This window comes from Caloenas nicobarica, chromosome 19 (assembly GCF_036013445.1).
Source record: "Caloenas nicobarica isolate bCalNic1 chromosome 19, bCalNic1.hap1, whole genome shotgun sequence".
NCBI lineage: Eukaryota > Metazoa > Chordata > Aves > Columbiformes > Columbidae > Caloenas > Caloenas nicobarica.
The window spans coordinates 613,087-752,725 of NC_088263.1; the positions used below are offsets into that span (position 1 = coordinate 613,087).

Consider the following 139,639-nt stretch of genomic DNA (forward strand, 5'->3'; position numbering starts at 1 on the left):
ACTTCTGTGCTCACAAGGCAGCACAAGCAGCAGCTTCTCCATACAACAAGAGGCCAGGAGGTGGCAGAAAAAAAAAATCATAATTTCTGCCATAAGTGGGCTTTCCCACTTATGCCCCATGCTCTCCAGATAACTCCTGTGCCACTCTGCAGGTGTAGGTACATTTGGGTGCAGTTTGAAGATACCAAACATACTCCCAAAAGCTTTGCCAGCTGGTGCAGAAAGGTGCTTTGGTTACAAGAGGACCTCCAGCTTACACATTGCTTTGGGATCCTCTGAAACATCACTAGAAAGCACCAAACCTGATGATGGAAGGGCAAATAATTTAAAGAGAAAATAACAACAGCACATCAACAGCAAGCATCAGCAGTGGGGACTGCTGAGGGATTTACCGGACCTTGCCTTGTGGACCAGCACAAAAGCGATGCTGGAAACACAGCTGCACCTCACCCCACACAACCTCCTCACTAAGTGCAACTAGTGACATTCCTGCTAAAGTGCCCATTCCGGGTGGAGCAAGATTCAGTGGGAAAAAGACGAGCAAAGACGTGCCGGGTACCCCGAGTGCCTCAGCCCTGACTCCTGCCTGTGGAAGGACCGTGGGCCAGGTGAGCCCTCCAGCGAGGTCCCTGCGGGGCTCTCGGTGCTGCCCGGGCTCCCCACACCGACAGGCCCACCCCAGGGTGAGCCGATGTCCCATCCTGGTGCACCCCTCAGCCTCACTGCCCAGGTCCAGCTTCAGTTTACGTTCTTTTTCTGTTCAGGGACAGGAGCACTTTAACTCTTGCCTTGTGATTTATAACCGTCCACACGTAGGTAGCTCTGTTTTGAACACTTCAGCTCCAGCTGGTACCTCTTTGGCCTCCTGCAGGTTCATGCCAGGCTGTGACTGACCTTGCATGATATAAGCAATCTTTTTCACTACTCACTGCTGGCTTTTTACCATTTGTTTACCCCACAGATTTACCTACACTTTGCACACAGTTTTTACATAGCCTCCAACTCAGTTTTACCTATTTTCTGTTTGTTTTTTGTTTGTTGTTTTGTTTCTTTAAAGAGGAACGATATACATTTGGGATTGAAGCTGAAGGCAGGATCCTGCACCTCAAGCGTGCTCTCTCCTGGGGACTGTTTCTGCACTGGAATTGCTGAACTTGGCTTGGAAATGGAAGAAAGAGACCCTGGAGGTGCTGGGCCACAGATGTGGGAGAATCCTGCCCGAGTCGTCCTGAGCTGTTCCCGCGGCAGCACCAGCTCCTTGGGCTGCTCTCAGCAGATCCATATCACCAAGCCAGGTGCACCAAGAAAGGGTGGGGGAAGGGGGACCTTCTCTAGGCAAAGCAGAGACTGGGATGAAAAATATATCTTTCCTTCAGCAAACCAACCTAAGTCAGCATGGGTACAGCCTGTTCCAATGCCCCACAGCCCTTTGGGGAAGAAATTGTTCCCAAGATCCAACCTCAACCTCCCCTGGTGCAACTTGAGGCCGTTTCCTCTTGTCCTATCACTTGCTACCTGGGAGATGAGACCAGCACCTTCCATGCTACAATCTCGTTTCAGGTAGTTGCGGGGAGTGATAAGGTCTCCCCTCAGCCTCTTGTTCTCCAGGCTAAACAGCTCAGACATAATTTGCTTGGACATAGGGAAGGAAGACACAGAGCAACTGCCTAGAAACCCCACACCAAGCACAAATTCTATTCCACACACACCCTCACCCATGGAATCTGCTTTTTTCTTGCAGTCTTCCAAAAAGCCCAGAGCCCTTCTCTGAATTAAGCCAAGGGACACTTCTAGAGACGCTGGGCTCCATGGACCACCGAGCAGGTCCCAGGAGCAGCAGCGGGGAAATCACGTCTGGCTCTGCTCAGAACCAGCCCAGGCCAGGAGAACCGCACTGTCCCGAACCTGCTCGTCCTCGCCATCGCCCCACAAACAGCCGCTCCCCATCCCCGAGCCGCTCCCGTCAGGGCAAAGCACAGAGCCGGCTCTCGGGACTGGAATCGGCTCGGTCTCCATCCACTGAAGGAGGGAGCAGGGCAGCGAGCAAGGCTTCATCAATAAAACACGGTCCCCTCGCAGCTCGCCCCCGGCAGTGCCGCACGGACCGGGGCTGCCCCGCAGCCCGCCCGGGACAGCGGGACCGCGGCTGCGGGTGGCGCCTCTGCCCGGGCCCGCTCCCCCCGCCCGCGGCTCCGCTCCCGGAGCACAGAGAGTCCGAGGGCGCTCGGGGAGCGGGGCGGGGGGGCCCGCGTCCCGCGAGGTCAGACCCGCCCGCTCCGGAGCTTCCCGGCGGCGGGACACGGCGGGACACGGCGGGACACGGCGCGGGGCAGCCCGGGCCCCGGCTCAGCGCTCCCGCCCGGCCCGAGCACCGACTCACCGGCTCCGCTGGGCCCTGCTGGGCCCGGCTCCTGCAGGACGCGCTGCCCCGGCCCGGCCCCGCCCGCCCCCCGGCGAGGCGCCGCCCCCGTGCCGTGCACCTGCCCCCCTCCACATCATCTCCTCAGAAACACGCCCTCCCCACCCCGCGCAGGGCTCTGCCGGTGCCGCAGCCCCCCCGGGACAAAGGGCCGCTGCCCCGCCCAGCACACGGCCGGGGGGGGTCCCCGACCTCCTCCGTGGAGCAACCAAAGGCGACCCACAGCTGTGCCCTCCCGTCCCCGCCCCAGGTCAGGAATGTCCCCACACACCCTTGCCCTGCGCACTGGCTCCGGGACGATGGCCGAGGGCTGCTCGAAGCAAAGCCAGTTCAAATTCTGGACACACCGCACATGCCTGTCTCAGAAGGGCACCATTGTTAGACCCCAGACTACTAAACGGTGACAGATCCTGGCACCGGGACTCCCCGGTACGTGCACGAAGCCAGAAGAGCTTGTAGGACCTCGGCCTGAGGAAAAAAAAAAAGTACTTTCTGTTCCCATCTCAGACAGCAGGCCGAGTCTTCTCACTTCTCCGGCTCTGCCTCCTCTCACAGCTGCTCTCCCATCCCTTCACCCCCAGGATAAGGGTGCTCGTAGATGCAGACACAGCACCCACCACCGCGCGCTGCAGCTCTCCAGGGACCCGCAGGGCAGGAGCAGGACGAGCCCCCTCACATGTGCGACGGGCACTGTCACGTTTCTCCATCAATACAAATGCTGCTGCGACGTAGGGTGAAGGTCACAGCCACCCCGCTACGAAAGCGCCCACGACTCATTCAGGTTATTTGATTAGGACAAGACAAACGAAAATGTGGGTCACGCAGGAGGCAGCCGGGACTCGAGGAATGCAGCTGGTGACAAGCAGGGCTGGGCAGCCACGGCAGAAACACCTGTGCCACAGCAGTGACCCGTGTGCTCCCAGGCAAGATGGGGCTCCCAGGACTGCAACGTGGGACCGAGGAATGAGCTCAGCCCTCTGTCCCTGCCCAGTACTCCTGTCCCCACTGAGCAGCAGGGCCCGGGGAGAGGCGCAGGCAAGAAGGGGCACTCAGCCCCGGCCCTCTCGCTGGGGACACCCCACGCTGCCGCCGGGGGGGCACGTGGAGCTGGGGCAGCGTTTATCCCAGGCAGTGACACAGGCTGCACGGGAGACATTGGAGCAGCCACACAGGCTCTCCTGGGTGAGGGTCTTTAAATCCTCTCTGCAGAGGGATTAACCAGCCAGGGGAGTTTCCCTCAATAAGAACAAAATCAGGTGGAGCAAAGATGGCTGGTTGGATATGGCAGGAAATTTCATTTTAGGGGTGTTATGACCTTCTTGCCCAGAAGCACTGTGGATCCCCTCCCTCAGAGCTGGCACAGGCACTGGTGTGTGGAGAGCAACATCGGCTGCTACAGACCACAGGGGAGTTTTTCCCACATCTCCCCAAAGCCTCAGACATGATGTCTTGAGGCCCTCTGTACTTCTACGTGACAACAACCGCCAAGAGAAGCAACAAAAATGCCGTCTCTCTGAGGTATCCAGGGGTCATGTTCACCATGTGAAAGGTAGATTTTGCAGATCACAAGATGCATTTTCAGAGCCACTTTCTAGTACAGAAAGACAGCACTTAGACATAACTAGCTGTTAAAGCACTTAATAGCTTGTAGATACCCAACTTTAAGAATATTTACTGCTATCTTGTAAACACGGTTGCTAAGATGCAGCTGTACAATGAGAAACCATGTTCAGAAGTGTCCTTGCACTGCAGCGCAGGGTCTGGGAGCAGCTGGCAGGACAGTGACCGCCCCGAGGGGCTGCCCATCCCGGGGTACCCACAGCTCAGGCTACAAACTCCTCCCTCAAAGCAGCGACCGTGTCACGCACATTTTCTTTATGACCAGTACCACAAATGCAGCGGGAACAATCAGATTTGAACGTGTGGCATCAGAAGCTCGTCAGCAGGCTGACACCCCAGGGCTGTGCTCTGGGTACCCATAGCTTTGTGGCTCCATTTTCTTTAGGGGAAACTGAGAAAGGGATTAACGGGGAGTAAAATCAATTCCATTCACAGGGCAGATGTGTCAGCAATCTCAGCAAATCCAACAGGTCAGCCAGGCAATTTGATTTGCAGGGTGAAGCTTCCATGACCTAAAGCACACGTTAGGACACGGATGCATCCCCAGTTACTTTTGTGGTCAGTTCCAGCCACATCTCGCTGCAGTGCAGCTGGGGCTGGCATGGCCTGCTGCCCAGGCAGCTCTCCTGCTGTCCCTGCCCTCCCTCCTGCCCGGTCCTTCTCCAGTGTCCATCACAAGCAACATACTCAGTGCTAAGGTGAGGACCCCAGCTCCTTTCTCACCTTTCGCTTTTCTCAGCACAGACATCCCTTCACAGTCTGGGTACCTGTGCGATGCACCCAGCCGAGGTCATGACCAGCTGCTCTCCGCAGAGCACCCTGCTACACTGTCCCGCCTCACCTGTGCGCATGGATCATTCTCCCTGCAACAAGCAGCCCCGGCAGCAGCCGCCTGCCCTTGCAGCTGGCAGGGAAGCAATCATCAGCGGGTGCCACAGCACAGAGGTGCTGTGCCCGTGCTCAGGCCCAGTCCAGCTGCACAACACACAAGCAGCCCCATTGACACCAGCTGGATGGCTCGGTGGCCCCAGTGTCCACATCATTAAGGTGAATGAACTCCAGACAGACAACTGACCAGGAACATGGCTTTCAAGCAGACACAGTGCCAGTAACAACCTTCACAGACTTGATGGCTGAGAAACACCTGCATTACTCTGCAGAAAACCACAAGACAACCCAGGTGTAAGTGCAACTTACATTGCCTCTTGTAAGAATTTCCTTCTCTTGTCCAGGTGCTTTTCTCCTCTGGCAAGACCTTAAACTATCCCATCTCTCCCAGCCTCCTTGGTGCCCCCAGCTCCACCCAGGCCAGCAGGCCCATGGCCCCAGGCACAGCAGGGGCTCCAGCAGCACCCCCAGGCAGCAGCTCTGCTCTGACAGAGGCTTGAACACCTTCCTCCAGCTCCGCTTTGAATCACTTCAGGATTATCAAGGACCCTGGGAGGTTGTCAAGGATGTTCTTTTCTGTGCGCCTGCTGTCACTGAAGTAATTAAACAAAGGTCAAAGGGTGTACTAAGCCTTTCATCTGAAGCCCAGCCCAGGACACCAAGTGGTTCTGGGCATTTCCAAGTCAGCCAGCAGCCAGACTGCCCCATCGAGAACTTGTGGGGTGACGGCTGCATGTCCCAGACTCTGGAGATCTCTGCAGGTGGACGTTGGAAGATCATTGACAGAGCCATAGGCGTGACAGCCAGAGCCAGGATTTGGTCCCAAAGCAGGAGCCTGAAGAGGAATCTCTGGCACCTGCAAAAGAGCACAGCAGAAAAGGTACAGCATATGAAAATCCCTCTGCTGAGGATGGATGGGGGCCCAGGTGCACTTCAGTGAATGCCCTGATCTTGGGAGAACCCCTGGGTAAGGGACCTCCGGGCCCCCCAGCTGGGCCTGCAGGCAAGGGCAAATACAGGAACAGAAGGAGACTTGAGATGGGTCTAAGCATCTCCTTTATCAGACCCAACCTCACGGGAAGGCCGTGTCCTCCAAAGCACAGCCTGATCTCACTCTGTAAGCCATTCAATGCAGTGCAAGATATTTCTTCCCTTTGTGCTCGTTCCTCTAGAAAAGACTTGTGCAATCACACTTCCTCCACCTGTTTGTCCTGCCTTGGACAATTTTGGGGCTCACTTGCCATTTCAGCCACATTTGACAGAAGAGTTAAGGCCTCAGAGGCGCTTGGTTTTGTGAAAACAGCACATGGGGAAGTGAGACCCTGTTTGTGCTCTCAGGGCAGGAGGGGCTGCAGCCTTTAGCAGACATCTGAGAATCCACAGCCCAGAGCAACTGCCTGAAGGTCCAGCAGTGGGAGAGGCTCTGGTAGGAGCTTGCACCTTCTTAGACACCAGGAATAGCATAGCAGCTTACCCAACTGAGAGAAATCCTTGAAGAGAGCCCCTAGTCTGCACAGAGACTGCCCAGGTCTGCCAAAATATCTGCAGCAGCTCCTCTTGCCGACGTGGAATGACCAGGAGATTGTTGACACTGAATAGAGCACCACAGAATTGGGTCCTGCCAGAAGGGGGAACTTTATAGCTTGAGAAATTTGTGTAGAAACCCTTCTCGTACCCCAGAGAAAGAAAAATCTAGTTGATGTGGCACCCCACAGGCACCGTGGCTCACTTTGGTCCTCTGAACAAGCCTGAGGTTGCTGCCGAGTCCTGTCCCACACCAGCACCTCCCCCGGTTTGCTGTACAGCTGTACCAGTCACGCACGCCCCTCAGCAGCTGCCTCCAAGACCTTGTCCTTGAGCATCCTTGAGGACTGATAACGTCCCTGCCTGCCAGCCCGAACACAGGCAGACGTGTTGTCTCCTGGCATGTTCCCAAGCCACCCCGGGATCTGCTGCACCCTGTGCAGAAATGGGAGAGGCCTGGACTTCAGGAGGAGCAGTGAGTGCAGGGAGACCCCCGGCCTCAGCTCTCCTGCCTGCAAAACATGATGCCCACCAGCCGCTCTGCGTGACAAGCCGCTCATGGCTGAGATGGCCCTTTTGTCACTGCCAGCCCACCCACTCCTGCCCATGGGCAAGTTCCCATTTTCTGGCTTATGAAAATCACTCTTAGCTTTTGGCATCCCTGAACTTTACTCAAGGATGGACTGTGCCCTCCTGCAAAACACAACAGCCAAGTGCCACCAAATCTGTCACACACAGCCCAACCATGCCCTACTCCCAACTGGATTGGGAAGCATCGCTTGCAGAATAAATTCAGAGTAATAAACACCTGCCAGAATTGCACAGACTGCTCAAGGTAAGAAAAGCCAATGGTGAAAGTGCAACTTCTCGGGGGCAGAGCCCCTCACCAGCATTCACTGACACCTTCCCCAGGCTACACAGCAGCTGGGTGGCCCTTCTAATTTGTGCCCCCTCTTCCCTGCAGTGTGGAGCTGCGGGTACCACAGCAGCCTGTCCCCAGGTGCCATTAGCAGATTTGGTGCACCCCAGAACACCAGTCATGGCATCTCCTGAGGCCATGGTGCCCAGAGCCGGGGATCTGCCACCCTGCACGGTGCTGCTCTGGACAGAAGAGCTGCCCTGGCCCCAGCAGCGTGTGCTGCTGCAGCGCCACAGCCACTTCACTGACTACCTTGTGAAGGTCTTGGTGCCACTAACCTGACCTCCTGAACAACCTTGTCAGAAGGCTGGTGTTGTAACACCATTTTGCACAGTGCACGCACATTCTGCTTTGGCAAGATTGATGTTAGCACTTGGTCACCTGGCTGTCACGAACCACACGGTGCCTCCTGGATCTGCAGCTCAATGCTGCAGCTCCCAGCTCGCTGCACTCCTCAGGACACGGATCCTTTGTACCTCCAGGGCCACCACGCTGAGCTCTGGCTCAAGCAGCTGCTAGCATGGCCCTGGGAACATTCACCCAGTGATTTACAGCAAAAGACAAGGCCAAACCTTTCCTCTGACCACCAACAGGTCAAAAAGAAGATGAGGGTAAGCACAATCTCTGCAAGGAGGCCTCCCAGCCAGACACTGCAGCCCTCTGCATCACGGCTACCCCATCACTCGCCCCAAGTGCCCCTCAAGAGCACACACAGCAGTGGCTGTGCCAGTTCTGCAATCCAGAAGAAATCCAGCTGCCACTCACAGGCACAGCTGCATCCTCCCCTGCGCCGGCACCAGCCTCTGCACCATCTCGTGAGCCAAACCTGAAGACTGATCCCTCAGAAAATTAATTCAACAGAAGGAAAGGGAAACTGTTTTTCAACTGTCTCGGCTCCTGGGTCCTGCTCGTCACCCAACACCAGAAACCCACACCTGGGAGGGACCACGACAAGCACCTGGTCGGGGAGGGGGTGCCCCCTTCTCCAAGCTCTGACCAAGTGGTCAGGTAACCTCAGCCTTTCTGCAACTATAGGGCCAGCTTCCCACCCCCGCTGCCTTTTTGGCCTCAGAAGTATACAGACCAATGTCCAGCGTTCCCCTTTTTCAATCCTTGACCACCAGCTCCTGTATTTTTCTCCACTGCTCCACACACTCAAGTGTAGGGACCTCTTCCAAAATGAAGCTGCATTTCTTTTTGACCCAGGGGATGTTCCAAGACTGTCAGCTGTAAGCAAGGGAGAGGACGCAGTGTCCAATTACACAAGATCGTCACTCTCAGCGAGGCTGCTCCTAGTCTTGATGCTGCTCCACGCTGTAAGAGAAGCACCTGGAGGAGCACAGGGAGCAGAGCCAGGCAGCTCTGCCAGGAGCCGCGGCAGAGGAGCCAGGACTCTCATCTGGCCACCGCTCAGGAGTCACAGGGATGAACGCTGACAGCCCTCGGTCTCAGCGGTGGCTCGTGGCTCAGCAGGGAGCTGAGTTTCCAGCACCTCCAGTGCTGCCCAGAGCCCCCAGCCCAGCAGCACCTTGCAGCATGTCATGGGCATTGCTTGATCTAAAGGAGATCTGGGAATTTTTGTAAGCGAAGATACATAGATCCTACATCCTCCAAAGAGGGGAACTGAAGTCACACAATTACTATGTGCACAGCTGTTTATAACCTACTATATGCTTAACCCCTCTTCCTACTATTAGTGTGTTTCCATCCTGCTCACTAGGACCACAGGACCTTTAGACCGGCTGTTCTTCAGCTGACACAGGAACAGAAACCAGCCCATGGCAGCGCAGCACAGTGCCACAGGTTGTTAGAACAAGACATGCTGCTCAGTTCAGACAGGACAAGTGTCCGATCTCTCTGCTTTCACAGAACAGGAACGTAGGAGCGGTTAACCGGGACAGACTGAGCAAGGATTTACATTATTTTAAACGAATAGGCAAAATACAAAGGCAGTCTAGAAATACAGGACTGTACTGTCCGGGTCCAGAGGTCACTCCAAACACCCCCTGCTCTTTTATCCCACCGAGGCCAAGGATCTGACCAAGTAAGATTGGAAGGAGCATGTCCAGCTGGAGCTGCCCAGAGCCGACAGTCAGAAAGTACCACCAGGGAAGGACTCGCCTTCTCAGTTTAGTATCTTTGGATGAGTTTAATATTATTGACAGGAGAGGCACAAAACCAGACTATTTCTTTCTCTTCAGATCTTGGCAAGGCTTCGGCTCTTTGTCCTATCCACCAGCAAGTATTTTCATTTCTGAAGATACTAACAGCCTTTTAAAAGGCATTATTTTATTAGGATCGGTTAACACAAAAGGCTTTGGTGAAAAAACCTTTTCCTCACCCCAGGACAAATGTCTTTGCCCATATCACCTCATGGATTTCCCTAACCTCTTCATACAGGTTGGCAATGAGTACAAATCCTTTCTTCTTCCCCTAAAGCCCTGGATTACACACCTCACAGACATTTCTAGGAGCCTAAATCTGCAAAGCTCTTTGGGACCAAATTTAGATAAGCAGTAGTCTAAAAATAACATCTTAATCCTGGTCCATGCAGCACAACCCTGAGCCCACATAGGACCCACTCCAAGGACCCGTTACAGCCTTTCCTCTCCACTGCAAAATCAAATAATTTCCTGTTAGTATGTTTAGTTTTCTTTGTATCAGTTCACATTTTAAACTACCACAAGTCTGCCAACTCTCCAGTGGTTTATAAAGTAGAAGAGCCTCCTGTGTCACAGCCTTCTTCTCTCTGGGGAGATGGGAAGAAAGTTGCTTGAGCCTCATCTTTTGCAGAAATAAACCTGTTCAGGAGGATCAAGCTGAAACCGTTTTTAAAACAACAGCTCTTTAAAAAATCTGGGATTTCAAAGTCTTAATTATAAAGCTACTTTACTGAAAGCACAAACCCGGGAGTGCAAGAAGTCGATTTTAAAAAAAACCAAACATAAATACTGCTCAGAACTCCTCTGAGTATAATATTTTAATTCTATTAAATTTATAAAGCATAAATCTTACACAAGTTTCAGACAAGAAATAGGCAGGATCTCTGTATCTCCTTAGGTGGGAACCCAAGTACACAAACCAGCCTTCAAGAAGCCCTGGCCAGACACCCGCGTGTCCTGGGAGCCTGGTGCTGTCCTTCGGTGCTGTCCTTCCATCCTGTCCTGGTGCTGTCCCTTCATCATGTCCTGGTGCTGTCCTTCCATCATGTCCTGGTGCTGTCCCTTCAACATGTTCTGGTGCTGTCCTTCCATCATGTCCTGGTGCTGTCCTTCCATCCTGTCCTGGTGCTGTCCCTTCATCATGTCCTGGTGCTGTCCTTCCATCCTGTCCTGGTGCTGTCCCTTCATCATGTCCTGGTGCTGTCCTTCCATCCTGTCCTGGTGCTGTCCCTTCATCATGTCCTGGTGCTGTCCTTCCATCCTGTCCTGGTGCTGTCCTTCCATCATGTCCTGGTGCTGTCCCTCCATCATGTCCTGGTGCTGTCCTTCCATCATGTCCTGGTGCTGTCCTTCCATCCTGTCCTGGTGCTGTCCTTCCATCATGTCCTGGTGCTGTCCCTTCATCATGTCCCGGTGCTGTCCTTCCATCCTGTCCTGGTGCTGTCCTTCCATCATGTCCTGGTGCTGTCCTTCCATCCTGTCCTGGTGCTGTCCCTTCATCATGTCCCGGTGCTGTCCTTCCATCATGTCCTGGTGCTGTCCTTCCATCCTGTCCTGGTGCTGTCCTTCCATCATGTCCTGGTGATGTCCCTCCATCATGTCCTGGTGCTGTCCTTCCATCCTGTCCTGGTGCTGTCCTTCCATCCTGTCCTGGTGCTGTCCCTTCATCATGTCCTGGTGCTGTCCCTTCATCATGTCAGACAGGCCAGATCTGACTTCTGCCTACTTTTTTAATCTTGTGATCGCCCAACCCAGACCGATCTCTCATGCTGCCGTTGCCTCTGTGTGGTTGCAGATGGTAACAGCAGATGTGAAAATGCTGCTCCTGCGGCGTCCCACCCATGACCACATCCTTTAAATCCTCCTATAACAGCTCCTTTGGCCTTCAGTGAGCTAAACCCCTTCCTTTTTAAAATACAAACCTCGAGGACATTCACAGACATCTTATAAATTGTCCGCAACATTTTGAATAAGCTGACAACGTACTGACCCTTTGGGGTAAAACCAGGCCCTTTTTTGCATGTTTACACAGCACTTGGCATAACAAGATCAAGCCAGATCACAGGTACTGCTGAGTTGCCTCAGCCACACCATCAAGTCCAGTCCTGCACAGTTTGAAGCGTGACCTTCTCCATTCCCCTTTTCCTTCAGGGCCGTGGGCTCTTTGGGGTAACTGCTGAGGAACCAGCAGTATCTCTGGAACCAAAAACCTAGAGAAATCACCCATTAAACGACTTCATGCTGCTCTCAGAGCAGCCTAAGATCCTCTCTCCCCCGTCTGCCCAACCCGAGGGCCACCAGTGTGTCACCACCACCGCCATGGGGACAGGCTCTGCTCTCACCACACACTTTCTGCCCAGAGCGAGGAGCATCCCCCCCAGCCCTCCCCTCCTCAGCCGCTCCCTCACCCACCGCTCCTCACCAGAGAGGTGGACACAAGCCGACGAACCCCACCGTGGATCCCCCCGATTTCCTCCTGTGCCACGTGCCCACCTCCCGACCCTCCGCTGGCTGCCGAGCTGAGCAGCCTGGCCCCCGCACGCGGTCTGGGCTTTCACGCCTCCTCAGCTCTTCCTTCTCACTCGAAAACATCACGGAGGACACCTGAGGCGCCACCATTTGTCCTTGCAAAGGTGAAATAAAGAAATAAACTGAACAGCAGAGCCAACTACACTGTTAAGCGGTATTCTTTATTTTATCAGCACTGGGGAACTCCAGGGATCATCCTCCGTAAGTGCTCCAAAGACTCGATGCTCTTGCATTGCTTATATTCACATAATTATTACATAGGCATTACAATTTTTGAAAATTTCAGCATACATCTATACTAAAAATAATTATGTTAGTTATACTTGTTTAGTTTCTTACTCACAATAGACCTAAAATTAGTTAAATATAAACTAAGCACTCTGCTTCTAAACAATGTATTAATCTTGTCTCCCTCTTGTCATGCAGAAGGATCTAAAACTTGAAAAGTACCCCCTCGTTTTGCAGGTGGTCAGATCTCACGTACATCTTTTATAAGTTAATCACAGCATGCACGAATTTGGCAGCTCCTCTTCAAGGGGCCGCGCCCGCCCAGCACCGGGAGGCAAACGCTGCAGAGCCGTGAGGAGCAGCAGCCGCAGCGAGAGCAGGGGGCCGCCGGGCCGGCCCCGAGCCCGCCGCGGCCCGGCCCCGCACCGAGCCCGCCGCAGCCCGGCCCCGCACCGAGCCAGGCCGGGGAGGCCGCTCAGCAGGAGCGGGAGGAGCCGCGGGCACACGGCCCCGCAGCCACCGCCCTGCCCCAGCGCCACGGGGCCCGCGCTGAGGCCCCAGCCCCGGCCCCCTTCACTCTTCAAGAGGCCCAGGAGGCGACGCCCGGCACGGCCCGGCACGGCCCCGCCGGCCCCGGCCGCTCCAGCAGCCCCGGGCGGGAGGAGCCGCCCGCGCGTTGCCTCCTTAGGCAACGTGGAGGTGCCTCGGTAGGCATGGCGCGCACGTGGTCACGTGACGGGGCGACAGGTCGCCACGTGATGCCGCTGCTCCTGAGATCATGTGACCAGCTGCCCGGGGTTCCCGCGCGGGCGGCCGGGCCGTGCGCTGGGTGGTTGCCATGGGAACGCGGTGGCCGCTCCTGCTGCTCCTCCCGTCGCTGCTGCTGCTGCCGCTGCCGGCGGCCGCTGCTGCTCCCGGTGGGTGCGCCGAACCGTCCCGGCCCTGCCACGGGACCCACGGGCCGCCCGGGGCCGAGCCCGGCGTGGGCCCCTCCAGCCGGCCTCCCTGGGCCCCGGACGGGGCCTCGAACCGGCCGCCCTGGGCGGGAGCCCCCAGCCGGCCGGGGAGCGCTGGGCGGGTGCCGCGGGCTCCCCCGGGCCCGGTTACCGGCGCTGGGCCGGGCCGGCCCGGTTGCCCGTTTCCGTGTGGTGACGGTTCCGCTCCAGCCGCCCGGGCGGCGGGGCCGGGCCTGCAGGAGCGGTTCTTCCAGCAGGTGCGGGACCACTTCAGCTTCGGGCCCAGCGGCAACGAGACCTTCCCGCAGCGGTTCCTGCTCTCAGGTGGGTCCTGGGGGTTGTGCTGCCCAAGCTGCTCCCAGCCCCGCATGGCGGTGCCGGGACCTTGCTATGGCTCGGGTTTGAATTTCTGTCTGTGTGCCACCCGCTCCTGCCCCGAGCAGAGAACCCCTCGGCTGGGTGCTCAGAGCTGCACCGAGCAGCCAGGAGTCGGTCTGAGCTGAGCGCCGGTGACTCCGGTGTCGTCCGTGTCCTCCCGGTCAGTTTGTCCCTCTGGCCGCGGGCTGTGGGCTGCGGGTGTGGGACCGACCTCCCTGCAGCTGGAGAGCACTAAAAGCAGCAGCCGTGTGAGGCTCACACCAGGGCCGGCTCTGAGCGTGTGTGTCTTCAGGTGGCCCCAGCCTTGACACGGAGAACTAAACTGAACAGCAATGTCAATTATACTGTTAAGCGGCATTCTTTATTTTATCAGTGCTGGGGAACTCCAGGGATCATCCTCCATAAGTGCTCCCAAGACTGGATGCGCTTGCGTTGCTTATATTCATGTAAATATTACATATGCATTACAATTTTTGAAAATTTTGACATACAATACATCTATATTAAGAAACAATTAATGATATTAGTTATAATTGTTCAGTTTCTTACTTACAATACATCTATTAACTATTAGTTAAATATAAGCTAAGCACTCTGCTTCTAAACAATGTATCACTTAATCTTCTGTCTCCTTCTTGTCATGCAGAAGGATCTAAAACTTGAAAAATATCCCCTCGTTTTGCAGGTGGTCAGAAAGCATTTATCTCATGACAATTGGTTAATGACGGGTATGTCTTTTAATCACAGTATACATGAATTTGGCAGCTTCTCTTCAGCATCTCTTACAAGTGCAGCTCAGTGCTCTTAATGCTGCAGGAAAAACAAATAGTGACCTCAACATTGCACTCTGTACCCATCATTCTTAGGAGTGAAGATAACTCCTCTTGGGTCAGTGTTTTGCATTATTTAAAACCCTGCACCTTTAGATAGCTTAAGCCGTGCTGAACAATGAGGGCATCCAGCAAGGAGCCGGCAGTATCCTCCTTTCTTTCTAGCCAAATAACGAGTTATCTTCTGTGCACCAGACAGGGAGAGGAGGCTTGTCTGAACAGCATGTGACCTAAAAGACAGCAATTTCAGTAACCACTGTCGCATGTTTTTCAATCCTGCCTGCTCAGAGGAATCCGGGAGAGAACAAGGGTGGAGCTGTGAACAGCAGCAGCGCAGAGCGGCCCAGCCTGGGGCTGAACACACGGCATCTCCCTTCTCCGCATCACCAGTTACTCTGCAGCTTGTTCAGCACCCGCACCCAGTCATAGATGTTTCACCAAGTGTGAATTCCTGGATCAGTTCAGCCCAGAGATATGGGAACACCAGCGACTTTTGATAGCTTACTCAAGGCTGAAATGTCACTTATTAAGTGGCCATTTTTGAACAGAACTTTAGGATCACCTAGTTGTGCTGCATTTCATAACTTTTGTTTTCTTTTCAAAGTGTTGTTTTATCTGTGTGTCCTGGGCAGAGCCGAGTGATATTTCTGAGAAACAAAACATTAAGATCGCATTTCTGCTGGTTTGCAAATAATTTTTCACTCAAAAATCCTGTGAGAAGTTCCATTCCCCTCTACTGCTTCTTGTGCAATATGAGACTTTTCACATTATCAGTGAGAACTTGAAGGAGACTGTTATTTCACAACCAGGCATCTGACTGTCTGGAGGTTAGCTGGCAGTTCCCCAGGATTTCAGTCTAGAAATAGATACCTTTTTAAGCAACCCGTCTAGTTTGGTTTTGGCTCCCATGAATGGTTGTTTACTCCAGGAGCCACGAAGCATTTCAGATGAAAAGCCAGAATAAAGACAGCACTTGAGCTTCCTACCTGGTACCTGGAGCAAATGCAACACAGTCAGTCAGGCTCTTTGTTAACAAAGAGCAGCAGTTTTGCTCACGAAAAGTTTCAAACCCATTTCCAAGCCAGATCCTGCTTTGGCAAGTCAGTGTTGAGAATACCAAGAATTAAATTCACATGTAAATAGCAATAGCCTTGTGTGACATGTGCAGCGGTGTCCGTATGGCAACCGTTGTTGGAGGGTCCCTGTGGATGATGTGGCAATGCATTGAAATCAACATTTAACTGATGGTCTGTTGTTGAAGAAAGCTATTTATTATCCCTCTTAATTCCTGTGCAATTTAAGATAAGCTAAAACCGAATGTTTGTTAAAGTCAGCAAGCATTAAAGCAACTATTTGTTAGATAAGCAAGTGCTCGTGTCATCGGGCAGCTTGTCCTGCCAGGCACAATTTGCCTTCAGTTATAAACAGATCAGAGGATGAAGCACACCATATGTCATCATATATATATGTGTTATGTCATATGATAAATATATATGTGTGTGTTACATATATAACATATATCAGCAGCAGCATATCCTGGGCTGCATCCTCAGCAGCATGAGCAGCAGGTTTGGGGGGACCCTGCCCCTCTGCCCCGCTCTGTGAGCGCCCCCGCAGTGCTGGGCCAGCTCTGGGTCCTCAGCACAGGACACACATGGACCTGCTGGAGAGGGGCCAGAGGAGCCCCAGGAATGATCCGAGGCTGGACCAGCTCTGCTGGGAGGACAGGCTGAGAGAGTTGGGGGGTTCAGCTGGAGAAGAGAAGCTCCGGGGAGACCTTAGTGCGGCCTTTCCGGACTTAAAGGAGAAAGATGGAGAGAGATGTTTTACCAAGGCCAATAGTGACAGGACAAGGGGTGATGGTTTTAAACTGAGGGTGGATTTGGATTGGACGTAAGGAAGAAATTTTTTATGATGAGGGTGGTGAGATACTGGGCTAGGCTGCCCAGAGAAGCTGTGGATGCCTCATCGTGGAAGCGTTTGAAGTCAGGCTGGTCTGGGGGAAGGTGTCCCTGCCTGTGGAAGGGGGCTTGAACTGGATGATCTTTGAAGGCCCTTTCCAACCCAAACCATTCTGTCATCTGTGATCTGCAGCTCGGCTCTACGTTACACATCAGAGCAGAAGCAGCAGAAAGATGCAGGCGATTCCCTGACATCCGTTTTGTGGGAAAAGTGTTTTGGGATGAGTTGGGCCGAAAAGGGTATATAAGTAGGGAATTGCTCTTTTGGGAGGCAACTGTTTCCAAATGCCTTCCAGAACTTGAGATTTTGGGGATTTTAAGGCAGAAGTGGAAGTTCCAGGCCATGTGCTGATCTCACGGAAGCTCTTATTTTCCCCACTCAAATGAGAGATTTCTCTTGCCTGGCCTTTCTAACACCTTCGTGCCCTGGCTCAGGTCTTAGGGATGAGCCTGTTCACCATGTTCTTCCTTGTTAAGCTCCTGCCCAAAGTCACCGAAAGTAGACTCATTTCATGATCATGTGTGTTTTTGTTTCGGTGGTGGGGTTTTTTTCTTGGTTGGGTTTGGGTTTTGGTATTGTTTAACTTTCTTCTGTCAATCGTCTCAGCAAAGTTCTGGAAGAAAGGATTTGGACCCATCTTTTTCTATACTGGCAATGAAGGTGACATCTGGATTTTTGCTCAGAACTCCGACTTCATATTTGAATTAGCAGAGGAACAGCAAGCACTTGTGATTTTTGCTGAGCATGTGAGTATTTTACTCATGCATACTATAGAGTCTTGTCCTTTTCAGTATTACCAAATTCAGCTTTCTGTAGGTCTGGAAAAATACTAACATCTCTTGCTGTGAAGCTGAAGTACACCTGCTGTAAGCTTTCTCCCCATGGTAGCAGCTTTTTACATAACCATGGCTTCTGAAGTTTTTTCCTATGCCTACCAGCAATCCAGGACACAGACTACTGTTCCAGTAAAACCTACACCATCGTGTATTTACTTTAGAACAGTGCTTTTGTTAGGAGTTTCCACAGGCCTTGAACTCCACACTGGACTAGAAAGCTATTTTGTTTGGATAATATTTAGTCTCTCTAGCCTGTGAAGTCCCAAGCCAACCTTTCCCACACCATTCTATTAAATCTACTATTCCATAACTTATGCATGAAGAGATTACTCTGTTCCCTTTTCTAGTTGGGGCTTTCGGGAGAGAGACACATTGCCAAGGGCCCACTTGGCACCCACTGAAGTTGTCATGGAGTGCCCATCCTCTCCAGGGTATGACCTGAAAGTCTCTGTTTATCAGATGCAGGAGACAAGGCACTTCCTCAGTTACAAACAAACTGGAGGACACCGTGTATTCTGTTATCGTTCATGTTTGTGTACACTTACCCCAGTTCTATAGTGAGAAAAGAGAAGACCCAGACCTGGACACCAGCGTTTCAGCAGCATCTCTCTTTCCTTTCAGAGGTACTATGGGAAGTCTCTTCCATTTGGACTTGAGTCAACACAGCTGAAGAACACCGGTCTGCTCACCATGGAACAAGCCCTTGCTGACTATGCAGTGCTAATTACTGAGCTTAAGCAGCAGTACGGTGCTGCAGACTGTCCTGTCATTGCTTTTGGAGGCAGGTAAGGATTGTGTGCTCCTTCCCGTCTCTGCCTCCTTTCCCAGCCACAGTCGTGCTGTTCTCATAGATCTGTTTGGCTCTCAAGCAAGTTCTAAAGGCTGAGCTTTACACTATCGGATAGAGAGCAGATCCACCTGTGCCTGAGCTCCCAAGAGCTCATCACCAGGTCCCAGTCAGCTCTCCCATGAAGAATTAGTGTTGGTTGTGATTTTTTTGGGGAAGTACCACTGACTGGATGTTTCTAGGCATCTTCAATGTATGCCAGCCAGATCTTCAGAAAATGAGAAATTCCTCCTGCATGATAAGAACATTTTACAATGGAAATACAAGCAACTAAAAATTGGTGAAATATTCTTTCCAGGGGCTACCCAGCTTTTTACTAAACACAGTTTCTTTAGCAACATCCACCCATTTTCCTTGTAGGCTTCTTTGTAATTCTGCTCTCCAACCTGCTGCTTGGTTGCTCCTGGCTTCCCAGCAGAAGTCCTTCCCTAAAGCACTTGCTGTGTTGCAGCTCCGAGCTGTGTTGATGCAATGTCGTTGTCTCTTGAGTGGCTCCCCACACTTATAGTAGAGCGTTGCTTCCCTCTAAAAGGCTTCCACTGAGTGCAGGGCTTCTAATTCAGCTGAGTGAGCTAACAAGCACTGGAGCTGACAGTTGTCATTAAGCTTCCAGCTCACGGTGGTGGTGATGGGCCTGTTATCTCGGGGGTGTTTGTGCTGTGGCTCTTAGGCCAGCAGTGGGTGTCAGCGGGGCAGGGGGGCTCAGACAGCCTGCATTGTGTACATCAGCGTTCAGTCCACAGCAGCCCCGAACAGCACTAAACCCACATGAAGAATGCTGCAACACAGCAGTGCCGGAGCAGCACAGCATCTCCCATGGCAGGAGAAAGAGCCCTCTTCTGTGGCTTATAACTTGGCCAAACTTTAACCTGAAATTACTTGTAACAGGCTTCAACTAATGTCTGTTTCCAAGACCGGGGTTAGAGAAATGCACATTTCTTTACATGTGGGTGATATGGAAATGATATTTACTGCAACCACTTGAGGTGGTGGGGAGGGAGACTTGAATACCTGTAAGCCTGAAGTCAGACTGGGCGTTACCTGTGTTTTGGGGATGTCATTTGCCACCCCCAGGAGTAACCGCAGAGTAACTCCACAAACATCAGCATATGAATGAATTTTGTCCCCTTGAGTTTTTCTAGCAACCCTTGATATACCTGCAGATTGTGGCCTTGACACCAAGGTGTCTTTGAGGTTTTCTGTGGTATTTGTTAATGTCTTCCTTTCCCTCCATCAGTGCTGATCATCTATGCAGCTGTTATTTGGGGAATACTCTCCACTTTGCAGCACTAGGGAGGGCTGTGTGTTCTGTAGTGTTCAGGGCATCCTATGCTAAAAGCCTGGCTAGTCTTTATAATCCCGTCTGCAAAATGTGTCTCCTTCCCCCATTGAACAGCTTCACTTGAGCCCCACTTGGTTTTGCACTGAAGCTCTCAGGGCACACTCAGGATGGGGCAGAGTTAAATCCTGAGGCAGGATTTGTGTTTGGCTGCAGAAGAAAACTGAGCTGCTGTGTTCCCACCGGAGCTGGCTTGAGCAAAGGCTGGTAAGAACACATTGTGTGCTGCTCGCTGGCCAGAACTGGATCTTTTTACGTGAGGATGGCATCGACTAGCTATGCATAAACTTCTTGTTGCCTTGAGTTAGGTGAGCCTGTGAATGCTGGCCTGAACTTTCAGGTTACTATGTTATAAGCTGTCTGTTAGAGGAAATATTAATAAGTCTCTTGTCTCTCCTGTGGCAGCTACGGAGGAATGCTGAGTGCTTACATGAGGATGAAGTACCCAAACATCGTGTCTGGAGCATTAGCTGCCAGTGCTCCTCTGCTGTCTGTGGCTGGGCTTGGAGACCCCACGCAGTTCTTCAGAGATGTAACAGCAGTAAGTCACATCTCTTTTGAGGAGCATTGTTTTTTTCCTTTAAGGAGGCTGGATGTTTTTCCTTTTCTGTGTGTTTGAACATATGTCTTCACAGCGTCAGTGCTGGGCAGAGAACACAGTTGAATGGGAAGCTGGAAGGAGCAGCAGCAGCTGCAGATGTGATGCTGAGCTCTGCCGTAGCTGTGGCACCAGGCCCAAAGGTGTTGGTCTGTTGAGCAGCACAATTCAGTTCCAGCACTTCTAGTACCACTAAGGATTCACTTTTCCATTTCTAGTGACTTGATCGTATTACAGCCTGAAAGCTTTCCCTTGTGCCTGGCTGAACCCCCTTTGGGTAATTTATTCTTCAGATTCTCTCCCAAAATGCTGTATTTCGCATTGACATCAATACCCAGAGGAAGGTGGTATTGCTTAGAACTGACTTAGTTCATAAGGAAAGAAATGTACTACCTGATAGTACCGAAAACTTGCGATAGTGTCTGTTTTGCCTCTTTTTCAACACGAGTTTCTAGATTTGGCTGACACAGATGGCTTTGCATGAACTACCTGTGTATGAAACTTGTGGTCTTTTTGCTCTTATTTACATATATAAAAACCTTATTTCAATGCAGAGACTTAAAAGACAGATAGCATTACCGGTAAGTGTAAAGAAGAGACTATCATATGAAAATAAACACAACAGCATTAGAAACTCTAACTGTATAAGAAAATAAAAGACATCTTATCTTAAAATTATGTGTTTTAAAACAAAAAATGTAATGGTACATAATCATCTAACGGGTCCTGCAGTGGGAATGCTTCCCTGGTTGAAGTGAATTCCTTCTCAGAAGCCCTTTCCAGCTGAGAGCTCAGTCTTGCTTCAGATGTGAATATGCTGTGAGTCATTAACACACCCCTGAAATTAGGGCTTTGACCTTTACATGTGAAAAAAATTTCCAATTCATTTAAAAATATGTTCTATCTGCAGTGGTAAGCCGACCTCTGGGCTGAGGAAGTAAGCACTGTGTTGTTTTCAAAGTAATTCCTTCCACTTTCAGTGTGTTCACATGAAAGCAATCTGTGCATCTGAAATCTGGATTCAATTGCCCCTCTTGGTGAGACAACCCCTGGGAGCTGTTAGAACTAATGAAGACACAAACCTTTCATGAATCATTGCAGGAGCTCTCTCCTCTCTGAGTCAGAGTGCGTTGTCTCAAAGCAGCTTTCTCTGTGACTTCTGCTGACCTTTTCCAGCTCACTTCATAAGCCTCCAGTTCAGAGGGCAAGTGAGCAAAGGGCAGAAAGCTGATATTGCATAAGGCATTTGTATAAGACTAGGTTATATATGCCAACTGCCCTACCTGCTGCAGGCAGAAAGCCCCTGTGTGAATACAGCACATAGAATCATTTCAGTTGGAAGAGACCCTCACGATCATCGAGTCCAACCATAACCTAACCTGACTCCAGCACTAACCCATGTCCCCGAGAACCTCATCGAAACGCCTTTTAAATGCCTCCAGGGATGGTGACTCCACCACTGCCCTGGGCAGCCTGTTCCAATGCCCCACAGCCCTTTCTGGGAAGAATTTTTTCCTGATATCCAATCTAAACCTCCCCTGGTGCAACTTGAGGCCATTTCCTCTCATCCTATCACTTGCTACTTGGGAGAAGAGACCAACACCCCCCCTGGCTCCAAGCTCCTTTCAGGCAGTTCAGAGATCAGAAGGTCTCCCCTCAGCTCCTGTTCTCCAGCTGAACCCCCAGGTCCCTCAGCCGCTCCCGTCACACTTGTGCTCCAGCCCCTCACCAGCCTCATCACCTCCTCTGCACTCTCTCTAGTATTTCAATGTCCTTCTTATGATGAGCGGCCCAAAACTGAACACAGGATTCAAGGTGCAGCCTCACCAGTGCCGAGTACAGTGGCACAATCACTTCTCTAGTCCTGCTGGACACACTATTCCTGATATAAGCCAGGATGCTGGTGGCCTTTTTGGCCACCTGGGCACACGCTGGCTCATGTTCAGCCACTGTCACCAACACCCCCAGGTCCTTTTCTGCCGGGCACTTTCCAGCCTGTAGCGTTCATGGGGTGGTTGTGACCCAAGTGCAGGACCCGGCACTTGCCCTTGTTGAACCTCAGACAATTGGCCTCAGCCCATCGATCCAGCCGGTGCTTCCCGTAAGGTGGGAGCTGCAGGAGCTGCTCGGGCCATCAACTTCAGATCAGTTCAGACATCTGAATAAGGTAGGATTCAAAAGAGTAAAGCTGGCAGTCTGGAGGGAGAACAGCTTTCCTTGGAATGGCTGTAATGCCTCCTGCCTCTGCAGTAGCTCCGCTGAACTGGTCCTGGGTCTGCAGGGGAGACTGGGGTGGGTGGTGGTTCCTCAGCAGGTGAGAACGGAATGGGTGGTGGTTCCTCAGCAGGTGAGAACGGAATGGGTGGTGGTTCCTCAGCGCCCTGGGCAGGGCAGCAGCCCCGCGTTGCCTCGTGGGGAGCTCAGCTGTCACAGTAGCCAGGGCAGACCTGCTCCTTTGTCCCAGGCTGATCCATCCGCACACTCCAATTAGAGCCATTAGTAGATGAAGATCAGTAAGTACATCCAGAAGGAGATTTGGAACTCCTAAATGGATGGCCAGGTAAAATGTAGAAAACTCCGCAGTGATTTCTTTAAGCCTAACTATCAGACAAAGGCAAAGTTAGGAATAAAAGAAAGGTCCCATGTTTCTTTTTAGTTGAGGTTTGGTCTTTGTAAGAAAAAGGCTTAACTAGTGATTTGTCATTACTTAACCATTGCTCTAGCAGGGCAAAGGAACCTTAAAAGAGCCCTAATAATTCTTATTATTACAAAGCACTAGTTGCCAGCAGGTCTCAAACTGACTTGTGAGCTGACAGAAGAGAAGCAGTTTGGATTGCTAGAGCCTTTAGTGACAGGAACAACTTGTTCTCCAGCATAACCAGCCATAGCTCTTCAAACACACCGTAACTGCTTTTTCAGGATCAGTAATGTTTTATCCAAGAAAAAGGACGTGGCCTTCTTGGTCAGCTGGCAGGTCGCTGGCAGGCCTAAGAAAAGCAGGTCTTGGTTCCCAAGCCAGCTCTCTGCCCTCCGTGTATAACTGACTTCTTCATGGCTCCTTCTCACAGACAGAGTGCAGATGGAAGGACGCTGTTGTGTGTTGAAAAATAAAAAATAATAAAAATAAATTTTTTTTAAAAAAATCTTTTGGGCCTAGCAGCCTGGTATGCTCTTCCCACATCCTGGCTGATGTGTCTCTTCTTGCTGCTTCATGTTCGGTCTAATGGCTCCACTAAGTGCAGAGTGTTTTGCCCAACAGCTCATCCCGTGACCTGGTGACACAGCTGCTGCTCAGTCTGAGCACTGCAGACTGCTGGCTTCTGCTGGGACCTGCTGATTGTCTGGAGGACAAGGCAGAAGTGCTGGTGTCACCGCTCCGGGAGATGCAGATGAGCTTCTGACCAGCGGGCAGTAACCTGTGTCACCTCCTGGCACTTCAGGCGGTTCTTCCCAGTGCAGCCTCCACACGGATCTCCTCTGTGTAACCCTGATCCTGTGTCTTTTCTGTCCCTTTAGGATTTTGAGAAGTCCAGCCCAGGCTGCGTCCCAGCTGTCCGCAAAGCCTTCCAGCAGATCAAGGATCTGTTCCTGAGGGGAGGTGAGGAGAACCGGCCCTGCAGACGGCTTCCCAAGGGCAGCCAGCGGGCAGGCCCGGCCGCTTGGAAAAACACTTGATTTGGTTTTACTTCAGCTAGGTCTTCAATTGGTTCAGCTAAATCAATGCAAATGCCCACCTGGCTGCCTTTTTCTGCTTGCATGATTGATTTTTGATTTAGTGAGCAGTTTCAGTTAGCGTTAAAATTAGTAACTGACACCAAAATGAATGCATCTCTGTGGAAGCTTGTACAGTGTTAATGAAACCATGTTTTCTGCACAAGTGCAAAAACACCTGCAGGTACAAAACACTTGCATTTTATGCTGGCAAAGCCTCATATTTCACCAGATATTTGTCCTCAACACCTACACCATTGACAGCTGTTCAGGTGGGTATGACAGCTGCATGGCTCAGCTCACTGGACATATCTGAGAAATACTTGGAAAGCAGTCTAGGTCTCGAAGCAGCCATCACAGCCTCCTTCGTCTCCACCTGTGGACAGTTAGGTGATGTCAAGGACAGGGACCGATGAACACCTCTGTGGTGTCTCCCAGGTAGGCCAGACCAGATAATGTGGGCCAATGCAGCATCTCCTGGGAGCCCTGCGTGGTGCTGGAACAGTCACGGTGGGTTCTTGGCCTGTCTCAAGGCCTGGTTTGGGCTGTGGTGCTGCGTGGCGGGCTCTGCGTGCTTCCGACAGCTGCTGTCGCTGCCTTGCTGCGGGGGCTGCTCCGGGAATTGCCCAGAGAAGCCAGGGGTCCAAAACCTCATTTAGCTTTGGGTCAAAGCAGGAAATACGTTACCGTTAAATAGCCCACGTCTTCAAGGTCTGTCTGGGGCCACACTTTCTGCAACAGGATGGATAAGGTGGGATTATTTAAAGCTTAGGCTCTCGAGTGAGTGCAGGTCCCAGACCTTGGGCTTCCAAGTACAGACAGCCGGGCTGTGATAGGAGCTTGTAGGGTCGCATGGGGACAGACAGGAACTGCAACTCCAAAACGTGGGGAATGAAAATGAAGGGAGTGTGTTTCCCCAGCAGAAATACAAAGGTATATGAGTGCATCTTGAAGGAATCTCTTCTAAGATAAATTTCCTGACTCCAGCTGACCTCTCTGCATGGCACTGAAGTTTGAAGGCACATCTCAGGAGTTTCTTTGTGAGGACTGTTCTTACTTGGCAATTCTTACTGCAAATGCACCCATCTCCCAGGGAGCTCTTTTTTTTTTTTCCTGACAGTTCTTCCAGCTGTTGAATCCCACTGAGACCTGTATGCTGTACCCTGCTCTCCTGCATAAGAGCTCGCCTGGGGACACTGCCCTACAGGGCACAGCAGAGCCGGCTCGCACCAAGCTGCTCTTCTCGCTGTGCCAGCCAGGACTGCTGCTGTCTCGGGGTGCTGACTCCTCTGGGCTCACCTGGGGGTGTCGGTGGCTCTGTGAGGGGCAGCCCGTGGGCCGTGGGCCACGTCAGGCCCTGGGGCTGCACCGGGAGCTGTGCCCGAATAACCATGTGTGTGCAAATTTAGCTGTAATGTGTCCTTCCCACTAGAAACCTTATCTGTGTGTTACAGCATCTCCTTATGCCTGAGTGAAACAAGATGCTGAAGCCTGGTATTATTTTCCTCTGTTGAAGCTTGTGCCTTTTTGTTTTCCTTCCTTCTGCAGCCTATGATGAAATCAGCAGCAAAATGGCCACGTGCAATAAGATCTCTACCAAGGAGGATGTTTACCAACTTTTTGGATTTGCTAGAAATGCCTTCACCATGATGGCCATGATGGACTACCCGTACAAAACCGATTTCATGGGTCACCTCCCTGCCAACCCAGTGAAGGTGAGTACCAGGACACGAGCCAGAGTCACAGTTTCTGATGTGTACCTCGGTGGGGGCTGCACGGGCTGGGATACAGTCAGACACACACATCGGTGATGGTGACACGGCGGGCACTGGTGGATGTTGCAGCACTTCCACTCTAACAGTAAATCTACGCCTTTTAAACTTCTCTGTGACGGTGACTGCTGTGTTTGCAATGCATTCCTGTAGGGCTCGTCAGGGAGGGTTTGCTGGAGCCACTCCTGCCCTGTTCTGCCTTTACCTTAGACACAAACGCCTGTGCGAACTTGTTGACTTCAGCTTTTAAACACTAAAAACGTACAGCTTTTAAAAAAATGTACTTTTGTTGTAGCCCACCTCAACACAATTTCATAAATGTCTTTTTCTTAGTTGGTAGGGATAGAGATCTAAAAATTAGGATGCTTTCTATGTATTGCCTAGGAAGATGACGTACCTCAGAATACAATGCAGAGAAATGTCTGCTGCTGTGGAGACTGGAAAACCTGTAAACTTTCAAGAAAGACAGAGATGGCAAAGTGTGGGAAAGGGGCCTGGTTCTTCGGGGGTGACAAAGATTTCTCAGATACCAGCTCCTTTTGAAGGTCCCAGCTCTGAACCCAGATCACCAGCTGCTGTTGCAATTCTTTGTTTACTCTGGAGTGCGGTCAGGCTGGTGCTGCTGCTCTCTGCACTGCAGCTCGCCACGCTGATGGGACTTGATTTACCTCTGGCCTTGTGGCATTTATGGTTTGAGTCCTACCCGGAGCAAAATGCATCCTGTGCAAGAGTTCATACGGGCTACGCTGTGCTGGGAGTCAGGAGATGCTGTCTCTGGCTCCACTGGGCAACCAGCTTAACAACCTGTAAAATGGAAATAATTATTCTACCCTCCCTTGAGGAAGGCGTTAAAATATTCTGATTGTAGGAAGAAGGAACTGTTGTGTATCACTGTGGCCTCTCCACAGCTGCTTAACTTGCTAAGGGAACTGTTTGTCCTGGCCCTGTCTCCTCGTCTCTATGTATTTTGTTGCTAAAAGGGAGGAAAAACAAACAAACAATCAAAAAAACCTCTTGCATTAGGCCCTTGGAAAGCTGCTGAACCATAAAATGTGTGATAATTTGAATGAATCTTCCAGCTTAACCCTTCTGTGGAGTTGAGACTGTTAACTGTCTGCAATTTACTTGTAATGTGTCTCATCCAGGTCGGCTGTGAACAAATCCTTACCCACACAGACCCAATTCAAGGCCTGGCTGCTCTTGTTGGTGAGTTAGTAGTATCAGTTTTGTCTTTTATTTCACACGCTCTTTTCTAGAAGGACCTGTAAGCAGAGCCATTGTGTTGTGGTGGGGCTGGGTGTCCTGGGAGCTGGTCTGACTCCATCTCCCACGGGGACGTTTTGCTCCATATTGGCTTTGTCTGCTGGGGTGTCCTGTGGTGGCCCATGGGTTCATTCTTTCACCTTTCCAGACTTATCCTCATCAGGTTTTTCAGCCCTTGCAGCCCCTTAGCCCATTTATTGTCTGTGAAATGTGGACTTCTAAGGTACCTGCTTCTTTTCTAAAAGTTTACCCATACTCTGGTTCAAGCAGTCACAGGTTCAATGCACATCCACTGAAGGAAATCTTCTGCTCTGCTTGTTGAGGACAAGGTTGGCATCACAGTGCCTTACAGTCTTAAGCCAGTGGCAAGACAGACTTAAATACATTGTGTATATTTATTTCTGTGAGTCCTTAATTTGCCAGCCAGCAGTGTTTGTAAGGAAATTATTAGAGACTGAATTCAAAGCTCTTTTGAAGACTTCCTCATAAAATCTCTCAAGTTGCTCATTAAAAATAAGTTCTATATTGGTCATTATTCAGAAAAACAGGTTCTGAATGACAAAAAATTGATTTAAGGAATTCTTATGGGTTTAATGCAGCTTAGTAGGATTGGGAACTAATGCTTTTTTTGCAAATTATACATGTCACCATGACAGCACCCAGTCAAACATTCCAGTTCAAATTACTGCTAAGGGTGTTTGGCTGGCAGCTCCCAGAGTTGTTAAAACACTCATGTCTTGGCAAACACTGTAAGATCTGCTTGACATATTCACATCCTACTTCTTTTCTGAGACAGAGTGGGATTCTTGTTCCTTTGCGATGAACAAGCCGAGGGCAGATTTCTTTGTCCTGCCTTCAGGGGAGCACTTTGTGCCTCTGCCCATCTCCGCAGCTGCATTCATGTGGGACAGTTTAATCATGCAAGAGGCATGATCCACCAGAGCTTTGGGCAGGGGACTGGCTTTCTGCCATACCCGCCCCTCCGTGTCGTACAGGAAAACACTGGCTTCTTTCTGCATGTGCTGCAGCAACGCACCTCCCGTGAGGTAGAGCACAGACCCGTGGGCTGTGATGCTGAACTGGCAGCAGTTGAACGGGAACAGCGTGAGCGTTGTCCACTGGTTGCTTCCAGGACAATAATACTCGGTCTCATGGACGTGGATCCATTCCTCCACCTGCAAAGAACCAGACCAATGCTCAACCACTGCCCTGAGTGGGCATCACTGTCACGTCAGGCTCACTTGGTTCATGAGAAAGGAAACCAGTGTCTCAACAGCTATTTGAATACCATGGGACTCAAGGTGCCTGATTTTTGATCCACGTTCAGCAATCAGAGCCTCAGAAGAAACTGAACAAAATACCAGGATGGCTTTAAAGGAGCTTTCTTGGTAAATCAGAGGAGTGAGCTGAGCAAGGTGCCGCAGCGGCCTGTGGGAACTGGAATAGCCCAAGTCCTGCCTGCTGTCCACACATTTAACACATGATGAAGGAAACAATCTAAAGAGGGCTATATTGCACTGAGTTGTGGACAATAACTGAGTTTGTCATCTGGAGGAATTTGATGTCAGCCTTGATGTGCAGTTTTTCTTTGTAGATTTCTATCCCTTCCTCAGCAAGCAATTAAGTGCTCTAACATGCCCGCACTCTTTCAAAAGAAACCGTACCTGTCATGGTAAAATCAGGCCAGGCCTGGAGTCTTTACACTTTCAAATGGGAATTGCTGAATGGTCTTTGAAAACTCAGTTCTCTTGGCTTCAGGGAATGGGATTCCCCTCGAGTAAGTCTTTTAGTGCCTGTCAGGTCTCCTCCCAGCAGGCTGGGCACTGCTTTTCCTCTTCAGAGATGGGAAATACAGCTTTGAAGAGACTTCATTTGCATTCCAGGACTTAAGCCCATCTTTCCTTTAGGAAAGGGTTTTAGTCTAAGCTACTGTCATCACTGCAGTCCATTCCTCTTCCCGTCTGCTGGTGTTTTGCCCCGGCTCAGCTCAAACGAGGGAAATCAGGTGGTCAGTGTGTTTGGGGCAGGAATGTGACCAGTTTTACACTCAGGTTTACCTGTGTTAGCAGGCTGTGCCTCCACCGTATGTTTTCTCTGTTTAAAAAAATGCTTTGAACAGCCTTTATATTCTAGAAGATAGAGTGTGACAACAAGGCAGCTTCTAATGCGCCTGACTGTAATGACAGACGGTTCATAAGCAAATTGGCCTGACTTGCGACTGTGCCAGTCCACTGAGGGCCCAAAAGCAATGGAGTTACTGGTCAACCTGTTGGAATAAACCGGTCAGGGCCTAGCAACACAGAGACCCCCATTTGAGATCAGACTGGGGATTATGAGAGCAAACAAACTTACTCCTTTCAGTGTCCTTCCTCCAACGCAAAAGATCCTGTCCCTGACTGCAGCCATCCCGTGGTCACAGCGGGCAAACGCCATGGGGCTGCTGCCAACCCAGCGTCGGAGCCGAGGGAGGTAGCTGTAAGTGTCTCGTAAGGTTTTGCCCCCAGAGAAGCCCCCTAGACGGAAAGGAGAAGTCTTGAAAATGTATCCATCGTCTTCTCTGACATCCAGCAAACGTTCTGCTAGCACCAGCAGAGCTGATTGTTTTTTTCTTTAAACTACCTAAGAAGCTCAGGTTAAAAATTCCACACCATTATGCAAAGCTGATGCAGTGTGAAATTTAAAACCTGAGCTTCTTAGGTATTTTAAAGAGGGGGAAAAAAAAAAAAACCAAACCAGTAACCCACACAGTTCCAGTTCTTTTTGTAAATAGTCTTCCACAAAAGATTTTTCAATAAAGTTCTTGGGGTATTTCAGGTGTAACCAGGAACAGCTTTACTCAGGGAATCTGCTTCTAGCACGCGCAGTCACAAAATGGTGCTTTGAAAGAAAAGCGTTCAAAGCTTTTTTCAGAGCCAATCTGTGAGTGCTGCTGTTATTTACTGTGCACTCACTCGTGTATTTCAGGGGTGCAATATAAAAAGCTCCGTGCAGAAGGAAGGTGCTGCTGTGGGAAAGGTCTCCACCTGCCTCTTTCTGCATGTGGACACTGTCTGCGTGGAGCTTGTGTTGAAATCTTGCACCAAAGGGAATGCTCTGAATTGTTGGGTTTGCTTGGGCAGGGCTGTGGGCTGGCCAAGTCACATCTGCAGTTACCCCACTAGTTGAGAAGGAAACGCACACTAAAGGTATGTAAGATATTGTACCTGAGGGGTTCCGTGTTATCCAGCCTAGATCACTATGGTATGTTTGAAGCTCTGTGAGGCAATTTTGTCCTTGCTCTCTGGTAGGAAATGAGACCAACAAGGGTTGGCAGTGTGGGCCAGCTGAGTCCAAGCAGGGACTTGACCCTGAGCCTCAGCCATTCCCCATCTGGACCGTTACCCGTGGGCGCTGCCGGCGCAGGACCCGCGGGGCTCACCCTGGGTAGCGCAGCCCCTGTGCTGCCGTCCCGGCCCTTGGGGCCTCGGGAGGACAGTGCAGAGCTTCATCACAACTGTGCAACTGATGTTCATCTGCACTAGACCAGTACAGTGATCCCAGCTGGTCATAACCGGTTTATGATCAGGGAGCCCACAGCAATGGCAGCCTGGCCCAAGACTTGGAAGTGCAGAGGCAATAACACAAACAACATGGTGCTTTTCTTAGGAGAAACCAAAGATTATCTTTCAAGTCCAAATTAGTAGCTCCAAAAGCTAAAGATCCCACAGCAGTTTCCTGAAGTGTTCAAACCCATGCAGCTTGATTGTTAAACATCTGGCACCATCTACCAACAATCACTGTAAAGACTGAGGATCCCTCGTAGAGCAGGAGCTGTACAGGCTCAGTGGCTAAGAGCCTGCATTATACTTCTTTTAGTACAGTGCAGTAGGGTTAGTCCCACATCTCACATTCAGATTAATACCAGGGTTTAATCCTATCCACAGCACTATGGCAGCCTGCTTGTGCTTTACCTTTTCAGTCTGCCAAGCTTTGGGATTTAGCCAGGATTGCAGCGTCAAAGGTGAGCAGGGCCATGTGGACTGCAAGCAGATGATGCCACCTGTAATGGCTTGGAAAGAAAACAATTCCTGCCATTCAGGAGGGCAGTGAGGCTGTGCCAACACAGCAGGAAAGGGACACTGGAGCTGTGGGCGCAGGCTTAGACTGTGACATTGAGATGTCAGCAACCTGTAGGAAAACATGCTGCTTTCTACGAGCTCTATCACCTGAAATATAGAGGATTCCCTTGTGGGTTGTGCCTGCATGATCAGCAATAGGCGTGGGGAGAGGAGCTGCGAACTCCCACTTGTTGTCCGCAGGCTGGTACCACTCCACAGTGCGGGTGAGGGTCCCCAGCAGCGTCCCACCGCCCACGGCGAAGATGCGATCGGACAGGACATCCGCGTGGAAGCGCGTCCGCCTCTCCAGCATGCTAGCAACCTGGAGCCAGGAAGTGTTGCGGGGATCAAATCGGAAAACCTAGGATGACAGCAGATTGGTGATGGTTAGCGGAAGGAGGACGGCTGGCTTGCGTCTCCTGTGGCTTCAAGAACTGATAAACATTTTCCCCAGGCTGAGAAAGGTTTCATATTCAGACCTGGACAGGCTCAAATTCCAGTGCAGCTGGCTGATCCAGCAGTACCTCCCAGCGGAGCTGGATGCTCAGTTACAGCTTTTCTGCAGGTCTGAGGCGTCTGGGAACAGGTTGTGCTCTCAGTTTGCAGCAAGCAGGAGGTAAAACACATTGGCTTAATGAAATACCTGTTTCATACACCAGCTATAATAGCACATGTCTGCTGAAAACTGTTCCAGTGGGATTTCAACAAGCACATTTTGCATCTCTGCTACTGTTTGAACGTGTAGTAAAGAGAGCAGCTGAGCTTTGCCTGCTGCTTTTGCCCAGGGGAGGGCAGGAGTTGCCTCCCCTCATTCCTGGTGGCATCAAGGTGGGGGCACAGCCTCCCTGCTAAGGCTGGGCTTCCACTCACATCTTGTTCAGCAGTAAATACCTCCCCAACCTTGCTTTGTCAGTTGTGGTTAGAAAACCCAGGTCACTGAGCAAGGGCAGTATGTGCAGAACCACATGCGGTGAGTGCTGAGCTCGTGCCGCAGCCCGGCGGTGTCAGCATCCCTGCTCCGCTGAGCTGCCTCCGAGGCCACGGACAGAGCTGCTGTCTGCAGGGGCACGGCTGAGCGGGGTACGATGCTGAAATAGCCCCCTGGGAGCATGGGAAAGAAAAAACATGCTGGTTTTTCTGGCAAGCTCACTGAAGCCATCTAGGAAAACATAAAATGCTGCACAAGTCTTTTCACTCTCCAGGCATAAAGGGAAGGTCCTGGGAACTAAAGCAGATGTGCCTTTCAGGGGCAAAACGAAGGAAGTAGCAGTTCCCAAGGGCAACGGTAGGATTTAACCATGCCCCATGCCCCCAAGGTGCGAGTACCAGGGGACTGGGGTGGCATTCATGGGACTGATTGATTGACTGATGTGGACCTGGCTGAACTGGCACTGTGGAAGTTGCATACAGATTAGGATGACAATCTACAGTAGGAGCGAGGTGACACCAGAGCAGAACCTGATTGCTTCCCAGAGAGTTTGGCAGCTCTGTTCCTGAGGGCGCTCAGCACTGCACAGAGCGCTAAGAAATCTGAAGAGGTCGGAGATCTGTGGTGGGCAAGAGGAATGATTCCCTCCCTCCTCCCCTTCCTCACTCAGCCATTTTTCCAAGGCTGAAGGGTTCTCATGTCTTACCTCGTTTGACGGCTGCTTTCCAGTGGGATCAAATTTACCCTGTCCCCCGATGATGAAGAGAAAGTCGTTGATGATGGCGACACAGTGGTTGTACACGGGCACACAGAGCTCCCCAACCTTGTGCCAGGTGCTGCAGCTCTGGTCTGCAGCCCACATCTCTCTGCACACACCGTTGTCAGCGGTTCTGCCACCAGCAACGAGCAGCACGGTGGAACCGGAGCGGAGGCTCGTGCTCTGGGTCTGCAGGACTGGCTGAGCAAACAGCTGGGAGTGATAATTCAGAGCCTCCCGCAGATACTGGTGGCAGCCTGAACCCAGCCTCATCAGAGGCATCTCCTGGACATATCTCTGCAGATCCTGTAAAGGAATGAGAGGGAATCTTATGCGCCTTAAAATATCTGTCGCATGTTTCAGCCGTGCGCGGTCGTGCTGCAGCCAGTTCACGGCGGCTCTGAGCAGCTCCAGCTCGCTGCATCCCGCCGTGTCGGTCCTGTCTAAAATTTCACAAAGGGTTCCTCGGTCCAGTTCTTTCAAGCACTGAGGGTCAGCCAGGATCTGTTTGTAATGCTGCCCTGCATAGCACATTGCTTTCTGTCTCAACTCCACTGGGCCGAGTCTTTTAGTGATGTTAAGAACATCCATGCAGTTCTCACAGTTCAAGCAACCCTCCAGAAAGCGAAAGCACAGCTTGATCACCTCCCGAACCAGGAGGGTTTCTGCGGCTTTGAAAGTCTCCTCGATGTTCTGCAATGAGAGGTCTAGTTTGTTGGAGTAAATGAAGTTGAGAACGTTCCTCAGCCCGGCAGCACTGACGGCTTTCAGCTGGACGTGACCATCCGGGCTCCCCGCTCTTGTCAAGTTTCCAACAAATAGGATCTTGCAGTAATTACTTGCTGAGGCTAAAACAATCTTGTGGGCTGGAAAGCAAACCCCTTCAGCCTCCAGTGTCACGTCGCACAGCGCGTTCTGTGAGCGGAGGCTGCTGAGCCCCTCCAGCAGTTTCTCCACGTAGGTGTCCGACACGAGCCTCGTCGTGCTGGCCGAGCTGAGCAGCATCGCTCTGACCGGTGCGCAGCCCTGGGACAGCCCCAGGACTCTTCGCTGTGCACACTCAGTGCATCTCCTGGGCAGTCATCTGCAGCCAAACCAGTGGTTTCATGCTTTGAGGGAGCTGGGGCTGCGCTGCCCCCGCCACGGAGCCTCCAAAAGGCAGCGGCTGCAGCTTCCGCCGCGCTCAGTGGCCTCTGCGGGCGCCGGGTGCTGGCAGAGCCGCGGGGGCCGTTTGCAAGTGGAGCTCTTGCTGCTGGTTGTCACACAAAACCCAGTGTCTGTGGGTTTTACTGCGGGCTGTGGCGCTGGCAGCAGCGGGCGGCCCCGCAGAGCCACATTCCTCCTCCTCGCTATCTGGTAACTACCCATCTGCACAAAAAAGCAGCTCATTCTCCAGCAGCTCCCCAGCTATGCTTCGCTGGGCCCACTGGTCAGGAGCTCTTTCACCTCGGCAAGCCCGAACATGCCGTCTTCCCCTTCCTGAACAACAGGCAAGCAAAATCCTGTCTGTGACGTGCCACCCTCGGCCCTCTGAGTAAATGCGATGGATTCAGACAAGATCTACGTTAAGGAAGGGGGGGTGGGAAAGTCTCAGCAGTTGTGGCCCGTTCAGTTTGGAGCATTCATCTACGGTGCCGTACAGAGCCGGCTCCTGCGTGCACCTGGGCTTGGAAGTTCGGGCTCTCACAAGGGCATTGGCTTTTGGCACAAACAGGCACCTGGGAGGCTCTTGTGCTGTGGATACAGCAGAAGGGGATTACACAACCAGGCTTGAGGCCATTTAAAAGCTGTGGCATAAAGTTGGGATGGCGAGCTAGCGCTGGTGCAGCCCCGGCCAGCTCTGCCCCGGCGCCGCCGTGTGCCCGGCGGGACAGCTGCTCCTCGGCCCGCTCGGCGCCGTGAGGCTGGTGCAGCGGGCGGTGGGTGAGCGGCGCTGACCGGCCGGCTTTGTGCTGTGTTCTCACCTCGCAGGGGTGTTGTACAACTCCTCCAGCTCGGCACAGTGTTACGACATATACCAGCTGTACCAGTCCTGCGCTGACCCCACGGGCTGCGGCATCGGCTCAGACGCTGAGGCCTGGGACTACCAGGTATGTGCTGGAGACACCAACAGCTTTCACCTGCCGCCCTGGTTATCCCCACACCCCATGACAGTTCTTGTACCTCTCTTAGGTTTGCACCGAGATCAACTTAACTTTCAACAGCAACAACGTGACCGACATGTTCCCCGAGATGCCCTTCACAGAGGCCATGCGAGAGCAGTACTGCTGGAGCAAATGGCACGTCAGGCCACGAGCACGCTGGCTGCAGATAAACTTTTGGGGCGCAGGTGAGTTGTGCCAGCTGCTCGTCCCTTTCGTCACCCTGTGCTGGTCCGGCCGTGCCCCCCGTGCCCAGCTGAGCTCTGGGGGGACAGGCCAGCGAGCCCTGGCACAAACTCAGAGCCTTGTACTGCAGCCAAACAGACCCTTCTGTGCCTCCTTGAGGCAGAAGTGGAAAACCTAAAAACTGACAAGAATTTGTTTCATTCTCCCATGTTTTCTGTTCTTGGTCACGTTTGCTGCAGTAGCCAAATACATTTGGGTAAATGGGCAGGAAGGAGACCTCTCAAATGTCACCTTTCTGAATTTCAGACCTGAAAAGTGCAAGCAACATTATTTTTTCAAATGGAGACTTGGACCCGTGGGCTGGAGGTGGGGTAAGCATGTGCACTCCTGCACACCGAGCACAGAGAGCAGCTTTTCCAGGTGACACACGGCCCCCTTCTCCCTTTCAAAGCAGCACTGGTGACTCATCTTCACCCTTTTTGAGTTTCTGTAAGTGGTTGTTTTCTGCTGAATCATTCAGGAGCCTCAGGACACATTTGAATCGAGTCCATGAGCCAGGAACACTGACATAGCAAAGGTGGCTTTGCTAGTTCAGACACAGCAGGAGCCTCCTTAACCAACACCCGGGATCTGAACCACAACCTGTCATGTTTCTGTGTCCAGACGTGGGCTCGGCGCTGACAGCCAAGTGCTCCTCGCAGCCTCCGCGCTCCACTATGTGAGACCAAACACTTGCTGCAAGCAGCACCTTGAACCAGGGCATATTTTGGTTTAGGTTCAACAAGCGGTGGCAGAGCTCTAGTCTAAAATTTAAAACCAAAAATGAACCAGAGGCAGATTTTGAGTTAGTCGAGCTCCTGCTTGCAATGCACGAGTACCTTGTTTTAGGCTGGCTTGGCAACCCCAGCTGCAGGAGGAATGGGCTGCTTCGGGTGCGTGGGCCCAAAGGAGCCTGTTAACTTCAAACTGCCTGTACTGGAATAGGCTGATGGTTTTCCTCTTGGGGGAAGACAGATCATTTGGCTCATTAGGACTGTCAGCCACGCACACAATATTGGCCATACCAAGGATCCTGAGCTTTTCCTAAGTCCTGCCCAGCTCACCTTCCAGTTTTCAGAACTGATGTCCAGTTCTGCCCAGCCACTTGGTGAGAGTTTGTCTTTACTCCTTCTCCTTCCAGATAAACAGCAGCCTCAGTTCTTCACTAATTGCGCTGACCATTAAAGGAGGCGCTCATCACCTAGATCTCCGGTAAGTACTGAGCTCTCCTTTGGCTGACAAAACCCTCCTGCCCTGGGTGTTTGATCTTAGCTGGGCACAGTCCAAAGAACCAGGAGATACTGTACCTAGAGCGGACTGGATACCAGACTGTTGCAGCATAACTGTAGAACAGCAAATCTTCTTTCCCCTTACAGTGCTCTTACAGCCGTCAGGGAAGCCAGGCTCTGCAGAACTCAGCACTAAGCTCATGTACTTTCATTAGAACATGTTCTTGCACAAGGATTGGCACCAGTGCGTGGTAGCCTGTAGTGACTGGTCATGTGAAGTAGTCGAGCGTTTCTTGGCGTTAGCCAACAGCCTTCAGGCCCGGAGCAGAGAGGGCAGCAGGCACTGATGCAAGGGAGCACTCAGGATTCTCAAGGCTGCCTCCCAACCTCCTGGGGGGTGCGACACTGTCACTTGTTTTCCAGGGGATGAATATGAAAAACAAAAGAGATAATCTCTGTCCTTCAGTTTCCTGGCTTGGCTTTCCCTGTGCAAGAGGCAAAGAGCTGCTGCCCACTGCCCAGCTGACATTGCTCTGCTCTCTCTAGAGGACACAATCCAGCTGACCCCCCGTCCGTCACAGAGGTGCGCAAGCTTGAAGCGAGTATCATCAATCACTGGGTGAAATCTGCACGGATGGAAAGAACACCGGAAAAACGCTGGGAAGCTTCAGCGGGTGGGTGGCTGTGAATACGTCCGTCATAGAATCACTTTGGTTGGAAGAGACCCTCAAGGTAGTCCAGTCCAACCATAACCTACTCTGGAACAAAATCATGTCCCTAAGAGCCTCATCTCCATGTCTGTTCAACCCCTCCAGGGATGGTGACTCCCCCACTGCCCTGGGCAGCCTGTTCCAATGCCCCACAGCCCTTTGGGGAAGAAATTGTTCCCCAGATCCAACCTCAACCTCCCCTGGCGCAACTTGAGGCCGTTTCCTCTGCTCCTGGCGCTTGTTCCTGGGGAGCAGAGCCCGACCCCCCCTGGCTCCAAGCTCCTTTCAGGCAGGTCAGAGATCAGAAGGTCTCCCCTCAGCTCCTGTTCTCCAGCTGAACCCCCAGCTCCCTCAGCCGCTCCCATCACACTTGTGCTCCAGCCCCTCACCAGCTCCGTTCCCTTCTCTCAACTCGCTCCAGCACCTCAAGGGCTTTCTTGACGTGAGGGGCCCAAAACTGACCCCAGGATTCAGGGTTTGGCCTCCCAGTGCCCAGCACAGGGGACGGTCACTGCCCTGGGCCTGCTGGCCACACTGTTCCTGACACAAGCCAGGATACTGGTGGCTTTTTTGGCCACGTGGGCACACGCTGGCTCATGTTCAGCCGCTGTCAATCAACACCCCCAGGTCCTTTTCTGCCGGGCACTTTCCAGCTGCTCTTCCCTGAGCCTGCAGCGTTCATGGGGTTGTTGTGACCCAAGCGCAGGACGTGGCACTTGCCCTTGTTGAACCTCAGACAACTGGCCTCAGCCCATCGATCCAGCTGGTCTAGATCCCTCTGTATGGCCTTCCCACCCTCCAGCAGATCAACACTCCCACCCAACTTGGTGTCATCTGCAAACATACTGAGGGTGCACTCGATCCCCTCATCCAGATCATTGACAAAGAGACTAAGCAGAACTGATCCCTGTACTGATCCCTGGGGAACACCACTCATGACCAGTTGCCAACTGGATGTTGCTCCGTTCACCACAGCTCTTTGGGCCTGGCCCTCCAGCCAGTTCTTTATCCATCGCAGATACACCATCCAGGCCATGAGCTGCAGCTTCTCCAGGAGATGCTGTGGGATATGTTGTCAAAGGCCTTACTGAAGTCCAAGCACACAACATCCACAGCCTTTCCCTTATCCACTAAATGGGTCACCTTGTAGAAGGAGATCAGGTTGGTCAAACAGGACCTGCCTTTCACAAACCCATGCTGACTGGGCCTGATGGCTGGGTTGTCCTGTGTGTGCCACGGGATGGCACTCGAGATGATCTGTTCCATGACCTTCCCCAGCACCGAGCTCAGACTGACAGGCCTGGAATTCTGCAATTCTCCTTCCAGCCCTTCTTGTAAATGGGCACCACATTTGCCAACTTCCATTCAACTGGGACCTCCCCATTTAGCCAGGACTGCTGATAAATAATTGAAAGTGGCTCAGTGATCACCTCTGCCAGCTCCCTCAGCACCCGTGGGTGGATCCCATCTGGCCCCATAGACTTGTGTGTTTGTAAGTTCTGTAGCAGGTCGCCAACCATTTCCCCTTGGATTACTGGGGCTTCATTCTGCTCCCTGTCCCTGTCTTCCAGCTCATGGGGCAGGGTACCTGGAGCACAACTAGTCTTATGTTTAAAGACTCAGCCTTTGCCTTGTCCTCTGTCACTATGTTTCCCCCTGCATCCATCAGGGGATGGAGATTCTCCTTAGCCCTCCTTTTGTTGCTAATATATTTATAGCAACATTTCTTGTTCCCTTTTACAGCAGTAGCCAGGCTCAGCTCTAGTTGAGCTTTGACCCTTCTGATTTTCTCCCTGCATAACTTCACAGCATCCTTGTATTCCTGTAGAGTACCTGCCCCATCTTCCAAAGGTTATAAATTCTCCTTGTATTCCCGAGTTCCAGGCAAAGCTCTCTGTTCAGCCAGGCCGGCCTTCCCCACCTTTCTGCACATGGGGACGTCCCCAGAGCCTCCAGCTGGGGTGCGAGGCTCCCACCAGGATAAAAAAGTGTCCCACCTGCCCCTAAGAACACACTGAAGAAAAGCAAAAGGCCAAATCACTGACTGAAGCCCAAACCCCTCCGTATGGGTTTCACACTCACTTGCTCAGAATGAGATGGCATTATACTTGGTGGAAATAAAAGTGTGCCTTAAGACCCAAGATTGATCATTGTCCTGAAAAGCATGGTTGCAGGAGGCACCTGAAGGTTGAAGCAAAGTTATTTTTAGATAAAACGTAAATACTGGATGACTAGTGAAGAAGCAGAGGTGTGGTCATTACTTACCTGTGTTCCCAGGGGACTCTCCCAGTGACCAGTTGTATCTCAGCCTCATCCAGTGCTGCGGAATTGGGTGGGTTGGTTGTGTTTTCAACTTGTACAAGAGATCGCCAGTTGTTGAGCTGGAGATTTACAGCAAGTAATCCTGGTGTGTGCTGCTGTCACTCGAGATCTCCGTATTAGTGACCAGTAAAGCACACTTCCACTTGAGAAATCTTCAGGTCTTTTTAAAATAAATTACAAGTTTATTGAAGTGTGTGATATAATTTCTTTGCTTGGTAATATAACCACAGAAGATAAAAAAGGATACTTCTCACCTTTCCAGGTGGAGTAAACTCATATTTGCACATAAACAGGTGGATTCTTACCTACTGGAATGTCTATACTCCAATAAATACTAGCATAATTGCAAAAATATTAAATCCTGGCAATCAGTTGCATGCCTCAGGTGATCTATTTATAATGATTTTATGAGTTTGCAGAGGAGCCTCCGAGGGCTTATGGTACTTACACGGGCAAAGTCTCAGCGTTGTTTGGGCTCCCGGTCCATTGCTCAAACACACGGCTTTGTGTTGAGTATTTGCAGTGCGGGGCCCTCCCTGCCACACAGTGCAACTGCTTCCCAGAGCTACCATGTCAGTCACCGATGTTATTTCACAATATTCAGGTGCTGACAAAAGGGGTTTTTTTTGCATACGACCCGCTCGCCTCTTCCCTGTTCGTAAGTACAAAAGGCCAAAGCCCCTGGTCCCCAACCCCGCTGAGGAGTGCGGGGAAGAGCAGGGACAGATGGAGCCGTTTGTCAGATCTCTCAGGTGTGTACAAATGAAGGACAACATATGGAAGACCCGATTAGTCAAACTCCAGCCCCCAAAGAAAAATGCTTTAAGACTGTTAGTGAAACTACATCCTCAATATGACCCATATCTTCTCCATTTGTGCTGATAAAAACCTCGACACCTCTGCCAAGAGCTGTCAACATCCCTTTTGCTCAGACTCAAGTCAGGCTTCAGATTTTTTGCTGGAACTGCGGCTTATCCAACGCTGCCATTTGCAGCCTTATGGAGACACCAGAGCCTGGTATTCACACTCCATGCCCACAGAACCCCCAGCCTTCCTGAATTTAAATTTGCTGTACTCCAGCAATTAGTCAGGACTAGCACCACATTAAAAAAAGCAGACAGCAGTGGATGTGTCTGCAGACAGAGAGGATTACATCTTGGTTTTATTACCTTTCTAACAGCATCCTTAGCTCCCAGCAAGCAAGCAGCCTAATTAAACCAAGCCAGCAGTGCATTAGGGCAGCCAAGTTCTTTATGAGTCTTTTGGAAAGTAACCTGCAAGTCACCGCCTCTGGCCAGTGGGTTGTTTTGTGCCTTTGCATGAAGAGGCCCAGGTGCCTTTTGACCTTCCAGAAGGATTAGGGTTCTTTAATCCTCTTATAATGGACTGTACTGATCTCTTATTTTCCTCTTGCAGATAGTACTTGCCTCAAAGGAATCCACATAGTGCAAGGGACACAAATGGTTTGATTTACACAGAAGGATAAACTAAAAGTTTTCAGATGCTACGGCAAAGGGATAAATAAGATATACATGGACTTCCATGCAGATGATAGATGAGCAGCACTAAAACTTAGGATGAAAACAGGCTTCAGAAACTGTAGCAGGAGTTTGAAGCCACTGCCACAAACATCCATAACATTTGGAAGCTTTGGCCAAGGAAGAATGGGAACTAAGTGGAAAGCCCTGGGTGTGCGGTGCCCTCTGGGCTGAAGGGCCCCAGGGCAGCAGCCGCAGGTCCCGGCAGGAACACGGCTCGTGGCAGAGCTGCAGGAACACCAGAGCAAAACGGATCACAAGCAGAGTCTGTGACCCAGAGCACCATCCACGGGTGGAGCCCCACGCTGGGTTCAGAGCTGGACCAGCGGGGGTGCTGAGAAAAGCGTCTACTCGATCATCGCACACCAGCGTGAGGAGTAGGACCAAGATGGGAACATCACACACAACAGCGAGAAGTGTCTCTCTGGTCACACGCCTTTAAGTCAGAGCTTGACAGCTGATCGTGCAAACCGGCAGGTTTTCCTGGCAAGCACAAGTCGTCCATTTCTGAGCAGGGCTGGGTTTTAGCGGCAGCCAAGGCCTCCAGATTTGACAGTAAGTTCCAGCAATACTGTGGACAAAAACCCAAGCCTTTCTCCCCAAATCCAAAGTCAGGAAACTCTTAACCCTTCTGTTGAAGCAACAAGCTTGCCAGCCAGTATGGAGCTACCCTGACATGTCGGTCTTGCTGGTCTTGTTAAACACACGGAGTGTGGCACTGGAAATCGGTCCTGAAGGGCAGGAGAAGGGCACAAAACTGTGTAAACGAAAACCTGTCGTGTCTGCATCCCTCAACACTGCAATGTCACACTGATGGAGAGTAGGAAACAAAGTGGATTCTTTGCTACTGTTTGGAGGAGTAAATACAGCTGGATCTGAGCAATGTCAAAAACCGTGTTAATGGGAAGCCCTGTGAAACAGCAGCTGTCAGCCAGCACCACGGACCTCGAAAGCTTCCAGTTTTAAGACCTGTGGTGAGATTTCAGTTCTCAAAAAGTTCAGAGATTAGATGCTAAATGTGGCCCTATCATCTACTGAATTGGCTTTGAGCAAACAGGTCTGTATTTTTTTCTAAACTGTGGCTTAAAGCCCCGAGTGTGAGACTTGCACGTCCTAAGCTGTGCAGCACTCAGCAGCCGTGCCCGTCCCCGTTTGTGCTTCTTGGTGACAGTGTCGGTGAACGGGACAGCTGGCTGGGGCTGGGGTTTGGTTTATTTTATTTTAATTACGCAAGGCACTCAAGCTCTTGGAGGGAAACCAAGGCAGCTCTTTGTGCAAAAGGACAGAATCACGGCTGAAGAGATGACCCTTCCGTAACATTCGACTTGGGCACCAGAAGTACCGGTCCAGCAAAACACCGACACGGTGACAGACCCCACGGTCCAGGCCTTGGTTCAAAGAACCACAGAGTACTCAAGAAAACTTTTCACACACGTGAAGCTTCTGTTGTGCCAGGGGAGCACATGGTGGAATTGAGATGGGCTGTGAAGCTCAGAGACTCACCTGACACAACATACTATGTTAAGTAAAAACAAATAAGCGATTAAAGTGACCTTTGCAAAAGAACAGGAAGAAGCAATGAGCCTTTATCAGATTATTTAGGTTTGTGCCATCTCACGTGATATAGAAATGTGAAACAAGCATTTTTTCTCAAAGGTAGAGCTGAACAATCTTAACCTCAGATTTAAAGGACAAGGACAGTAAAGCCACACTTTGCAAAGAGATTCAGTTTCCCAGGAACAATTAGGTAGAAAAGAAGTCAGTTGGACCAGCACACTCAGCTAAAAGACAAGAATTGTGTTTGGGAAAGTGATGATTTATTCTTCTTTATTTCAACTCATTATGAAATGGATTATTACTCTCAACCCAATCATAAGGCAAAAAAATTATAACACTGACTCCCACAGTCCCACTTGTAGAGTCGATTATATTAAGACTAGTGTAAGACTTCAACAACAAGATTTTTGTGAGCATTTGTATGTATTCCACTGTCTAAGAAATCTGTTTCCTCAGTGGGGCTGCTACAACAGATGAAACAACAAACTCTGGGAGTTTTACAATCCATAGCAAAGTCATTAATTAAGGGTTCAATACGAGCTTCAATTGAGGGCAGAAGGCCAAAGCAACTCAGGTCAGTAGGACCTGGCTAGTTTCACTGAATTTTTCTTTCCTTTTTTCTTAATCTCCAGTTTTAAGCCTTCAGCTTTTAGCCAACGCTCAGCTCCTCAGTAACACAAACCTTCTCCACAAACACTGAAGGTGTTTCCTCCCACATTTCAACAGCATTTTCCTTCTTTACTGTTATGTCAAAGAAAACAAAAGTCTTATGAGCAAATCGGTTGTGCAGACAAAGGCAACCGCTCCTGGGTTCCACTGCACGTGTAAGGGTGAAATTAATTTCCAGGGTTACTGGTGGCATGTGAACTGGAGGAGCATGAACATTCTGCACAAACTTGTCATGTTTTGCAAATCCCAGAGTTCCTTTGATGACAGAAAAAGGTGCGTTTAAATAATTTGTAAAATTTCTCCATTTCCATAAGCCATCATTAGTACAGGGAATGATAAATATTCTTTAAAAGACTTAAATAGTGGTCCCAAGGGTAACTTCTGACTCCAGCAAACAGAATTGATCAGCATAAAACAAATAGAGATGCATCTGACTTTACAAATCAAAGGTTACAAATACTATAAAATACACATACCCCCTCAACCACTGGCAAGTTAATCATTACGGTCAGATTTAATTAGTTCCATTTATCAGTCCCAGGTTCAGAGGGGACTGTCCCTCACTGCTGCCACCACAAACCGGCCACTTCCCACCACTCCCATTGATGAGGGGAAAGGACGTTTTGGTGAGAACCACCTCTGTAAGAAATATGAACATTTCTGAAAACTTATCTGTGAATACAGGACTGTCCAAGTAGCTACAAAACCAAAAGGAAAAGCACTATAGAAAGCTGACTTCCAAATTCATGGTTTAAAATCTATTTGCACATATAAAAATGAAAGATCCCAGGGCTGACATAAGATTCTTAAAAAAACCCTGGGTCTGTTTTGTCTTCGAGCAACTGAACAGATTTCGCTAATACTATTTGTACCAGGAATTGTTGCAATACACTTAGACTGTCTGCTTTTCATACTACTAACGAAAATACTTCTACTCAAAGTATTCCTAAGGAGAAAAAAAAAAAAAGAAAATTTCTCCACAGTTCAAAAAATGGTGAATGTTTGTGGTACAGCTGTAAGTTTGTTTGCAATGGTGGACAGGAGGGGACGGAGGGAGTGAGGCTGACTTAGAATTAGACCTAATGTGCTCACAAGCTTTCCCAGTGCCCAACCTCAGAAAGCAGCCTTCAGTCAGAATACCTGAGTCTAACTGATGCAAATAATATATAAAATGCATGTGTAGTTTCACTTGCGTTTCACATTATCTCCTGCATTCCTGCAGATAAGTTAAAAAACCGCGATACCTCTACAAAATTATACACCACTTTGAGCCAAACCAGCAGCAAATTCTCTTCCATCATTCATTTCAGCCACGGCTTGAACAGACGGTTCAAAGTGCTCTATAAAACTAAGACACTGTTCAACAGACGCTTTGCTGCTCCCAGCTCCCAACGTGCTGCAGCACAGCTCGGTCGCTCGGAATGACAGCAGAGCATCGGCAGCAACACTGACAGCACTGACAGGCTGCTACCTGGGACAACACTACAGTTCTTTAGTTTATTCCACTTACCACCTGAAACACCGTACGTTCTTACAATGGAATGGCGCAGTAACCGAGTGTTTCGGTGAATCCAGAATAAACCAGAAACCTGTGGGCTTGCTCCTTCTCTCCAGGGACAGTCCTGTGCTGTAAGACAACTTGCTGCATTCCTGATACTTAATGACCATTTAGTAAGACTGACACATGTGAGTTCTGGTTCACCAGAGCGCCATGAATGTCATGGTCCGCGCTACAATTATTCTCTGGACCTCATCATCAATACGAGGAAAACCAGCTCGGTATGGCACAGCTTGTCCATCCCAGAACCAGGGATTAGATTTAAGACTGACATGACTTCTCCAAACCAGAGATGCTTTCCCAAAGGTTTTTGTTTGTTTTAAGCCAAAAAAAAAAAGGTGCACTATAGCATCTCTCCTCAAACCCTGAACAGTAAAGTGACTTGAAGATAAAAATGCCACCATTGGAAGGTCAACTGACCCCTAGTCTATGCCGGCACCCAGATAGGGAGCGGATGAGCTTCTGTGTTAAATACGTATTTGTCAAGGTTGATCAAGTCTATGTCATCTGAAAACAGCAGAAACATGTATTTGAGTGTTTCCCCAAGGAAGAAGCTCTCCATCTTATCTCGTGGCTCTGGATTACTGGGATTTTGGACGTTGTTAATGGAAGTATAACCACCTGTAGGAACCTGTGCCAAAAAAAGAAAAAAAAGAAAAAGAAATTTTGTATATTTTGATAATCTAAAATAGGTTATTTTCACTTCTTAACATCCAGATGCACTTCGAGAAAATAAGTGCCAAGAAACAAATCAGCATGTTTTTCATTTCATACTTTTCATTTGCATATAAAACTTCAGTTATGAAAAAAATCTCAGTGCGTTTTAAAAGAAACCATGAGGATAGAATGAAGCAAAATGTCCATTTAGGCTTAAATTAAAGAGGCTTCACAAAAGATGCCTCCTTGAAGTTTCTGGACAAACGTACAGAAAGTAACCAGTGCAATTTCTACATCAGAGTTACTCAAAGTACCACCTCTGTTCTCTTAAGAGACCACGCATATTTAATGCCCATGGGTATCTAGGCCATGTCTTACAGTACAGAGTGATATCTCTGTAGTCAGCATGAATACAAAATCCCTCTATTAAAACACCATTTTGTGGCTATTTTTTTTCTTTGCACCATCACCCAAAGGGTTTTTTCAAATCAGCCAGGTCCTCTCTGCTCTGAATTCTAAAAAAGATGACAGCAGAGATTCCAACAGCTTCCGAGAAGACACAGAGACCCTTGGGCAATCTGCATATGGCTTCTGCATCGTACTTCTGCATCAACGTAATACCAGCTCTTTCCCTGACTGTACTAAGTAGCGTACACCAAACTGTACGGCACTGCATGAACTGAATTCTTCTCTGTGTTCTTATGAATTTCTCCACAGGTATTTGATGAATCTTGAAAGAGAGCAGGTTTCCAAAGTTCTTGTTAGAGAGTGAGTGAAGTGAATACAGTCCTGACAGAACAAGGTCGTTATAAGCTGACCTTACCCGTGTGTATTTATTGAAGTTCTGCAAGATTTCCCAGCCCCAGTCTTGGTATTTCTTATCACCCGTGAATCGGTACATATAAAAAAGGCTCTCCACAGTTTCTGGTCGCAGTAAGTTGTGCCTGTCTGCAGGCTGGAAGGGAGAAAAAAGGCAAGAATCATTCAGACAAGGCATTTCCTCAAGGACACGTGCAGGAAGAAAAATAGTGATTCCCATCTCCATCTACTCCAAAGAGTTTATTGCGTATAACTCAACTTCTAAGTACACTACAGAGGTAACTAAAAGCAAATTAAATTAAAAACGTAGAATTAAATAATAAAATTAATTAAACAATAAAATTAAAAACCTAGAAAGCAAGGCAGCAGAAGAACAAGCTGCTCCAGAACAGAGCACATCAGCAATATCCAGATGGGAGTTTTGACAGCAGAACAGAGATACAGAAAAATCATCAAATTACAATTCAGGCCAGCCAGCTGTTTACCTTGATTTCCACATCTTTGTGGCCCTTTTCTGCATGAAGATTGAAGTGTACGATCTCTGGACTCAGGCCTGTCTCTACCTGAGCGTACATCTGGTAACAGGTTTCTATAAGAGCTTCAGCCAGTTGCATATGATCAGCCGTCAATCCATTGTGAGCTCCCAGCGCCAAAGTACCGGGCAAAAAGCAAACCAGGTGATCCTGCAAGACAAGACAGCTTGTACTGGGAAAAAATAACACAACAGACACGTGTTTGTGTGTGTGCATCTCTCTGTCCCCATATGTGTGTGTCTTTTGTTTGTTTGTTTGGGGTTTTTTTGCTTTGGTTTACGTTTTGGATTTTGGTTTCGTTTTACATTTCAGGTACCAATATCTTGAGGGTAACTTTTTAAACAATCTGACAACACAGCATGAGGCAGGCAGCATTATTACAGAGACATCACTAATTTGAAGAATGTACAAGATGGTGCGTTTTTCTGTCAAGTTTCTGAAAGAAAGGGCTGAGGTCAGAGCAAGGGGGAGAGAGTGTCTTTTGGTTTTCCAGAAGTGGACGTTTCATACCAGCTCATGAAGGGGGGTGGGCAGAATCACCTCAAGGTTTCTCAATAGAGAGAACTCAAGGGAGAACATAAGGGACAAACTAAACTGATCACCTGAATTTGATTTTAAACCTAAAATGGAACAGAGATGGGAGTCAGCCACAGAAAACAAAGCTTTGGAAATGGGGGAGAGGTCAGCTGAAGGAGATTTTAATAATTCTGAAATAATCACCTCAGCATTACTATAAGAGAGGCAACAGCTGCAGAGATCGTTAGATCCGCTGATAGAACTGGAAAACATTGCTAAGCTTTCTAGCGTATTTCTGCCCAAAGGCTCAGCCCTTTCAGCAACGTTATTTGGGGTATAGAAGCTGTTACGGCTCAGGTCTATAGGCACCAAAGATGCACAAGCACCGTTCTCCTGGAGTCTGGGGTCCAGCGGGTCCCTGCGCAGCCCTTGCTCTCCCAGCCTCTCCTGTTCACAGCACAGACACCTGAACAAACCACCCTTGGCTCTTTGTGTCTGCATGGCCGAGGGGCACCTGGGGACGATGGTGTGAAGAATGTTCCTGCCGCCTTCCCAAGCCAAAGCAGCTGCCAGGAAAGGGCTGTGGGGCCGTTTCTTTCTGAGCTTTTACTTGCCACAGTAAACAATTTTTTCAAAGGACAAGAAGAGTGGTATTGCTACAAGAACTGTGCAACATTTGTAAACATCCAACATTAATTTAGTTAACTTTCCAAGAAAGTCAGTTGAACAACACATAAAAACCAGATTGTATGAAATGCCCAATACTCATCCCCAGCAAAATTCAATTTACAATACAAGGCTGATTGTCCTCACTGAGGAGCTAATCCAGCACTGCCATTGCAAACATAACAATTACAGACTGACATCGCATATGGAATTTCAAATGATTCTTACCGTTCAGAATGAAAACCTGGGTTTCATCACCCAAAACCACAGTACAAACACCTTGGTGCACAAGCAGCACCTGGATGGACCTTTAAAAGCTTTGTCCAATCCTAAAGGAAACGGCTGAGGGTGGTAAAGGTCAACACAGACACAGGAGATGAACATCTCTCGTTTTTCCAGTTGGCCAGGGTGCAATATCTGGGAAGCCTTTCACCCAATAATAAATACCAAACCCCTGGAACAGAACCAAGTGTACTGACACATGCAGAAACCTGAGCCAGATCTGTCTGTCTGAATTAAACTGTGTCACAGCTTGGGATGGGGGTGCCCCCTCCAGCCAAACCCAGACTCTGCTCTCACGACAGGTCTGGAGAGACTTTGGGAAATTCGGATGCAAGAAGCACCTGAAAACCAGAACTGACCTTCTCAAAAACACTCCAGCAAGAAACCAAACAAGTCAAAGAATTCACTAAAGCTCACTTCAGGTATTGAAACACTATGTGCAAGGCTACACATAGATGAATAACTCATGTCTTAAAAAAAGCCACACACACATACAACACTTGCATGAGACCTTTAATTGAAAGATCTTAAAATGTATGAATGCACAAATTAAGAGAAGGGGGTTAAGCTCAATCAATTTTCCCTACAGCTAACAGCATAGTATTTTACTAATCCTACATATAGAAAAACAAACTAATGTCATGAATGGATAGAACCCTCCAATGTTATAACACTTTTTTTTTTAATCCCAGTAGCACAGCATTAGATCACCTGCTTCTTTTGACGGTAACTCTGAAAAGTCAGGTGTGCAAGTGTCCACATGTATTTTTGAATTATGCAAAATAAAAAATACATAAAACAGGCACTGCCTCAACAGTTTTAGATGCTGGAATTTTATGACCAAAATAGAAAAAGAAATAAAATTTGTCTCTAGCACCAAAATGTTCAGTCTTATAGGAACACAATTGCATTTACTGGAGTAACTCAAAGTGAAGGCCCCTGGTTTGCACAGGTGACTGGTGTCTACAAACTAATTACTCTGCACTGCCATCACACTGACTAGATATATAGTCTTGGCTTTTTTAGGGCTTTTTTGTTGTTTTGTTGGGGGTTTTTTTGTTGTTTTGGGGGGAAGAGGGAAAGAGAGCACAGCAGCTTTGCATTTGACCATCCGTATGTTTGGGGTCCCTTTTTGGTGGTAGTCTGTTTTCTTTTGTTGCTTTTCATTTTTTCTAAATGCAGTTGTACTTCTTACCATCTTGGCACTGAAATGGCCGTGAGCAAGCTCTCCCACAAAAGTGAGCTTCTTGGGCTGTGATCTCTGGAGAAGATGCTTTTTCACCCCTTCTATGGCTCTCATATAGTCTTCCAACAGTCTGTGGAGTAAAATCATTCCCAGTTAGCTCACATACATGCTGTAAGAACAGGTTTAATCATAGCTGACGTTCAGCACAATCCTTCTGGAGACTCTTATTTCAGGCTAAAAACCAATATTTAACCAAATGTGAAAACTGACAAAAAACCCTCAAAGTCACCATCAACTGGAGATTAATTAGCTACCCCTCGCGATGTGGCAACATGGGGTTTACTTTTCAAGTAAAACCTTTATTTAACAATCACAGAATCCCAGGCTGGTTGGGGTTGCAGGGCCTTCTGCAGATCCCCCAGCCCAGCCCCTGCTCACGCAGGGTCACAGAGCAGATCACACAGGTCGGTCCAGGCGGGTTTGAATGTCTCAGAGCAGGAGACTCCACAGCCGCTCTGGGCAGCCTGGTCCAGGCTCTGGCACCTCCCAGCAAAGAAGTTTCTCCTCATGTTCAGCTGGAACCTCCTGTGTTTCAGTCTGTGCCCGTTACCCCTCACCCTGGCGTTGGGCACCACTGAACAGAGTCTGGTCCATCCTCTGACACCCACCCTGAGATGTTGATCACATTGACCAGATCCCTCTCAGCTTCTCTTCTCCAGCTCAACAGCCCCAGCTCTCTCAGCCTCTCCTCATCAGAAAGATGCTCCAGACCCCTCAGCATCTTACAAATATGGCTCCAAGGGCTCTCCACTGGACTCTCTCCAGTAATTCCTTGTCCTTCTTAAACCAGGGAGCCCAGAACTGGACACAACTCCACATGTGGCCTCACCAGGGCAGAGCAGAGGGGGAGGATCAATCTCCCTCGACCTGCTGCTCACACTCTTCCTCACGCACTCCAGGTCCCATTGGCCTCCTTGGCCACAAGGCCACATTGCTGACTCATGGTCACCCTGTTTTCCACCACAACTCCCAGGTCCTTCTCTGCAGAGCTGCGTTCCAGCAGGTCTGCCCCTGACCTCTGCTGGTGCTGGGGGTTGTTCCTCCCCAGGTACAGGACCCTACACTTGCCTTTGCTGAATTCCATCAGGTTCTTCTCTGCCCACTCCTGCAGCCTGTCCGATCACGCTGAATGGCAGCACAGCCTTCTGCTGCATCAACCATTCCTCCCAGCTTGGGATCATCCACAAACTTGCTGAGGGTGCAGCCAGTCTCTTCATCCAAGTCATTGATGAGCAGGTTGATCAAGGTCATAACCAGTACGGATCCCTGGGGAACACCACTAACTACAGACCTCTGACCAGACCCTGCACCGTTGATCACAACCCTCTGAGCTCTGCCATCCAGCCAGCTCATGATCCATCTCACTGTCCACTCATCTAACCCACAGTTCCTGAGCTTGCCTGTGAGGATGTTGTGGGACACAGTGTCAAAAGCCTTGCTCAAGTCAAGGCAGACAACATCCGCTGCTCTCCCCTCATCTACCCAGCCAGACATGCCATCACAGAAGGCTTTCAGGTTGGTCGAGCATGATTTCCCCTTGGTGAATCCATGCTGACTACTCCTGAGAACCTTCTTTTCTTCCACATGCTTGGAGATGACATCCAGAATGAGCTGTTCCATGACCTTTCCAGGGATGGAGGTGAGGCTGACTGGCCTGTAGTTTCTTGGGTCACCCTTCTTGCCCTTTTTGAAGATTGGAGTGACATTGACTTTCTTCCAGTCCTCAGGCAACTCTCCTGTTCTCCATGACCTTTCAAAGATGACAGAGAGCAGCTCAGCAATCACATCTGCCAGCTCTCTCAGTACTCGTGGCTGCATCTCATCGGGGCCCATGGATTTGTAGATCTCCAGTTTGCCTAAATGACCTCTGAATGAACCCTCCTCAACCAAGGGCAAGTCTCCCTTTTTCCAGACTTTCTCTTCTATTTCTAGGGTGTGGGATTCTGGAGTGCTGGTCTTAGCAGTAAAGACGGAGGCAAAGAAGGCATTCAGTAACTCTGCCTTTTCCTTATCATCCGTCTCAAGGGCACCCTCCTCATTCAGCAGTGGACCTACATTTTCTCCAACCTTCCTTTTGCTGCTGATGTACTTGGAGAAGACCTTCTCATTGTCCTTGACACCCCTGGCCAGATTTAATTCCAAGTGGAGCTTGACCTTCCTCACCACATCCCTGCAAACTCCAAGAGCCTCCTTGTACTCCTCCCAGGTGGTGCAACCTCACCTTGCTGGCCGGTCTTTCCTAATGAGTCCAGAGCCCTCCAGGACAACATTCTGGTCGGGTGAGCTGTCCCACCACATCTCTGTAGTTGCAATGAGATTATGACCCTGTGACTGCATCTCTTGGAGGTCTCCACTTCAACCCTCTGCTCTGAAGCAAATTCAGTTAGATCAGGTTGCCTGAGGGCTTATCCGAGCATTTTTTTAGTAATTCCATCCAAAGATGTAGTAGTATCTCCATCCAAAGATGGAGATTCAAGGACTTTGAGCAAACTTCTCCAATGTTTGACCACTCTCGTCGTGAAATATCGCTTTACAGTATTTAATGGGAATTTCCCTTATTTCAAAGTACTTTTATGTGGGGGAAAAAAACCCTGTTAAATAATTCCATTTTGAGGTTCACAAAATGCCATCGTTCATGCTCCCAAAGACAACGGTTCTCCATTTACAGTGAGGTATGGCTTGGAAAAAGCAGTGACACAAACTTTCTTTGTAGAGATGCACCCGCTCTGATATAAAGGAATGGCTCAGAGGCACCACACTGTCACTCTGTAGGCATTAAACCCCTCAACATGAACAAGTCCAATATTATTATAAGCAGACACAAACTGCTTAGATTTCTTGTCTTGTTTTGAAGGAAACCTTTTCCAACATCTCTAATTCCTCTGCTCCTTGCAAACATTCTCTTCCACTTAACCGGTGTAGGTAAGAGAAGCGTGAGAGACCTAATGCAAAACTTACACAGACATCAAACTTCAGTCTCCTCTTTCTAAGAAAAGTTATTCCCTCTGCACCAAACCTCCCACCTCGACCATCTTGTAGGATTCACCTTTCCCTAACAAACCCAGAGAAAACACAGACATTGCTGATGAAATAAACTATCATAAGAATTTCAGAAACATCTAATTATGCTTCGTATCTGCTGCAAAGATTTAATTCTCTTCTCCTGTCTGTAACACTCCTCACATCTGATGTTGCTGAGGAAGCAAAGTTTTCTGAGAAGGTTTTTTTTGAGACTAAGCCTAACTCTCATGTTGTTTTTACAAGTTACCACAGGTCCACTTGCTTGCTTAGCTTGCTTTTTTAAAAAAAAAAAAAAAAAAGAAAAAGAAAATTTTCAGTTGACTGTTGGGTACATATGTTCTTTTTCTTTAAGCAGCAAACTATACCAGAAAGTTTTACAGCTCACACCGCTATGAGAAGTGGAAAGAACTTACTCATTTTCTTTTTTCCCCCCTTGAATCCATTGCTTGAGCAAATACTCATAGTAGCTGTCAGCTCTGGCTCCCAGGGTATAGACACCCAAGTGAGTGAACTGCCCGCTGTTGGTGTTTATGAACATAGGCACTAGTCCATCATTTTTCCCTGAGAGGGTGTGAACGTGCTTCATCACCTCATCTACGGCTTTCTAAAAGAAAGAAAACAGCACACAGAAATTACAGGTAATGATGTACAAAACCATGGGTAGTAACTTCACACCGATAACAAATCTTTAACTATTCTTCCTCAAATTTGCATCAGGGACATCATGTTCAGCTCGTGCAATCTATTTAATACAGCATTTCAAACTGACTCTCAAAACATAATGTTCTGGGTACAATTCAGTACTGTGAAATAATTATAGTTATTTCCTTTCCTTCCAGTAGGTCCACTCGAATGCCAGTGCTATGGCATGGGACCATAATCTGACTTAAACATACTTGCAAAGTAGACGTCCAGCTAAAATAACAGCTACGTGAATCATGCAATAGCTCAATCTTCAGCAGTGGATACAGTTTAAAACAATAAAACAATATTGCCAAACCAAAGAAGAGTGGAAAATATTATTTCCTCTGGAATTCTTTTTATTTCAACTTATCTTATACTGTGACTTGCTGTCAGACCCTTATCTAGTGAGTCACATTTTAGTTCCCTGGATGGCAACACCAAGGTTTTGTTCTTTGCATTTAGATAACAGCATTAAAAAACCACACGCAGAGTTCAAACAACATTAAGCAAGGCACAGTTTCACACTCTCCTGTTCAGCTTAATATTTTTTCAAAATCCGATAACCTGGTGTCAATCAAAAATTTCAGTGATAAAAACTAGGGAGGCTGAGAGAGGGTGGTGCTTGTTTTGGTTTTGTTGTGGCTTGGTTTTGCTGTTTGCATTTTTGTTTCATTTGTTTTTAAATAAAAAACTGTTTCTGAGGGAGAAAAAAGAAATTTACCTCCACTACTTCTTTCTGAGATCTAAGAAAATAATTGGAGTTACTTTTGTTTCTTTTCCTTTCCCCAGAGTTTCACAACTCACTTAACGTCACTTAGAGACTACAGAGACCATGTGTATTGACGGAGAGTCAGTGGTGGTGCTGTGGAGAGGTGGAAAAAGAGAAAAACATCGACTGATACTTCCATACCTGGAATTTCTCATCTCCAGTAAGACGAGAGAGCTCCCTGAACTCCAGCTGAATACTGGTCACCTCGGCCACGGTGCTGTCGGACGTCCAGCGGGGCGGGTGTGCGGTGCCCCGGCCGATGTTCACATCAGAATATGGGATCTTAGACGGGGTCTTGAATGCTGGCATGAGCCTGTTCCCAATGTCTTTCTAAAGAAAACCCAAGAACACAGGACAAAACAACAAACAAAACCCAAAATAATTACATACACGCATGCACACCCCTTTAGACTTTATTTCACCAAGCAGACAGAAAAAGAAAGAACAGCAGCTTAGCTTTAGACGTTGCAAGAAAGCCGAGAATTAAAAAGGGTCCTGGATTTATTGACAGCAATGAGTACAGAGTTTTACTTTGCTCCCAGCACCCCATGCCTTAGCTGAGTCTGCAATCCCCATGCAACATGATGTAATCCTGGTGTCAGTGACCGCATCCAGCTAATCTAAAGAGGTGGCTGATGCTGTTAAAATGCACAGAAGGGGCAAAAAACCACAACTGTTACTCTTTTCCTACCATTTCTTTCCTTTTTTGTTTCATGAACTTTATTACATTCAGCTCCTCACCAACAGAAGAACAGGCATATAAGCACACCTGATAAAGCACAGCACGGCTCTGAGGTTATCCAGAGAGCAAACAGAAGCACAGGCTTAAAAGATTAATGGTAAATCCCTTTCCCTTCACTTTAAATATGAAGCTGTTAAAAACCAGCAACATTTAACTTGCTGGTGAATCCTCCCTCAACTTCGTCCAGTATGGAACACACAATCCAGCTTCATTGGTAAGATGAGTCACTCACGGCTTTTTCCAAGAAGAGGCTGTCTCCGGAGAGGTGGTACGTGCTCAGCAAGCCCCCCAGGATACGAATAGTGCTCTCAAACAGGTTCACATCCACATTTTTATCAAATACTAAATCGTTTGCCACCCATTTTCTTGCTTCTTCAAACTCTGCAAGGTATAAAAAGTAGTTCAGTTATGAACTACTGGAATGTTCCAACAACTAGACTAAAGACATTAGTACTGCATATATCCATGGCAGTTACTTATAGCTGTCTACAGAGATCATAATTATAGGTGGAAAAGTAAAATGAATAGCACATGCTGGGAGAAGTTTGACTGCCATCAGCTTCATTCTCCTTCAGCACGCACCACAGATGCATATAGACGGAAACAGCCAGCAAAAAGTTTCTAATAGTCTGACAAAATAAGTATCACAGAATGTCAGGGATCGGAAGAGACCTCGAAAGCTCATCCAGTCCAAACCCCCGCCGGAGCAGGAACACCCAGATGAGGTTACACAGGAAGGTGTCCAGGCGGGTTGGAATGTCTGCAGAGAAGGAGACTCCACAACCTCCCTGGGCAGCCTGGGCCAGGCTCTGGCACCCTCACCATGAAGAAGTTTCTTCTCAAATTTAAGTGGAACATCCTGTGTTCCAGTTTGAACCCATTACCCCTTGTCTTATCACTGGTTGTCACCGAGAAGAGCCTGGCTCCATCCTCCTGAGGCTCACCCTTTCCATATTGATCACCATTAATGAGTCACCCCTCAGCCTCCTCTTCTCCAAGCTCAAGAGCCCCAGCTCCTCAGCCTTTCCTCACACGGGGAATTCTTTATTAAAATAGTCCAGAAATAGAGATCTTTTAAGTCTATCTATTTGACTTATCAGACAATTTATTACACTTGCACAAGAGCCTTCTGAACTTTTTTTTTTTAAACTGAAGCTGTTATCTCCCAAGATAACACATGTCACTTTTCAGTTAACAGCCATCAGTCCAGCAATGTCCTTCCGCCTCCTTCAGTATTTGACCCACAAAACCCCAACAGCCTGGAATATTTTTCCCCAGAAACCAAAATGGTTGTTTACCGCACTCCTAATTCAAAATGGAATGTACAAAAAGCCATTTTAGATTCAACAGTTGGCTTATCAGCAGCATCACCCAGTGATTGCTTTGGTACAGAGTCTAATAGGAGTGAGCTCACGGGTCACTGCGCAGGCCAAGCCACCTCCAACCTCCAACAGAACCTTCATTTACACCACATTTTATATTCAGAAGAAACCCCAGGAGCTTTCGCGAGGCAATCAGCAAAACAGCTGCTATCAAATATGAAGAAGCCTTCACCAAGAACCCATCTGCAACACTTCTAAATTACTAATACTCATTTTTAAAAGCTCTGTGTAGCTCGCAATTAATTTTTTATGGAGGAAAAAAAAGCGGTACACTGTCAACTCGATGAAACTTCAAGACAGTCTGTTCAGACCTAGAGCTGCAAACACATGATACGGAGTTTTCATTTGATTGAATATTTTACACAAACTTCAAAGGCAGAAGAGAGAAAACCATGAAAAACTTTCACTGTTTATTGTCGCCTTGCTAGTAGCCCTGTTCTTCCTATTTTGACACCAAAAATGTGCATGATCGACGAGTTTACAAAGGTGGCTCTATCTACCAAGGTTAAATACATATGAGTTCCAGAAATTTTTAAATACCACCAAAAAAAAAAAACCCCTGCACCACCACCAAAAAAACCCCAACACACACACACAAAAAAACCGACCAATAACACAGACACCAATACTCTTAAGTACTGATTAAGCACGTTTTTTGCAACAGAATTGCAGAATTTTTGGCTAAGTTTTCACAACATTAGAAAGTTTTCTAACATAGTCATTTCTAGAACAAACGTGAAAAAAAAATCCAGGCAGCAGAGCAGTTCGGGAAGGAGGAACTGAACACTACCCTTCTCCGTCCATTAATTCCTTACAGAAACAAACTTCTGAAATCCAAATATGAAATACTGGTATTAGGTGTGATAAAACACAACTGGGGGGTTTTCAGGCTAACTACCTACGAGCAGGGGGTAGCAAGCCCACAGTGGCTGTACAACGGCACAAAGACAGCACTCAGGTCTTAGCACAGAAACAAAAGTCAGGAGGCTTATTAATCCATTCCAGAGTTTCTAGGACATATCCATTCTTATATGTAAAGGTGGAATATTTTTTTCTGGCTCAAAATTATGTCCCTTAATATAGTTGGGTTTTCAAAAAAATATTTATTTTTATACATAAACATATATGTACGTATGTATTTACCCTCACAGGAAAACTAAACTTATTGGACACACGTAATAAGCGTTCCCCTCAAAGAATTTTGAATATGCGCTGCCTCAACAGAAAACAAGGAATTATTTTAGAGGGAAAAAACGAAGGAGGAAAAAATACTACCTTCTTTTAAGCCTAAAATCCACATGGTATCCAAGGCGTCAATTAAGGTAAGGCCAAGTCCAAACCACTCGCTGTAGGACTTGGACAAAGGCTTCAGCTCATCGTGACCCCAGGAAAATTCCTTGTATCCTTTCCAGGCGTGGCGGAAGGCCTCGATCACGGCCAGCTGGCGCTCGGTGATGGGCACTGCAAAGGGAAAACAGCACCTTGCTCAGGACTTTATCTTGATTTCAGTAAAGCATTTGACACCGTCTCCCACAGCATCCTCACTGCTAAACTGAGGAAGTGTGGACTGGACAATCGGGCAGTGAGGTGGACTGTGAACTGGCTGAAGGAAAGAAGTCAGAGAGTTGTGGTCAACGGGGCAGAGTCCAGTTGGAGGCCTGTATCTAGTAGAGTCCCTCAAGGGTTGGTACTGGGGCCAGTATTATTCAATATATTCATCAAGGACTTGGATGAGGGACTAGAGTGCACTGTCAGCAAGTTTGCTGATGACACCAAACTGGGAGGAGTGGCTGACACGCCAGAGGCTGTGCTGCCATCCAGAGACCTGGACAGGCTGGAGAGCTGGGCAGGGAAAAATTTAATGAAATATAACAAGGGCAAGTGTAGAGTCTTGCATCTGGGCAGGAACAACCCCAGGTTCCAGTATAAGTTGGGGAATGACCTATTAGAGAGCAGTGTAGGGGAAAGGGACCTGGGGGTCCTGGGGACAGCAGGGTGACCATGAGCCAGCACTGGGCCCTTGTGGCCAGGAAGGGCAATGGGACCTGGGGGGGATTAGAAGGGGGGTGGTCAGTAGGTCAGAGAGGTTCTCCTGCCCCTCTACTCTGCCCTGGGGAGACCACAGCTGGAATATTGTGTCCAGTGCTGGGCCCCTCAGTTCCAGCAGAACAGGGAACTGCTGGAGAGAGTCCAGCGCAGCCACGAAGATGCTGCAGGGAGTGGAGCATCTCCCGTGTGAGGAAAGGCTGAGGAGCTGGGGCTCTGGAGCTGGAGAAGAGGAGACTGAGGGGTGACTCATTCATGGTGATCAATATGGAAAGGGTGAGCCTCAGGAGGATGCAGCCAGGCTCTTCTCGGTGACGACCAATGATAGGACAAGAGGGAATGGGTGCAAACTGGAACACAGGAGGTTCCACTTAAATTTGAGAAGAAACTTCTTCATGGTGAGGGTGCCAGAGCCTGGCCCAGGCTGCCCAGGGAGGTTGTGGAGTCTCCTTCTCTGCAGACATTCCAACCCGCCTGGACACCTTCCTGTGTAACCTCATCTGGGTGTTCCTGCTCCGGCGGGGGGATTGGACTGGATGAGCTTTCAAGGTCCCTTCCAATCCCTGACATTCTGTGATTCTGTGACTTCTGCAGCGGAATTATGCAGCTCTACCAAACACCATTCTGCTGCACCCTATCCAAAATAAACCTTTTTCCAAACTAAATGATCATTGTAATGGAAAAACCATCCTCAGATTATGCTTTTCCTCTACAAAATCACCAGCCAGGGTTTCAGGTCAGCAGTTCAGCCAGGTGGAAATAGTGATCTCTCCCTGGCAAAAAACAAAGTCACTTCTGCACATAAAACATTAAAATAATCACACGCAGAGTCGTTAGATGAGTATCACTAAAGTTCAAAGACCTGAAAGTCAGGAAATACCAGAATTAAGACTGATTAAATCAACTGTAATTCAGCTGCTGAATACATACGCTTAACAATATGATTCTAGGCTCATTTACCACATACCATTTTCTCTTCATCTTCCCAGTCTTATTCATTGCCTTCTGCTAAATTTAAAAATCAGTTATACAAAACTATTTCTCTCAAACTTTTCATTTAATACAAAAAAGAAAGAAAATTTTCATTTTCCATCTTGGACAAAGCTTTGTCTTTTTCCATGGTTCTACTGAAATTTTTGCTTACAATTTCCCATAAAGTTGAACTTATGCTACATATCCAACATGAACAATTTCAAGCCAATTAGCTGACATTTTTCAAAGCTATAAACAAAGATTTCTAGAGTCAGAAACATCAAGCAGCACAACAAACGCCATGTATATTAAGCCAGCACAAGCCAAATGCATCACATTGCAATGTGCCATGTTCATGATATCAGGACTTCCTTGTGTGAATCCAGAAAGCAGAACAACAGCTTCTTTACTCCACGAGGATGGCAACTGCAAAACAACCGCTGTGGCTTCCTGGGGAGCCTTAAAAACAGCTCAGCTTAATTCAGGGAGGAAGGAACTTCCCCTGTGTTTGCAGAACAAAAGTAAAAGCGCTGCTGAGAAGGGAAGCTGCCCCTTCCCAGCCCTCGCGTGTTAAACTGTCCTTTCCTGCAGGGAATGGGAATCTCTGCCTCCTCCCAAAGCCTGGATTTCAAAGATTTGTCACTACAACTTATTTTCAAATTGTGAAAGCCAATAAGGCTGTCACGGGGGAATAAGAGCACTGAAAGACTTGGATGTTCTAGGTAAATAATCTTTCCAACATTTTTTGTTTAAAATGAATAAATAAATATGATAGATGTGTGTGGGGAAGAATTGCACAGCTTCAATCATAAAAGGGAACAGAAATAAACAGATCATTAACTGTGCTATTTACCTGGTTCCTTCTGGTCTTCAGCTTCCACAGATGAAGGTTTTTCTGGTTCCTTTATTTTACTAGAGGGAGGTTCAGTGCTTTGGTCGGTTTCTATCACTGCTCCTCTCCAGCTGCAAATACAAGGGATTGTCATTAAGACTTAATCTGATCACAGGTCAATGCAAATGAATAAGACTTATCTCTGTATTTCCTTTCTCTCATCATACTTTAATAAAACAGGAGTTGGATTTCATGTCAAGGATCAAAATAACAATGTTGTCCACTAGACATTTTTTCTGTTCAAAGAAACTAATTTGCACCAGAGAAATTTCACTGGATTAAGAAACATGTCTTACAGGCTCTTGGAATTTCATTAAACACCTTGGCGATGGAATTTTTAAAAGATCTTCTAAAAAGAATTACATCATCTGAAAATGCTGCATGAGATTTGTTTTGTCACCTATCAGTTCTGAAATGATCACAAGAGCCACTAACACTAAAAAGTACCACGCAATGATGATCATCAAAAATTCATGAACGAGCACAAAGGACGGGCCACTTGAAGTACTTGCTTTCCCACCAAGGGGTTCCCAAGCCTTCCCTTCCGCCACAGAGGCGTAAATCAGTTTTTAGAGGGTTTTTTAAAGAATCTCCTGAAGGTGAAGACTTTCAGAATGGACTTCAAGTCGAGCCAAGTTCATATTAAGATCAATCAATCTCGACTGTGCTGTTTAATACACAGATAGGTTGCCTTTGAGTTCATTATATGCCTCCTGAGGGAATCAGGCTTACAACCCTTAAAGTTTATAGTTCACAGTCAGCATAAGCCTTATAACTTACATAAATCCCATCATTTCATTTCTTACTTTCATTCTTCAAATTGGAAACAAGTCTCCACTACGCTTTCATTGCTCTCCTAAGTTTGCTTGTTACCACCCGTTGAACTCTGTGAGTTATAGCATAAATGGAAGCACAAGAATAAAACACTTCCAGTCATTCAGAGAGATTTCTGGATAATACCAACAGCCAAAATGCTGATGCAGGCAGAGTTCTGCTGCTGTGATCAGCTCAGCTGTCAGTGCTGAAAAGAACACGAACATTTAAAAAAAAAAAAGCCTAGTGTTCCAAATCTTAAAAACCTTTGCTGAACTTGTAATAGTCTGTTCTATACCCAAGTTACAGCCCTTCAGGTATTCCCAAATCAAAATATTTCAGTCAATAATATCTTATGGAATAACTCCATATAAATGTAATCACAGCAGCTCAGACCCTCTGTAAAAGATATTACTGTATCTGCATAAGGGGTCTTTGAATTGTATGATTTCTCTTTCATAAGAAATAAGTGTATCTTGTACAGCTACCTGCACACAACTACATACACACACACACAGAAAACCCTCACAATTTTCACTCCAACATCCAATAGATTTGGATGTCTGGCAGAGCACTGTAACTTGCTGGGAACTTTTCTACCTGATCACAGATTTCTCTGTTTTCTCATTCTGATCAGCTTGGACCAGCTCTTGTCCAACACTACTGGTGTCATGTCGGGTCTTCGGTCTCACATCCCTCCGCGGTGGCTTGATCTGAAGGTTGGAAGGACCACGCCGAACATGAGGCGGTTTTGGAGGCTTCTGAAAACAAAGAAAAAAAAATATGCTTGGTATGTTGCAGAGATGGTAAAATTTCAAACCATAAATCAACAGCATACCAGTGTTAAACATAACTTCAGATAAATCTTATTTTTGGTATCTGCCCTGAATGGAAAATATGCAAAAGACCTTGCTTTTTCGCTTACCTTTGGTAAAATTATCCAGTTCGTAAGTTTTCACAGAGAAATTACTTTTAAACTACCTCTAGTGCTACCAGATATTAATTTAACACAAGGCACTGCCAAAGGATTGTAAAGACACTTGATTCCATTTTATTAATACTAGGCACAGTAAGTGCAAAAAGCACAGAAAAAAATCTTACTCAATGCCAATGTTAGATAATACCAAGAATTACTATACAGTATTACGTGTACATTTGTGCATGATGAGGGAAAGATTTAATACAAAATTTCATATTCATTAAATGAAAATCCCAAAATTCGTGAGGTAAATACATGAAGAGCAACCAGTATTCCCAGTATTCCTCAGCTCAACTAATCCACATCGTGCTTCTTTCCCGTCACATCCTGCACAAACAGAACCCTTCACGACCCACTAACATTGGTTCTGTTTGCAGTTATTTTTCAAGCCACCAGAACAGCCGTTCCCGCTCAGTGTGATGCTGACAGTTTCCTACATCTCATACTCTATTCCGGCTCCTCACAGCAGCCAGACTGATGTCTAGAGCGCTCCAAGCCCAAACAAATTAATCACAGCAGGAAACTGAAGCCTCAAGTAAGAGGTGCCCATGACCTAAAGCCCTGATACTCCGGGATATACCAGTGATTGAGAAATAATATACTGAACACTTCAATAAAAAAGGTAGAGCCAGGAAATACTACACTGAAGGCCTTCCTGAGAGGAGAGTGTTCCACCCAGAGCAGATTTTTATTGCAAGTCCCTTTTCCTCAACAACTGTTGGAACCAAGCACGATTTGCAGCTTTCACAAACTCTTTGGTAGGTTTATAAAACTCTTTTTTTCCCCATAGTACCTGTGGTGAAAGCTCTGGGTAGTCTCCAAGGTTGGCATCTGCTTTCTGGGGTGCTGGGAGAACAGCTGGATTTGCCAGCTTTAATCCGGGAATTTCTGGTTCTGTTCTCTGCTCATCCAATGGTTTGTTTGTTAGACCTGGGCAGACAAACACTGCTCAGCACAACAACTCAACAGGTCAGGCTCCAGCTGCATATTTATAACAGTGTGCTGCACTCACATACTAGATGTACCTCCAGATAGTGTTTCCATTCACAAAACGTTGATAAACACTAATTGTTAGATTAAAAAGTGTCATTTGGTATTAACACTCTCCCTAATATACAAGGAGGCTGCTAAGAGGCACACTTTTTTTTAAACTACTATTATTTCAGCTTCTCAATAGGTAAATGTGCCTTCACATTGTAGAAAAGCACGGAATTTCTCACGTGATGGACAATCAAAACCAAGAGAGGATGACCTTATCCTACTGTTTACCAATATCTACATACAAATGTAAAGAAAAAACACACACAGGTCCAAATCTTAATCAACTAAAATAAAACGTTGCTCTAGTCAAGATAAACAACAAAAAGACATATGAAAAATATTTCTGATTAAGTAGAAACCAGTCGTTGAAACATGTCACACAAACTCATCTTACAACTGCACTTTAATGGATACATCCAGTCATTGTCAATAGAAATCAAAGCTACTTATAAGAACTACAAATTAAAACTAATTATAAGAACTACAACAATCTCTTCAATATAACAGCAATTCCAGTAATTCTGAGCTATACAGAACACATACTTTTCCACGGTTCCCCCACACTTGTGTATGAAATGACTCCACAGACGGCCAAGAAGGCAAACACAAAGAGAATGACGCTCCGCTGTAGTCGAGACAGCTGCTTCCATTTCTTTAGGAGAGAAATAAGAGTTGGAATATTTAGCATGACAGTAAGAATCTACTCAGTTCAAAAATAAACTCTTTATCAGTTCATTCAGAGTAAGAAAAAAACCAAGTAGGTTTAGTTTTACCCTCTGATTCTAGCTGCAGACATCTATTGGTTATTTTCTTTGATGACAGAGAAAACAGAAATATAACCCACTAGCACATGGCACGGCAGGTTCAGAGAAACATCAGAGCCATGTGCTGCAAAACCTCAGAGACAGGCGAGTGCCGAGATCCCCAGAGAGCGTCACCAGCAGTGACTGACCTGCCCCAGCCTTCACCGGCTGACCTGCACATCCGCCCAGATGTTAACCGCGAAATAAGCCCAAAGCCTCTTTCCTCCCTTCTGGCTGGGGAGGTGCTGCAGAACACACATGCAAAACAAGAAACAGAAGGTGGTAGGAAAACTATAAATGTTACTGCAGCAAAGAAGGCTCAAAATAAGCTAAGGACTGGTCAGCAGACAAGAAAAGTCTCTGGCAAACATGTATGGAACTGTCAAACAGAACAGGCCCTGCCACCCCAAATAAAATCACTGACTCGCAGCAACATGAAAATGAAGTAAGCCAGCAAGAGCAAGCCATGATGTTTTCAAATTTAGTCCTCAGCAAAACTGTGTTTTTAAAACTGAAGTATATACAACAAAATCACTAAAAGTCAAACAGCAAATGCTACATTAGTCTGAGAGAAGTTCCCTCCATTTAGAGAGGGAGCAGTTGGAGTTAAACATTAACTGCTAAGTTACTATTTTGTCAGTTTTCTGACAGTCCTATCAAAATTCACCAGAGCAGCATTTTGCTCCTCATCACTGGTTTTTGCATACAGAGGATGCCTTAGCGTCAGTGCTACACTCAAGAACAACCTGCAGCTTCCTATGAAGCACCTACACCCCACAGCACCTCCCGTGCTTCTCACCCTCTTAATAACAACCAGAGGCTGCAAATGTTTCAGTGAAGCACCGTCCATGTGCTCACACTGCCCAGCCCCACTGCACGTGTCCTGTTTTCCTCCCACATTGCTGACAGGACACTAATCCTGTCAACTCTTCCCCACGCACACAAGATGCTGATCCCAGCCCTTCACCTTTGACTCTGTCTCACCACCCCCAGTTGCAGAGGACACCTGGAACCAGCAGCCCTGTGTCTCCTCAGGGCAGGGTGGGAGAAGAGGCATTGACTGCAGTGTCTTGAGATGGTAGGAACGAGGCACAAGAATACACAAGGACATTCACCACCATCTTACTTTTTTTTTTCTGACAAAGAATAAGGATAGATGGGTAAAACATCCCCACATGTCCCCAGCTGTTAATAAAAGCTGCCATACTGCCTCCCTGAACGAGTTCCTCATATGCTTCATGTAACTGCCCATGAAGCCCCTATAGGTAGCGATACCTCATCCCCTATGGCGAGGAGGGTCATTGTGTCCTTTGGACTCACACTTTCCCACCTGCCCTCCCAGCCCAAGACTCCTGCCCCAGGCAGACGAGGGCACATCTGCACAGACCCCTCTTCTCAAATTTCAGCCTTCCCACAGAAAGCAGAACTGTTCCATTTACTTTCCCAGGGCAGCGGACAGGGTTTCCCCTTCACGCCCTAAACCAGGGGGCAAAGGCACCAAGACTAAATCTCATCCCCGTCCACTCCTGCCCAGAGAGCACAATGTTGCCCCCCCAAGACGTCTCCAGCAGAGAGCAGGATTCCCCTCAAACGCACAGCGCATCCTGTTCACAAAAAATAAAGCACGACTTGGAGCACCAACCAGCCTGCGCTGCACAAACCCCACAGCCCCGGTGCCGAGAGCGGCCCCAGCGCCAGGTCCCGCAGCTCCGGGCCCCTCCCCAGCTCGGAACGGCGGCCGCAGGGCAGGACCCAGCACACAGCCCAGCTGCACCCAAGCCCAGGGACACCTGCTCCAGCCCCAGAGCGCTCCCTCAGGGCCCGGTGCCCCCGCACCAGCCCGCGGTACCGGCCGCCACCGCCCGGCTCCCCGCTCGGTCTGGAGCCCGCCCTCACCCGCCAGCAGGAGCGCCGCCTCCAGGCCTTGCTGTTGTTATAGCCGCCGACGCCCACCGCCTCCTCCGGGCTGAGGGTGACGGAGATGAAGTCCCGCCGCGGCGGAGAGGAGGCGGCGGCGGCGGCAGCCGAGTACATGGCTGCGCCTCAGGGCCCGCAGCCCGCCATGATGCTGCTCCCAGCACAGAGCGCGACGGAGCGGCCACTTCCGGGGGTCGCTCAAGCGCCAGAGTACTTCCGGGACTCTATGGCGCCCCTAGCAACAGCAGCACCGCGCCCTGGCAGCGGCGGGTCCGGCCTGGCCGCGGGCGCGGGGCGGCTGGCGCGGCTCTCACCGCCTCACGCCGCGCTGGTGCCGCGGGGCCCGCAGCTCTCGGCCTGGGCTCCTTCCGGGCAGCTCTTTCGGGCGGGGCGGTGGTGCCATTGGAGGCTGAAGTTCTTTCCCTCCTTCCCCTGGCTGGCCTTGCTTGACGTGCTCTCACCAGGGCCAGGCCCTGCCCAGCGAGGCCTTCAGCTTCCCCAAGTGGGAAATGAGACCTAAGGACAGGTGGGGAGTCCTCGCTTTTCCTATGTGTTGTGAGATTATAATATAGAGACCAGTCACAGAAATATTGACATGAAAGAAACAAGTGGAAATACGCACATGGGAGGTCATCCGGAAAAACAACTCGACAACAGAAGGGCCAGCCCATGACCCGAGCTCAGGAAGGTGGGAGATCCGCGCTCCGGTGCGGCCACAGCAGCGACACCGCGCCTGGGGGCGGCCGCACCGCAGCCCCATCGCTCCCGCGGCCCCGTCGCTCCTCCGGCCAGGAAGGCGAGCCCGGTGAAAGAAAACCCCAAACACTTGTTGGCTCCCGAGGACAGAGAAGAGCTGTCTCATGTCATTATCACCTGCCAGAGCCAGGTCTGCCAGCCAGCATCCCTTACCCTCCACATCACACGCACACAGTCCCGGGCAGACGATCTGCGAACATGCACCTGAGAGCAGACAACTGAAATCTGTGAGAGGATGTGTGAAAAGCAACTTAAATGGTTGCCTAAATAAACTCGTAAGATCTGGCACTGCGTTTTGGTACTTAGCAGGATGCACTTGTCCCACACAATTCCTTCCCTCACCTGCTTCTCCACAGACCCCCAGCCCTTCGTCTCTCGCTGTGCAAATAGTTCTCTGCATCTTCACAGGGCAGAGGTGGGACATGATCGCTGTTTGCACAGGAACAGGGAAGGGCGCTGTTCAATGATGTGCCCGTTCAGCCCCACAACATGACTGCTTTTCTAATAACCATTACTTCTACATCAGGTTTGTAGTCCAACAGGGAGAAAGAAAAGCATTGAAGCAGCTGCTTTAAGACTACTGGCACTGAATTCCCCTTCGGCTGTGCCTGACTATGCAATTATCATGCATCATTTGAACCTTTACATTCAGAATCTACCTCACACTAGATTTCCAGATAAAACTGAAAATTGGGTGTTTTCCTGAGCACTTCATGATTAAAAAAAACTAAGCAAGCAATTCTGGAAGATATGAACACTTGGAGGAACAATTTAACAGAAACCTGAAGCATTCATTCATTTTTAATATTTATTTTCCTATCACAGGAAACTACTGATTTATGTAACTTAAAACCACATTAAAAACCCCTTCACATGGGCACCAAGAGAGAAACATGGGGTGAAATAGGTAAGGAAAGAAGAATATGCTGGCATCAAGACTAAATGCCCAGAAGAGGACAATCTGTCATTTGTGAAAAATTACCATCTGCCCCTACTGATTGTTCTTTAAACAGAGCCCCGATTAGAAATCGCCTGTCATGGGAAGCCAAGCAGAAGTTGCATTACAGTGAGCACCCGTTACCTACACAACAGCTGCAAAAGCCTGACTCAGATCCAGATCACTCAAATCTTCTTTAAACAAAGGAAAAACACACATCACCCACAATTAAACTCCCTCCCCTCAGTAAACTGAGTTGAAAAGCTTGAAAGAAAGAAAAGAAAAAAAAAAACCCACACAAACCCAAGGTTGCAGGCAAGAACACGGTCTGCTGTTTTCTGATGAAAAAATACATCCCACAATGTCAAACCCCTTCAGGAATTACCCTCTGCTCAGTTCCACGTCCCCTGTAAACCAGGGTGGGCACTGCAGCCCATCAGTGACACTGCCCCAGTGGTGACAGCACCTGTGATGTGTGGGGACAAAGACAACAAGTGTATTTCCCTCATGGACAAGAAACACAGACAGACACATAGAAATCACAGTAACATCTTTATTATAAAAACGCTTAGGTGTCCAAAAGTTTGTGGAGTACTATGGGACCTCCCTTTGTTTCAGGTACTTTTTTCATTTCATAATGCATACTAGAATTACTTTGTTACATACGGGACAGATTTTTTTTATTTTTTTTTTAAAAAGTTCTCTCAAAATACTATGTTCCAGTTTAAAATGTGAAGAGTCCTAGAAAAAACAAAACAAAACACAAAACCAACAGACAAGGCATTCAGCATTCTAGTTCAGGTTCTCCTTGAAAACAACTTTTAAAAACCACATCAGCAGCTCAGTGTACAGATGATTAAAGCACACGGGAACTGAAGTTTCAAAAGAAAGCACTTTAGAAAGAGCAAAAGAAATATCCTTTCTTTATAGCACAGTGAAAACGAGCATGTGCCTGAATCGACAAGCAATACTCACAAAGATACAACACAATTTGTTCTCAGATGTAAAACTTGACTGACAGGAATGGAATGACCCATAAAACACTGCGAAAAAAAATACAGAATTGAGTGTCAAGGAAAAATGCTTAATTTATACTCAAAATGCGAATTGCTGGCTGCACGTGCAAAATGACGCAATCAGAGCTGTCATTACCTGGTTTGCATATGCAAAGGGCTCATTACTTATGTGCACACAGATACATTTTATGCTTGAAAACTCTGCCACTGACATTTAGATGCTTTCTTTGGAAAACATGAGCCTACTCACAAACTGTATTTACTCTCAAAGCCATTTTTATACCTCCCCAACATTCTGAATACAGCTTCACATCAAGAATTACAGAAAGCCACGCAAGTTATTTAAAAGATTTATGCTTAATAAAAATAGCATCAGCAATTCCTCAGTAGAAGCAGATGCATGGAACAACAAAATTCCAGATGAGGCACCTTCCTCAGCACTTTCCTCAACAGCTGATTTAGGGGAAAAGCAGTGAGTTCTGCTCCCAGCTGCCCCCGGAGCGTCCTCGTCAGGGTGACATGACTTTGGTGTGTTCAGCGCTGGTTCAGTGGCCAAAGGCTGAGCAGGAACAGTCATTTCTGCATCATGGCCGCCCCAAGATCTCTTGGCCAGGGCTGAGTTCACATGCTACATATGTTCTGGCAATTAGCGTCCTTAATTAGCTGACACTTAGCTTTATATTATGGTTAGTAGTATATTTAAAAGCAAAGCATCTAAAGAATTATTTCATAAGTGAAAGTGCTGGAAAACTACCTGGCCAGAAACTAGAAGCAGAGGCTGGTGTTTTATTGTCTACATTGGTTATGCTGGGATTAAGTCTCTTTTTTTTTGTTTTGTTTAAGCAATAAATTCTACCATCAGGATTTGTTCCTCTTAATACTTTCAAGCACTTTAAGAGAGTCCCCTTTGAGGGATACGGTATATATTAAACAGAAAAATGAACAGTAAAATAAATGGCATCAGCGAGCCTGGATAGGCAAACTAGTCTGTTGTGCTTTGGAGTCCAAACTCCGAGCAATGCTCACACACAGCGGGAGTCCTGCCAACAGCACTGTGCTGAGAGGATGCAATTGCTGAATTGGATTTTCTAGCCCGCACAGGATTAGGGAAGAAAGAGATCAAACGATTTCTTCAGCTGTGCGCACAGTTTAAAAACAAAAAATTGTAATTTAGAACAAAAAAACCCCAACAATCCCACCAGCACAAACAAGATACCTAACAAGGCACTGAAGAGATTTAATCTTCTTGAATGCAAAGCTAATTTATTAGGCCCTGACTGGCTCTTTTACATATTCGTATGCACAGCAATTAAGAAATACAAAATCTGTTCGGTACCCAGAAGGCACTAATCTTCATCTGCATCCAAGTCTACAAAACAGACGGAGGTAAAAGGCACAGCCCTCAAAGTTACCAAACAGAACTGCTGAGCACACACGCATGTGTAAACACAACTGCTGCAAGGATTTGGTATCGATCTGATATTGCAAAGCAGGTTGGGTTTTTTTATAACACACTTCATAGCTGACATTTGAGTAACGTCAGTTCTTACAAAGGATCTGACAGACAGATATCTGATTTAAGGGGGAAAGGCCTCCCTCCTTTTCAAGAATTTCCTAGTATTTCTGCTTTGTTTTCATCAAGCACAAAAGGAGAAGGGAAGTCCTTGTTCTTCATGTGCACCTCCAGCCCCTGAGAACGGGTGAAAACAGCACCATTAGGTTGGAAACGCATCAGACTGCTTAATTTTAATATTCTCAAAGAACGACTGACTACCCAAAGCTCAAAGGACAGACACCAGCACCCGTCTCCCCAGTATCAGAGATGGATCAGCCCCACACCCGGGGTTCAGGAAGGAGAGGGACCCATGAACCGTAAAACAACGGAGCTTGGAAACAACCTTCCTAGAGAGCGGCAGGCACAGGAGGCTGTCCCCTTAACTCACATTACAATAATCCTAGCAAACAAAAGTCAATTTAAATTGCCTTGTTTTCATTTTGTTCTTACAATGCGCTGATTGCGATGACTTTGCTACCTGCACATGGAAACCTCACAAAGAGGTAAAGTTTGATGAATTCCACTTCCCCACAGTGCCCATATATCCTCCTGCAATCCACTCTCACCCCGGCTACCCAGCACAGGGAAGCTCCTTATTACTAAATGGAAGCAGCTTTCCCAGGATCGATTCTTTTCAGGAAGACAAACTGGAGAAATCTGTTCTAAGACATAGTTTCTCTTAAGCCAATGCACACATCACACTTCAGTGTTCACTCACGGTGGGAGATGGACACAAATTGGCACAGAACCACACACAGTGACCTCATGGGGTTTGTAATTCGAATATTCTGCACTTTTCATTCAGAAGATCTTAAAGTACTTGTGAGTCTTAATGAAACTGTGCAGACTCATTGCAAATGTCATTTTACAGATGGCTAAAACTGAGAGTGAACAAACTGCTGAGGAGTAAACCATAGTGGAACCACAAACATAACACAGAACCCAAGTCCTAGTTCCCTTGATCTCACCATTGCTCAGCAAGCCCAGGCTAAAGAAATTCCCTGTGTTTGGAAAGAAATCAGATGCAAACCCGCCCACTCTTAAAAATACCTCCATAGAGAGTTATTCTCACCTCTCCAAAGTAAGACACTAAAGGAGAAATCTCACACACAGCTGGAGGATCTTCGGTTCCTGAGAGACTAGAGAAGAAAACACAGGATTCACTTCTTGCTATGTTCAAAAAACAGTGCAACTTCTTCAAAAGATCATCAAGAACAGGATATCCAGAAGGACAAGACAATTGTTGTACTAACATTCACCAGACATTACTTGAACACAAAGTGTGAAAATAGAAGGGAATTAGCAAGGTCCCAAATATTTCTCATCAAAACAAGAACATCACTTCTATAGAGGTACTTTTCAAGTAAAATTAACAGCTCGTGGGTTTATTAAACTATGAGTTGATGAAGTAGCCCCATGGAGTAAAAGCAGCTTCCCATCCACCATGATGCAGGAAGGATCTGAATTGGTAATTGTTGTAATAGCTGATCTTTAAGCCCACCCGAGAATATTGCTGAGCTTTAAGTACTAGGGCCATAGTCAGAAAAGCTGGTGAGGACTACAAATTACAATTGCTTGGGCTGGCTAAATCCAGAATGATGGAAAAGGTTGCTCCTGCCTAACGAGTTCCTATATGAGGAGTCAACTCACGACCCTGAGGGCAGGAATGTCTGTCAGAGATAAAGCCCAGAGCACTGTGAGTTACTGTCTAGAGCAAATCACAGTCAGTGACAGAGTAGGATCCGTGATAGACATTACTCTGCATGTTCAGAAAAGACCAGCTGAACAAAAACGATGCCAAGTCACCCTGTGATCAAACTAAGGCCAGTTTTGTAGAGCACGGTACATGCCAGCAGCCACACACAGAGGAGCTGCAGAGAAGGTCACAGAGGTTCCTACCTGAGTTTCTCTGGTATCCTGCAACCATTTTCGTCCAGAAATCTGGCCCCAGCCCTGAGAGCCCAGCGGTAATGCTGGGCCAGGAGGGCTTGCCGAGCGGTGGTAGGAGTGTCCTTGTCAGCTGTGTCTGCATTTTTTAGTGGCGAGAACTCCTCTTCTCTCAAGACTTCAAATGCCACAAAATTCCTACCAGCAAAGGGGAGAAAACAATGATAATGATAAATAAAGCTAGCTATCAGCTCTTTTGGTGCAACAACAACTTTCATGGGGAAAGGCTCATATACATTTTAGGGAGCAGCGATGTATGCAGCCTGGGGCAGTCAAGCTAAGGAAAGCCCATCTCCCATCTGAAAAGCAAAGAATCCCAGACTGGTTGCGGTTGAAGGGACCTCTGGAGATCATCTAGTCCAACCCACCTGCTAACGCAGGTACACCTAGAGTAGATTGCACAGGAATGTGTTCAGCTGGGTCTTGAACGTCTCCAGAGAAGGAGACTCCACACCCGCTCTGGGCAGCCTGGTCCAGGCTCTGGCACCTCAAAGGAAATAAATTTCTCCTCATGTTCAGATGGACCCTCCTGTGTTTCAGTCTGTGCCCGTTGCCCCTCACCCTGGCGTTGGGCACCACTGAACAGAGTCTGGTCCATCGTTTGACACCCACCCTGAGATATTGATCACATTGACCAGATCCCTCTCAGCTTCTCTTCTCCAGCACAACAACCCCAGCTCTCTCAGCCTCTCCTCATCAGAAAGATGCTCCAGACCCCTCAGCATCTTACAAATATGGCTCCAAGGGCTCTCCACTGGACTCTCTCCAGTAATTCCTTGTCCTTCCTAATAAACTGGGGAGCCCAGAACTGGACACAACTCCAGATGGGGCCTCACCAGGGCAGAGCAGAGGGGGAGGATCAATCTCCCTCGACCTGCTGCTCACACTCTTCCTCACGCACCCCAGGTACCATTGGCCTCCTTGGCCACAAGGCCACATTGCTGACTCATGGTCACCCTGTTTTCCACCACAACTCCCAGGTCCTTCTCTGCAGAGCTGCGTTCCAGCAGGTCCGCCCCTGACCTCTGCTGGTGCCGGGGGTTGTTCCTCCCCAGGTGCAGGACCCTACACTTGCCTTTGCTGAAGAAGTACCAGTGCCATATGATGGAAAAACACCACAAGGCGGCCAGCTGCTTTGGGAACATAACAGCCTCACAACCCTCCAGAGCCGTGCACAGGTAAGAGGAAAAGCAACAGTTCTGCAGCAACGGTTCTGCAGCCACGAGGACAAAAAGCCTCAGCTGAGAGCACGGCAGGATGGACAGAGCAGCAACGCCTCAAGGTCGGACACAGCGCTGAGCTGTGCGGCTCACGTCAGAGCACCGCACCGCTGCGCCAAGACTGCAGTCTGTAGGCAAGGAGCAACTGAGGACACCAGCTCCCAGGGATGAATAAGCAATATGGGAGGATTCACAGTTGAATGTTAAGTACAGCTGTTTACCAGAAATGGGAATGCAAATTTAAAAAATCCCACAGCAGCATCTGCGCATTTCTGCATTTCATGTGTGAAGAACAGCTGCCAAGCTGGTTTTGCAAGTATTATTAAAAAACCGCAAGGTTTCACTGCTTGCAAATGAGTCCTTTCAAAGCTCAGAACCCAGCACTGTTTCCCCCACACTGGTTTTGCCTTTGGTGAGATACTTCTGAATGCCTGTCAGGAAATGGAGACCAGCTCAAACCTTGAGCTCTCTATCCTAAAGTAAATCCTCTAAAAAGAAAAATACAATCCCCAAACAATGATAATTCAGTTTGCCGAGGTCTCTTTTTACCATTTATTTAAGCCTAAAATGGAGTCTTTACTGCTGAATTTGAGACTTTGGAAAGTAGGTTTTATAAGAACACATGCTAAATTCCTAAATTATTAAAATTCCACATTCCCTAAGTACAAAGTACTCCTGACTGCACTAACACTATGGTACAGTGCTCTCAGCTCTGGTTTAGAGCTTGGCAAGTCAACACTGACAGTTCCCACAGCCCCAAGGTGCTTAAGCAACTTGTTTTCTGAGCACAAAGGGCGTGAGCTGAGCCCTGGCGTAACACACCAAAAACGTAACCAGAGCTGCAGTTGCCACGGAAGCCACAATCCTGAAAGTCTCCATTTCTGCAAGTCTGAATACTCCAACTTGGGTTTGTATTAAAAGTTGGCTTTATGCTCAATTTCCCTTTCTAACAATCCACCCACAAACCACGCGCTCCAGGCAAGGCCTGTTACAACCTACAGTCATTCAAACAAACATTGAGAAGGGAAGGAAAAAAAAATCGTATCTGCCACTAACTTAGAGAACTGGAACACATCAAACACAAACTTCTCCAGCTTTATCCCATTTGGTTTTAGCGGTTTTACCACATTTCCCTCCTCGTCAATGTAGGGCACCTTCTTTATGGCTACATGATGCCTCAGCTGCGGCTCATATTTCCTGTAAAAGGAGAAGAAACAAGTTCATTTACTTCATGCCCACTCTGAAAAAAGTAGCACATTGCTGGGAAGCAGATGGTTTATTACTGCTCTGGCTCATCTCTCAGCTGCTGCGGGTGTTGCTCTCTCCAAATCAATCCAAGTCACATCCAGGGAACACTTCACTGCACAGAGCAGCCCAGCCAGCGGCACTGCCTGCACCACTGGGACAGGACAGGGCAAAGCAAGAGAGGGAGGACCTTGAGTCAGGCTGAGAGAAAAAAAGGTAACCCAAATTCTTATCTGACTGGGATGGCAATGGAGCAGAGCAGATCCCTCACACAAGGGTGGATTGAGCTCTTCAGGAAGGTCAGAGGGCTGCTCACCCAGTGCCCCATCACAGCCCCATCGCCCAACACCGAGGTGCAGAGTCCTCCTGCAGCTTCACTCTCTGCCCCCAGCTCTGCTGTCCCAAGGGATGGCACAGGCGACAGTCCCATTGAAAACCCTCAGTGCGGGGCTGCACCGCCGCCCACACTGCAGCCCACGCAGCTGCTCATCCTTGCAGGCCCAGGAAAGTCATGTCCTGGTGTATGTCAGTCGATGTAGCTACAGCAAAGCATGCAAGCTCTTCACTGGGTAAGGCCTGAATAGCACGCTGAGGCTGTCACAAAAGGGGATACAGCTGTTTTGAACTGTTTGGAGGAGAGAGGAGGTAAAGAACAGAGCAGGAGGTACCCATAACTGAAATTACATGAACACCCACTCTTGGAGGCATTTCTGGGCTGCACAGCTGCCTAGCAGGTCTGCTGGAACTTACTGGGCCACCATCTCCAGGAACTCAACCGTGAAGAAGTGATTGCAGATATTGCCAGCGCTGTACACCAGTCCCCCATCGGGGCTGCGCTGCTGCGCAGTCTCCAGGCTGATCTCGCTGTATTCCACCACCTGGTAGAGCCCGTCCACACAGCACACCACCCCCACGGGCTCGGTGGGGTACGCCTTCTCCACCACCTGCAGCCACAGGACAGAGGGCTGTGACAAGGAGGAAGAAAATCCCAGCACTATTCCAATTCCCGCATACAAACGATCCTACAGCTGATCATCAGGCACCTCAGCAGCACGAGCAAGGCAGTGCTGGGGGTACAGAGGAGCCTGGAGGTATGTTTTGCTCAACGAGTGGGTTGGAGCAAGTTCAGAGATGGGAACAGAGCTGGTGAGGGGCTGGAGCACAAGTGTGATGGGAGCGGCTGAGGGAGCTGGGGGTTCAGCTGGAGAACAGGAGCTGAGGGGAGACCTTCTGATCTCTGAACTGCCTGAAAGGAGCTTGGAGCCAGGGGGGGTCGGGCTCTGCTCCCCAGGAACAAGCGCCAGGACCAGAGGAAACTGCCTCAAGTTGCACCAGGGGAGGTTGAGGTTGGATTTAGGAACAATTTCTTCCCCAAAGGGCTGTGGGGCATTGGAACAGGCTGCCCAGGGCAGTGGGGGAGTCACCATCCCTGGAGGGGTTGGACAGATGGAGATGAGGTTCTCAGGGACATGGGGTAGTGCTGGTGCTGGGTTAACAGTTGGACTTGAGGGTCTTTTCCAACCAAAATGATTCTATTCTATGATTCTCAAATCCAGTACTTGACCGTTTAATTACACAGTTGCTCAGAAGACAAACTAGTTAAAAGAAATGGGCATACTGTGGGGCACTGTTCTTATCGAGGACTGGGACTTGGCATTAAATGAAAAACATTTGCAGCTATCGGCCTTCAGCTCCCTGTTTGCATGAACGATGTTCATGATTAAAGCAATATATATTTCTCCTCAGTCACTTGCTGCTTTAGGGTGACAAAACCAGGCTGGTTTGGCTTTCCTCATCTTCCACACTGGGGCAGAAGGAATGCCATTAGACTTAAAGGTGCATTTATATTAATAAAATACAACCCAATCCAATACGGCTTCTAGATACCCCATGTGCCTTCGCAGAAAGGGCAGGGCATAAAGGGGAAGCAATTACAGTTTGTAGTTTCCTGTGCAGTTACAGTCCCTGCTCTAACTGAAGCTTATTTTCCACAATATTTCAGGAAGATGGGAGGAGGACACCCGCAGGTTGGGATTCTGAAGGCAACACAGGCAGCAAGCAGCCTCTGCTTGGAGCAAGCCACTGTCAGACTACGGTCTGAACACCCCAGTTCATCCACGCTCACCCTAACCAGCAGCTTCCAAATGTAATCGGACCTTAACTCCCTGGGAGAGAATGGCCCCGCATCAGCACTGCCTCACCTTGGCACCGCAATCTGCCCCTTTGGACACACAGAAGCCTATGAAGACTGGATCTGCCATTTTCACGAGGATATTATCCACACAGTATACATGGACGTACTGGATTCCACGCCGCTTCATGTCATCCAAGATCTTATTATCCACCAAAGCACGGTATAAGCCACCATTGCCATCTATAATGCAAGAGAAAAGAGAAAGCCCTGGTTAATTAGTGATTTAGTGGGAGTTTTGTAGCTAACAGAGAAAAAGCTGAAAGTGCTGAACAAACTTTCTCTAACAGCAGAGGATGGAATGCTTTCTAGCTAAGAGTCAGTGGTACCAGATCTTATTTCCAGTTCTGCCACATGGCTCAGCCCGAGCCTGTTCCCCTGCACAGCCCAGCTCCCTCGCCCGCAGAGTGGGGGACCAGCCTCACAGGGAAGGGTTTTGAGACTTTATGACGCCTTGTAAGATCCTCAGAGGGAAAACACTAAAGGGAAAAACATTATGCAGAGGATGGGAAAAGCCTGTTACATTTCTTCTATTCCAGTGCAGACTAAAAGCACATTTAAAATTCAGCTTGGAGAAAACCACTCAAACTTTATTCTCTGTTTATCTTCCCCCACAGCTTCCCAGTGCCTTTTTAAAGGTTTGAACTGCAGCTATACAAAAGACACCTGCACATTTGTTCATCACAGACCACCCTTTCACAGTTCCTCTTTTGACACCCCTGTCAGCTCAAGAAAACTACTCTGCAGCTGCAAAACCGCATCCCCACCACACGGCCTGAGCAGGCTGCCTTCACCCAGCCTCTTAACATGCCCACGTTAAGAGAAGACAAGAACTTTACTAGGTGAGATAGTGCAATCATTTTGGAAAGAGCTAATCTCCTTGCTGCCTTTTTACCCATTTCCAGCTATCAGCCTTGAATGGGAGCCCAGCTCCCGACAGCTTCACTCCCGGACCTCCCGCACAGCCCTGCCAATGCACGTTGCTCCTAATCTACAGTTGCACCATTCCTAATCCTGACAATACTCCCCGGCTTTTATAAAACCCATGTTCTGTGGGCAAATCTCCAGCAACAAGTAGACAGAGATTGCTACACTCTTGATTACCAGCCTGAAACATTTAACTGAAATCTCACACTAATCAGAAGTGTTAACACTGACCTCCAACGACTGCTCTGCGCACCAAGGCTGGCTGATGGCGAGTAGCAATTACCAACACAGGTTACATCACTGTACCATGTAAGAGTGACCAGCGGGGTACCTGGAGCCATAGCAATTTTCCCCTTCTCCTCCAAGATGGCCTTCCCATCAAAGGTGACAGCAGGCAGCATCCTCTGTTCAAACATGACCACGTTGGATCGATCCAGGTTGAAGTAGTTGTGTTCTACAAAGAACTCCTCCGTCGGCCCCAGCGTGAACTCACTTGTCATGATGTACCTGGGTAGAAATGGGTGCTGAGCAATGAGTAAGAAAACCACAAGCGAAAGACAAAAGTACAAACAGAATACAAAAGGGAGGAAACCCAAGAGCATTAAATGAGAGACACTACAGCATCCTGCGGTGTGCAGGAGAGCTCTCCTCCAGAACTCATGCATGATGCTGGCTGGCTTAGCGCCAGCCAGGGCAGAAGAGCCTCTCCCTAAATGTGAATGACATCTGGATATCCAGATGAGCTGGAAAACAAGGAAAAGGACAATACAACAGCCTCATTCACCTTAGATTCAAACTGATGTTAAGTGTCTAAAGAAGCACTGACAGGCACAAGGTTCTGAGAATGAGCTATGAATCCCCAGCAGCTCAATCTGTCAGCAGAGGCAATCAGCAGCATTTTCAAATGTTGGTTGCATGATTAGTTTTTTCTCTTAAGTTTCTCTATTTCCTTCTCTCCTTCCAGCTCCACTTTGCTGCTGTGTCTCCCTCCACTGTCTTCCTCCTTCCACAGTGGCCAAGAGCCATCTTTATTATCTACCTGTCAAGCACTTCAGCGGCTACTGGCACAGGTATGCGAGGTCCTCTGCCAGCACGCCAGGGGAATCAATGCCTTGCACTGGAGAGCCTCGACCTCACACACCCCGCGATTTACATCTTTGCAGAACGGTGCACTGTAGCAGCCAACTGTAAACATCCTGTGCACAACCTATCCTGGCTCCCAGCAGCACCAGGGATGGTGCATTAGCAATTCAGGTAACACATGCACAGCGTCAGAAAGAAACACGTTATGGACTCAAATCACCTTTGATCTCCAATTTGTACAACAGTGTGCTACCCTGAAGACGTCAGACACCTGCTCTTTCACTCTTCCCAAACCGTGACTCAGATCAGTGATGTCATAAATATATCTCTCCATAGTCTAATGAAGAACACTCGGCAGAAAACATTTGCAGAAGTGAGCTGCAGCACCTTCCTCTCTCTCACCAACAACATCCCATAGGGAATTCACATTTTGCACCTTGCACAGAGATAGTGTCTTTTGAAATCTTTTGAAGGCTCTTGAAAGCCAGGAGAGACAGCAGCCAGCTGTAAACAATGACAGCAGGAGGTGGCCTGAAAATGGGGCATGACAAGCATTTATTACTGCGAGGGGAGGAGGTTTTTTGCTGTGGCAGAAATTGCAGGCAAGGGGAGGCAGGGGGGCTCGGAAGGTGAGCTATAGGCAATCTCTCCCTCCATGCAGGAACCTGAGAAAGCACAGCACAAACGGATGAAATCTCTCGTAAAGCATCAGAAACAATCACTGAAAAGTTCTGTTTATAGTGTTGTCAGGGACTGTGCTTGAAAAGGCAGCATAGTACAGCAGTTAGGGCAGTGGCCAGCGATTCATGGTCCCTCACATCTGCAGACATGGACCTGCCACTTCCCACCCCTGTGCACCCTCCTCCAGCTGCTGGCATCGCAAATCCTGCCGACAAAAAGCTCTCCCCGACATGCCTCTGTACCGCACCCAGCAAAGTACTTCTAGAAGACGACACAGGCAAGCTTGCAACACAAAGAGCCCTTGCACAGCAGGTCTGCAGCTCCAGGTCACCTACCAGGGGATGGCACACTTGCAGAGGTGTCTCTGGCCAGCCAGCTGCTCCACTTTGCGGATTCTTTCTGCTTGGATCTGATACAAGGTCTTGCCGCTGGGCAGCCCCACGTCGTACATGCCCTTGGGATAGCTCACTCCCAGGCGGGTTCCTTGTCCTCCAGCCAGGAGCAGCACTGCCACCTTGTTCTGTGAGATCTGATGCAAGCCTGAACAGGAGAAAGAACCCCAAGGGAACATAAGAATCACAAAAGCAATTAACACCCCGTGCTCTTCTCCTGAGCCTTTCTGCAGAGCTCAGGCAACAACCAGAAGCTGACAGTTCAACGCCCAGGGCTGGCAGTTTAGAGACAAATACAATGCTGCATGCAATAGGAAAATAAATCATTTCACCTCTTTGGTGCAGCAGTTTCCTCACCTAAAGCAGCAGATGGTGTAACAACAGAAACAGCCATGAGTTGCACCTTAAGAGGTTCAAATAGGACATTAGGATAAAAACTCTTCACTAGGAAGATGGTGCAGATCTGGAAAAGATACCCAGAGAGGTGGGGGATGTGCCTTAAGGTGTTCAGGGCTTACTTTGATAAAGCCATAGCTGGCCTGACCTAGGGCTGGGTACGGTCCTGTTTCAAACAGGGGTTGGACTACAGACCTCCAGAGGGCCCTTATCACCAACACTTCTGCATCCCAAAGAAGCCAAGTCTCATAATCTTCAGTAAAGCACGGGCACTTCTGGTATCTGCCCTAATCAGCTATCTCTACTTGTGCTCCAGCTTCTGTTCAGCTGCAGTCAGGACTAATAACACAGCCCAGCCTGCAGAAGCCCAACTCCCACAATCTAATTAAAACCAATATTATTTTTCCTGACAAATCAGGGAAGTCCAGAACTTGGGGAAGAACAAGACCACATAATAAACATCCAGCTCACTGACAGTCTTTGTTCCCTGCCTTCTCTCAAGCCAGCATCACAGTAACACCAACCGTGAGAAAGACTTTTCCTTAGGGAACACTTTGCGTTCCTCCAGGAGTGCGCACGCTCTGGGACTGCCCAGATCAGAAGCCACAGCTCTGCTGCTGGCCGGCAGCTGTCAGAGCCCCGTGCCACCCAATGCAAGATACCTCCCAGACATCGCCCACCTGGTGCTGCTCCCTGCGGTCCAGGACAGCACGTGCTTCACCCCAACCTTCAAAGAGAAGACAAGCACCCAAGTTTAACCACAACTGGGACTAAAAAATTCCTAACTTGGACTGAAAGACACAGCGACCGAAAATAATGAATTAGAAGAAAAACAGGGTTGGTTTTATGCTCGTCTTTAAATAACTGGCTGTTTAAATGAGCAATAGAGGGAAAATCACAGAATCACAGACTAGTTGGGATTGGAAGGGCCGTCCGGAGATCATCTTGTCCAACCCACCTGCTCACGCAGGGTCACAGAGCAGATCACACAGGTCGGTCCAGGCGGGTTTAAATGTCTCCAGAGCAGGAGACTCCACAGCCGCTCTGGGCAGCCTGGTCCAGGCTCTGGCACCTCCCAGCAAAGAAGTTTCTCCTCATGTTCAGCTGGATCCTGCTGTGTTTCAGTCTGTGCCCGTTACCCCTCACCCTGGCGTTGGGCACCACTGAACAGAGTCTGGTCCATCCTCTGACACCCACCCTGAGATATTGATCACATTGACCAGATCCCTCTCAGCTTCTCTTCTCCAGCTCAACAGCCCCAGCTCTCTCAGCCTCTCCTCATGTGAAAGATGCTCCAGACCCCTCAGCATCTTACAAATATGGCTCCAAGGGCTCTCCACTGGACTCTCTCCAGTAATTCCTTGTCCTTCTTAATAAACTGGTGAGCCCAGAACTGGACACAACTCCAGATGGGGCCTCACCAGGGCAGAGCAGAGGGGGAGGATCAACCTCCCTCGACCTGCTGCTCACACTCTTCCTCACGCACCCCAGGTCCCATTGGCCTCCTTGGCCACAAGGCCACATTGCTGACGCATGGTCACCCTGTTTTCCACCACAACTCCCAGGTCCTTCTCTGCAGAGCTGCTTTCCAGCAGGTCCATTGGTCTGCTGGTGCCGGGGGTTGTTCCTCCCCAGGTACAGGACCCTACACTTGCCTTTGCTGAATTCCATCAGGTTCTTCTCTGCCCACTCCTGCAGCCTGTCCGATCACGCTGAATGGCAGCACAGCCTTCTGCTGCATCAACCATTCCTCCCAGCTTGGGATCATCCACAAACTTGCTGAGGGTGCAGCCAGTCTCTTCATCCAAGTCATTGATGAGCAGGTTGATCAAGACCATAACCAGTACAGATCCCTGGGGAACACCACTAACTACAGACCTCTGACCAGACCCTGCACCGTTGATCACAACCCTCTGAGCTCTGCCATCCAGCCAGCTCATGATCCATCTCACTGTCCACTCATCTAACCCACAGTTCCTGAGCTTGCCTGTGAGGATGTTGTGGGACACAGTGTCAAAAGCCTTGCTCAAGTCAAGGCAGACAACATCCGCTGCTCTCCCCTCATCTACCCAGCCAGACATGCCATCACAGAAGGCTTTCAGGTTGGTCGAGCATGATTTCCCCTTGGTGAATACATGCTGACTACTCCTGAGAACCATCTCTTCCTCCATGTGCTTGGAGATGATGCCCGCAACTGGAAGAAGAGAGGAGAAAATAACCTGTGCTCCCGATTCCCTCACCAACCATCCCAAGGCCCTGAAGTCTCTTCTAATTGCCCTTGGACTATGGGTCGCAACTTCATCGCCACCCACATAGAAGACCAGTAATGGGCAGTAGTCCGAGGGCTGTGCGAGGCTGGGAAGTTTCCTGGTGATGTCCTCATCCCTGGCTCCAGGAAGGCAGCAGACCTCCCTAAGAGGGTCCATCCGGCACACCAACTGCTGCTCTAAGAACCTGGCTTGGTTTTAATTCTGTTCAAAAATCTAGCTTTCAGCCATAAAAATAGACATAAGTCATCAATGACGCTGCGGTAATACCATTGACCTCCCCATGCTTACAAGTGTCAGTCCCATCACAGCAGTAACACGGTATTTCTGCCTAAACACATCCTTTCCAAAAAGGCTGGTAATGCCGGTTCAGGCCCAGCGAGAGAAGTGCCGCTGCCACTGGTTTGCTGCAGAATGAGCTGTGAGTTCACAGGACCACAGAAGTGCTGGCTGGAAGTCACCTCTGGACATCTGTAGTCCACCCTCCTGCTCAAAAGGGGATTACAAGATTTCTCTAGAGGGAGACCTGTGCAGAAGATCGAAGTCTTGGGATTTCAAAGCTTCGGGAGGTCTTTGGATGGAGACGAAAGCTTGAATGGGTATAAACTTAGAATTTAAAAAGCACGGATGATAGCACTGGGTGAGCTGTATGACAATCCAAGTAAAACAAACATAATTTTACACAAAGAACCACAAGCAGTTAACAACTCCTTTGCATCTCTACTGAACTCCCCATTGCAAAACACTTAAAGCTCAGAGCAGGGGGTCTCAGGTATTAGTGATGCTGCTATTACTTGCTCCGGTCCCCACACACGGTTTGCAGGCACGTGCTCCGCGGGCGGATTGCCAGCGCACGGCTCATCGCAGGAGAAGGGAAGGAGCCGAGCGAAGGGAGGCAGGAGGACAGGATGGCTCCAGGCCCCCCAGCACCCAGCTCGGAGGTGGCTGTCCCCTCACTGGGACCCGGCACAGAGGCAGCAAACTCGCGCGGGAGGGACGCGTGTGGACAAGACCTGCACTTTGCACACCAGCCCAGCTCGCTGCAGCCACACAGCCCTGAGGAACACAAACCTGGGTAAAACCCACTTCCCTGCCAGTCCCCTCTCCTTTCCCTTCTCTTCCGCCCCACACGGAGGTTCAGCAAACCCAGAGCCAGCCCAGCACCAGGCTGGGGGTGCTCAGCTCCCAGCTGGCCCTTGTGTCCACATCCCCGCAGGACCAGCCCCCCCATCGCCTCTGCCTGTGCCCGTGTCTTGGAGCAACGGCTGCGGGATGGAGCGGGGAGGAATTACAGGCCAGCGGAGGGGTCAGCAGCAAAGACAAAACTACCAATGGGGAGAGGAAGGGAAAATGGTTGCAGTGAGAAACCAAAGCCACAGTCTTTGGTTCAGGTCACTGTTGTGGCAGCCACCCCCTGTCCTGGGGCAGGGTGAGGACAGTCACAGCTGCAGCTGAAGCAGTGAGTGCTGCCACAAGCAAGAGATCCTGCCCATTCCCTTCCCCTGCTCCATCCCAGAAAAAGGAATAACAACTGTCACGGTCCTGCTGAGCTCAACCAGTGCAGGGAGCCAATTAACCACTCCGCAAGGAAACGCCTCTTGCTCAGCCAATCTATCCCTGAGCAACCTTATCATAGAACCACAGAACAGTATGGGTTGAAGGGCCCTTCCCAGCTCCCCCGGTGCCGCCCCTGCCATGAGCAGGGACATCTGCACCAGCTCAGGTTGCTCAGAGCCCCGTCCAGCCTGGCCTGGGATGTCTCCAGGGATGGTTCAGCCACCACCTCTCTGGCCAACCTGGGCCGGGCTCTCACCACCCTCAGAGGCAACAATTCCTTCCTCATGTCCAGCCTGAATCTCCCTCCTTTAGTTTAAAACCATCACCCCTTCTCCTGTCACAACAGGCCTTGCTCAAAAGTCCGTCCCCATCTTTTTAAGTACTGAAAGGCCACAATAAGGTCTCCCTGGATTCTTGTCTTCTGGCTGAACATCCCAGCTCTCTCAGCTTTATGCTTCACCTTGGCCTCTTCACAATAACGATGAGCCTCTCATAAAGCAAGATAGATAGCAGTGTCTGAGCAAAGAAAAGCCCTTGGCCATGAACGCTGGTGAGATTGTACCTGCCATCATTCCCATGGGCAAGGACGGCACTGGATGAGTCACTCTCCAGTGATTCCAAATCGCATTTAAAACCCACAGCAGATGGACATGGACCCAGAGAGCCAGCGATGTGAAGGGCTCTGAATGTCACCACGCTACAGCCACCCAGGGCTGAACGAGTACCAGCCAGCAGTGTGAGTCCACCACACACAGCTGTGCAGGGCTGGGAACCCGGTCAGCACACCCGACCAGGCAGAGGAGCCAAGATGGTGAGATAGACAGACGGACATGTTATCATCCAGTTGGCTCCAGCTACTTGCTCCTCAGGATGCAAACACGCAGCTCGTTCACAGCTGCACCAGTTGTGCCACAGCAGTGTCCCACCGCACTAGTTAGGAGGGTCACAAGGGCGACAGCGTGAAAGGAAACACACAACCTTCTTCTGGCATCAAGAAGACCAGCAGTCCGCCAAGAAAGCAAATCTGCAGCTCTCTAAAGATCTGAACAGCCTTGGACTGAAGTTGAAGGCTGAGGCACATGGTCAGTGAATCAAAGCACCCGCCACAACCCACTCGGGACCGCTCCAGGCAGGGATGCTCCGTGGAGAACAACCACCAGGCGGAGCGAGGCACCGAGTCGCAGTGCAGTTGCGCACGTGTCCATCACCTGCCCCACTGACATGGCACTCCTCTGTGCTCCAGAGCCCAGTACTCACTAGTGCTCATCCTTACCTAGGCCTTGCCTTACTGAGCTCTGAACTCAGCATCTGCTGGTCTCAGGGGCTGCAGCACAGCGGGTGTTGCTTTGGGTTGCAACTGAGATTCATCCACCAGTGGACTGAGCCAGGCGTTTGCTCCACTCCACCCCCATCTTGGCACCACTGGGCTCACACCAACATGCACACTCAGGTCCTGATGCGACAGATCACATCCCACTGATCTCAAATTAGAGGTTTATGCACAGCAATAGGCTGCAACCAAGGGCATCACTCACGTGAAGCTCTGGAGCAAACGCTGTACGGGAAAAGCCTGCGAGGTCTCGCTTTGCTACGCAGCATCCGGCACAAGCAGCTACGATCCTTGGCCACAACTCAGGGGTACCAGGGCTGGCGTCACCCCACTGAAGTGGGGATGTCCCGGAGGAGATGGCAGCTCTCAGACGTTTTCCACGCAGTGATGAGCTGACAGAATCTGCCCAAGGGTGATTTGGCATCTCCCACCCACCTCCTGGAGGGGCCTCTCACTGCAGGGACTGACACCTCGATCTAAGTGGGATGAACCCAAGTCCAAAGCAATACCACTGATAACATAATGGTGTTGGTCACCTTTTCTCTTCCCAAAACCCAGCAGACTGATGGGGCTGTATTCCCGGGAGACGGCAGACCAGGCATACACGAACAACCAGCAAGCGGACTCTCCTTCCCATCAGTTTTGGCGTTCCCAGTATTTGTGGTGCAACCCTACAACTACAGGAGAGTTTTTCCAAGTTTCTGATCTTTGGTTGCCATGAAAACCAATACCCTCCAAAATTTGAGTAAGTAGGTCTGCTCTGACTTCCCAACTGTAAAACTGCTAATACTCATGACTAAAATTCATAACAACTGACTCATCTTGCTGCACATTCCTGCAGTAAATGGAAATATTTATTCCTCTTAAAAAAAAAAAAAGCATCTTATTTTCTGCAGCGTATGAAATATGAACAGCTCAACCAAACAAAAATGGGAAGATGTGTTGGCTGTTAGATACACACCAATGCTGCAGTAAGTCTTATTCTGCACAGAAAATAAAAAAGGCAAAACAGATTTTGCAAGAACAGATTGATCTTGTAAGAACAGATTGAATTCTCTTGCTGAACAGGCACATCAGCCCGACTACAGCAGCACTCAGCAAGAGAATAAAGCAAAAAACCCCAAATCCTTAATTCTGCAGAGCAGTAAAATAACCAGAACGAATGATCAAACTTTCTGATGAAAGGGAAGCTAAAGTGTGGCCCACGCCAAAGACTTAGATTTCATTAATAAAACATTTACAGAATGTATAAGCTTGATTTCTACCATCATCCCTAAGGCTGCCTAGAAAATGTGATCACTTCATGTTTGTGTTTAAGATCTGAAAGCAAATCTGACCAGGCTAAGTTTTATGATCTCAAAGACAATAACAATGATACATACTTTTTTTAACTATTAAAAAGTACCTTGGGTGTTCCCAAGGCTAAGTTTTGAGTTGCCTGGTTCTTTCAAGCATCATTTTTTATTGCAAAAAAGGGGGAAAGGGAAAGAAGGAGACATCATTTCAGCTGTTCGGTCTTTGCAGAGGACACACTGCAGGCAGGAGCTGCTGGGACTCGGATCCCCCTGGGCAGATGAGCTCAGCTCAGCGCTGAGCTCAGCCTAGAGCCACGGGCTGGATCAGCCCGACCCACAGCCACGGCTGTATCTGCTCTGCAGCCTCGGGGACATGAAGCAGCAGCTCGGGACGGCTCACTTTGCTCCCAGCCGGCCCAACACCACCAGCATCTCACTGGAAACAACAGCCTTCCAGAGCCTGTGTCCCCTCAGGGACCACAACCCCTGCAAAGCCTGCGCCGTGACACTGGGCTCCACTGGGAAACGCCACACAGGGGAACAGGACCCCCACGGGGACGAGACCACGTCCTCAGGGACGCGTGGCACATCAGTGCTGCTCAGGTTTAGCAGCATAAAGTCTTGCTCTCAATTACCCTCCTCCGACGGCTGATTCCCATCTCCAGCATTAAAGTGGATCATAAAAACAAACCAAAAGGAAACAGAAGAACCACGTCCCCCTCTCCTGGCAGAAATTACAAAAATCTGCCTGCAGGACTGATGTGGCTCAGGGACAGGACTTCAGGACTAGGTGAGTCGTGCACGATGCTGGTGGTCCCAAACACAGTGGCCGTTCCGGACCCTGCAAGCTCTGCTCACAGCACAGTGTGCCTGCCCTACCTGCTGCCGATGGCGTCACGAGGCTCCTCGCTGGCCTGGCAGGGCGGAACACAAAGGACCCGGTTTGGTAAAACTGTTAATTTAACTGTGCAGCCCTGACCTAGACCTGTGTGCCTCTAGAATTCATGGGTTCCCTTCCTCCTCACTGCAACACCCTCAGGTAAGAGGCAGCGACCACCATCAGAGGGGGTTCCCATCAAACCCCAGCAGTGTCTGGGTGGCCACCGTGGTGCCGTGGGGGTGCTGACACCCTCCTCTGCTGGGCTGGAGATGTCACCATGGTTGGTGGAAACCCTGGCTGGATCAAGCACACGTGGCCTCAGGTCACCAGTTTCCTCCTGCTCCCTCCATCACCGCTCAGCCCCGTCAGCAAAGTCTGACACAGCAGAAAAGTCCTCTGCCCTGTGACTCTGCCACTTCTATTTTTGTTCTTGTTGGAAACCTTTAGTCCCCTGCCCACACATCCCAACCTCTTTGCTGGCAGGTTTAGGTCAAGGCTGTGCAGACACTTGCAAGCGTCTCTCCGACCACAGCTGGTTTTTCCTGGCTTCCTTTTTTTATTACGGTTATTTTTAACAGTGCTGTTACATTTTATAAAGAAGGAGGGAAGACAAAGCCGAACCTTTGTAAATAAATGAAAGAGAGCACCCAGGATGTCTGTGTAAGACGTATGTCCTGTGGGGGGCACAGCATCCCCCATCGCCCCCACCCTCCACACGTCCACGGGGTGACCAGGGAAAGCCGCCAGCATCTACTGGGCTACAAAAAACAATGACGCTGGGCTTTAGCTGGGCTGGTTCCACACTACCCATCCACTCTGCCCCCAGACACCGTCTCCCTATCCCGCACCAGCACGAGATCTGCTCTGCGCCGCAGCGGCCTGGGAGGCCAGTGAGCGTCCAGAGCAGCTCCCCATGCCAGCGGCAACGCGAACCCCCCCTCACACCCTCCTCAGGGACCCGGCCTCCACCAGCGATGCGCGGCCTTACCCCAAGTCCTGCCGACCTCCAGCCTCAACCGCTGTGGAGTGAAAATTCAGCCCCAAAGTGCCTCCACAGCCCTGCCCGTGCTCACAGCCCGGTGCTACAGCCGTAACCCCAAACCTCTCCGGCTCTGCCTGCCTCGCATCCCACATGCCTGGCACCAAAACACCCCGAAAGGCCACGGCGCTGGCCCGGAGCTGCCCCCGCAGGACACGACGCTGCCCGGGGACCCTTCAGGAACAGCCCCGGGCCCCGCGGGACGGACGTGCCCGCCGAGTCCCCGCACCGGGGCAGGGCCAGGCCCCGCTGTCGGTTTTAGCACAGCCCCGGCTGGTTTTCAGGACAAGCCTCAGTATTTTCGGCACCGAGCGGCGGGAGGGCCACGCTGGGGAACCCGCCGGACGCTGAGACAGACGTTCCTGCGTCCCCCGTCCCAGCCCGCGGAGCCCCAGAGCCCCGAGCCGGGCCGGGCAGCCCCGCGCCCCGCTCACCTTCCGCCTCCCAGCGCTCCAGCGCGGCGGGGCCGCTGCGGCGGGCGCTGCCCAGCAGCCAGGCGGGGAGCGGCTCCATCCGGCCGTCCAGCCGCTCCGGCGGCCCCCGCTGCCGGGCCCCGGCCGCCGCCGCCAGCCGACAGTGCTCGTCCAGGCCCGGCGGCAGCGCCGCCAGCAGCGCCCCGCGCTGCGCCGGGCCCAGCTCGGCCCAGAAGCGCAGCAGGTGGCTCTGCCCGCACCGCGCCAGCCGCGCCCGCGCCTCCTCGGGCGGCCCCATCGCCCCGCGGCCGCCGGGCCCGCACCGCGGCCACCTCTGCCGGCAGCGGGCCCGCGCGGGGCGGGGAATCGGCGGGACGGGGCGGGGAAGGGCGGGGGCCCGCGGGTCGCTGCTCGGCCCCGCGCTCTGCCCGGTCCGCGGGCCCCGCCCGGGCTCCCGGGGTTCGGGTCCTTCCTCGGGTTCGCGGGGCCCCGCGGGCCTGCGCCACCGCGGGGTCTCGGCAGCGTTTCCCCCTTCCCGCGCTGGGCTGTGCCAGCTGAGGCGACGTGTTGGGGGGCTCAGATGTACCTGACGGGGACCCCAGGGGTGCTGGGATCTTTGTACCTGGGAAAGGCTCAGGCCCCTTCTTGCACCCACTCTTGCAAATGTGTCAAAAAGCTCTTGGGGTGACTCCAGCACAGCAAGTAGGTACGTGGATCCCACCACGCCCCAGCCGCGATGGCTGCTGCGGGGCCAGGCCCCCCGGCTCACAAGTCTGGCTCCTCATCAGAGACGCAGCACCGGCAGCGCTGAACTGACTGGACACAAAGACCCAAAGACCGAGGCTGGGCCAGCCGTGTGGTGTCAGAAGGCACATAGCAAGGCAGCCTCCGCTGCGGCCAGCGCCGCGGTCACAGGCTGCCCGGCGGGGACAGTGTGATGTCCTGTGCTTGAACCCCTCGTATATTCATTCCACTCCTGCCACTGGGCAGCCTGGCACCAACTCCCTGTCCCAGCCATCGGCCTGTCCCTGGAGCATCCTGCCTGCGGTTGAAACCCGGCTGCACAGGAGACAAGTGGACAGACAGACAGACAGCTGCTCAGAGACACCCACCTCCCTGCATGTGACCTGAGTCAGGGGAGCTGGACCCCATCCGGATGTGACAATCAGGTCAGGAAGAATCCCTGATAGTTGTCAAAGCTTCTGTCACACCGTTTCCTATGTTATGTGACTCAACACAGCTCCTGCTGGGCAGAGGACAAGGGTTTCAAAAGCTCCTCGCTCTGCTCCCGTTTACACATTCCTGCTGCGGTTGCATTCCCTGCCTTCCTGCTGTGTGAACGGGTGCAGGTCCTTCCTCACATGTGCTGCCTGCGTAACCATCGATCCTTACTCATCAGAAAAGCCTCTGTCAGATGCAACTTGTAAATCCAGCCCTGCCTTTTCCTGCAGAACTTGCACAGCCTTTGCTGCCTCGGCTTGAAGGAACCTCAACATGCAGCTGTGGGATCTCGTAGCCGTGGGATCTCAGCTCTCCTAGAAGAACCACTGCAAATCATGCTGGTGAATGTGTTCCCACCCCCCAAATCCAGCCATCCACCAGAACAAGTTTGTCCTGCTGCAGTCTCCTGGGCTGACTCCACAACCCATCGCACCCATGAGGGTAGAAATTGAATCTGCAAAGCAATAAAAACAATGGCAGGTTGGATCAGATATACCAGGCAGGACAACCTGAGAGAGCAGGAAGGAGGTTGGCTGGGGCCAAACAAAACACAAACATGCAGGAGGAACAGGAAATTTGTCATTAAAAAAGCTCCAGCACCCTGAAAGCAGACAGATGGCAAACACTGCTCCATCAGGGTGAGGTATCCCACAAAGAGAGAGGCAGAGCTGCTTATTTTTAGGGCCCAGCTTCACACATTGATATGTAAGTACCCACCAATACATTCCCCAACTAAATGTGGTTTTACGGTCATTCCCTGAATAAGATGAAAGGCTGGGTAGTTAATGGCTGTGGTGCGAATGTTACACGCTGTCCTTAGGCACTCCTGGCTTCATCGGCAGCAGCAGAGCGGAATTCATAATATGACGGAGCAATTGCTGGATGGATTCTAGTTGGAGGCCTTGCAGCATCTATCACACTTTCATTTAAGCCCCAGACAAGTCCCTATATTTAAACTCATCGTGCTGAGACCCATCGGCTGGAGAGGTGGGGAGTGAGGCTGGACAAGAGTCACTGCTATTTGCCTACCAGCACAAAGTCTTGCCTTGCAGAGCCAGGCATGTCGCAGAGTGAGCAAACAAAATCACCCCCGCGGCAGCTCATTTTCTCTTCCCGCCGGCCGCCCTGCTGCCAGCCCTCGTGACAGCCCACGAGCCTCGGGCAGCCACAGGCTTCCTGCTCCAACCCCCCCCGGAAAAAACAGTCTGGAGGCAAGAAAAGTCACTTTGTGGGAAGCACCCAGCCCCCTCCAAAGCAAACAGAGCATGTCCTCAAGAGGCCCCATAAGCAACAAGATGGAAAACACGATGACACCTCCGAGCTGGGAAGATGAAAGAAGACAGCCCTCCCCCAAGGGAAAATCTGCTGCCTTTCCCCAACCACACTCCCCCCGCCTTTCAGCCTCTGCCCAGAGGTTTCCTGGGGACAGATGCATTTCTGGGTTGACACTTCAGTACCCCATTGGAAGTGATTCCCTGCACACCCTCAGCTTTGGGGCTGAAATAAAGGGTTAACACCAATTGTGCTTAGTGAATTGAACAGTGATGGGAGCACCAGAATTTGGCATCTGGACTGTTGTTTGCACAGCTCTTGCTCTGGTTTTAACCAAGCCCAAACCAACCCTTCCTGGGTATGGTCTGGTAACCTGCGCTGGCCGGGAACCAGCACACTTTGGCTGCGGCCCTTTTTTGGCTGGCAATGCAGTCTGTAGAGGCCAGCTGTGCTGTGCTCTGGTCCGTGTGCTGGGCAGCAGCACGCAGTGAGCCCACAGACACGCAGCTGGTTCCCCACCAGACCTTGCTTTCTCCCAGCAGAACACAGCAGCAGAGGCTCACAGCATCTGCTTGGACATGGTGATCAGGAGATAACCTCATGGCTGCAATCACCGTGTGGTTCTCTGCAGAGTCAAGAATCACATGTGAACACTTAAGTGCTGCTGAAGTAGCTTACCCTACTGCCACAGCCACCCAGCATCACCCATGGATGGTCAGTGTCCTGTAGGAAGGCGCCCCAGTCTCCACCAGCAGCATCCAGTTCCCCCAGCACTCTGCTGGGGTTTGGCACAGCTGCTGCGACCTCTCCTCCCGTGGGAGGCAACGCTGTTTGGTGGGACACCCTGGCCTGCCACCACCCTTCCAGGGACATCAGACGCCCCGTGCCCTCCCCAGAGAGGAGCACTGGGGTGCTGGGTGCCGCCACACCTGAGCCACGGGTGTTCCCACCAGTGCCTGCAGGGAGGGAGGGCTGGGCCAGGTTTGAATGGCAGCTGGTGCTTCCCAGTAGCTTGGAGGAAGGAGAACTGAGTGACTACGTTGTTTATATTTAAAAAAAAAAAAAAAAGAAAAAGAGAAAAAGAAAAAGAGTAAAGATGACTCTGTCAACCAGAAGAGGCTGGACTGGCCCCAAGATAAACTATTCAGTGACAGAAAAAAACAAAACAAAACAAAACAAAAACAAACAAACAAAAAACCCCCACAAACACAAAAAGACTCAAACAAAATAACACCACCAACAACCAAAGAAACACGACCTTTCCCAAGAATTTTCAAAATCTTCCTAACTTCATTCACCCAACCACATCAAGGATGAAAACATTGAGTGCCACTTGAGGGCACTTTCGTACAGAGAGCGCAGTAAGAGCAGAGCTGCAGGGGCTGTGTGTGTGTCCCAGCTCCTTGGTGCCAGAGCAGAAAACTCCACATGGAGGAGCGAGAGTATTTCAGCTGAATCACGAGACACAATCAACACTAGGAACTGTTTCTGGTATCTCCAGATTGCATAGACCTGCCAGACAGGGAAATTGGACAAGAGACATTATGGTCACTTTGAATTCCCCCTATTATTATTATCTCTTCTGGCAAGCCCAGAGATGTGGGAGAAACCTGGGGAAAAACTCATTTTGCTGCTGATGTAGCCTTTGCTGATGCTACCAGAGCAGAGCAGCATCACTCACTGCCTTGTTTCTGGAGCAGAAAGGGGAGGGATGCTGCACTGGTTCCTTCTCCCTGTATCCTACACAGCTGTGAACCTGTTCAGTCAAACATGGCTAAGCCAAGCAGAGATCTCAAAACAGGTAGGACAGGTCTGGGAAAATCATGAAAATAAATGGTTTCAAGTCAAGCAGGCTGTGAACAGCCTCACCATGACACAGAGACCAGCCAGAGCAGGGCCTTGATAGAGAACAGTCCAGTGAGGGTCTCCAGAGGCTGCTGTGATTACCTGGCAGTGTGGGTCTGGCAGGGCTGAAAAACTCCGTGGAGAAGAGAAGTGGCAAGAACAGGCTGAGAAGCCAGGAGTAGGACCAAGGCACTGAAGGCACCCAGGAATGGAGTCCCAGTGCCTGGCCTGGACAGGGAAACTGATCCGAGGAAAGCACAGCAAGGGCTGTGTGGATGCAAGGGCTTGAGGGCCAAACATCTTCCACCCCCCCAGTTTGAAGCCATCTCAGAGCTAAAGGAAATCACCCTGGCCCATGGCACAGGGAGGTGTCCGTGGCACACAGAGGTGTCTGTGGCACAGGCAGCCTCACAACCTGACCACCCAGACAGTGGCTAATCGCCCTTTCTGGCCATCACCCTCCACTAGCACACTCGCTCCCTGATACTCCTTCTCTCAGCATCATGTGCATCAGTCCAGTATGAGGGCTCTGGAGGTGCCAGCGCGTGGCTGTCCAGGGCCCCTTGAGCGTGTCGTCATGCCCATGACACAGGCATCGTGACACCAGGGCTCTGCAGTCTGCTTTGTTGCAACACAAAGCGAGTTTGCAGAGGAGGGCAGCACCTTTCACTAGGACTAACATGCTGTCAAGTCTAACAAACGCAGCAAATTTCAGTACAAATTAGAGAAACCCATTCTCTAAACAATGCCAGTTCATACTAAGTTCATAAGAGATATGATCCAGATCCTGTTTCTCTCACATTTGTCAACACCGATAGATTTTTTTTCCTCCTTTCTCCATGTGCATGGTTCGTTTGGGCCCCTACTCCAGCTCCTGCTGGCTGGTGGCCACTGTTGCAGTCACAGCACTGGGATGCCCAGGCTCAATTCCCGCTATGAGCACTCGCTCTTCCCGCAGCACCAGGCAAGCCAAGCACACAGGAGCTCTCCGTGCTGATACATCCCTCTCGTGCGGAGATACTGCCAAAGTGAGAACCAGCACTGAAACTTCTTGGCTGTGTTTGCAAAGCTATCAGTGAGAGCAAACACCACATTCGGGCTTTTTTTCTTCCTGTTCGCTAATCATATTTGCTCTGGAGTGGGATGTAAGGTCTTCAGGTATCTCTGCTTAAAGCCGCTTTCCGTTTTGACAGTTTACAGTGTATCTGAGATGCAAAAATGCAACTGTCTGAAAGTATTTCTTACACTAGCACCAGGAGTACCCATCGCATTCGGGCACAGGCAGCGATTCCCTCAGTTTTGCCGGTAAATAAGGAGATGCGCAGCTGCCGGAGTGGCGGACACGGGTCTGCACTGCGAGAAATGAGGATTCGTGCCCAGTGGACGGACAAGGGCCGGGGCGGGGGTCACCGAGCCGTTCTCAGGGATGCAGGGTCTCGGGCCCCGGTGGGATGTAGGCGAGGCCGGTGGGATGCAGGAGGTGACACCGCCGCGACCTCCGCCTCCCCGGCCAGGAGCAGGGCGGGCGCCGCCTAGAACTCAAACCTTCGTCCTCCCCCTCAGCCAATGGCCAGAGCGACCGCCCGTCGCCAACCAATGAGAGTGCGGGACGTCCCGTCACCAACCAATAGGAGCGTGGGGGCGGCAACGGCGAGTAACGCTCGGGAGCGGCGGCGGTGATGGCACCGGAGCGCGGCGACCGGTCGCTCCCCGCCGGTACCGAGGGGCTTCCTCGGGTGTTCCTGCAGAGCCTACGGACTCTTTTCGATATCCTGGATGACCGGCGGCGGGGTTACGTGCACCTACGGGAGATCGAGTCCCGCTGGCGGGGAGCGGAAGCCCGGGAGCTGCCCGCCGGGGTGCTGGAGGGGCTGCGGCGGGCGGCCCCGGCCAGCGGGTACCTGACCTTCGAGCGGTTCGTCCTGGGGCTGCGCGCTGCCCTGCCCGGTGCCGACCCCCCCGGGGAGAGCGGCGGCGGGCGGCGGAGCGCGGAGAAGCCGCCGAGCCCCCGCGGTGCAGAGGAGCGGCGTGGGAAGAGCAGCGGGCAGCGGGAACCGGGGCACGGGCAGCCCCGGGGCCGGGGTGAGCCAGCGGGGCCGCGGCGGGACCGGAGCCGCACGGCGCGGCCAGCGGGGCAGCACCGTTTACCGCGGGTGGGAGTCGGGCGGGCGGGCTGGGACCTGCGGCTCCCTGCGGTCCTCGGGCAGCGCAGACCCGGTCCCTCGTATGGGCTTAAACCAGCAGCAATCAGGTTAGTGCTGGGTTTAATTTTAGCTTTGATCCGAGCTGCGGGTAAACCGGGCTGGCGAGCGTGTTGCTCCCCTGACCGTGTCAGGTTTGTGCTTTCCCTCACATCTCTCCTCGCGTGGGTGCTTGTCTGTTTATAGCGGTGACAAGAAGAATTAAGGGCTTTACCGTAACGTGTCTGTGGTCGTCCCCTGGCCCAAAGTCTGCAGGTGACCTTCTTCGGGGGCCGGTATTGCAGCTGAGTGGTTTCGAGAGTCCCTGGGGTCTCTGAGAACCGAGCAGCTTCGCTGGAGCGTGCGCCGTCAGGTGCTCGGGTGGGCTCCAGGCTGTGGATGTGCCCTCGGAAGGGCTTTGTTCATGATTTCATCCACGTTTTGGACCAAAAAAAATAGAGAAATCCAATCCAACTTTCTTATTTGCATAATTCTGCAGCACTACTTACAAAAATAAATGGTTAAGCAATAATTAAATGGGAAAGCAGCATCAGGGAGATGTGCTTTGCTGCCCTCAGGCACTGAGTGGCCAGGGCTGAGCTCACTGGCAGGGCCCTGTGGACTCTGCCCCTTCCTCAGGACCTGTGGTTCCCGTGCTGGGTCTGCCAGGACCCCCAGCCCTGGTGGCACACTGACCTTGGCAACGGGGAGACTATTGCAGTAGGAGATGTTGTAAGGAAACCAGGCTTCTGGACTTATCTGGCATAGGTAATAATTCTTTATCTAGATTCGTGAAGTGCTTTGAGATCTATGGACACAAAGGTCTGTGTGAGGAGCTGGTGTTTTTATCACAACCCTTGAGCGCGATGACTTCCTCTGCCTTGGGAAAGTTGTCTGGGCTGGTTTGACTTCTCTTCCCACTCATTCCCTCCCTGTCCCATCTTCTGCTGGGTGGAGAAGAAACTTAAACCATGGCTGAGGTTCTCTACTTTCCATTTTGCATGCAGACTAATCACTGGAGCTTCATCTGGGGGAATATTATTAAGCAGGCTGGTTCTTCTGTTATCAAGAGTGGAAATCTGGAAAAACCTGAAGAAAAATCCTGCTTGGTAAAAACCAGCAATTTGAAAGCTCTGCCCTGGAAAGGTGTGAGCAGATGACTGCAGCAGCTTTCTGGTTGCTGAGGATCTTTTCATGGTAGGCTGATGTTACAGTGATGTCCCGAGCCTGTGGGCAGGGTTAGTGCCTCAGCCCCTTGCTGCCGGCTTCCCACGATGCGGGGCCATATTCTGGCAACAGGCCTGAATTTCGTGTTGATTCAGCAGCTTAGCAAATGTTATAACTCAGAGCTATTGTATCTGTTCTAGCTCCAGGCCCTGCACAGCTGCTCAGTGCTCCCTCCCATCACCGAGGTTTTCCCAGGCTGCGGTTGAACAGGTAGAGGTTCTCAACTGGCTGCAAGGGAGTTGAACTCTGCCATGGGAGGACACCGTTCTTTTTTGCTGCAGAGAAATGTGCTGGGCACTGAGAGCTGCCTGTGGGTCTAGGAAACCCTGTCTCCATTAAGATTATATCATTTGGGCTCAAAGCCGCTCCGATGCTCCAGCTGCACGAGGTAGCTTCAGTAAGAGCCCAACCAAGTGCAGCAAGATGGTGTATCAGTGCTCATTAACTGCAAAGAGTCTGAGGAGACTCTCCGTGTCTGTGTTTTGTGGGGAGGAGGTGCTCACAGGATGCCACCCTAGCTCTGCCTTCTGATCCAGAGGGCATCTGCATACATCAGAGGTGCTCTGGATGCAAATCATGGCAAGATGGCAGAGGTTGGGCCAGGTGATCTGGTGCACCCAGGGGTGCAGTGAGCCAGTGGGACAGTGATTCTGTCCCCTCTTTCCCATCAGCATATGGGCAGAAGTGCTTCTGAAGAAGTCCCTGCTCAGAGCCAGCTTCTCGGGAGCTCTCCCCATCCCGGCTGTGCTGGGCAGCCCGTGAGCCACCACTGGGCACCAGCCACAGTCTCAGGGCAGCCGACAGCATCTGCTGGGCGTGAGGATGGTGAGGCTGATATTGGAGAAGTCACTGGGCATGGGAGTCGTTGTGATGGCTTCCCTACTGCTGGTGCCTGGGTGGCCTGTCACAGCAGTGGCTGAGTGTCTTGCTGGTGGAAGACTTTACCCTTGGGGTTCGCCTGAGAGCTGAGACCTGGGAAAGTTAAGACACAGAGCAGCGAGTGCCTTGGCTGGGAGCCCTGTGGTCGCTCTGGGCACTGCCGCCTCCCAGCACAGCGCTTGCCTTGGCTGCTGGGCTGGCCCGGCCTGGAGAGCTGGTGGCCCTGGTAAGAAGGAGATGGTTTGTGGGTGGCTGTTACTGTCTGGGCCATTGCCAAGGACAGGTCTGTAAGCGTGTAAAATGCCTCTGAGGTGTCTGCTCCATCCTCTGGCTGGGGAATGCTGAGCTCGTGCCCTGCAGGGCAGAAGGGCTCCCAAGGAGGAGGCCATCCCAAATCTCATGGCAGGGTCTCTTCCACCTCTGGTGAGCTCGTCCTGCTCTTTGCCTAAGAAGAATGGATCCCAGCTCATTAGCAGAGGTCCCGTTTTAGCCACTGTATTGTCAGCTCAGCTGCACAGAGCTCAGTTGTTTGAGCAGGTAGCACCTTCTCATCACAGGGTTAGCTCAGCTCAACCTGGCGCTTCCCAGTACCAGCAGTGAAAACCTTTTCAACATGTTTCTACCCTGCAGCTCTTCCCAGAGGTACTCCTGACTTTGCTTTGGGATTGTGCCTATTGAAGCTACCTTTGGTTTTGGGGCTGTTCCTCAGCTTCCCAAGCAGGATGTGCTACAGGTCTGCTAGGAGAACATGTGTGGTTGCACCGGTCTTGCTGGGTTCCTCCCAGGTAGATAGGAGTACATGAAACCAAAGACAGTTGGCAAACCAGGTGTGTGATATCATAGACTGTGTGTTTATTGACATGCTGGAGACCTGTCTGTGCCGGAGCACTTACTGGTAGGAGAAGCAGGATATCATGATGGATCAGAAGGAGGATTTTTCTTGTGCCACAGTGGCTTCTTTCCCCAGTGACACAAACTGACAGGCTGAGCAAGGTAGCATTGCCTGCAGCCACCTGAGCCTGAGCCCAGCTCCGGTGGCTAAACTGGTGCGAACGTGGCAGCACAGGCAGCCCCGAGATGGTGCAGCTCTCCCGGACCTCGTTGCCTTTAGGCTGACAGGTGGCTCCTGTGGCCACAGCTGCCCCCTCTTGCCCCATATCCCTCTTCCTTCGTGTCCATGTGCTTGGCTCAGGACGCTTGTGGAGCAGCAGGCAGCGATGTGCCAGCCCAGGCAATGCCACGCGCCCTGTCCCAGCACTCACAGCCCTTCGTGCCAGCATAGCCGGGAACACGCTGGATCTGTGCCCGGCAGCTCTGGCACCGGAGAGCCTGCACATGCCCAGCCTGTGGGAGAAGGACACGGCGATGGGCGGGGGTGCCTGGGAGACGTGTGGGGAGCAGTCCCACGGAGGAGATGTTTTCCTCACTGCCCACCATCACTTGCTTACCTCCACACTGCTCTTGTTTGAAAGCCAGGCTGGGAAAGAAGCTCTTGAGGAATGCTATGTGCAGAGGGCAGGGTGAGCTGCAAGAGCTGAGGGAGGAGCACAAGGCAGGGTGGGCTGGGCACTGGGCAGGGGAGCGGGGCGAGAAGGGAGGTGCAGCAGGACTGCTGCTCGGGTGCTGGCTGCCCCCTTGGCTGTCCTTGCTCTGTCAGCTCAGCCAGAAGGGGATCTGAGCTGGCTTGGCTGTGGCCGCAAGGCTGTTTCTGGCAAGCTGGCCAGGGCAGGCGGTGCGGGGCTTGTACTGACTTTTCTGCGGGTGCTCGGCCAATACCTGCTTCAGCCGACAGGCAGCACAGTCAGGATTGAGCCTAAAACCTGCCAGTACTACCTTAATCTGCAAAAATAGGTTATGCATGGATTTGCAGCAGCATCATGTGTTTGTAGTAGATCAGTCTTTTGCAAGATAGGATGTTGGGATTTTAATAAAATTTTGGAAAACCTACAGCCTGATTTACCCTATGTTTAAACCACAGGCACAGGGTGTGGGGGAATATCTTGCATGGCCAAAGCTCAACACCAAGCAGAGCTGCCTGCAGGAGGAGTCGGGGTCCTGGCAGAGCCTGTGCCACCTGAGTGGGAGCCGGGGGTCCCATGGGGACAGGACAAGGGTGGGCAATATCACTAATGGTTTAATTGCCTGTGCTGGGACTGAACGAGCAGTGCCTGGAAGCGGCCTGCTTTTTGCAGAAGATGACCACTGGGGTCTGTTGCCAGCCTGGCGCAGCCACATGAGTTGTTGCTGAAGCCTGCTCTGCCCATACAAGCACACCAACAGGCGCTTGAGCCAGTGCTTTGCTCAGCTGCTCCCTGCCGTGTCCATTTGCAAAACCACCCTGCAGATGGTCTCACAGAAGTGGCTGCAAGTTTTTGTTGCAAGTGGCTGGTGGCCTCATGCTGTCCTCTGTCACAGGTGGTGATGCTAAGGCTGCTGGGCAGGCCCAGGGAGATGGCAGCCATGCAGGGGCTGGGGACACTCGGAGGCATCAGCGGGGACGTGCAGAACACCGGAGACACACCATCACCAACGGCGTGGACTTCAGCATGGTAAGGGGGCAGCCCTGTCGTGGTCCGGGGGAAGGTGGGCTGCAGGTGTCCCTCAGTGCCGACACCAGCTCTGTTTGGGCTGTGGCTCCCCCTGCCCACCCTGTGTGTGTGAGCCGTGGGCTGTCGGGCAGATTCTGATATTTCAGATACAAACTCTGTTATGTATGTGGAGGTCTGTCGTGGTTTGATTGCAGGGTGACAATAAAACCGCGGCAGATGTATTGTTAACCTCGTCTCCCCCCCTTTCCCCTTCAGCCGCTCCCTCGCCCCCCTTCCCACTAAGGACAGGCGGTTGGGAGGGAAAGAAGGACAGAGAGAAGAGAGTTGGAAAAATTAAAAATGTTTTACTAATGCTACCAATAAAAATAGAGAAAATAATACAAAATATACAAAACCAATCTTGAAAGTCCCGGCAGCTGCTCCGGCAGATGTGGGGCCGGCACCCGAAGTCCCGGACTGGACTCTGCAGCCAACCGGAGCTGGATCCAGTCTGTCACTTGGCCTCAGTCCGCAGGGACAACTCGCAAGGTCCTCTCCCAATGTCGGCCATAAGGAAAAGGGACGAGATCCTCGTGATCCCCCACTTTTATATGAAGTATGACGTGAATGGGATGGACTACTTTAGTTGGTCAATATTCAGTTCACCTCCTGCTTGTACATCTTGCAGGATGCATCATTATCAATGACCTTGCATTCCATTGCTATGTCTACCAAAACATGTACCTGACTTTCAGGAAAACTGCAGTTAGTAAGAAGACTTTAGCTGACAGGGAAATTCACTAAAAGAGAAACTTGTTTTTAACAAAACCAGGACAAGGTCCTACCATTACTTCAAGGTGCTTTCTGTCCCGAATTGTGCCGGGCAGGCAGGAGGCACGTGTTCCGCTGCCTCCTCTGAGAGCAGGCTCTGCCCACCGAGCTGGTGTTTGACTGCACAGGTGCCATCCCCAGGGGCAAAAACTTAGGCAGGGAAAGGCAAACGTGTAGGTGTAGGAGCAGGTGGGTGCCTGAGCCTTTCAAGCGCTCCAGCGAAGGTCAGGTACACCACGCTGGTGAGCAGTGGTGCTGGGCTGTGTCCCCTACCAGATGTTCTCTGTAGGTCAGGGCTCAAGCATGCTCATCCTCCTGGCTCTGGAGAAACATTTATCAGTAATGCAGAGAAATCAGTATTGAATTTAGCTGAGCTGGCTGAGTCAGATTGCCTGGATGAAGGGATCTGTGCTGCTCCCAAGTGGGATGGAAGAGCTGCCTGGGCATGTTGCTCACAAGCTCAAGCTAAATTTTTCTGGGAAGAGAGCCAAGACCCAGCCTGCGGGATGAGTGATCGGCAGAACAAGCTCTGGCCAGTGTCAGAGCTGCTGCTGAGGCTGCGACTGTCACCTCTGCACTTCCAGTCCTTGCACCCTGGTGTCACCCTGCTCCCCAGCCCAGCGGGGCTGGCCGGTGTCACAGGCGGCGTGGATTGCAGCCTGCCACTGGCTTTGGGGGACAGAACAGGCTTTGCTGGGCTTGCAGCCATGCCAGAGGTTGGGGTGCTCTTGGGCCGAGGGGCTCTCTGCTGAGAGGTGCTGGCAAGGAGTAATAAATGTAGATGTGTGCGTCTGGGGGTCTCTGGTTCTCAGGGTTTTGGTGGCTGGGAATTGCTGTTTCAGAGAGGGGAAGGTCCTTCCCTGGCAAGGCTCTTCCCTGCGTGTGCAGCTGGAGCCATCGCTGCTGTGAGCTCAGGGTCCTGTCTGGTACTGATGGGGGGGGCTGGTGGCCAGCAGGTCTTGCCGAGAGCTGCGATTTGTTCCCAGCACTGCCACAAGCGCTCTTGCGCCCTTGCCTCTGTCTCCCCAGCTTGGTGTGGGGTGGTGGGAGGGGGTCCTCTGCCTTTCTTCCTGCCTGCCCATGTACCCGAGTGCTGCGCTGCCGCTGGCATGCTCCTGTCCCTGGAGAAGTGCTGTCTGTCCCTGTCCCCTTCCCTGGCACTCTCGCAGGATCCTTTGGGTACTAATCCCACTTCTGAGCATACAGAGACAGTCAGAAGAGGTTTGAGTCCAGCAAGGACCAAATCCCTGTGCAGGGTGGTGCTGCCGCCTCCCCTCTGATGCTGGGAGGATGCTGGGCTCCCACAGAGACAAGGCACTCAGCTGTGATTAGGCTAATTTGCCTAAAGCCTGTGGGGGAATGCGAGCACTGGTATCTGTCCTGCATCCTGAGGTGCGCTGGAACTGGTTCATCCTGAGCAGGGAAGCAGAGGGATGGGGGCTGTGCTGCAGCCCCAGGACCCTCGGCACCACTGCAGCTCCTGTGTGCTCAGCTGGTGTTTTTCAGCTGGTCCATCATCGATCGGCCTGATTTCCCCATGGCCACAGGGGGTAGCTGGGATGAGACCTTCCGTGAGAGGCTGAGCGCTGTCATTCGTGAGCAGCCCAGGCTATGGCACTGTCCCCTCCCCTTCTACGCCGGGTAGCACCAGCCAAGTCCAGTGCTCTGTCTTCCTCCTACCCCAGAAGCTGCCGCTGCCCCCAGAGCATCCCATCCCCAGTGAGATGCTGTCTGCCCCGGCATGCAGCAGAGCCGGTTGATGTCCCACTGCTCTGTGGGATGCTGCCTCTTCCACCAGCTGCCATGCGGGCCAGCAAGCCTGGTGGCACCAGGGTGGGCCAGGTGGTCGCAGGCTGCGGCTCAAGCTGGGTGGGGGTCCTTGCCACGTACAGCATCTTCTTCATGCCCCTCAGCAACAGCCGGCGTAGCACCAAGGCTCTGCGCTTCTTCCTGTGGGTATGTCCCCTTTGGTCCATCTGTCCATCCAAGCATGTGGAGCGGGGGGCTGTCCTGTAGCAAACAGCGTTTCCAGGAGCAGTGGCAACAAGAGCAGCCCTGGTGTAGAGGGTGGCTGGTGTGGGGCGGGTAGGAGGCTTTGGAGCTGGCAGTGGGGATGGGGGGATGCTGGTTGCCTGAAAAAGGTCTTGGTGTGGTCTCACTTGTCCCAGGGGGTAGGGATCTGTCCATGATTGCTTTTGAGCTGAGTTGTCCCCTTCCAGATGCTCTCCAAAGCAGCAGGAGATGTTCCTGAGCATCCAGCAGCTTCTGGGTGTTCAAAGTCCTACTGGTGCCTGGAGGAGACTCTCCTGGAGCCCAGTCTGGCCGTGGGCGGTGCAGTCCAGTCTGCGTCCTGTGTCGTGGCAGAGGAGGCAGAGGCAGCAAGGCAGGCAGCTCCCTGTGCTCTTGGCATGGAGACACAGGCGCAGGAGCTGGGGGAGCAGCCTGACGTGGCTTGGGAGAGCAGGAGCCCTGCGCTCTCCGTGTGAGGGCAGATGAAAGGGTCGCTGCGCTGGTTGCTCTATTCCCCAGGGCTGTCCCCTCTTCTCTCGCCACCTCTGTGACTGCCGGGGGCAGCACAGTGCCGAGGGGCTGCAAGGGAAGAAGGTGGCAGCGTAGCAGGGGACCCCATGTCCCCTGGGGCACAGAGCGCTCGCTGCTCCAGCCCCACTGCCGGTGGGGGGGTTGGGGGGCTGTGCTGCAGCGGCCTTGGCTGTGCTGTGACACAGGGTCCTGCTCTGCTGGCCCCAAGGGGCTGCTCTGGGGACAGGAGCCCCAGGCACCCTTGTACCAGCCCTCCAGGTGCATAAACATGCCCCATCCCTGGAGACACCGCAGGCCAGGCTGGACGGGGCTCTGAGCAACCTGAGCTGGTGCAGATGTCCCTGCTCACGGCAGGGCTTGGACTAGATGAGCTTTGAAGGTCCCTTCCACCCAAACTATTCTGTGATTCTGTAAATGTCTCCAGGTGGTACTGGTGCTAGAACCCGAAAGACCAGCAGAGACACTCAGCAGAAAGGTGTGCTGTGCTCTGCTCTGCTCGGAGGTGCCTTGGGGGTAAAGCAGAGAGGGAAGCAGAGTGCTGGGGAAACAAGGCTGCAGGTTTTCTCTGGCTTCCAGTCTGCACATTTAGCTCAGCTGCCTGCTGCCTGGCGAGAGCCGTGTGTGTTTGTGCTGCTGGCTGAAGCTTACAGCCTTGGGTGGGGATTTGGGGAGCAGCTGCAGGCCCCGCTCTTGCTGCATCCCTGGATAAATATGAGGCAGAGAAACTTGCTTCTGCAGTGGGGAGCAGGAGGGCGGAGGTGGCCTGACCATCCCTTACCTGCTTCGGTTGTTCTCCTAAGCCAGAGAACTCTTCCCCCAAAGCAGCATCAGGCAGCAGCCATCATCCTGCTCCTCAACAGCTTTTTGTGGGGAGAGGCTGACACCCCTGCCTGTATCCATATTCCTCTGTGCTTTGTGAAGAAACCAGCTGCTGGGGCTTGACAAGGTCTTGGTGGGGAGGGGTGACACATCTTCGCACTCTGTCCTGCAGCTGAAGCACATGAAGGAGCTGGAACAGGAGAAGGATTTCCTGCTGCAGGGTCTGGAGCTGGTAGAGCGCGCCCGGGAGTGGTACCACCAGCACATCCAGTTCATGCAGGAACGCCAGAGGCTTCTGGGGAAGAACAAAACCAGTGCTGTGAGTCTGGGGCTTGTTCTTGGGGTGCCTGTCTGTTTGGGTGGGTGTGGAGCTGCTTGTCTGGGTTTGGAGAACTGGGCTGGACCTGGAGTTGGCCCCATGGTAACCCCCAGCCTCTTCTTCCCCCCATCCCCCAGGAATTCCTCCCTGAGGGTGCCCAGAGTCACCTGGGGCGCCTGGTCCCCAAGCTGCAGGAGGTGAACCGCTGCCTGGGTGACCTTCTTTCCGCCACTGGCAAGGTGAGAGCAGCAGATAAGCAGCTTGTTGTTGTTTGCGTGAGGACCCATCCTGTCCCTCCGCTTACACTGGTGGTTGGGCTGACATCAGAACTGTCACAGTTTCCCTGGGTTCTGGGGAGGTGACTTGGTTCTGTGGGCAACAAAGTAGGGGATGGGGGACAGCCAAAAGGACAGCACAGGCAGTCCTGAGCTGGGTCGGAGGATGCTCAAGGCATTTGGGGAACTAAAGGATATCCCCAAAAATGTGTAGCCATTGTCAAGTGAATGAGGAAACCATCCTGCTGAGCTGCTGAGTCAGCCCTCTTGGAGCTGGCTGTCCCACCAGGCTCCTGCGCACACAGGCAGGAATGCTTCCCACCTCTGCCTGCCTTTCCGGAGACCCTGCAATGGCTTGTGCTGGGTCTTAATCCTGTGCTGGGCTTCTCTCAGTTCTCCATGTGCCACAGAAGCAGCTTCTGGCCCTGGGAAAGGCTGGGGAGGCCACTGGGAAGGAGGGTCAGTGTCTCATCCCTTCCCTTCATCTTCTCTGCAGCCAGTGAACCCCTCCTCAGCTCTGAGCAGGCTGGGCCCCGTGGTGTCCCCAGCCTCAGCAGGCTCCCAGCAAGCCATCAACATGCTGAAGGAGCAAAACCGGCTTCTCACCAAGGTGAGTGGGGTACGGGGGGAGGAGATCCCCTTGTGGGGGCTGGGAGAGGAGGCAGGGTGGGATGGGCCTGGGGAAGGAATCTGAGGCAGTGGAAAGTGTTCCTTCAGCTTGGCCAACCTTGGTCATTGCAAAGAAGGGTGTGCAGGATGCAGCTGGAGAGTCTCCATCATGCAGCTGTTTGCTGAGTGTCCATGGGCAAGGATGGGGCATCCTCACCGGCAGGAAGAGACTGTGAGAAATGCAGGTCAGGAGAGGGTGCGGGCGCTGTGGCTGGGTCTGTGAGCAGGGCTGCTGGGGAAGAGTCAGCCACAATGCCCCTGCCAGGGCCGGGCTCACCGCTGGGTTCACATCCCAGCACCCACAGTGCAGCAAATGCCAGCATTTTCCTCCTTTAAGCAGCATTTTCCTCCTCTGTCCCATGCAGGAGGTGACCGACAAGAGCGAACGCATCACTCAGTTGGAGCAGGAGAAATCTGCCCTGATCAAGCAGCTCTTTGAGGCTCGTGCCCGCAACAACCATGAAACAAGCCAGCTGGACTCCACCTTCATCTAGAGTCTGTCTCCCCATTCAACATCCTCAAGCTTCCTTGGGGGTTTTGTGAGACTCTTGCCCAAAACCCATTGCACCTGTTGCTCCAGGTGTCATATCTCGAGGTCTGGAGCTGCTGGTGGCATCTCTGCAGGAGGAAGCCAGGAAGGTGTTTCCCTGACCCTGCCTGGGGAGCATCCCTGCACTGCTCTGCTGCTGGGCTCTCCAGCTGTGCTGCTCTCAACTGCTCCTTTTCTGTCTCTAAAGGGACTGCAGAGACTGTCCCCCCAGCCTCACGAGCCCCAGCGTGCTGGGGAACGGCCTCTGCCCACGCTGCCTGCGCGGGAGGTGCTCCTGTGCCCTTGGCCTGACTTGGGCTGAACTTTGGCTGCTCTCAGAAAAAGATGATGCATCTTCAACACTCCAGCTGGCATCTCCAGGGAAGCCAGGCTGTTCAAGGGTGGCTGATCCTCTGGTTGTCCCACTGTTGGAAGACAAGATTGAAAATCTGATGGGCCGTGCCTGGCCCCTCTCTGCTGCCTGAGTTCTGCCTGCCAGTGACACGATACTGGGCCAGAGCAGTGCCCAAGCTGGTGCTCCTCCCTGCGTAATCCCTCTTTCCAGTTTGCGGTAGTGATGCCATAGTCACTGTTTACATGTCTGCAGGCTCCTGTAGTTGATGAGCCATAGACCCAAACGAGATGGTCCATACCTCTGAGCTGCTGTTTCAGACTGTTTGCAGATTGAGGCAGACATCTTTACATCCCTTTATTTGGCTTGACCTGGCAAGTGTTTCCGTATGACTGCCAGGCTTATATTTTTTTTCTTGATGACTTTAAAAGGAGAAGTGATGTCCTACAGCATGAGGATGCTAACACTAGCCTGACTTCACAGAAGGACAAAGGTTTGTATTTAACTGAACGTGGGTGATGGATCGATGCTGATGGGCTCTTTCCTTTGCACAACTCCAAGTGAAGGAGTGGCAGCTTTGCCTGTGCTGATGGTGTACGCTGGCTTCCCGGGGTGACATCCCAAGTGTGAGCTGCACCCCTCTCCAGGTGTCTTGGTGGGGGAAGGGGGGGTGGTCTAAGCATGGGTCTTGTTAGGCTGGTGCATCTCAGGATACCTTCTCCTTCCCACCCGGCTCAGTGACAATGCTTGAGCTGAACAATGTTTTCCACTGTGGCTCGGTACTTGGTATTTATGGGGCTTTCATGGGAGATCCTTGTGAATCCCCACACAACGCAGGCCTGGCCCTCTGTAGCTCCAAGACCAGGACCTTTCTCTCCAGGGTGGTTTCATGCTCTGACTCCTGGCACAATGCACTGAGCTGGGCCGAAGGTGCTGGACCTGCTGTGGGCTGGGTACCGTGCAGACCAATTCCCTTCTCACTCCTGTTTTTTTCTGTCCAGCACTGTCTGTCCCATCCAGCTTCTCTCTTTGAGGTTGATCTTGACCTGAGGCTCAGTGCAAGGCATGAATCCCTGCTCTACCCTTGTACCTGCTGCCCTGTGCCAGAGTGGAGATCAGCAGAGTGCCAGGGAGAGGGAGGAGGAGCAGCAAGGCCATGGCGAGTTGTGTCCCCTATCTGCAGGAGTAGGGTGTTAGTTGTCCCCTGGACATCGGTGTCTTCCCTCTCTTTCATAATGCCACCTCTGGTGTCCAGAGCCTGTTTTGTCTGAGGTTTAATTAGTAGTGACCCTCTTTATAAGGAGGAGCTGTAGGGATAATAAAGTGGGGTGAACTATTTAATTTAGCCTTCTGTGTCTCTGCCTAAATCAGCCCATCTACTGCTGCGAGCCTTGAAGTTCCTGCCTGTCCTGTCCCATGGGCTGTGGGATGAGCTGAGGTTGCACACCCACAGCCTGAGCAGGAGGTGCCCAGGGGGTCTCTGCTCCAGCCCATGTTCCCATGCCCTTACTAGTCCCATCTGGGCTTCTCTGTGCTCTGGGGCTGGGCACTGTTCGGTCTCTCCTCACTGCTGTGGGATGGAGTCATGAAGCCACCTGCACCCCTTCCAGTGCTCGTAGCTTCACCCGGCAGCTTCTCCAGAATCTGTGCTGGGGGCTCGTACTCCTCAGGTGCTGCTGGCGCAGTTTATAAACTTATTTCTTTTTAAGCCCCCTCCCTCGGAGCTGGCCCCTGTGGCTGTGGGCAGCGGTGGCCCCGGTGCCCTGCAGTGACTCCTTGCTACGGGGCAGCCGGGGGGACCTTGCTGGCAGGGCACGCTGTGACACGCACCCCCTGCCCTGGGCCAAGGCTGGCAGCACCCGCTGGGGCGAATGTGGGTTCTGTGCTGCTCGGAGTCACCTCCCTTTGCCCCTTGGCACAGTGGGGCGGTGGGGTGAGCTGGGACCCCCTGCACCCTGCAGAGCCCTCGGGGTTGAGCCTCCCGTGCTGGGAGCAGAGCTGGGAGGGGGGGACCTGAGCCGGGTCACCCACAGCTGAGAGCGGGATCTTTGCCACAGCATCTTTCAAGTGGTGCTTAGGGCAGCCACAAATCCTGGACAGGGCAAAGGGGGCGATTGCCCTCAGTTCCCATTTCATGCCTTTGCTTAGATGCAAAGCCTATGAGGTCTTTCCAAGGACAGAGGATCATGGTGCCTGTTGAGTGTTGCTCTGGGCAAAGCCAGGGCTGCTCCCCCTGCCCCAGCCCAGGGGAGCCCCCGGCCATGGCCCAGCAGCACTGGGGGTGCTCCGGGGGCACGATGGGCCTGCGGGGACCGGGGTCCCCTGGGAGGTGCAGGGCTGAACTTGAGCTGTCACCCTGGCTTGGCCACACTGTTTCTGTGTCCCTGGTGGGTCTGGCCTGTGCTGACCCTCAGCCAGGTGTCTGGGCTGTGTCTGCTTCAGCAACCTTAATTGCAGGAGCTGACACGACTGCCATGGTGGTCCAGGCTTCCCTTCTCTTCAGGCTCTGTTCCCACTAGTGCTGGGTTTGCAGATATCTGTGAATGCACCTGCAGGGCTCTGATCATACCTGGAAACTGCTGTGTGAAGCTGTGGTCCACACTAGGAACAGCTGGAGCAGGTCTCTGCTGTCCCCAGCCAGGACAGCTCCTGCCAACCCACCTCAACTCAGCCTTTCCATGCCTGAGCTTGTCAAACCCAGGTGCAACACCATGTAGTCAATCCTCGTGTCACCGGAGATTTATCACAGGCACCAGGGTGATACACACAAGGGCTCCCACTGCCAGAGCCTGGCAGTGGGGGCTGGTATTAGGAACATGCTGTACTCGGCCACTGTCTAGGCTCAACCCATAGACATGACTGGCCCTGAGCTGCCCCGGGCGTTGCAGGATCTCATCCTCCGTGTCCTCGGCAATGCGGTTTTGGGAAGGATCCAGTCACCCAGGTCTATTTGCAGTTTCTCTTTCTTCTCCTGCCCAGCTCCATGCCCTTCTCACGCCCTTGGAGGCTGGGCTGCGTTCCCAGCTACTCCCCCTTAGAGAAGGGCTGCTCTCCCAGCAGAGCAATTATCCCAAATGTCAGCAGGAAAACTGCATCTTGGGCTCCCAGCCTGTACCTTTTGTGCTTTTTTTTCCTTTTCTTTCCTGCCACACAGTCAGAAACTGCTCTGCCCATCAAAGGCTCTTGCTGCCCTGGGTGGTTTGCAGCAGCCCCAGTGCCCAGCATGCTGTCAGCCCGTGTGCTCTGCACCGGCTGTCCTGCTCTTGCCAGTGCGAATCTCTGGGAGATGGACTGTGGATGTGGTGAGCTGGAGAAGCATCTGGGTCCTGGGGCTGGTCCTCACCAGGACAGAGAGATGGACCGTGCAGGGCTGTCTTGGCTAAGGGGCTGCCTGGCACATCTCAGACCTGCAGGCTGGCACCATGGCTGCTGCCGGGGGAGAAAGGTGTTTTCCGCTGATACGATGGTGGAGCAAAGACCCATGCCCAGCTGGCAAGGGACCAGGTCTGCCCTCTTCTCTGTGGGGTGTGGCAGGGGCAGCAGCAGGTGAGCCTCTGGCACACGGTCTCAGCTTGTTCTCACAACACGGGGGCTGTGCCAGGTACCCCCAACATCTCCACCATGGGGGGAATCGAGCACAGAACCCGGCAAGCATGGGGAGGGGATTGTCCCGCTCTGCTCTGCACTGGGGCGGCCTCACCTGCAGCATCCACTGTGTGCAGGGCCGGGCACACGGGAGAAAAAGGAGATAAAGCTGCTGGAGAGTGTCCAGAGGAGGGACAGCAAGTTGGGGAAGGGGTTGGAGGGGAAGCCGTGTGAGGAGCGGCTGAAGTCCCTGGGTTTGTTCAGCTGGAGCAGAGGAGACTGAGGGCAGAGCTCATGGGGCTGCAGCTCCAGCAGGGGAGCAGGAGGGGCCGGGCTGAGCTCTTCTCTCTGGGACAGGGACAGAACCCAGGGAACGGCAGAAGATGTGCCAGGGGAGGATCAGCTGGACATGAGGAAAAGGTTCTTCACCCAGAGGTGCTGGACACTGGGACAGGCTCCCCAGGGAGGTGTCCCGGCCCCAACCTGACAGTGTTCAAGAAGAGACTGGACAACGTCCTCAGACACACGGTGTGACCTGTGGGGTGTCCTGTGCAGGGACAGGAGTGGGAACGGATGATCCATGTGGGTCCCTTCCAGCTCAGGACATTCTACGATTCTGTGATCCTGCCAGGTCCGATGTCCCCCCGCGGCCGTGACCCCAGCCTGGCGCGGGTGCTCAGCGCTGCCTGCGCCGCCGGCCGAGCCTCGTCCAAGGTACAGCTGATTGAAGCCATATGGTCGCTCTCAGGGACACCCGCTGCAGAGAGGAGGGGTGGGGCTCCCAAAATTCCTGCTTTGCTCAGCAGCTGCACGCCATGGGGACCGTGGCTTTTCTCCCCGCATTACATAAAGAGGCAGCTGTGCGTGGCAGATATCCGCCCTGTTTCCTCACCCTTGGAGACCAGCTATCGGGACTGGAGCAGGGGCTGTGGGCCTGGCCAGCACCCTGGAAGGGCCGCACTCGCCATATGGGTATCCTTAGACCGAAAGTGTCCCCTTGCAGGACCCCAGTGCGGCAGTGGGTGCAGACATGGTGGACGTGGCCCCCTCGTCCTTCCCTGCCATCAGGACACCCTTCCTAGGAGATGGGATCATGGCAAGTGTGACCGAGCCCTGGGCAGGGACAGGCAGCTGCAGGGGCAGAAAAGGCTGTATGGGCAGAGAGCCTGTGCGGGAGGCCGGGCTGCAGCCACGTCCCAGGAAACAGTTAAAACCCATCCACATGACGCCGTTTAACTGCTCTGCCTCAGTTTCCCCAGCTGTAGACTGGGCACATGGACCAGCACATGCCCACAGCAGGAAGCCTGGGCTGCTCTGTGCCTGCACAATTTCAATGACTGAGCATTTTTCCTCCATTTGTTCCCAAGGCCTGCTGGAGCCTGGGCCTGTGGAGACAGAGCAGGGAGGACACGCAGCTCCCACTTACCCTGCAGCTGCGGCCGGGCCTGGGGGCCAGTGCTGGAGGCAGCAAATCCTGTTGCTTCAGAGCCTCTCCTGGATGCATGCCCCCTATTTTCCCCAAGGGCATCCCTGAAAGGGTCCAAGGGACCCCACAAATTTGCTGTCCCTTGCTGCTGGGAGCCAGGAACACCCTGTCCTCAGACAGGTCCAGGCAGGCAGATTTGGTTTCTTTTGGCTGCTGAAAACAATCTTCTGCCCATTGAGGATGTCCGAGGGGTGTCTACAAGCCCAAGAATATACCAAGTAGGGACATGGTGGCTGTAGGGGTGTCCCCTGGCCCTTTTCCTTGGGGAGAAGAAAAAGCAACCATTATCAAATCTTCCTGTCAAGAACCCGACGACAGGCAGGGCCGCATGCGCATCCTGCAGCTGCCCCCAGGCAAGGGTCACAGCCATGGCCATGTTTGTGTGTCCCACAGATGGGGACCCACAGAGCAGAGCTCAGATACAGCGGTGACAGCCCGATGCAAGCAGGACATCCCAGCCGAGCTCCCCAGCGCCGTGTCCCCAGGCGCAGGCTCCAGGCAGCCCCTCGCCGGTGAGGACGGAGCTGCCGTGGCGGGACTGGTGCTGGTCAGGCCCTGCCAGACCCCGCACAGGTGCCGTAATCACCCTGCTTGTGAGGAGGGTGTCACAAGTGACACGAGTTTGTTGTGTCTCAGCCCTGGGCTCCTCCACACCACTGTGGTCCTGGCAGACACCTGAACCAGGCAGCAGATTCACGGGTGGGCAACCCAGACAGGTCTGCAATGAAGGGGAAGAAGGGAAAGAGAAAACAGACCAGGTGGTGCTGAGAGCCCACACCAGCTGCATTCTCCCTCATGCTGTTGTACACACATACATGGCAAAATATTTATCTGTATTTACCCCTCGGGGTCCCCAGGAGTGAGGTGATAGGCTCTGAGCAACCTGATCTGGGTGAAGATGTCCCTGCTCATGGCAAGGAGGTTGGACGGGATGAGCTTTGGAGGTCACCTCCAACTCAAACTGTTCTATGATGCCCTGTGGAGATGGGGGTGAGGAGAAGCTCCAGATGAGTTGTGCCACGAGCGGCGCCGGGCTCGGTGCTGCAGGGCTGGACGTGGCGGGTGCTGCGGGTGCAGCTCGGCCTGCAGCAGTGACATTCCCGTCCAGCGTCTTGCGCGCGTTTTTGTTTTGCTTCATTTCTACAAAAGCACTGAGCGGCTCACAAACCACAACGGCTTCTTCCACCCCTGCTGAAGATGAACAGCTCCCATGTCGTGCTGGTCAAACTGGGAAAGAACCGGTCTTTGTTGTATTGACTAAACAAAGAAACCCAAAAGACATCGCCTCAGCCCCCAAGGTTTTGTTTAGCCCAAAACAAAAAGATTTTTTTATTGTTTTGAGTTCAGCTCAGGCTTTTTAAACACCCTTTAGTTTTGCCTTCTGCTGTATTTAGGGCCAATTGAAATGGAAAAGCCACACGGAGAAATGGCCCTGTCCTGGTACTCCTGGCATGAGCTCTGACATAAAGAAAGCATCCACTTGTTTGGGATGTTTCCAAAATCTTCATTAGGTATTAACAACTTTCAAAATCTCCATTTGTCCTCAGGCTGAACCACTTTGCAAGGCAGACCCAGGGACAGATGGAACATCCCCCTGTGCTGGGCTGGGAGCTGCACTGGGTTCTGTGTCACATCCCCCGTGAGGGATGAGCTCCCACCAGCCTGGAGAGAGCTCAGCTGGGTGGGCCGGGAAGATAATAACCAAATCATGTAACGATTCCATCATTAAATATTTATTATCGATGGCTCAGGAAGAGAATCATTTGGGCTTGTGAGAGACATCCTGGTTCTGATGCTCCTGCACAGATGTAAACGCCTTCCGACCGGTGGCCACGTGGCTGGTCAGAGCCAGCGGCCACGGCTCCGTGCTGGGCTGCGGGCTTGTCCGGTGGGGACGGATGAGCCCAGCACCCAGGTAGCGCCCCTGGCACCCCTGTGCCCTGCACCTCCCAGGACACCTGGACGTGTCAGCTCTCATTGCGCTTCCCTGCCCAAAATCCCAGGGAGTTTTTACAGCCCAGCCTTTTTTTCACATTTTCCTCTGATGAATAGGCTGTTGCACTGCTGCCAACTCCCAGAAAGTCATAAAACTCCTTGGCCCTTCTAAAAGCATGAAATCGGGGGGGGGAAGAAAAAAAAACCAGTTCTTGTAAACAATACTTTTAGGAGAGAGCATTACTCCTCTCCAGGGGCCTCAACCTTCATCACTCCCATCACTGAGCTGTCCCCTGCAACACTCACCTTGAGTGGGAGCCCGGTCTTATGAAACCGAAGGAGCTATGAAAAGCTAAACATTGCAAAACACTGTGGTTAAGAAGAAAGACAAAGCCGTTGGGGCCGTTGGGGCTGCAAGGTTGGGAGCAGCTCACCCAGCAGGATCCGACACCGACAGGAACGCCCCCGTTGTTTCATGTCCCACGGGACGGCTCTGCCAGCGGGGTCTGAGGGGGTGTGTGGCTCTCACCATGGCCGTGCCATGTCCTGGGGACAGAGGGAGCTCAAAGGACACCCACTCGTGCTGCCCTGGGACCCCTCTCCACTCCCTGTGGCTTTTCCAGGGATTTTCACCATTCTCCCGCAGCTGTGAGCTGCTTTTCCTCCTCCTGTGTCCCAGTGGGGTTGGTGCCTCTCCCTGCTCACAGAAAGTTTGCGTGGCAAACCCTCGGGATGTGGGTCTGCAGGGCAGGATCTGTTCGCCCAGGTCTCCATCCCCCCAGGCTGGCAGTGCCAGGGCAGCTTTTGCCATCGTTGCAACTGCCAGCCTCGCTGCAGCACTGCGAGGTGGCTTTCCCTGTCCCGGCCGTGTGCCAGTGTCAGGCTGTGACAGCCACCCCGGCCCAGCCGCGGGCACTGCAGACCACTGCTGCAGCTCAAGAGCTGCTGCGATGCCCCTGCTCAGCCTGTGAGCGTTTGAACACCCAAATGACAGGCAGGTGGGCGGCTGCCGAGGGAGACACTGTGCTGGTTTGACTGGAAATGAGTTAATTTTCTTCGTGCAGTTAGAAACCTTACTTTTTCATAGCTAGCATGGTCATTATTTGGACTTAGTTTGAGAACAAGAGATAACAGCCCAGCAGAGAGTTAATGTTTTGAATTGCTCTGGTCTGAGAGCCAAGGACACTCTGAGCTCTGCCCACAGGTGTGAGGCAGCGAGGAAGAGGATGGATAGACAGAGCTGGACTGACACCCACACCGAGCAATGAGAGTGTTCCAGCCCATTAGCGTCGTGCTTCATATATAGGAGAGCTGGACCTTCCGCTCTTTGTTCTCTCTCGGGGGCTTTCTCTTGTGCACGTTGTTTTTTTTTCCTTCGCTCTTTTTTTTTTCTGTCGAAGCCAGGGGACTTTTGGTTGGGACATTTAGCTCGGCCTTTTGCCATTTTGCAGAGACCTCTGAGCCTATCTGTCTTTGTCCTCTCTTTTCTCTCCCTGGGATCAGCTTTAGGACCAGGTGCAGCTTGCTGGGACTGGCCGTTCAGCTGTGGACAGAGCTTGTGAGGGATTGCCTTGAGTATCTTTTATTTCTATCTTTTATATATATTTACTAGTAGTGTATTCATATTTTGTTATTTTATTAAACTGTGTTTATCTCAATCCAAGTTTCTCTTTAGAGAGCAGTGTAGGGGAAAGGGACCTGGGGGTCCTGGGGACAGCAGGGTGACCATGAGCCAGCACTGGGCCCTCGTGGCCAAGAAGGCCAATGGCATCCTGGGGTGTATTAGAAGGGGGTGGTCAGTAGGTCAGAGAGGTTCTCCTTCCCCTCTACTCTGCCCTGGTGAGACCTCATCTGGAATACTGTGTCCAGTTCTGGGCCCCTCAGTTCCAGCAGGACAGGGAACTGCTGGAGAGAGTCCAGCGCAGCCACAAAGATGCTGAAGGGAGTGGAGCATCTCCCGTGTGAGGAAAGGCTGAGGATCTGGGGCTCTTTAGCTTGGAGAAGAGGAGACTGAGGGGTGACTCATTAATGTTTATAAATATATAAAGGGTGGGTGTCACGAGGATGGAGCCAGGCTCTTCTCGGTGACAACCAACAGTAAGACAAGGGGTAATGGGTTCAAGCTGGAACACAAGAGGTTCCACTTAAATTTGAGAAGAAACTTCTTCTCAGTGAGGGTGACGGAACACTGGAACAGGCTGCCCAGGGAGGTTGTGGAGTCTCCTTCTCTGGAGACATTCAAAACCCGCCTGGACGCCTCCCTGTGTAACCTCATCTGGGTGTTCCTGGCCTGGCAGGGGGATTGGACTAGATGATCTTTCGAGGTCCCTTCCAATCCCTAACATTCTGTGATTCTGTGATTCTGTGATTCTCCCTTCCTTTTCAAGTCTCTCCCCTGTTGTGCGTTGGGCAGGGAGGGGGTGAGTGAGTGGCTCTGGTGGTTGTATTGCCAGTGCGGGTTAAACCATGACAGACACCTGCACAGACACCAGTGTCCCGGCATTCACAGCACTGCTCCGGGAGGATGCTCAGGGATTCAGGCACCGCTGGAGAAACCCCCTGCCACAGGTTACACAGCTACAAGCACGGGCACAGCAGCACACCTGTGGGTGTGCACACTCATGCTGTGCCAGGCTGTCCTGGGACCATGCGCACTGTGTCCATGGTCACACTGTGTCTGTGCTCACACTGCGTCCATGTTCACATCATATCTGTGCTCACACTGTGTCCGTGGTCACACTGTGTCTGTGCTCACGCCATGACCGTGGTCACATCACACCAAACTGCGCTCCCAGCCCCGCACACGGAGCCCTCAGCTTTCCTGGCTCCCCAGCAAGGCAAAGAGGAAGGATCCCCTCCATGGGCAACGAGCTCTGTCAGGGCTCGACATCCTGTGCTCCAACCCACCCACACAGCCCATGTCCACCCCTGCACCCTGTCCGCGTGTGACACCACCGCGGCTGTGTGAGCACAGGCCGTGCTGCAGGATGAACCTGCGCCGCGAGGCTGCGGGAGGCACCTCGTCCTGCAGGAGCCTGGGAAAAGCAGCCCGGGTATAAAATTAGCCAGAGCTTTTATTGCTGGGATTTTATTTTTAAATGCAGTGGAAAATACATTGCTGTAGGAAAAATCCAAGAGGTCTGGGCCAGCCTGTGGGATAACAGCATACCTCTATCCCATGGTGAATGTCCCACTGGCCCTGGGTGGGATGCAGGATGGGACCTGGCTGCGGGGTACAGCTTGTGCAGCAGCAAGGACCGTGGGGGGCTGATCCTGCCCCTGGGATGCACCCCGGGTTCTGTGTGAGGAGCAGGGGGCCCACAAGGGGCAGCAGGGGTAGATGGGCCCTGCCTGCAGACACCGTGGTGGCCACAGGGTTCCTGAGAAACTCCGGTGGGAAGGGACCTTCCTATCTGAGCAGGACCCTCCAGCCAGAGAAGATAGAGATGGGGATGTGAAAACTCTGGGTTGTCCTGGAGAGGCCGGAGAGAGACAGAGCCACCAGCTCTTGCTGTGCATGAACGAGCTGGCGGTGGGAGCTGGATTCAACCCAACCTGAAGCAGGCAGCTCTCCATGCTGGGGTGGCAGGAACCCCCTGTTGAGGGATGATGCTGATGCTAGAGGTTTGCCTGCACCCAAAGGGAATTTTTTTGACAAGTCCAGAGGGGAAGGATCTACTGAAGGGTGTAAATACAGAGAAATCAGGAAATCACAACTGGCTCGGGAAGCCCCCCTAACTGAAGATGGCTGGAGACTGGGAGAGGCCTCAAGGAAAGTATCATGTATGTTTGCGGGGGGGGGTCGAGTGCATCCGCCACGCTTACTCATCCCTGGACACCACTGGGTGGCAGGAGGGGTTGGTAGGGACATCACAGCTCTGTAACTGCCACCCGCTCCCAGCCTTATTTGCTCAAAGAGGCGTGTAGCAGCAATTATCACAGCTGGCACGGGCTCTGGTGGGACCCTGAAATGGTTATTTGTGAAATTTGTGCCTGTAAAGATGTCACTTGAAAGCTTAAAGCAAGTGTCCAGGTGAGTGCCTGGCTCCCCAGCAAGCTCCTCACCACGAGCTGCCCAGGGACCGCAGTTATTCCAGGCACTGGAAATGTGGCTCCTCGCACAGACACCCGCTGCTGAAGCCACGGGACCCGGCTTCTGTCCTCTCCCCTCGGAGCTGCCCTCCCGCCCCGCAGGCGTGACAGTCCTGGTGAGGTGACGAGAGGAGCCCGAGCTGCATCTGCAGCCTGGGACAGGGCTCAGCTCCTCCGTTTCACACTCACTTGCCTCTGGCTGGCAGCAGCCAGGACGCAGCAGCTGCTTGGCAGCTGCCCCTGGCCTCAGTTTGTGGAAGTCCTGCTGCGGTCGGGCACACATGCAACCGCAGGAGAACCGAAAGTGCCGATCGCAGGGCTCTGTTCCAAAGAGAGGCATGTGTGGGGTGTCGGAAAGGGAAGCTGAATCATTTAGCAAGGCACGAGTAAACCTTCCTGTATAATGAGGTGGGAGAAGGATGTGGCAGCCAGGCAGGGTCCTGGCAGCAGTTTGGTGCTCAAACCAGCCCTCAGAGGCTGAGCAGCTCCTGCTGTGGGAAGGCAGAGGTGTGGGGGCCTCTCCAGGCTGCAGGTGGATCTCTGCTCCACCACGGACCTCCCCAGGCTGCAGGTGGATCTCCGCTCCACCATGGACCTCCCCAAGCTGCAGGTGGATCTCTGCTCCACCACGGACCTCCCCGGGCTGCAGGTGGATCTCTGCTCCACCACGGACCTCCCCGGGCTGCAGGTGGATCTCTGTTCCACCACGGACCTCCCCAAGCTGCAGGTGGATCTCCGCTCCACCACGGACCTCCCCAGGCTGCAGGTGGATCTCTGCTCCACCATGGGCCTCCCCAGGCTGCAGGTGGATCTCTGCTCCGGTGCCTGGAGCACCTCCTTCACTCTCACATCTTCTCACTGCTCTCTCCCAGCTGTTGCACAGCATTTTTTCCCTTTCTTAACTGCATTATCACAGGGGAACCACCGTCTTTCCTGATGGGCTCAGCTTTGGGCAGTAATGGATCTATCTTGGAGCCAGCTGGAGCTGACTGGCTCCAACATGGGAGCAACTCCTGGTGCCTTCTCACAGAAACCACCCCTGCAGCCACCTGCTACCAAAACCTCGCCACATAAACCCATTGCAGTCCCAAGGACCTGATGTGTCCCCGGCAGGAGTGGGGGATCCAGCTGGAGCAGAGGGGGATGTGCTGGGAGCAGGATACGGTCACTCATCCACACCAGCCTCTGCCCAGCTCCAGTCTGGTCCATGCACACTGAGCAGGATCATTCCTGCCCCGACAGTGTCTTCCCACATGCTTGGGCTGGTTTCAGCTGTCCAGAGGACTCAGCAGACTGAGCAGCTCCTCTGACACCCAGCACAGGGCGTGTGTCAGGAGCTGGACCTCGCCAGCTGCTTCTTGGGAAGCAGACAAGCGGCTGCTGCGCTCAGCTCTGGTGAGCTGTTCGCACCCCTGGTCTCTGCCAAATTTCACACTCATGCAAAATGCTATTTTCCTGCACTGATGGTTTAACTTCAGCCCTGCTCAGGGACTTTGGGCTCAAAATATCATTCCAGCAAAGAAAGCTTTTCCCTGCGGCAGGGCAGTGGCTCCCATCAGCGGCACATGAAGCAGTGATTGCTCTTCCACCCCACAAAAAACCACAATCCAGCTGGAGCTGGAGAAATTCCACTCAGTAGTTTCATCCAAGTCACCTGCTGAAACCTGAGAGCAGGAATGAACCTGAAGGCGCGACAAGCATCCTTCCCATGCCCTTCCCAAGAACAGCCCCATCCCCACGCACAGAGGATCACCTGGATGTCACACTGCCAACTTCCCACAAATGAACCTGGGTGGGGTTTTTTCTCTTTTTGTTCCAGTTAGAAAGCACAAACCTATCTTAAAAGGTCAGGATGGCGGCTTTGAGTGAAGCATTAGCAGCCCTGAAAGCCCCAGAGATCATCCCAGGACACAGCTATTCCCCCTCTCCTTCCTCCTGACTCCACCACCTCTGCAACCCGCTACATCCTCAGGGAAGAATGTTTAACTCGTGACACCCCAGGCGTGGGTCCTGCTTGCTCTTCTGTCCTGCAGCACTTAACATCCTTTGCAGGACCACGTTTCTTCAAATTATCTTGCACACATTAGTGCAGAAGGGAGGCTGGAGCCGTGCTGAGGCTGAGACCCCTGGCCGGGTGCTCCGGAGCCAAGCGAGATGCTGCGTGGAGGCTGGGCAGGGGATGCAGGGCAGTCCCTGTGCTGCTTCATGCTGAAGCAACTCTCTTTTCATTTTTCAGAGGTTTGCATCCAAGCCAGCTGATCTTCCTGACATGGCCTGAAGAAAACCCACAGAGACGTCTCCGTTTCGGGGCAGGAACAGGTAACCTGCAGCACTGGGGTGCGTTTGAGGATGCCCATCTGCAACTGGAGAGATCCCTGTGCGTCCTTGGGAGCATGCAGCTGTTCATAAATCATACTGTTTTGTAGCGTATAAAGGAAGAGGAAATGAATGAGGCTCTCAAGGGCTTTTTGAGAGCTTCACAACACATGATTTTCTCAAATTGCAGCTGGTGATATCCCATGATAAGCTCAGAAGTTCCAGTCCTCCCTAAAAGACAAAAGTCCACTTTTGCAGTTATGTTCAAAACTGAAAAGTCTAGCTGTGAAAATCTCCATAACTCACAAACTTTCTTTTTTTAAAATTTCAGGATTTCGGGCTGATCAACTCCGATTTTTGAGTCATTTGAGAAAAAGCCTTAAAGAGAGATGGGGAAGCCGGAGGGACACCAGGAATTCAGCAGGAAGGTTCATACGAAAGGCCCGAGGGTGGGCAACAGTGGTGAAGCAGGAGGGTTAAATACAGAAGCAAATTGGTTTAATAAATCGATTAAAGCTGACCTGGGCATGTATCTGTTGAGCCTGGTAGTAACAGGTGATTTCACGGTGGCTCTATGAAGCTCATCTTTGCTCCCCGGGCAGCCCTGGGGAGCGCTGGGTTTGCCTGGATGCTGTGGGGCATGTGCAGAGGGAGTGTCCCCAGGAAAGAAAACTCTCAGCAGCGTTTGCCCAATGTGGCAATGCCAGCGTGATGGCACATACAGGACAGATGATGGCACAGGCAGGACAGATGATGGTACTTGTGTGACAAATGATGGCACACACAGGACAGACTTCATTTCCCACTACCATGGCAGGGAGGGCAGCACGAGGTGCCTGGAGCAGCCTGGGACATGCCTGGCTGTCCCCAGCCTCATGGGGAAGCCACCAAGGAGCCTCAGCCTGCATTGGGAATCTGTTTTTCATTAAAGTCCTGCCAAAGAAGAGGAGAAACCCCTCCTTCCCCTCGGGTTGAGTTCCCAGTGTGAGATCTTGCATCACGCAAGCATAGTTTGATGCCAAAGACGTGAAAGAGCAGTCGCCCTGGGACAGGACGGCTTCTCCAGCTGCAGCACTGTACAACAGCATTGAGAGACGCAATTACGCCTCTGCGAGCGGGAACCCTCCATGGGATTGCTGGTCCTCAAAACCGACTGCAAGTATCAGAGGGAAGCAAAATGATCTTGCTCGGTGCAAAATGGGATTGGGCTGAACTGACACCTTCCCACATCCCTTCCCAGAGCTCAGGAAAGGAGTGCTGGAGCAATGTCACCTCGCAGGGCTGGAGCATGCTGCCGGATAGCTGCAGGATGCTGATGGGAAGGTGGCTTAGCATAGAATCATAGAATCATTTTGATTGGAAGAGACCCTTACGATCATTGAGTCCCTTGAAAATTATGCCCTAACAGAAATGCTTCTACCTCTGGAACTGGCTGATGTGGCACAGCAGTGGATGCACAGAGCCCTCCTGGTGCTCAAGTCCTCCTAAAATGTTCGTTTTATGCCTAACCCCACTAGGGACTTGAGGGAACCTCAGAACAGAGAGTTTCTCCATGCAATAGAAATGGGAAAAGAGCAAATTCACTGCACAGGAGAGCTAATGGAGATATGCTAACCAAACCGGACCCCTCTGGGTTACTCGAATTCTTCTTGCGGATCAATGCAATAGCTGAGAATGGAGAAACAGGCCCTATTTGGACCTTCAAGGGGCAAAATCCCTCATGTATTAATAATTGAGTTAAACGTAGATAAATGGGTAATAGGAGACCACTTTGGGTCAGAAAGTGGTGTGAGTCTGGGGGAAAGGTGGGTTGCAGTGTTTGCACCCGTTCCAGGCAGAGGAGGCATGGCCACAGGCGCCCCCATCCCCCCCATGCCCTGCTGCCTGTCCCACTGCCCGCTGCTGCTCACAGGGGGACGATTGCAGTGTCCCCATGGTCCTGCTCACCTCTGGACCTGGGGAAGACAAGCAGCAGCAGCCCTGCCAGGAGTGCCACACAGCTGCCCCTGAAAGCCCCCTGCTTGTTCAGAGCCCCTCTGGTGCTCTGGCGAGGACTCAGCAGGGGTAGCCTGGGTGTTTCGGCATCCGCAGGGGAGCCCCTTCTTGCTGCAGCTCTGTGTGAGGCCGCGGTGGTGGCCACGGGCCGCACAGGGCTGCTGCAGCGAGGGTCCTGCCCTGGGAGCCGGGACAAGGGCTCAGCCCCCGCGTCACCCGGCTGCTCACTGCTGCTGCCGTGGGGCTGGTGCCATGAGCCCAGGTCATTCAAAATGTGATTTCTCACTTGTGATTGGGGTCCCCAGGTAGCACTGGCCATTTCTAAGAAGAGTGACAAACGGTTCCTTGCTTTATTCCAAGCAAGAATATGATTTCCCCCTCCATCCTGCCAGTTCTGTCCTCACCCCACCACCATCCCCTCCCTCACGCTGAGGATGAGGATCAGCCCTGTGGGCAAGGCTGTCCACGTAGGTCTGTGCATCGTGCTCCCTTCCTTTATGCTGTGTGCTCCCTCCTGTCCACACACCCCATCCCACAGGTTTAGGGACAGGTGAACCTGTGGTGGCTGCATGGAGCCAGTGGGATGAAACCACAGCCCTGCGGCTCTGCGCACCAGCACAGCTCTGCCCTGGGGGAAGGATGCTGTGCCAGCGGGTCCTGTGTCCCACGCCAGGATCCACAAGCTTGGGGAAACAGCTCACCAGGCACCATTGCCACAGCCACGGAGCTGACAGCACGGGACGTCTGCCGGCCCATGAGGGCTCCTGCCCCGCGAGGTGTGAGCAGCCTGTGGCCAGACACCTCCTTGCCCTCTGGCCCATTACCAGAGGGCTCCCGACGAGGCAGCTAGGAGAAAACACTGGGGCTTTTCCGGAGAAGCTGCATATTTCCTGGTCGCTGCAGTGCCCGGGCAACAGGGAACAGATCCCTACCCATGGGAACCCCTCTGGACTGGCATCACAGAGATGCAATCCTGGGAAATGGGAGAGAAAAAAGGTTTTAGAGAGTAAGGCAAGAATTGAAACTTTTGCTTGGGTTTGATCTTCTTCCCAGGCAAGTGGCTTTGCCAGGAGGTGGATTATGGCCTTGGATACACTGGGGTCCTTCCAGTTCTTCAGTGCCTGTGAGTGAAAAGCTCCGGGCTCAAAGCCAAGGCTTGAGTGATCGGGGACCTCGTATCCACAGGGTGTAGATGCAAAGCCACTGGCTCAGCGGGAGCTGCCCTCAGTCATATTTGGGTTTGTTGTACCCCTTTCTTTTTCTCTGGCTGGATACACCTCTGCTGGGCTGAGGGATGCATTCCCCCCGAGGACAGGCTGCGGGGAGGCTTTCCAGTACCCCACACAATTTTGGGAGTCCTCAATGCAAGGCAACACGGAGGAGAGAGTCAGCACCAGCCGTTTGGGAAGCCCAGTTGCCCAGGTTCTTCGGTTGGGACTCAGCCTGCCTAGAGGTCCCTGGGGAAGGGATGGCTCTGGGGTTGAGCCAGGGCTTGGCCTGTGCTGGCCATGATCTCCAAAAAATACAGCTGATTTCTCAGTCAAGTCCCCATGACGGGGTCAGTGCAGGTCTTGACTCCAATGAGGGCTGCAGAGCTCAGCCGGGCTGCACATGGCACTGGAGACTGGGACCAGGTTACGGCTTGTCCACCTGGCCATGGGTCCAGTGCTGCCCCCAGGCAGGGCTGAGACTGGGATTGGGATTGGGATTGGGACTGGGATCGAGGTTGGGATTAGGGTTGGGATTGGGGCTAGAGCTGGGACTGAGAGCAGGGCTGGTGGACTCCCCCTCCCATGGATGACAGCGTGTGGCCCTGTGAGCAGTCCCAGCCCAGCCCGTGACCGAGGAGCAAGTCCCTGTCTTTGTCCCTCATTCACACACTGCTCAAGAGCTGCCTGTGAAGCAGACGGGGGCTGTGCTCATGTTGGCGACATCTCCGCAGCCTCCTGCCATCCCAGGTGTACTGCTGGCTGCCACAGAGACCGTGCTGCTCTCCACCGAGCCCCACTTTCTGCCCGCTGTTACTTGCCCTGGGTGTCTGTGCAGAGCAACCATGGCACCCACTGCCCTCCCATGCTCCCTTGGGAGCAGGTTGGGACCACCCTGGGGCTCCCATCATGGCTGAGATCAGTGTTTTGTTCTAGCAGCTCTTGAGTGCATTGTGGGACTGCTTGTGCGTTGTTCATGGCTGGCCCACGCTCATCCTAATCCCAAGATTATTCCAAGATTATTCCAGAATGTTCCTGAATGCACCTCCCCTGCACTTGCTGTTGGCCGAGGAGCCTGCAGATGGGAGCAGAAAACCCTGTCCCTAATCCCTCCCTTTGGACCTCGGCCCGTTGCAGTGTCTCCAGGCTTGTTCTGCTCTTCCTGTTATTTCCCAGCCACATATGGAGCTGCCGTGCCGCCCACCAGTGTTCCCAGATGATCTCATCCATGGTTAATGAAGACATTATGGAGCCCTAAGCCCCAGCCACCAGCAAACCCCACCATCCCTGGGTATGTCCTCCCAGGACCAGCCAGCGAGGCCCTTCTCTTGCTCCAGTTTCTCCACGAGTTCTTTGTTCAACCCAGGCAGCCCTCGCCCAGGTGGCCCCACGTCAGATGCTTTTGTTGGAAGAGGTGGATTAGAAAAACCTCTCTCCTTTGTCTGGGAAAGTGGCTGTCCCACACTGCTGGGTGTAATGCACTCCCCACCTTCTTGTCTTTGTTCCTCAACCACCACTTTGTCCCCAGTGAATATTTGCCTGCAAGTCACCCAGGGTGGGGACAGGCTTTGTTGCCCATCTGGGGATCTGTCCTGGGGAACATGCACCTGTGCATCTCCCCAGCACAGCGGGGGGAAAGCCCTGTTTCCCCCGTGCTGCTGAGCTGAAGTTAGTGTCCACATCAGCTGCAGGTGATGTAGAAGTACATGCCAAGAGCCTGCAGATGCCTCAGGCATGCTGGTGGAACATCTTCACTTGGCTTTACCTGGGACCTAGGTCTCTGTGCTTACCCAGTTACAGGGCAAGTGAAGACACCAGCATGGTTGGGAGTTGGGGCTCCGGATTTGCACCCCGTTTGTCTGTGACATCCACTGGCTCCTCTGGGCCCCTTACTGTACCTGGTCCTTCTCTGCCTTGGCCCCATAATGGAGGTAACACCATGTATACAGACTGTAAGCACACAAAATTGGCATTAAATTATGGGGAACATATTGCTGGCTCACAGCAAACCTGGCCCTGCATCTGATTGATTATATGGTTATTTAAGGTTACCGTGTCTGGTCATGCTGAGAGTCTCTGTCCCTCCTGCTATCAAAGCAGACCCCCCAAAATCTCACCATGCCCCTGGGGATGCTCAAGGCAGGATGAATGGATGGAGAGCAGCCCTGCAGCTGCACTGCTGAGGGCAAAGAGCAGCCATGGCACTGGGGACAGGAAGACAGTGGGACACTGGAGGTGCTGGGCAGCTTTGCTGGGGCTACCCTTGCTGCCCACTGGGGCACAGGGCCCTGAGACCTGGCGTTGTGCTCATCCACCCCTGCCTTGCTGTGCAATGCAAGGACAACGTGTCAGGGTGCAGAGAGGTGGCAGGGTGGCAGAGGTGACTGTGCAGCAGGACAACCAGGCTATGCTGGGCTGGCTTCCCATGCAGCTGCTTGTGCATTGAACCTACTTGTTCAGGCACATCTTTTGCTTCAGAACTTGGGGTCCCACAGAGGTGACATTTGTGCCAGCCTTGCATTGCTGGAGTCGAAAATCCACGTTCCTGGTTTCCTCAGACAAAGGAGACTGCACTCTCCCTCCCGTGGCATCGGGAGATCACAGAATCACAGAATGTCAGGGATCGGAAGGGACCTTGAAAGCTCATCCAGTCCAATCCCCCCGCCGGAGCAGTAACACCCAGATGAGGTTACACAGAAGGTGTCCAGGCGGGTTGGAATGTCTGCAGAGAAGGAGACTCCACAACCTCCCTGGGCAGCCTGGGCCAGTGTTCTGTCACCCTCACTGAGAAGAAGCTTCTTCTCAAATTTAAGTGGAACCTCTTGTGTTCCAGCTTGAACCCATTACCCCTTGTCCTATCATTGGTTGTCACCCAGAAGAGCCTGGCTCACTCACCCTTTCCATATTGATCACCATTAATGGGTCACCCCTCAGTCTCCTCTTCTCCAGCTCCAGAGCCCCAGCTCCTCAGCCTTTCCTCACACGGGAGATGCTCCACTCCCTTCAGCATCTTCGTGGCTGCGCTGGACTCTCTCCAGCAGTTCCCTGTTCTGCTTGAACTGAGGGGCCCAGCACTGGACACAATATTCCAGATGTGGTCTCACCAGGGCAGAGTAGAGGGGCAGGAGAACCTCTCTGACCTACTGACCACCCCCCTTCTAATCCCCCCCAGGTCCCATTGCCCTTCCTGGCCACAAGGGCCCAGTGCTGGCTCATGGTCACCCTGCTGTCCCCAGGACCCCCAGATCCCTTTCCCCTACACTGCTCTCTAATAGGTCATTCCCCAACTTATACTGGAACCTGGGGTTGTTCCTGCCCAGATGCAAGACTCTACACTTGCCCTTGTTATATTTCATTAAATTTTTCCTGCCCAACTCTCCAGCCTGCTCTATTCTGCATCTCGAAGAAAGCCCTCCCTGCCTCTCACTTTCTTTCTCCCACTGAATTCATTCATGCTTGGAGGTGATCATGCTCCTTGACAGGCACTGCCCGCCTGGGGTGGCCACTTCAGCACACGCACCTGCCCCATTCCCAGGGATGTGGCTGGGTTGTCCCTGCGAGGGGCCGAGGCTGTCGGCACCACGTGGGCAGCGGGGCTGCCACCCTCCCCTGCCCTGCCTTCCTTGCCAGTGGTGCCGCCTGTAAACAGGGCATGATGAGAAATGGTTGCTCACAGCCAGCACTTGACCCCGGCCAGGCTGAGCTCAGGACAGTGGTGTCGGTGTCCTCGCTGCCTGAATGCACCATCATGGAGATATTTCTTGGCTGTACATGGCTTCATGTGGCTGTCATTCCCTTTGTGTGGCTGGGAGCATTTCCAGCCCAGCATGTCTCAGCTCTTTGTGCCTCCCTGTTTGTGCTGGAGGTTGAGTCTCCTGTGACACCAGTGATCAGCCAGGGCTGGGCACACGCTCCCTTGGACCTCGGCTCAAGTCTCTCTGCCCCTAGGGGCTGAGCAGAGACTGGCAAACAGGACCCCGCACAGAGAAGGAGGAACAGCCCCTCTTGCAATTGGAAGGGATGCAAACCTCCCACCCCATGCCACGTACGGGCAACCTGGGAGCAGGGTGACCAAGTCTGCGCAAGATCGAGGTATGGAAGACACTCACATCTCCACTCCAGTCCCAGGAGGCTCCCACCACATTGAGTAACCACCTGCCAGAAAGGAACTTGCTCCAAAGTCACTGAAAGCAAAATAAAGATGAGAAGCAAGGGACCACCCCTACCTCCACAGGGCTCTCCCAACCCCATCTCTGCTCACTACCATTCAGAAAAGAGACTTTTAGTTCCTTTTCAGTCTCTGAAGGCCTCTTCTCATTGCTTGTCCAGTCAAAAGGAGACACCAGAGGCTTGGCCACTGTTAAAAAAGGGATTAAGTGCAATCCAGAGATCTTTCTGCTGCTGTGTTAATCCCTGGTGCAGTTGCGCCCATGAGGGTTGCAGATATATGCCTCAGAAACACTGGACAGGTGAGGAGGGTGGCGAGAAGAGTTAGGAATAGGCAGGTATTTCCCTATGTAAGCTTGAGAAGAGCCCTCAAGTCAGCAGTAATGCGGGAAAGCAGTGGAAACGATGCTCTGCTAATCCTCAGAGACAAGACTATGGTCTCTTGAGGTATTAGCAGCAGCAGCAAAGGGGAATAATTTTTTCACATAAATCAGTATGTTAACCTCTTGGAGTTGATTGACACAGGTTTTCCAGAGGTTAAATGCTTAATGAATTAAAATGAGGAGGTAGACTCATCTTCAGACACTCACAGGCCGAACACAGCGGTGCTGCGGAGAAGCCCTGCACTGCGGTGATGGGCACCGGCTGGGTGAGGGTCACTCTCTGTGGCCCTATTTAGCCATTTTCTTCCCCAGACTCCACTACCAGTCACTGCTCTGGGAAACAAAACTAGAGCTCATCCCCAGCTGTCCCCTTCAGCGGCAGAGCTTCCAGAACACAGCAGCACGTTGGGACCAAGGGCCCCTGGACCACAAGCCCTTGGCAGAGGCTGCGCCCCCTGAACGTCTCTGCACCAGGTACCACCGCCATGGGCAGAGAGCTCTGCAGAAACCCCAGCACGGATGCAGTGCCTGCTATGGGGGGGCAGCTCTGAGCAGCAGAAAAAGTGGCTCGTTTCAAAAAAATTAAGAAACGAGGCGGGCTGAAAGGAGCTGAAGTGTGACCCTCCAGCAAGCACCCTGGCTGGGCTGGAAGCCATGTCCTCCTTCAGCCTCCTCTCCTTGGTGATCTCTTCTTGTTTATTATTTTGTTCACTGTTTTATCCCTCTGTGTAAGCAAGCTCAAAATGTCCTTCTCAGAGCCAGGGGCCAAACCTTCCTTGGCTCATTGCTCCCTGTAGAAACGCATTACATTATTCACTTGTGACTGTATTAAAAACAATCTCAATATACATCTGGGCTCCTCAGGGCTGTCACAAACTCCTTGTAATGATTAAAAGCAGAGATATATTCATAGTTGTTAATCATTGTAGGTGAGACATTTTCTTAGAGCTCAGGGTGTTCTCACTTCCCACCAAACCCACCTCTGGGCTGAGCCCCGGGGCAGGGATGATGCCTTGGTGGGGGCAGGATGGGACTGGTCAAGGGCAATGCCTGGTGGGGGTAGGAAGACGAGACTGATCCCGGGGACAGAGGACTTGCCCGGGGAGGAGGGACAAGCTGGGGCTGAGCCCCGAAGTAACAGCGATGCCAGAGTGGGGAGCAAGGCAGGACAAGGCTGATCCCAGGGCAAGGGTGATGCCTGGGGGGCTGGGAGGGGGCCGAGTCCTTGGGTCAAGGACTGTGCTCGGAGCAGGAGATGGGGCTGATCTCTGGGACCAGGGGTGATGTCCAAGGCAGGAGATGGGGCTGAGCCCGGGGCAGGGGCGAGGCCCGGGGCGGGGGGACAGGACGAAGCCGGGCCCAGGGCGGGGGGACAGGACGAAGCCGAGCCCGGGCCAGGGGCAGAGGCGGCACCCGCAGCCGGGGCCGGCCCCCCGCAGCCCCACGGAACCCGCTGTCCCGCCCGGGGGGGGCCGGGGCGGCGGTGACTCAGCCGGGAGAGGCGGGCGAGGAGGAGGAGGAGGCGGCGGGGGAGGAGGAGCAGCAGCAGGAGCCGCCGCAGCCGCCGCGGAGCCGCTCACCTGCCCCGCTCCGGCCCCGCCATGGCCCGCCGGGTCGCCGCCGTCCTCCTGCTGCTGGCCCTGGGCTGCCTGCTGGGCATCCTCCTGCTCTGCCTCGGCTCCGGGGACACGCGGGGACCGCCGGGCTTCAAGGTGAGCGGGGCCGGCACCGGGGACAGCGGGCACCGGAGGGACCTGGGCTGCTGGGGGAGCCGCAGCGGACACCCCCATCCGCGGGACGGCCGGGGCCGGAGGGGCTCCTGCAGCCCGGGGATCCCCAGCGGCGGGGGAGGCCACGGGGCTGGGGGGTCCCCGCGCTGCCGCCTGAGGTGGGGGGTGCAGGGAGCAGCCCCCCGGCTGCGGGGACACCCAGCCCCGCCACCTCAGACCTACATTTGAGAGAGGAATCTTTTGGGCGCACTCTAACAGAGCAGTGGCGTGTCTGGATGTGTCCCCTCCAGGCCGGAGCAGCCGTGTCAGCATCTGCTCCCGTGTGTCTGGGGACGGGCCACCCTGGGCACCCCAGCATCGCCCAGCACCCCCGGGTTCCAGCTGCACAGCCCGAGCCAGCACTGCCAGAGGAGAAATGCACTGCCCTATGAAAATGAGCTGCTTTTTTTTCTTTTTCATTGTAAATTCAGATGCTGAAAGAAGTTCCCGACCAGTCCAGTTTCTTATTGGCCAAGTCCCCCAGTTGACTTTTTTTGCAGTCCAAGTATTTTGTTTTTTAAAAGTTGGCTTTTTTTTTTTTGTTGTTGTTGTGGTTTTTTTCTGATAGACTGAGCTGTTCCGTGGGGAATGTATTCTCGTCCTGAAAAATGGTTCATCCAAAATCCCCTTTTTCTCATCCCAAGCAATTTGCTATGAAACTTTCTGAGCCAGCCCAAATGCCAGATGTGTTGCCTTCTCTCTGGGTTTCTCAGATGTAATGAAGTTCAGGTTGAGAAAACGAGCTGGCTTAGCCACAATGATACTCACTGCTGTTAGTATATCTAGCAACTCTTTCCCTGTGGCATCCTTTTTTACCAGCCCTTGCCACGTGCTGGGGCATATTGAGCAGTGCCCATAGCTGGTTTCAAAACAGATTTTTGTCTCTTTGGACGCAGCGGAATTAGACAGATCAGTGCTGAGAGGCCTATTTGCAGCACTTGTGTCAGTCTGGAAAGCCCTTATTCCTCCTGGTTCCAAGCCGGAGCTTAGGTTTTAGGCCAGATGTGTTACCAGAAATTTAATTTTTGAGCTTTTTTTGTGCCTTTTCTCTCTCTGGCTGCTAGCACCCTCCAGTCTGCAGGCAGCACTGCCGTTTGAGGCTGAGCATCCTCAAACACTCACGTGGGTCCTGGCCTGCTCCACCACCCGGCCCGGGGATCTGGGGTCTTGCCCCATTCCAGGCACGGGTGAGGTGCAGCCCGGTGTGTGCGGCAAGGCACAGAGCTCAGCCCCGGCGTCACGGCAGCGCCGGTTCCTGTGGGGCCACCAGGCAGGCGCTGAGGGGCTGTGCTTTTGCAAAAAGCTCAGGGCTGGTTTGGGGATGTAAAGCTTTGTCTTAGTCTAACTCAGCCCAAAATGTGCAGACGTGATTTAGAGGAGGTTGGTCCTGCTGCGGGGGGGGACCCCAGGCTTGTCCCCACCCTCCTGGGCAAGACATGGTCTGTGCTGGCTCACTCCTGTTAGCAGCAGCTGCTGAGCTACGGCTCCGTGTCTTTCCTTTCCATCTCCTTTGCTTGGAATATAGCCCTAAAAATATCCTGTATTAGTTATCCTGCTGCCAGGATATCCTGCTGCAAGTCCCGGGAGCGTGGCGTTGCCCGTCCCTCGTGGCCCGCAGCAGGGCTTACGGCACCGCTGGGGGCTCTTGCCTTCTTTTGGCAAATCTCTTCGATGGCTCTGACAAAGCCAGCTGGGCTCTTCCCTGGCTCTGTGGTGAGAAGGAAACCCATCATAACCCACTGCAGACCTAGGAGTCCCCCAGGTCTCAGTGCCGCTGGTAGAGGTGGGATGTTGTGGGGCCGGGCTGAGCCCCTGCTGCGTTGTGGGGCCTCCTGCAGAGTCTGTGGGGTGGGGGCTGCCGGCCCGGGCACGGCCACGGGGCCTCGTGTGGGGCTGCAGCCGGTCAGGCAGCTCTCAGTGTCCCACTCTACCTCCTCCCCTGGGGAGTGGGATGTTTCTGGGCAGAGCCATGTATTCGTGAGGGGACCTGAGCCCTGCTCGTGTCTTCACTGCCCCATGGCCTTTGGGGCTGTCCCTGCCCTTTGTGGCCCCTCTGCAGGGGCTGCAGGACTGAGCAGCGCTGGCTTGGGCTGCGCTGAGGGACGCGCCGATGGGGCAGAGCCTGTGGGGCCACAGGTGACCCAGGTGGCAGCGGGGCCAGGAGTGGCACCGGGTCACTGTCCCAGTGCAAGACCACGTCGGGGATCCCTGTGTCCTCTAGCCCTGTGGCATCACCAGGGTCTGGTCAGGGTGTCCTGTTGTTAGAAAGATCCATCACCCCTGTGCCACCAGGAGGTGGGGGACTGTCCCATGGGCTGGGGCCAGGGCCACGAACACGTGTGTGAGGCCCCGCCAAGCCCCAGGGTGCCGGCAGCCGAGCATGCCGGGGCGGATGAGAGCCAGGCGCCACCACGGAGTGTGCCAGGGCATCGTTGTTTCCAGCCCATTCGTTGGCAGGCGCAGGACACCTCGTCTGGAAGAGCTGAGGGCAGTGCTTATGCTGCAAATCACTAATAAGACGAGCTTTCAGATGGGTTTCTCCCTCCCGGGGCTTCCCATCTGCAGGGCCCCTGCAGACGAGCTGCCGGTGCCCCCTGCGGCCCCACAGCTCAGCCACGGCTCGAGCCCACACTGGTGACTTGCTCTGCACTGGGTGATGCAGCAGCTCCAGTGCCAGGCACAGGGGCTGGGAGAGGAGCTGGGACAGGGCCTGGCACCGTCGCAGCCCCACTGTGGGTGACCCCATCCCCGATTCCCATGTGGGTGCTGCAGGCATGTGTGTACCCCTGGGTCTGGCGGAGGGAATGGGACCTCTCCTTCATCCGTCTTGGCCATCCAGGTCTGCCTCAGCCCCTTCGTGCACACACACCTGTGCACCTGGCTTCCACCCCTGCTCACTGCCGCCAGTGCCCCCGCGGAGGATGACTCCTCCACAGCGACAGGCTGGGGTGCAAGATCCTGTGCTCCCCAGGAGTGGGGCAGAGGGGGCTGGTGCGAGGCTGGGGCGGATGGTGAGTGAGCCACGGTGGCTGGCTGGGCGCTGGGCACTCCCTGCACTGGCAGCGGCCACTGCTCTGCAGCGGTTTGTGTTTACACATGTCATTACCTTGGCCAAGCCCAAGTGCTGCTGCCTTTGCTGCTGGGGCTGAGCCGCCACTGGCCAGGGAGTCCCGCGGACCATCCCTCACCCACAAGCCCTGGGGCTGCTGCCCATCGTTGCCACCCCACACCCAGGAGCAATGGACTCTGCCCACTCATACACCAGGATCTGAGAGAAGAGACACCCCCCTTCCATCAACCCACAGACATTGGCAGCAAAGGGCACCAGGATGCACCTCCGTGGGGCAGCTGGTTCTGCGGCCTGCCCCAGCGGTGTCACTGTCACCCCAAACCTGACACCTCCCTGTAGGGCTTCCCCCAGACGCGGGGTCTGTGCTGCATCTCACTGCCACCATGTGTGCTCCAGTTCCCTGGGCCCGAGCGGGCAACCTGGCTGACCCGGCACGTGTGCCCACACTGGTGCATGCTCACACATGCCCACACCCAACGCATGTACGCAGAGATGCACCTAAATGCATGTACGCACAGACACACGTGTACCCGTGTGCACACAAACATTGGCACACCCGTGTGTGCACCTCCACATGCACCTGCACACCTAAGTTTGCACACATGTGCGTGTCTGTGCACACGCACCCCGAAGTGCACACCTGCAGGCACACACACCACATGCACATATACATGTGTGCGCATGTGCACCTACATGTGTGCAACTGCCCCGTGTACAACTCCACAACGTGTGCAACCCCACCTGTGCGCCCCATGCCCAGCCGAGCCAGCCCTGGAGAAGGCAGGAGGAAACCTCCTGAACCACGTTTCCCCCCACCACAGGCATGTGGGACATCCTCTGCCCATCCTGGACTCAGCCATGTGTCCAAGCCCACGTGGCCACATCCATTCCTGCCGCAGGGTCAGTCTGGCATCCCCAGAGCTGCTCCCGCTGGGCTGGCCCCATCCCTGGTGTGTGGCAGCGGGTGGCTCCTGTGCTGCAGGTCAGCCTCGCTGCCTTCCACCCACCATTTCTTAGCCCCTGCCACCCCATAGGTATCCCCATCCCCGGCCTCATCCCCCTCTGGGTGCTGCAGCCCCCCCATGTCATCCTGGGGCTAGAAACTGCTCCTGGGGTCCTGGCTGTTCCCAGCCTCAATTTTGGGGTGACTTGCCGATGCTTTGCCTTTGGGGACAGCATTGTCACCCTGTTAACGCTAATGTGGTTGGTGGTGCAGATGTGGTGCGACGCCCTGCGAGGACACTGGGGACATCTGCATGGTGGCTGCAGGGCACATGGGCACATGCATGGCAGAGGTGGGCAGGGGGTGTTCTGGGGTTGGACCGTCCCCAGGGACCCCTCGCAGAGATGCCAGCACCCACTCGTGAGGGCTGGGATAGTGAAGGGGACGTGCTGAGAAGACCATGGAGAGGGAGCTGGTGGTGACATGCCAGCAGGCTTCCTCTGGAACAGGCAGCTTGGCTGGGGCAGGCTCAGCATCCTTCATGGCTTGCGTAGGGGGTGCCCCGGGGTGGGCAGGTGAGGCAGAAGGTGCTGTGGCCATGAGGGACTGGGAGGACACTTGGTGCCAGGGGGTGCATGGCCCGTAGCGTGCTGGGCAGAGGAGGGGGCTGAGAGCACCCCGAGGCTGCCCAGGGCAGCAGCCCTGAGCACCAAGCCCAGAAATGGCCCAGACTGGAGGTGCCGCTCCCCAGCTTCATGCTTTGGAGCAGCAGCTGAATGGGGGAGGCTGTCAGAGCCCCCCTTCTCCTCTCTGCAGTGTTCGTCGTGGCCGAGGGCTGCTCCCCTACACCAGTGCATGGCACACCGGCCCTAGTCTGGCTGCAGAAGATTCTCTGCAGGCTCATGGCTTTTGGCTCAGAGCATTTGGCAAGACGGTTAAGGGGAGCTGGGGGGAGTCTGGGGGGAGTGACCCATTGGAAATGGTTCCCTGGGGGAGCAGGGGGTACTGCTGGTGTGGGACCACGGCTTCACATGGAAATGCTTTTTACCTCTAAGCGGGGAGCCCAGGTGTTCCTGCCTGTGCTCTGACACTTCATTCCTGCTGCCTCAGTTGGCCAAAACCCAGCCCTGCAGCCACTTGGGCTGGAGCCCACTCTGCAGCTGGTGGGGACAGGGACAGGGACGGGGATGGGGCTGGAGATGGGGACGGGGATGGGGACAGGGATGGGGACAGGGATGGGACAGCAATAGGACCGGGGCACCCACCAGGCAGGGCTGGTGTGGCTCCTGGGTGCTGGGCAGGGAGAGGCGCTGCCTGCAGGCAGCAGACAGAGCCTTTGGACGAGCCAGGTTTAAGCCTCAAGCGATTTCACCGCAGAGATGCTGAGCCGCTTTCCCGCGCACACACTCACGGCCTCCTCTCTGGCAGGGAAGCAGCTCTGGCTGGGGGCACAGAGGGGTGCAGGGGGTGAGGCAGAGCGGTCTGACCGGCAGGGCTGAAGGCAACACGGGGCAGCCCCTCCCTGGGAGCTGGGAAACCTTGTTTGGCAGGAGGGAGCAGGGTTATTTATAGCCAGAGAATGGCCAAGCCATACAAGGGCAGGAGGGACGAGGTGCCCTTCTTTGGTGAGCTGCATCCTCGAGGGGCTGCTCCCAGGTGTCCCCCCTCTGCTGGCCCCAGGGACCCCCGGCACCGCTCAACACAGACGCCCACTGGCCAGGAGAGATACTGTGGGGAGCAAGCGGGGGAAGGAGTGCTGGGAGCCTGCCGGTCCGTGCTCAAGGAGGCAAGGGAGTCCCCATGCCCAAAAATCCAGATTCCCTGTGCTGCACCCCCAGCAGGGCCCCGTGCAGACAGCTGTGGGCAAGGTCACGCCTGTGCTGGGCTGAGCGGTGCTCGCCTCTGCCGGACGATGCTCCTGCAGCTGCTGTGCAGGGCACTGCCAGGGCAGGACCGGCTGGGCACGGTGGGTCCTTGAGCCCCAGTGCCATCCCTCGGGAGGGCCTGGGGCAGCTGGGGGCTCGCTGGCCTTCGGCCTGACCCGCTGCCTCCCCCAACACAGTATGGCATCGTGCTGGACGCCGGGTCCTCGCACACGGCCATGTTTGTCTACAAGTGGCCTGCAGACAAGGAGAACGACACCGGGGTGGTCGGCGAGCACAGCATGTGCGATGTGGAGGGTAAGAGCTGTCCCAGTCCCCCGGAGCCCGTGCTGGTGGCAGGGTCTGTCACATCCTCTGCAGGCACGGCACCATGATGGGTGAATGCCTCTGCCATGCCCAGCTGCCTCCCTTTGTATTCACCAGTACAGTGAGGTGTTATAAGTGGTCCAGCCCTGTTCCCAAAACCTCCCCCATCTCCCCTCAGTGCTTGCAGCCATGCCCATCTGTGGTTTATCTTTTCCTGGCATGCACTGCACTACCAGGAAACAATTTAGCTCCCTGCCTAGCCCAGCGCGGAGCAAGTGATGGTTTTCCACTCTCCATTTAAGCAACCTTTTCCCAGCTGTCAGCTGACGGGGGATGTGGCATGGGCATGGAGATGTGGCTGAATTCTGGGCAGCTCCATGCCCACAGAAACCTGCAGCGCCTGCCTTTTGAACAGCCTGGGAGGGGCAAAGCTGCCCACCGAGCATCTTCACCCACAAGGAGCAACGCTGTTCCCTCTCCTCAGGTCCCGGCATCTCCAGCTATAGCTCCAACCCTCCGACTGCTGGGACGAGCTTGGTGCACTGCCTGAACCAGGCTCTGAGAGATGTGCCCAAGGAGAAGCACGCGGGCACCCCGCTCTACCTGGGTGCCACGGCCGGCATGCGCCTGCTCAAGTGAGTGCTTGCTCTGGCCGTGCCAGCTGCCTGGGCGGTCCTGCCATGCCGCCCTGCCAGCTCACCACCCGTGGCAGGGGTGGAGATGGTGAAGGACAACTGCGATGTCTCCCCTTTGTCAGGTGAAGCTCCTAACCCTTCCAGCTGCCCAGCTCCATGTCCCTTGCAGCGGTGCTCCTGCCTTTCAGGGCAGGAGATGCTCTGCAGGGCACAGCCTGAGAAGAGGCTGGTGTGTGGCCAGCACCGGCATAACCCACCCAGTCTTTTTGGCTAGCCAGGAGCAAAGTCCCCCTGCACCCATTGCTAAGCCTGATGGGACACAGTGAGAATAATTACCCCCAAAAAGGCACACAGAGGAGGGAGCCGTGCCCCCCTCACCCAGCCACGGGGTATGGCTCAGGAGGAGGGAGCACACCATCCCTGCCACCTGCTTCCTTCTCCGGCAGAGACACGGGGCTATAGCTGGGGGGTTTTGAGGGACATTCCTACACGTACCCAGGCGAGGACCCACCCGCCTCTCACCCCACGTGCCACGGGGGGCCGAGCCCCAAGGGCGGCGCGGGCCGTGGGGGCTGCACTCGCAGCCCCCGGCACAGCCCTGTCACTGCCCTCTCGCCTGGCCCGCAGCATCACAGACCCGCAGGCCTCGGACGCCGTCCTCCGCGCCGTGGCAGCCACGCTGAGGTCGTACCCTTTTGATTTCCGGGGGGCAAAGATCCTGTCGGGGGAAGAGGAAGGGGTCTTCGGCTGGATCACCGCGAACTACCTCCTGGAGAACTTCATCAAGGTGGGCAAGGGAGTGTGGCGCCTGCTGGGGACGGCTGCGGTGGCCTGGCTGTCCTGCAGCTCCTCACATCCTTATGCCTGCTGTTGTCTTCCTTGCTCAGCGTGGGTGGCTCGGGGAATGGATCCAGCCTCAGAAGAAGACACTGGGAGCCATGGACTTTGGGGGCGCTTCCACACAGATCACCTTTGAAACCAGGGTCACCATCGAAGACCCCAGAAATGAGGTGATGCTGAAGCTGTACGGCCAGGCGTACAAAGTGTACACCCACAGCTTCCTCTGCTATGGAAGGGACCAGGTCCTCAAGAGGCTGCTCTCAAAGCTTCTCCAGGTACCAGCATGTGCTCAATGGGGGTGCTGGCTGTCACAGTGCGGGTGCCCCCTCACCCTGGTGTTTATACAGGGGTGTCCCCCAGCCCTGGCACTGGGACAGCCCCGCAGGGCTGGCCACGCACCCTTCCCAGCCAGCTCTTGGGTTTTGTCCCCCGACCCTCTCCCATGGTCCCCAGGCTTCCTCCCACCCTCTCCATAATGTGTTGCACCCCTCCGTCAGAGCCAAGAGGTCCCAAGTCACCTCAAGATGCCCAAGCCCCTCTGCATCTCCCCAGCAGGGAAATGGAGGCAGGCAGGCAGCACCGGGGAAGCTGGGCCTACGGAACAACCCACACGTCCCATCTGTCTCTTCTCCAGCAGGCTGAGAGCTACCAAGCAACCGTCCCCAACCCCTGCTGGCCCACAGGCTACCGCAAGAGCCTGTTGCTGAGCAGCGTCTACGACAGCCCCTGCACAGAGAAGGAGAGGCCCGGCCTTGCCCTCAACACCACCATCACTGTGGTGGGCACCGGGAACGGGAGCCTCTGCGCTCTGCTCGTCAGCAAGCTCTTTGACTTCACCACCTGCTCCTTCTCCCGGTGCTCCTTTGATGGCATTTTCCAGCCGGAGGTTTCAGGAAACTTCATTGTAAGTCTTGGCATGGAGCAGGGTGGTGGCACGGCTGCTAGATGGGCAGGTGTCCCCAGCCCCTTGGCCACCACATGGCAGCAAAGCCAGACCCCCAGCTCTGCAGGGGCAGGCGCTTGTGCCCACCACGCCGGTCAGAGCGGCTGTTCATGGGAAGAGGGTTTGCTCCCAGCCTGTCTCACAACTGCCTCCTTTCCTCTCTCAGGCCTTCTCTGCCTTCTTCTACACAGTCGATTTCATCCAGACAGTGATGGGGAGACCTGTGCATTTGCCCAGTGACTTGAAGGATGCTGCTGAGACCATCTGTGCCACCAGCTGGAGTGAGGTGGGCTCCTCGGGCATGGCGGGGAGGAGAGGGCTACTCCATCTGGAGCATCACCCGGGCTCTGAGCGCAGCCCTTGGAGGGGGCTGCGTGTCCTGGTACCCATGGAGTAGGGGAAGGGTGGGTGATGGATCCCACATGGGACTAGGGGAGGCTCAGATGGGTATGAGGAGCACCTTGGCCAGCCAGATGCAACCATGCAGAGCTTCAGGCCACAAAAACAAAGCCTGGACCCTGCTGGCCTGACCCCTTTGTCCCTCCACGCTTCTCACCCAGCTGCTCCAGAAAGCCCCTAAACTGGAGAAGAGACTGCCAGATTACTGCGCCATCAGCATGTTTGTTTATTTGCTCACCACCAAAGGCTACAACTTCAACAACCATTCCTTCCCCAACATCGCCTTCCAGAAGAAGGTGAGTAACACCACAGCCCATACTCATGTCACGATATCTGTTTGGCATTAGGCCAAAAGGCCCTACAGGAGAGATGATCCTTCACCAACAAAGTGCCAAACAATGTGAGGCAATGTCTCAGGGAACAGGGGAAGGGTGGGACTCCCAGTTTTTGGGTGGATCTTCTGGGAGATGGCAAAAACATGAGCTGAGCTGACTGTAGGGTGGTCATAGAGTCAGGTCCTCCAGTCCTTTGACCCTCAAGGCATCAGCTATCTCAAACAACTCTTGGCTCAGGCTTGTTGGGAAGTTATCTCAGGGCAAGATCCCACCTTTGCCAAGTGCCCTCACCCACGCAAGCCATGCGATGGGCAGCAAGATCAGGACTGGCCTGAGCAGATGAGATCCTTCTCCCATAAGATGCTTCATCCCGGGGCTGGCTGGACCAGTGAGCGAGTGAGGGCTCAAGGTGCTGTGGACTCCGCGACACGCCTCTCCTCCATTGGGCTGACAGTGAGGTGGTCCCTGGAAGGTCTCTTGAGGGCCGTGGAGCTGTTTGACCAGGGTGGTGACCATGCCATGCTGTTTCCACAGGCAGGAGAAACCTCCATTGGCTGGGCCCTGGGCTACATGCTGAACCTCACCAACATGATCCCAGCAGAGAAGCCCTCTTCCCACAAGAGCATGCTGTACAACTACTGGGTCATCCTCATCCTGCTCTTTGTGGTCACCGCCCTGATGTCCCTGGTGACTGCCGTCTGCCTGCTCCGGCGCAGCAAGTCCAGCACAATCTAACGGCTGGAACAGGGTGGGCCTTGTCTTCAGGACCCAGCACCATCCTTCCTTCTGGAGCTTCCGTGGCCTGAATACTTGGGATGCGGCAAGTGCTCAGAGGTGTCTTCCGCCAATACCTGACACTGCCTGTCCCAGAGGAATACTGTCCCTTTTGCCTTCCCCTTGCTCTCAATCTGCAGAAAGTGGAAGACAGAAGAGGATTGCTGGCCCTGCAGGAGAGCGACTTAAGGGTTTCCGGGTGCTACTCAGGGATGGACCCTAAAGCAGGCTTGGGATTTGGATGTTTAGACCTGGGGCACCTTTCTGCCACCGGAGCTGGGCTGGACTGGGCCAGCGAGTGCAGACAACAGCAGGATTTATTCTCATGTGCATGGGGTGGGCAGGGAGTATTACTTATGCTGGTCCTTATAGCTGACCTCTCTAGCCTGTCCCTGGAGCATCAGCCCTGCCTCCTGGGGAGCTCTGGGCATCACCCAGAGCCCACGCCTTCTTTCTGGCCGATGCACAAACCCCATCGACTTTCCTGAGGGCCAGATCTTGGCCTGGACTTCCACCAACCTCCCCACAGAGGCTTTGGGCAGGGACTTAGCAACACCCAGATGTGGCGAGCGGCAGCTTTCCAGGTCCCTCTTCAGCAACCAGACATGGTGCCTTCTCCAGTCATGTGGTTCCTAAGCCAGACCTGCCTTTGCCACATCCAGAGCCTCC

The 139,639-nt window shown here is 52.2% G+C and overlaps 5 protein-coding genes and 1 pseudogene across 7 annotated transcripts in view; 3 read left to right on the forward strand and 3 right to left on the reverse strand.

Annotated features, from left to right (window-relative positions):
* The first annotated feature begins 13,063 nt into the window (after positions 1-13,063).
* DPP7 (dipeptidyl peptidase 7) lies at positions 13,064-39,521 on the forward strand. The gene is made up of 13 exons (XM_065648775.1): positions 13,064-13,206; positions 13,456-13,569; positions 17,022-17,161; positions 17,873-18,036; positions 19,843-19,978; positions 23,552-23,633; positions 25,295-25,461; positions 26,664-26,724; positions 34,535-34,653; positions 34,736-34,892; positions 35,197-35,261; positions 36,071-36,141; positions 36,705-39,521. The coding sequence occupies exons 1-13, from the start codon at positions 13,128-13,130 to the stop codon at positions 36,844-36,846; spliced, it is 1,497 nt and encodes a 498-aa protein (XP_065504847.1). The 5' UTR covers positions 13,064-13,127; the 3' UTR covers positions 36,847-39,521.
* On the reverse strand, positions 27,558-33,900 carry LOC135996696 (kelch-like protein 9; annotated as a pseudogene).
* A 2,889-nt stretch (positions 39,522-42,410) lies between the features above and the next one.
* Positions 42,411-65,452, reverse strand: MAN1B1 (mannosidase alpha class 1B member 1). The gene is made up of 13 exons (XM_065648697.1): positions 65,272-65,452; positions 63,116-63,224; positions 62,325-62,461; positions 61,153-61,313; positions 59,701-59,810; positions 57,105-57,290; positions 54,680-54,828; positions 53,847-54,035; positions 52,666-52,856; positions 49,181-49,301; positions 46,474-46,671; positions 45,993-46,124; positions 42,411-45,143 (listed from the first exon to the last, which is right to left on the reverse strand). The coding sequence occupies exons 1-13, from the start codon at positions 65,407-65,409 to the stop codon at positions 44,940-44,942; spliced, it is 2,025 nt and encodes a 674-aa protein (XP_065504769.1). The 5' UTR covers positions 65,410-65,452; the 3' UTR covers positions 42,411-44,939.
* A 2,083-nt stretch (positions 65,453-67,535) lies between these two features.
* On the reverse strand, positions 67,536-88,767 carry UAP1L1 (UDP-N-acetylglucosamine pyrophosphorylase 1 like 1). The gene is made up of 9 exons (XM_065648768.1): positions 88,441-88,767; positions 79,186-79,390; positions 77,418-77,593; positions 76,170-76,342; positions 74,719-74,912; positions 73,780-73,920; positions 71,456-71,641; positions 70,629-70,695; positions 67,536-69,691 (listed from the first exon to the last, which is right to left on the reverse strand). Exons 1-9 carry the CDS (start codon positions 88,715-88,717, stop codon positions 69,605-69,607), a joined length of 1,506 nt encoding a protein of 501 aa, XP_065504840.1. The 5' UTR covers positions 88,718-88,767; the 3' UTR covers positions 67,536-69,604.
* Positions 88,768-94,421: 5,654 nt separating this feature from the next.
* Positions 94,422-107,228, forward strand: SAPCD2 (suppressor APC domain containing 2). 2 transcript variants are annotated; one of them, XR_010607284.1, is made up of 7 exons: positions 94,437-94,839; positions 99,459-99,592; positions 103,935-104,081; positions 104,219-104,320; positions 104,853-104,966; positions 105,391-106,399; positions 106,908-107,228. XR_010607284.1 is itself a non-coding variant. In XM_065648698.1 (6 exons), exons 1-6 carry the CDS (start codon positions 94,437-94,439, stop codon positions 105,517-105,519), a joined length of 1,029 nt encoding a protein of 342 aa, XP_065504770.1. In that variant the 5' UTR covers positions 94,422-94,436; the 3' UTR covers positions 105,520-107,228. The 2 variants fall into 2 exon arrangements, 1 of the variants encoding a protein (XP_065504770.1); XM_065648698.1 differs by having other exon boundaries at positions 94,422-94,839; positions 105,391-107,228.
* Positions 107,229-128,579: 21,351 nt separating this feature from the next.
* ENTPD2 (ectonucleoside triphosphate diphosphohydrolase 2) overlaps positions 128,580-139,639 on the forward strand; it is an 11,317-nt gene continuing 257 nt past the window's right edge. Inside the window, exons 1-9 of one of the 2 annotated variants that reach the window (XM_065648416.1) lie at positions 128,580-128,785; positions 134,918-135,035; positions 135,529-135,679; positions 136,307-136,466; positions 136,567-136,794; positions 137,154-137,423; positions 137,629-137,748; positions 138,023-138,157; positions 138,731-139,639. The exon at positions 138,731-139,639 is cut by the window's right edge and continues 257 nt beyond it. In XM_065648416.1, the coding sequence (XP_065504488.1) occupies positions 128,675-128,785; positions 134,918-135,035; positions 135,529-135,679; positions 136,307-136,466; positions 136,567-136,794; positions 137,154-137,423; positions 137,629-137,748; positions 138,023-138,157; positions 138,731-138,931 (1,494 nt within the window). In that variant the 5' untranslated portion in view covers positions 128,580-128,674 and the 3' untranslated portion in view covers positions 138,932-139,639. The remainder of the gene's footprint in view (positions 128,786-134,917; positions 135,036-135,528; positions 135,680-136,306; positions 136,467-136,566; positions 136,795-137,153; positions 137,424-137,628; positions 137,749-138,022; positions 138,158-138,730) is intronic. The other variant, XM_065648417.1, reaches the window with a different exon arrangement.

Coding starts and splice junctions, on each gene's coding strand:
- DPP7 (XM_065648775.1), top strand. CDS start 13,128: ATGGGAACGCGGTGGCCGCTCCTGCTGCTCCTCCCGTCGCTGCTGCTG. Junction 18,037..19,842: donor GTCATTGCTTTTGGAGGCAG/GTAAGGATTGTG, acceptor CTCCTGTGGCAG/CTACGGAGGAATGCTGAGTG. Junction 34,654..34,735: donor CTGAGGCCTGGGACTACCAG/GTATGTGCTGGA, acceptor TACCTCTCTTAG/GTTTGCACCGAGATCAACTT.
- UAP1L1 (XM_065648768.1), bottom strand. CDS start 88,717: ATGGGGCCGCCCGAGGAGGCGCGGGCGCGGCTGGCGCGGTGCGGGCAG. Junction 76,343..77,417: donor GAAAATTGCTATGGCTCCAG/GTACCCCGCTGG, acceptor CTTGCATTATAG/ATGGCAATGGTGGCTTATAC. Junction 74,913..76,169: donor GGGCAGATTGCGGTGCCAAG/GTGAGGCAGTGC, acceptor CTGTGGCTGCAG/GTGGTGGAGAAGGCGTACCC.
- SAPCD2 (XM_065648698.1), top strand. CDS start 94,437: ATGGCACCGGAGCGCGGCGACCGGTCGCTCCCCGCCGGTACCGAGGGG. Junction 99,593..103,934: donor ACGGCGTGGACTTCAGCATG/GTAAGGGGGCAG, acceptor TCTGTCCTGCAG/CTGAAGCACATGAAGGAGCT. Junction 104,967..105,390: donor AAAACCGGCTTCTCACCAAG/GTGAGTGGGGTA, acceptor TGTCCCATGCAG/GAGGTGACCGACAAGAGCGA.
- MAN1B1 (XM_065648697.1), bottom strand. CDS start 65,409: ATGTACTCGGCTGCCGCCGCCGCCGCCTCCTCTCCGCCGCGGCGGGAC. Junction 62,462..63,115: donor TGTGGGGGAACCGTGGAAAA/GTATGTGTTCTG, acceptor TTGTCTGCCCAG/GTCTAACAAACAAACCATTG. Junction 52,857..53,846: donor CTGGAGATGAGAAATTCCAG/GTATGGAAGTAT, acceptor TCTTTCTTTTAG/AAAGCCGTAGATGAGGTGAT.